The sequence below is a fragment of the Quercus suber genome, unplaced genomic scaffold (genome assembly GCF_002906115.3).
Source record: "Quercus suber isolate HL8 unplaced genomic scaffold, Cork oak 2.0 scaffold_222, whole genome shotgun sequence".
Classification (NCBI taxonomy): Eukaryota; Viridiplantae; Streptophyta; class Magnoliopsida; order Fagales; family Fagaceae; genus Quercus; species Quercus suber.
The window spans coordinates 510344-646042 of NW_027069680.1; the positions used below are offsets into that span (position 1 = coordinate 510344).

A 135699-nucleotide genomic window follows, 5' to 3' on the forward strand; every position below is an offset into this window, starting at 1 on the left:
GTACAATTAACAACAGGCATACAACTAAACATTATCAACGCAGCAGTCAACTTTTAAGTGAATCTTAGCTCATTTGGAGGATTGAAATAGAGATTCACCAATTAGAGCAGATGATTCTGTTAACAGGGGTGAATGTATCTCAACAAGCAAAATCAGCTCTTGCTTTGACATCTTTTTTATTCTGTACTTCAGTTAATATGGATCCACACATTGTGGGTGGAAGCATTCCTTTGCAGCCAAATATCATACAAAGAGGCCCACCAAGCCAATTTACGATTCACCACCATTAATTCTCTTCCTTGAGGTGCTGGATGCTCCATTCACCAGGTTAGGCCATGCTAGGTAGGGGTAGGTAGACATGGCAAAACGAGTCAGAATTTTCTGACTTGACCCGACCTGACCCGAAAAATACCTGACCTGAACTTGATTTTTTTGACCCGAAGCAAAAACAGGTTGAACCGTGACCCGACCTGTGTTTTTTGCGGGTCAACCCAACCCAACTCGACCCGAACCTGAACCATTTTTTTAAAACTTTTTCTTTTGGTAAAAAATTAGTAAAATTAAGATAATATTGGTTTAATTGTTTATTGTGAACTTTAAGGAAATAATTGATACATTTACATAACTGCACGCAAATTAATTGAAAAATAAATGGTTAAGCATTCTGTAATGAGTAAAGATTCTTAGATATCAAATAGTAAAGTACATGCCAAGATAATCTAGTTACAGTAGAGTTAAAAACATAAATTTAAAATTGTATACATGTGTGAGAAATATTCACAAGTGTGAAAATAGTGAAGTCAAAGTATCAAATTAGCATAAATTATGAATGCTTAAACCTATTTTTTTAACAATTTATGTCCAAAATAAATGGCTTTTCAAAATAAAGTATGATATTTCCTAGAGTTGTGCTGCTTAACAATGATATGATATTCATAAAAGAGACCATATATAAATAAGTAAACAATCAAACTTTAATATATATCTCAATTGAAATAAAGTGTCAACCACAATTGATAATAGATTATAAAATTAATTTTCAAGATTGTAAATTTCTTATATGTTTTTATTCTATATCAAATGAGTTATCCAATAAGTCATTTGTAATTTTGTTTTATATTTTGGAATGCTGATATTGTGTAGAAATAAAACTTGTGTATTTGTTTTACTTATCTTAGTATTATTATGTTTTAGATAGCAATGTTAGGATTTGTATAATTTTAAAATTATTGAATAAGTATTAATAAGTTTAACTGAGTTCGTTCTTAATATAAGTGGTGAATTCAAAATAATGCATTTTATATCAAGTAATTTGTTGCATAACTTTCCAAATAGCAAATACATGTTGTTTTCTTATAAAAAAAAAAAAATCATGTGAAAAATACAGGTCAACCCGACCCGATCCGCAACCCGGTTGACCCAAACCCATTTTTAACCCGCTTAAAATGACCCGTTTTTGACCCGTGACCTGATTGACTCGTATCTCGATTGACCCAACCCGACCCGACTCGCCCGTTTTGCCATGTCTAGGGGTAGGGGACCAAACATAATGACAGAAAAATTCTCTTAGTGAAGGAACAATAATAGAAGGATTGAAAAGGAAAAAAAAAAAATTCTCAAAAAGGAGCAATGATTACACTCTCTCCTCTGTAGCATAGGGTTTCCCTTCTCCTGGAAAAGGACACTGTGTTCCCTCTAGTAACAACGTTACTTGTAGGGCTTTGTTTTTACTTTACAGTGCTATCTCCCTCTGTGTTTTGGATGGCAAGTAGTGTGGCATAAGTGGACTTGACAAGTGACATGAAGAAGTTGGACTTTGTTTTGGCCGCAAAGTTTTTCACTCATAGGACGTTGAACATAGAAGTGGTGGGTAAAACTTTTCGTCCATTGTAGCATACAAAAGGAAGATTTGAGGTGAGTGATGGAGGTGACAATGTACTTTTGTTTGAGTTTGAGTTGGACGTGGATGCAGAGAAGGTTATTCAAGGAGAATCGTGGGCTTTTGATAGACATCTGGTTGCTTTCCAAAGGTATGATGGCTCTGTCCCAATCCACGAAATGCTCTTTGAGAAGACTGCCTCCTAGGTTCAAATTTACAACCTCCCATTATCACTTTTAATGGTCGAAGTGGCAATCAGAATTGGTGAAACATTAGGAGCAGTCATAAAACCAAAGGATACTGGGGAAATGAAATATGGGAGTTTTATGAGAGTCTTAGTTGAGGTGGATATCACCAAGCCACTATGTAGGGGACAGAAAATCTCATGTAAGCAAAAAGAGGATGGGTGGGCTGCATTTATGTATGAACAGTTGCCGAATATTTGTCATTGGTGTGGCCACGTTTCTCATGATGACAAAGACTGTGTCATTTGGCTTAGTAGCAAGGGCTCCTTAAGGGTTGATGATTAGCAGTTTGGCCCATGGATAAGGGCATCTCAGTACAATCATGCAAGGAAGGCGTTTGTTGAGGTGGAAGGTTATGATAAATCGGGGAACTCTAAATCACCACCACAAGTGTCAAGCATCTCTCAAGTCGGCATGTTGCCCCACATGCAGGCTGGGTCGTACTTAGATGTTGAAGATGTCATGGATGCAATGGGAAGGCGTGGTTCAAATCCGATAGGGGTAGAAGCGATGGAGACCGAGAACTGCGGTGGTACGCCAGTGAACGAAGAAGAATAGTTAGAGCATGGAATCTTGGAATCATAGAAACATATTCCAGATTTTGAGGAGATAATCAGGATATTGATGATGTCATCCATAACGATCCAATGATTTCAAATTCACATGAAGCATATCTTGAATTAACGATAAATCCTGAAGCAAGTAGCTGTAATTTGGTGGACATAGAAGTTGTAAAGGATAACCCTATCATCCTAATTTTAAATTCAAACAAAGTTTCACAGTTGATGAGGCCGTGTACCACAAATTCGGGAGGTGACTTTGTGGTAGGTTAGGAGACTATTAGCTCAGGTAAAAAAATACACAAAGCATATCTTGAATTAACGATAAATCCTAAAGCAAGTAGCTGTAATCTGGTGGACATAGAAGTCATAAAGGATAACCTTATCATCCCAATTTTAAATTCAAACGAAGTTTCACAGTTGATGAGGTCGTGTACCACAAATCTAGGAGGTGAGTTTGTTGTAGGTAGGGAGACTACTAGCTCAGGTAAGAAAATACACAAAGGCCGGCCTAAGAAGAATTCAACTAAAGGTAAGTATGTTCAAGAGTTTAAACCTAGCCCAACTAAACAGAATTTGCATAATGACGGCAGTGAAAAAAGAAGTCCGAGACATAAGAATTAGAATAGGTTGAAGAAACATTTCGAGCGGCGGAGGTTGCTGGGCAACCCTGCCAGGCCCAATGAGTCTCTTAAGCTAGAACTGCCGGGGGCTTAGGAACTTTTGGACAATTAAAACCTTGGAAAATGCAGTGAAAAAAGAAGAGCCTATTATTGTCTTTTTGATGGAAACAAAGTCAAATCGAGAGTGGATGTCAAAGGTATGAAGAACGAATTTATTGTTCCTAGTGAAGGTAATAGTGGTGGCCTAGCGTTATTGTGGAAGGAAGAGATTATGGTGGATGCGAAGATGTAATCTCATGACCACATTGATGCATGGGTGAACGGGGGTTTAATTGTGGGATGGTGGCACCTCATGGGGTTCTATGGCAACCCCGAGATGGCAAAATGATTTGAATCTTAGGCAAAATTGAAGCACTCAAAAGGTACATCTTCTCTACCGTGGTTAGTTATAGGGGATTTTAACAAAATCACGGGCCTCTCAGAGAAGGAAGGTGGTAGTATAAGATCGAGAAGACTAATGGAACAATTTGTGAACACCATAAACATGTGTGGCTTACGTGATGTAGGATTCATTGGGCCGAAGTTCACTTGGATTTACCAACAAGCAGATGGAACCTAGATCGGGGAAAGATTGGATAGAGCCCTCGCAACACCAGATTGGATGGACTTATCTCTTGTAGCAAAACTCCATCATCTCTCCTTTTCAGCATTGGATCACTCACCACTATCTCTTCACTTTGCACATAGGCGGATGAAAAAGAAAACAAGGAGAACTTTCAGGTTTGAATCCATGTGTTTGAAGGATAGCAAATATGAGGATGTGGTCAAGACAATATGGGAGAGTGGATTAATGTCAGTCACAGATTGGGTTTTGAGGAGCTGCTTGGATTAGTGTAAGGCTAATTTTTCTGCCTAGAATGCTGTAGAGTTTGGGCTCGTGGGAAGGTCAATTGCTGAGCTCCAATCCAAACTAGAATGGCTAGAGTTACAACCATCAACACCGGAACTGATTGAGGCAATGAAGCATACTAGAGTTGAACTAAACCGCTGGCTGGATAAAGAAGATGAGATGTGGTGTCAGCAGTCACGACTTAACTAGTTTTAAGTAGGGGACAAAAACACAAGCTTTTTACATGCAAAAGTCTCAGCATGATACAAGAAGAATTTTATCGAAGGATTGCTTGATGCTGATGGAGTATGGCAGATAGATGAAACAAAAATGGAGGATATTGTAGTGGATTATTACAACAATCTTTTCACCTTTATTAACCTTGAATAGTTCACTAAGCTTCTTATTGCAGTTCAGCCGAAAGTTTCTATAGCTATGAATGAGAGGTTGCTTTGGCTTTTTATGGAGAATGAAGTCCGATTGGCTTTGAAACAAATGTACCCCCCAAGCTCCAGGCCCAAATGGTATGCCCTTTCCATTCTTCTAGCATTTCTGGAGTACAAATGGTTTAGTGGTCACAAAAATAGTACTTGATTTCCTTAACCTTGGTATATCTCCTCCTAATTTCAATGAAACTCATATTGTGCTTATCCCAAAAGTAAAAGAGCCAAAAAAAAAAAAAAAATTACTGACTATAGACCTATTAGCTTATGTAATGTTGTATATAAGATTGCATCAAAAGTTATTGCAAATAGGCTAAAAAGGTCTTACTGTCTATTATTAGTGAAAGCCAAAGTACTTTTCTACATGGAAGGTTAATCATTGATAATGTGCTGGTAGCCTTTGAAACCATGCACCGCATTCGTTAGAAAAAATGTGGAACGGGGGGGGGGGGGGGGGGGGGGGGGGGGAAGGGGAGATGGCTCTTAACTTGATATGAGTGAAGCGTATAATAGGATAGAGTGGAGATGTTCGGAGAAATAATGAAAATTGGGTTTTGCTGAGAAGTGCAGAAACTTGATCATGCAATGTGTCACCACTGTCACCTATGCCATAAAATTAATGGGAGCCTAAGGGTAACATTAAGCCATCCAGGGGAATCTAACAAGGAGACCCCATATCACCTTACCTATTTCTTTTGTGTGCAGAAGGCTTATTAGCACTAATCAAAGCTTCAATAGACGATGGCCAGATGGAGGGTGTTGCTGCATGTCAGGTGGCCCAAAGCTTTCACATTTATTTTTTGCAGATGACAACCTGATTTTTTTCAAAGCAACTCTAGCAGAATATAACTCTCTACAGCGTGTTCTAGAAGTATATAAAGGGCATTAAGGCAACAACTGAATCAAGCAAACCTCATGTTCTTCAATAGGGACACACCTAGAGTGTTCAAGAAGAGGTCAAACAAAGATTTGGGAGCTCAAGTGATCAAACAGCATGAGAAGTACCTGGGCCTACCATCACTTGTGGGGAGGAACAAAAGAAATCCGTTCAATGCTATAAAGGAGAAGCTGGGCAAAACACTTGTGGGTTGGAAGGAGAAAATGCTATCAAAAGAGGGGAAGGAGGTCCTAATCAAAGCAATAGCCCAAGCCATATTGATCTACACCATGAGTTGCTTCAAACTACCAGACTCTCTTTGTGATGAGTTGAAAAGTATGATTAGGATTTCTGGTGGGGATAGACACAAGAAGAGAAGAAAATAACTTGGTTGAGTTGGGAGAAGATGTGCCAACTTAAGTCTAGTGGAGGATTGGGTTTCAAAAATATAAAAGCTTTTCAATTTGGCACTCCTTGCCAAACAGGGTTGGCGCCTTCAAGTGGGTCATGATTCCTTGGTATACAAGGTGCTAAAGGCAAAATACTTTCCAAGTAGAGATTTTGTACATGCATCACTTGGAAATAATCCTTCATACACTTGGAGAAGCATCATGGCCACGCAAGAGCTAGTCAAAAATGGTCTAAGATAGAGGGTAAGGAATGGTGAAAATATTCGGGTGTGGAGTGACAAATGGCTACCGGTTGCATCCACGTATAAATTGGTATCTCCAAGGAATTTCCTGCATATGGACACTCGGGTTAGTGGGTTGATTGACCCAACAAATGCAAGTTAGAAGTCTACGGTAGTGAATACATTATTTCTTTCTCATGAAGCTAAAATCATAAAGGCATTCTTTTAAGTACCCAGCTGCCTGTAGATAAATTAATTTGGACTGAAACGCAGAATGGTATTTTTCTGTGTGGAGTGCCTATTCATTGGCTATAAAACTAGCCTAATTTGCTACTCACAAGGTCAGTTCAGCTAGTAGCCAAATGAAAAGGTTCTGGAGGTTGTGGGAGCCACCAATCTCATAAGATGTGTCATTTAGGCCGGAGGGCATGTGTGATGCTTTACCTACAAAGGCAATTTTGTTGAAGAGGAAGATTGTTCAAGATGACACATGTGAAAACTGTAGTATGGGATCAGAGCATAGTGGACACATTTTCTAGAGTTGCCTGAAACCTTGGAAGCATGGTCCTATTCAAAAATGGTGCTAAGGTTTGAACAAGGTGATCACTAAACGTTTCTGGACCTACTGTGGAACGCTTTAATGGTTAAAGGTGCTGGGGAAGACAAGGCAACATGGGTCGTGGGCATTGTGGCATAATCGTAATGAAGTCAGGCATGAGGGGAAAAGTAAATCTAGGCAAGCCGTGGCTTAGTGGGCAACTCACTATCTCACTTAGTGTGGCAATGGAGGGTACTACAATCTCAAACCCAGTGGTAGAACAGATAACATCATGGTCCCCCCCCCCCCCTCCCCTCCCCCACTAGCTAGTTGCTTGAAAGTAAATGTAGATGGTGCCATCTTTTCAGCACAGAGAACGGCAGGGATAGGGGTGGTTATCCGAAATGAAAATGGCAATTTCAAAGAGGCATTGTTGAAGAAAATTATGACGTCGTTAGGAGCTGTGGAGGTGGAGGTTAAGGCTTTCGAGGCAAGTCTGCTTCTTGCAAAAGATTTAGGCGTTCATGATATTATTCTTGAAGGGGACTCAATGATTATTCATAATGCTTTGTGCAAGAGGTCCCCACCCCCAGCATCAGTGGCAGCAGTAATTGTGGGTATGCAGGATTTGTGCAAAGATTTTAGACGAATTGAGTTCACTCATGGAAGGCGACAGGGCAACAAACCAGCCCACCTTTTAGCTAAACATGCATCTAGCATTGTTGACTATATTGTTTGGATTGAAGAGATCCCTTGCTGCATTGAGCAAGCTCTTATCCATGATGGACTTTCCTTTTCAAATGTTCAATAAAAGTTTGGTCTTCCCATCAAAAAAATAAATAATAGAAGGATTGATCTCTAGATTCCATACACCCTCTGCAAAAGACACAAAGATAACCCATTTCATCAATCCATATCTAGTTGGAAGTGCTTTGGAACCAAACCAATTTCCACCAAGGGACAGCCAGCTTCCTAGGCTTCAATTTATTCCATGTTGCGGTAGAATTGAAGAGACCAGACTTAGATGCACAACACCCTTCTTGCGAAGGTGCACCCAAACAGTATTCTTTGTCATAAATTTATCTTTTTACAATTTAGTTTACAAACTTTTAATTATTATCTTTAATCCCTAAAATCTGGATCAAAAATAATATAGCTATGGTTTTGTCCAAATTTACAAAAATTACATTTTGTGAAAAACTTTCAATTACAACTTACTCAAATAGTTTGGCACTATCATAATTTTTGTTCCTAAAATTGTTAATGAATCTCTCGATGGCAGCCTAGTTTTTTAATTTTAATCCAAACCTTAAAAAGTATAATTATAAAAATCCGAAGTTTGTTACTAAATTGTAAAGTGATCAAAATTCAAACACATGATATTGATAAATAGTAATTTGTCTTTAGGGGGAAAAGCCCATAATGGCATAATTTGTCCATGGTGACAAATTAAACCTCGCTTATTTTATTTTATTTTTTTATAATAATAAAAATTATCATTTCAAACCCTGAAGGCCCTGAACTTTATAAGTCATACATAACTAATAAAACAACCTATATTTGTCTGGAGAAAATTTTCATTGGGGTCTACTACATAGGGATGGTAATGGGGCATGGTGGGGGTTGGATCATGGGTGTCCCGTGCATGCCCTGTCTCCACTTCGAGGTTAGGAAAAGCCATGCAGGGCAGGTCAAGTCCGGAACGAGTTGGAGATGTTTAACTAATCCTAATAAGATGACTTCAACATTGATAAGATAAAGAAGAAATATAAAAAGGAAAGAGTATTCGTAATAGTACTAAGAGAGAAGTAGAGACAAGTGTTTTAAAGATAATGTATATACATATATATATATATATATAGGGTTGGGTTTAAGTTACACCTGGTGTAACTTTCAGGTGTAACTTTAAACAATGTTACACCATTCAATATTTTTTAATTGGATACGAATTTTGACAAATCTACCGTTAGATAACATTATCTTCGTATATTCTCCATGCTTGTAAAATTTTAAAGTAATAAAAAATTAATATTTATGTCATCAATCAATTGTTTAAATTCAAGTTTTTGTAGTTTAAAATAATATATAAAATATGAGGTTATGGATCAAATGGTAAATAATATCCAATTGAAATCAAATTTGGCATGATTGTTAAGAATATATAGAATATGTAATTCAATGGTGAGATTTTCAAAATATAAATTCTATATCAAGTTATTGGGTGGTATAACTCTTGTAAAGTTATACCATTTTTACACCATAGATTTCTAAGAAATCTAACGGCTAAAACAATATCAATAAATGCCATTACTTTTCACCTTATTCGTAATTAATACTAGCATGCATATTGCCATTTTTAACAACTTGCATTTCTATACTTAAAAAAAAAAAATTAAAAAAAAAAAAAAAAAAAAAAAAAAAAAAAAAATCTACACGAGAAAAATATATGAGACAGATAATTGGTGAGAATGGTCAAGTAACTTTGGCTAAGTGCTTGGAAATAGTAGTTAATTTTGTATTTGAACGAGAAGAACAAGTTCATTTTCAATTAGACTAGAATTAACATTCCCGCCCCCCCCCCCCCCCCCCCCCCCCCCTCTGTGAGAAATTATTATTTACACTGGGAAGACTGCTGATATGGTCTTTCCTAACCAATGAGATGATGTTATCTATGCAAATGTATGTGTGAGCTTCCTAATCAGCACAAAGAATAAAAAAAAATGAAAANTCAAGTATAGAAATGTAAGTTGTTAAAAATGGTAGTGTGCCCTTTAATCAAGTGAAAAAAATAAATAAGGAGAGAGAAAATGCTAGTATTAATTATGGATAAAGCAGGAAATAGCATTTAATAATATTTTTTAGCCATTAGATTTCTTATAAATCTACGGTGTAAAAAAAGTGTAACTTTATAAGAGTTATATCAAGTGTAATTTAAACTCATCTCATATATATATATATATATGTATGTATGTATGTATATATATATATATATATCAACTAGATATGTGTTTGAGAGTTCAAACTAATCTAAATGGATGTCTACAGTCTACATTAAAGAACTATATGCTAGGCAGGACTTCACAGTTCACGCCAAAAGGATGGCCCTGTACTGCCTAAACTAATAGGACTTTCACAAGAATGGGCCCTGTTGGTGCGAAGTCTTGTTTCGCATATAATTATTTAGGGTAGAAAACCATTTATAATTAGTTTGTACTGTATAGAAAAATTACATTATATGTATAAATAAATTAATATATAATAATAAAATAAAATATGTATATATACATTTGGAGCGGGGTGATGCGGGGCGTGGAAAATGAACACAAAGTGGAATGGGGCAGGATCACATGAGATGGATTGTTTTTTGCCATCCTTTCTACAACATCCAAACGATACTATTTTTTTCATGGACATTTTGTCTCATTCCTCACCGTTCACTTAGAGAGGAAAAGAGGAAAAATGTGAGTGAATATATATTATAGAACGAAGTGGAGAGAAAGGAACAACTTTGTTTGAGAGTTCATAAGAGAATGGAATAGAAATGAATAATCATAATTGAATTGAAAAGAATGGAATGTATTTAAGTTGTCTTGTTTGAATGTTTTAAAATAAAGGAATTGAATTAAGTAACCTTATTTGCATGTTTTAAAATAAAGGAATGGAAGGTAACTACCCTTGTTGGTGAGTAAGTTACTAAAAAGGTTTATAAACAGGTCATGAGTTGAGGTTAAACGGGTTCGGGTTATATTCAGGATGACATAGCTAACTCGTTTAAAAAACGGGTTGTGTTCGTGTTCAACATGCGAACTCGTTTGATCCATTTAGCTTATAAAGTTATTAGTTATTTGATATTATTGCTTAATTTATGGTTGTATTAATATGTTTATTAATATATTAATTGTATTTTAATTTTAGATATTTGGGAATTGATAAAAATTATATAAGTTAGGTATGACCTATTAATCAAATAGATTATTAAACGGGTCATTTGTATTGACTTTTATATGACTTGTTAATTAAATGAGTTAAATGTGTCGGGTCGGGTTAGGTTAACCTATTTAATAAATAGGTCGTATTCGGGTTAAGGATTCCTGATACATTTACTAAACAGGTCGGGTTCGATTTAACCTATATAGCCAAATACTCATGGTTCGACACGACACAAACCCGATCCGTGAACATGAATTGCCACTCGAGTAATAGAGAGGGAAATGAATAGAATTATTTTATGACAATATTACTATTAAACCTCTATTTTAAAATAAAGGACAAAGGGATCGTTTAGGAACAACTTATTTAGATGAAACTAAAATTTTTTTGCTGAAAGTGCTATAAATAAATGTAAAAACTAGCTGAAATAGTATAGTGGAACCCATGAACAGTAGCAAAAATAAGCTAAATAGTAAAATAAGCTGGTTTTATAATCTGTTCCCAAACGCAACCTAAATATATATAGAGTTATTTTGAGAGTTTTATTTTTTATTATTTTTTTAAAATCTAATTTCATTCCCTCAATTCCTTACAACTTTTGGAAATGAAAATTTGATATATCGAGGGAATAGAAAGGATTATAGGGGTGTCAATGTTCAACCCAACCCGCGAACACGACACGAACCCGACACTGGTTTTTGAGGGTTAGGGTTGGGCCTTAATGGGCTTGGGTCATAAACGGATCGACCTGAATAGACACATTTGACACGCCAATTTATTTGTGTCAATCCGAAATGACCTACTTAACACAACCCATTTAACTTGTATAACAAATAAATATTTATTTTATTTTAGATTTATCAAATATTTTTTATATCCAATATATGTTTTAAATTTAAAAAGAAAAGTGAGTAATTACAAAAACTTACAAGTGATATAAATGAAAATTGAGACTTTACAAATCATAGATTTCTAAACCCTACAAATCCTAAATCTCTAAACCTTCTTATAAATATCTATTTTTTTTTTTTAATTTCAACTGTATTACTCACTCTACTATATGATAGGCTCACGTCCAATTCTTAAACTCAAAGTCTCAAACCGGTTATTGCTCTCTCTCTCTCTCTCTCTCTCTCTCTCTCTCTCTCTCTCTAATGTGTTTAGTGAGTTTTAGAATTAAAGAAAACCGTTTTCTTGCTGTTTCAAAATTTTGCAATAATTTTTTTTTGCATAATGTTTTTGTTCTATAAACTTTGAACCCATGTATCGTTATTAATATACGAGATATATTTATTGTTGATTAATGCCACAGTTGTAGCTTTTGTCTTGTGCCGTGTGTGTGTGTGTGTGTGTGTGTGTGTGTGTGTGTGTGTGTGTGTGTGTGTGTGTGTGTGTTTTGTTGTTGTTGTTGTTGTTGTTGTTATTTGTGTGTGTGTGTGTATTTGTATTAGTGTTGGACACTGTCTGCATATCTTGCAAGTGGGTTTATTGAGATAGTTTATAAACTAGATGATGGGTATTGCTTTTAAAACTATTAAGGCATGATCATATTTTGTAACTACTAATACTTATTTATATATTTTTTGGCATAGAACTTGCATAAATGAAATTGGATAAAGCTTGTAGAAGATATTATGAATTTGGACATCAACAAAGAATCTATGGATGATAATCGTAGTCATAGTCATGATTAGTCTACTGTTTGCTCCAATTATTTCAATATTGATACTTAGCATTTGCCGAGTTGCAAGGATATTATATTTTTGTTGAATTATGTTATTTCATTTTTGTTAAACTATGTCATTTTGAATTTTGGGTTGAAATGTAAGCACTTCTTTTAGAGTGTAAAGAATTTATAATATTATATTTTTATTGAACTATATTATTTTGAATGTGGATTGAAGACTTGAAGTGTATGCACTGCTTTTAAGATGTAAAAAAAATAATTTCTAGATGGATGTTATATTTAATATTATGTAGGTTGAAATGGGTTGTGTTACATTTGTGTCAACCTAGCACGACTCGTTTATTAAGCGTGTCAAACGGGTTGCGTTAGGTTAATCCATCTTATTAATAGGTTAGGTTATGGTTGAAGGATCATGACGCGATTGTTAAATAGGTCGAGTTAGAGTTGAGACATTTAGTCGAATATCCTTATCTCGACACGATACGAACCCGACATATTAATCCGAATTGACACCCCTAGAAAAGAATGAGTATTTCTTCTAGTCCATTTCAATCCCGTACACTTAAACTCCTAAACAAAAGAATGAACTTTCTATTCTCCTGACTAAAACACTCAAATAAAAAAAAAAAAAGATAAGGATATTATAAAATTATTATTCCCATTCATTTCATTACATTCATTTCTCTCTTTCTAAACGAGGGCTTTAAGGTTTGGGGGTTAGAGATTCCAGATTCGAATCTCGCAATGAAAAGCTCTTGTGGTTATCCTCCCTAAATTCGGTAAAATGAAAAATTGTTTCTAGAGATTAGGGTAGGATTACCAAGACTTGATTAGGGTAGGGGATTACCAAGACTTATAAAATTTTGTTAGTTTGTATTTGGGGTGACTTTGTTCTTCTTTCTCGGCACAGCCTTTCCTGTGGGGGCGAAGAAGAAAATGGGGATCAGATTCATATTGATGGTAAACACTCTCTCTCTCTCTCTCGTGTGTTTAGTGAGTTTTAGAATTAAAGAAAACCGTTTTCTTGCTGTTTCAAAATTTTGCAATAATTTTTTTTGCATAATGTTTTTGTTCTAGAAACTTTGAACCCATGTGTCGTTATTAATATATGAGATATATTAATTGTTGATTAATGCCACAATTGTAGCTTTTGTCTTGTGCCGTGTGTGTGTGTGTGTGTGTGTGTTAGACATTGTCTGCATATCTTGCAAGTGGGTTTATTGAGATAGTTTATAAACTAGATGATGGGTATTGCTTTTAAAACTATTAAGGCATGATCATATTTCGTAACTAATAATACTTATTTATATATTTTTTGGCATAGAACTTGCATAAATGAAATTGGATGAGCTTGTGGAAGATATTATAAATTTGGACATCAACAAAGAATCTATAGATGATAATCGTAGTCATAGTCATGATTAGTCTACTGTTTGCTCCAATTCTTTCAATATTGATACTTAGCATTTGCCGAGTTGCAAGGATATTATATTTTTGTTGAACTATGTTATTTCATTTTTGTTAAACTATATTATTTTGAATTTTGGGTTGAAATGTAAGCACTTCTTTTAGAGTGTAAAGAATTTATAATATTATATTTTTATTGAATTATATTATTTTGAATGTGGATTGAAGATTTGAAGTGTATGCATTGCTTTTAAGATGAAAAAAAATAATTTCTAGATGGATGTTATATTTAATATTATGTAGGTTGAAATGGGTTGTGTTACATTTGTGTCAACCTAACACGACTCGTTTAAAGCGTGTCAAATGGGTTGCGTTAGGTCAACCCGTCTTATTAATAGGTCAGGTTATAGTTGAAGGATCATGACGCGATTATTAAATAAGTCGAGTTAGAGTTGAGACATTTAGTCGAGTATTCTTATCTCGACACGATACGAACCCAACATATTAACCCGAATTGACACCCCTAAAAAAGAATGAGTATTTCTTCTAGTCTATTTCAGTCCCTTACACTTAGACTCCTGACCAAAAGAATGAACTTTCTATTCTCTCGACTAAAACACTCAAATAGAAAAGAGATAAGGATATTTTAAAATTATTATTCCCATTCATTTCTCTCTTTCTAAACGAGGGCTTTAAGGTTTGGGGGTTAGAGATTCCAGATTCGAATCTCGCAATGAAAAGCTCTTGTGGTTATCCTCCCTAAATTCGGTAAAATGAAAAATTGTTTCTAGAGATTAGGGTAGGATTACCAAGACTTGATTAGGGTAGGGGATTACCAAGACTTATAAAATTTTGTTAGTTTGTATTTAGGGTGACTTTGTTCTTTCTCGGCACAGCCTTACCTGTGGGGGCGAAGAAGAAAATGGGGATCAGATTCATATTGATGGTAAACAAACAAGGACAAACCCGTCTTGCCCAATACTACGAGTACCTTACTCTCGAAGAACGTCGTGCTCTCGAAGGTGAAATCGTTCGCAAATGCCTTGCCTGTAACGAGCAACAGGTCTCTCTCTCTCTCTCATCCGAATTTGATTTAATGAAAGCTTGTCACTTTGTTCTTAGCTTAAAGTTGTGGGAAATTGATTGTTTCCAGAACGTACTTAATTTTTTTTAGGAAATGCTCTTTGATATAACTTCAATATTGGAAACCCAATTTCGTGTGTATAAACTACTGCATGGTTGGTATATTTAATTGATTGAAAAGTTACAAATTGTTCATTCGGATGAAAGTATTTGAAGATTAGGAATTGGGTTTCAATTTTTAGATTTTAAAAAGTATGAAAGTGCAAATTTAATTTTCTATTAATGAATTATATGGATGGGCTAAAGCCTTATTAGAAATTCAAGTTGGAGCAAAAATTTTCAAAGCTCAAATCCATCATTTGCTGTTAAGATTCATGTTAAGCAATTTATTTTAGAAAATTGTTCCAATTAGTGGTTTCATTGTAAGGATCTTAGCAATGACTGAGATCAAGATAGAGTCACCTTAGATGGAATTGACAACCTCATATTTTTAATGATTTAGGGTTCAATTGCCAATCCTTGCAACGAAACTGGTTCATGTCATTTTGTTCTTGTATTTTATAATGTTAATGTTTGCTAACAATGGGCTCTGACTTAAATGGCTCCTCCTTCATTCGCAAGAATTTGGTGGAGAGTGAGGTTATGGTTACCAATTAAAAAAAAAAAAGAAAGTCATTGCTTGCTACATGATTATAAAAAGGATTTTGGATTTTACTGATCTGAATGTGTTGTGATGGGTTTTGTTAGACATGAGTCACCTTACCCATTTTTTGGTGTATTATATTTTCATTGGTTTCTTTGATTGGTAAGTTTACACCACACCCAAAGGGTTTTGAACCCACAACATTGCTTTCCTTTTATATATATATATATATATATAATTTTGGAGGGGACGGGGGAGGAGGAGGTCCTGTTTGAGCTAGCGCTCATTGCTAGTGTATTCTATGTTCATATTATGGCAAAAGCAATGATTTGATGGGCAGGCATTAGTTTCAGAACTTAAAAATCTTGTTTGAGTAGGTGACTAGGTGAGTCAGGAAGTAAATCAAGCGATGGTGGTAGTCCTAAAAAAAATCATGCCTAGTATTGGTGAATAAGAACATCATTTTGTTGTCAACATATTGCTTGCTTGTATTTATCAGGGAATCTCTTCTTTTTTTCTTTCTTTTTTTCAGTAAATTGAATGTCTTTCTTGGAGTGTCTTTTATGTTTATATATGTGAAGGCAGATATTCATGTTTCTGTTGCTGATACGTTTTGTTTTACAGTAACAGTGTTCTTTTGTTGAGCATCGGAACTACAAAATTGTATACAGGCGCTATGCATCACTGTTTTTTCTGGTTGGAGTTGACAATGATGAGGTAAATTTTTCTATAAAATCCATATTTTGAGCCGATGCTTTTGTTTGATACTTTTGTGGCCACATAGAGAAGAAAATGATATGAACCATGCTGATCGAAAGAAAACGATATTCTAAACAGGAACTTTGTCTCTGCGCAAATTTTTTAGTTTTTAGTTTTTTTTTTTTTTTTTTTTTTTTTTTAATTATCTCTGTGTGCAAATTTTCAAAAATAGAATGTTTGGCATATGACTTCTAATGTTATTTGCCTCTCAATTTCAAGGGTGTTGTTTCTATGTGATGAGGGTACCATGTACATCAATTACGTGCGTTGATTGAATTTGGCTTTCACAGTCTACATGAGAGAGAGAGAGAGAGAGAGAGAGACCATTGACTTTTTTTTGATGACATGGAATCTCAGCAAGTCAAGTGTAGGGATGGCCATACCCACTAGGCAGTGGATACCTTGCTTATAGATTCCCCCCTCCCTCCCTTATACCGAAAAAAATAATAATAATATATATATATATATATATAAAATCTTCCCATAAAAGATGTTATCAATATCAACAATTACTTTTAAATTCCTTTAATAGGTTACTAATTATATTACAACTAGCATGTAACCCGTGCTATCGCACGGGAATTGATATATTATTAATCATAAGTTTATTCATGTTTAAAAGGCTTAGTTAAGTCTAAATTCATATTATTAAGCAGAAAATTTCATTAACAAAACTTAGCAGTATGTTTTTATGATACTCTCAAAGTATTCAATAATTTTTATAAAAGCTGAATACCTGAAGAAATACAAGAAGACATTGAATGATGTACTTGCAATTACATATATGTACTTACATATTTGTATTGTAAGAATTCCAATTAAAACAAAGTAGAGATTAATTATAGTAAAAAGTTTCTTCTATATGTGATATAAAATCAACTGAAATGTAAACAATCATAATGCATCATGAAATGGTACAACTGAAATTCTGTGAAGTTCAAGCAACTTATAAGAAGCTGTCCAATACATAGAAAACACAAACACATTCAGTGCTAAACAACCAGTGCACCATTCCAAGTCTCTCCAAATCATAATCGAAACAAAATCCACCACCATTGTTAAGCTATAGTAACTCAGTTTATACAAATGCACAACTTAATGCACAAGTTTAATTTTTCCATATGTATTACATAATAGAAGTAAAATTATTAGGACATATGATATGCAATCACTTCTTCTTCTTATTCTGGGAGCTGCCTGTGTTGTTGTTAGAAGTTTGCTTGGAGGTTCTTTTTTTTTTGTAAGATCTTTCTACACAGTAAGGGGAGAAAACATTTTTCAGATTCATTGTTCATTATGCATAAATGTTTAAATTTCTAATAAGGATAACAAAAAAACATTATTAGTAAGAAAGGTTATGATCAAGCAATTAATAATGAGTTTTTGTCTTCTTACCAATTGTGTATTTCCAAAGACGTCATCTATTAGGTTGTCATCAGTTACATCCTTCAAGCTTGTAAGTAATTTAATATCTGAAGTAGCAATAGGATTGTTTGCCATAGTTTGGTGATGGCTGAACAGTGTTTCTGATGGTTTAATCTGAATGTTGTTAGTAACAATATTTTCTGAGTGTTTGTTAGACTCAGATTTAAAGACACTTGTGACAGTGTAAACTTCCCATCCCTCTTTGACATTGTAATTATCAACTTTTATTTGGAATGTATAAGATTTTCCAAGCAAGTTTTGAATTTCTTGAGGCACTTTATTTGGCTCTTGATTCTGCACAATATGATGTAAAGCCCATAAATTGTTAGCATAATAAAAACATTAGGTTTAAGCATAAAATTGAAAGTGGTTAAGAATTTAGATTAGATACTTTTAAAGAAAGATCCATAGTAGTTTTTTGAATTATTTTTTCTGCATCTTTATCAAAAAGAACAAAAGAAGCTATCCCAGTATGATCATTCACTTGGATTTGTAGTTTGTAACTGTATATAATAATGAGAGAAGTTAGAAAGTGTAATAAGGTCATTTGTACATTTATAATTAAAGCAATTATCATTTTGTTTTCCTATGCAGTCATTTGAACAGTTAAATGGTATAAACAATGAAGAATTTGGTCACCAAGGCATAGGGAACTGAGATTTAGAATTACAACTGTTACACCAAAACATATTATTTTGCTGTTTTACTTTTCGCTTGCAAAGTTGACATGAGATATAATTCCACCCAAATTCTGTTTCTATGTTTACAATATCAACATAACAGGTAAAAAATCTTTCCTGCAAAATTAGTCATTCTAGTTAGTTTTAATTGAATAATAAAGATTTAGGTTTCAAATAGTTCAAGATAAAGAAAACCTTGACTCCTTCCACCCATTCCAATGCTTTAATTTCTGCCAATGACATCATAGTTTGCAATATCAATTCTGATTCAGATTTGGGTTTTTTGTCACGTGTTGGAATAGATCAAACAACATTATCGTATTCATCCTCAACAACTTTATATCTGAAGAAAGCAAGAGATCAATTTTTCTTTTATAAAAAAAATCCATTCATAATCCATCATAGAGAATTAGTAAAGTAAATGTCTATGAATTTGTCAATGAGCTCAAAAACCTCTGTAATGTAAACTTTACTTGCATTTGTGGTGTTAAGATTCAGTTTGCCTTTTTAAAAAAAACCATAAAACACATTGAAGAATTTGTTATACACATTTTTTTTATTATTATATAAAAAGTATTATATATACATATACTACCTATCTTTCAGTACCTTGGAATGCTTTTACAATTGTTGAAGTAACAATAATTATATAAGGACCTTAATCTTCTTTGAAATCATTTTCAGTAATTGTTTCAGCACTTTCATCCCACAATGATATTTTTAGCTCTTTGTCCCTAATGGTACATTACAGCATTCAAAAGGCATTAAAAATTGAGATATGCTACCATTCATAATTAAATACAGTAGTTAAAACAGAAAAGGGCTACAGCCAGTCTGACTTATGCCCAGAGTTCAGAGAAGTCATCAACCAGATCAACTACCAGTAGGCCTCAACAATCCTAGTGTTAATAATTCAAAGGGTGGAAAACTTGAAAAAAGGAATAAGCAATTCACCTCTATATTTACACAACCATGTAAAGTAAAAGGGAACACATAGGAAGCCTAAAAGGAGAAAGAAGTTAATTCAAACAAACAAATTTAACCGAGTAATAGAACCATAGTAAACTCATACTTAACAGATAAATGTTTTGAATAAGTGATCACAAAAAGCAATTGGGAACATTGTTAAATAATTTTCACATTTTTAATACTTAATAGCATTGATTCATGGCAAGCTTGCCAAAATCACATGCCATAACCAATACCTATTGTAGCATTGAGTCCAATATTACTTAAACCATCTTTATTAAATATTCTGAAAGATTTCAAAATATGCAATTTGAAATTTGAGTATAACTTTTATGATGTGTGCAATGTGCATCTCATGTTCAATTTTTAAATAGAATTATATTCAATGCAACCCTTTCTAAACTCCATTTAGAAATGATACCTAGTCAACTTAACAGTGTGTGCAAAATAGCAAGGCGCAAACCCAACCTGCCTTCCCATCCATGCTATAAAATTAATAATAATTATTGAATGTTACTGAAATAAAACTTAACATTTATATTTGATTAATTATAATAGAATTGAACTTTATAACCATAAATGTGCAACACAACCAGGTTCAAAAGTCCAATCTGGTCATTGGTGTTCAAACTCAGCTAGAAGTACTTTGCAAGTAGATTTTTATAGTTCAAATATTATAAAAGGATATTTTTTCATATAAATACGGTGGTGGGCTGAAACCAAGTTGGAAGAAAGATGAATAGAAATAAAAGTGCATGGGTTCAGAGACATTGATATAATAGGTTGAGATGACAATTACTTCTTATTGATTTTATCAAACTCATCCATAAATGGGAGCAAAATGAAATGTTCCTTACTCAGGTAGTAGAATTTGAAGATTTTTTATATTTGTAGAGCTGCTGTCACAGTGAACTTGTTCAATGGGTCCAATAGCAGTAAGTTTGCCAATCATATCTGCAAGTATGTACACGTAAAAAACAATGTTTGAAGGATGAATTTTGATTAATTAAAATGGGGAAGAGGTGAAGTAAAACATAATTTACCTGTTAGGTAAGAATTGTCATTCAAACGATTGTTGATACAATTATATGTTGCAAATTCAAAGGCATGCATAGGTATGAGTTCACTTTCTTCATTGCACTCCTTAACCGAAGTTGTTAAGAGGAAAATGATGTTTAGGTCATTTGAAGCTGGTCTATAACCTTTATTTGTCATGATGAGCACAACTAAAGTAATTAGCAACTTAGAGCACAATAATATGTTTTGGCCTAAATTTTATTCTAAATCTGTTAAAACTTGTTCTTAGAGAATTTTAGTTATAGTATCATTTTAAATTTATCTGAAATTAGGCAATACAATCTAACTTTAAAAAAAAAAAGGGTAATAGCAGAGTAACTTAGAGAAACTGTTTTCAGGTATCCAATTTATAATCTAGGATATATGATATCATCAGAGAGAGAGAGAGAGAGAGGGAACAATTATGCATTGCTTACAGAGAAGATGCCTACCACTTATCATCCACAAGCGGTGGAATGGGTCCAATGAACGATTCTGACCAAAGCAGACTTACCTTAGAATTAGTGGCTAAATGCCCACACTCATCCAAATTATATACCCAATCGAATCATATGTAGTTATTATATGTAATATCACTTTCATCCAAACTGTTACATATTTACCTCTACACATTAGAGTCAGGGATTGATTTGCTGGGCATGACAATATCCTAGTTGGGTGCACCTGATATATATGGTTGAACAAATGTTTGGCTAAGATCCACATTTCCTTTTCAATGGTCTTATAAAATTTAATTGATAAGGATTTAAAAATACCCTATTATTTTCTCATAAATAAACCATCTGTAATGCGCCATTTCTAATATCAAGATTTTGATCATGACAATCTTCAAATAGTACAGTTTGAGGCATATGATAGATAACCACCAGTTTATTTCTAAGAGAACATTTCTCAAGCAATTGTCATGCCTTACTATAGAGTATAGACTAAATCCACATATATCAACCTACCCACGTGAAGAGAGAGTATGCATTCCCATTTCAAACATCACACAACCAGCACAAACATACACAGAAACCAAGCCAAAATCATCAACTAATTGATAATATACAAAAATCGGAACTCTTATCTCTGAAGATTTATTATATTCACTATAGCTAACCTTTGTTGAAGATAAGCCATTCAAAATACTTGATTTTGTTGCTGATAGACTTTTGCAATTTCATGACAATCCCCTAGTACCAAAAAATAAATAAATAAATAAACCACGCGCAAATGTTATTAATAACATTTCAACATCAAAACGTTAAATATTTTTAAAAATCTTATGAAACATAAAATTTTCAATTCAAAGGAAGGAAAGCATAGGCAGATGAAAGAAATGAGTAATCAAACCTTAGGAAGAATTCGTTTTGCAGAGCATAAACTAGGACCATTAAAATTGTGAAGAAAAGTACAATTGGAATAGATGCAGAACCTCTTGCTATATAAGATAGAGAAATACCCAAATGCATGCATCATTGATACCGAGATATTCTTCTGAAATTTCATAGAATTCATTGAAAAAGAGGGGAGCTGTATATTGAAGGAGAGGAAGGATTTTGGGTTTTGAGAAGGGGAGGTGAACCTAAAAATAAGAGCAGAATGTTAATTGACTGAAATTGGGGTGTACATGTGGCACGCAATTGGAGTTCTAATTGGTGTGCATACGTGGCACATAATTAGAGTTCTAATTTGGAATTCAATTTCACACTCTCTCTGTTTCACCTATTATTATTATTATTATTATTATTATATATAGATTTGTTTCCACGATTAGAGTATACGATATTGTTATACGCTATTTAGTATTTACTGTCCATTCGATTTGATGGTCAAATCAATAAGAAAGAAAATTAATGTATAATATTTAAAACAACATTAAATATTATTTATAGTACAAGTTTTTTTAGCCTCTATACATGCATAAATGTGCTACAAAAATGTAGTGATTGATAGGAAAAAAAAAAAACGAATTAAAGAATATAAAGCCAATATTTATTATCTTACCAAAACTATAATTCGGCAATTAAAGAAACGGAGTCAAATGGTATGTCATGGGAAAGTTTAATGGAACTTCTTCTCCTTCTAATAAATTAATTTGTTTTTAAAAAAATTTATCTCTTACTAATTACATAGATGTCTTTTGCATAATTGATTTTTTTTTTCTTTTATTATGATTATTATAGGGTGAAGGGCCCAAATCATATATTGGGCCTTAGGCCTTGACCGAGAGTATTAGTAGTCCGAGGACGAACGAATAGAAATAAATGGGTCAAACTCATGACTTAAGGAGCTGGATGCAAGTGGAATGGTGGTCCGAGGGGGAATATTTCCTTGGATAAGCTAAATACAGATCAGATGTAGGCCCTATAAATCGAAGTGACCTTCCAAGAAGCTCCAATGATAGGAACGGGCCTCACGAATATGCGAGAAGGAAGGGAACCCAAAATATCTCGGGAAAAGTTATTACCACCGCATTGAATGCACTGTAGTTACTTTTCTAGTCTCACTTATGTGGAGAAGACTCTTGAATATTACTGCCTTGGCTACCGCAACTCACAGAAAGCCAAAGAGGGTGTCTGATGGGACAGACACTCAAGTAAGGGCTCAAATGTTCTATAAATGTAGGATCAAGATGGCCTAAGAGGATTTGTATAATGTAAGATACCTTTCACAAGAAAGAGGATAAAAAAATAGAAAAAAAAAAATACTGTAGCAATCAAAATTGTACTTGTACCCAACTACTATTGATTTATATGACAAAAGACCTCCTCGAACATATAATTCATTGAGCCTTATTTTTCTTGTTCTTATTTGATCATCTTTTAAATCCATACTAGTCGTTGTCAAATTCATTAGGGCTTAGTTCTCTAACTCACTCTCTACAAATTTATTGTATTGGGTTCACTAGGCCAAGATCCTATACATCTTGGGTTTGGGCTGCAAAATGTGTTCCTACAATTAGCACCGTCTATGGTAAGAACTGATGCAATAGTGAGTGCAACGCCTAATTATGGTAGGGTCAGGTCCACATTAAGTAGAGTCTATGGGATCCCAGCATGGCGATCCCTTTATCAACTTTGAGCGGAGAGGTGATTGTGAAGGAAGTGTGCATACCACACATACTAATATGAGTCAATCTTGAGGTGGAAGCCATATCTCCCATACAAAGAGTAATAAGGGCATGCAACTGGAGATTGACTAGTTGAAGAGAGAGTTGCGTCATGCACGGCGAAGGCGAACCCCCTCTAACTCAGATGTTTCTTCTAATGACGAAAGGGATGTCAGTATAGGCGAAGGTCTCGAACTCCGCCTAGAGAATCTTTCTCCTAAGGGGAAGAATACCGTCGGGAACAGAGGGTCAAAAACCCACCTCGTAAGGGCTTAGGAAATGACGCTATAAGCAGGTTCTTAAATCAAATCTCCAAGTCACCCTTCACGCGCAAAATCAAGGGGCCTAAACTTCCTCGATGATTCACTCAACCTGCTTTCACCATGTACAATGGTAAAATAGACCTCGTGAAACATGTGAGCCACTTCAATTAGAGAATGATTGTCCATTCTAAAGATGAAACCTTGATGTGCAAGGTTTTCCTATCCAATCTAGGACCCGTTACGATGAGATGGTTTGACAGCCTAAGGGCAGATTCCATAAGTTCCTTTAAGGAGCTCACCTGTTTGGTTCCCGGTTTGTCACCTATAGCAAGGTCCCTCGGCCCTTAGCTTCCTTGGTCTCCTTAAGCATGCGAAAGGGAGAAACCTAAAAACGTACTTGGACAGATACTAGGAGATGTTCAATGAGATAGATAGTGACTTTGATAATGTAGCCATCAGTACTTTTAAGATCAGCCTCCTGACCGAGTACGGTTTGAGGAAATCTCTAACTGGCAAATCTGTCACCAGTGTGCGCCAACTTATGGATTGGATTGACAAGTATAAAAGGTTTAAGAAAGATCAGCAACAGGGGAAAAGAAATGATAAGGTTATCCCTCAAGAGAGGAGAGATTTCAGGTTGGATCGGTACAATAACATTAGATCATGGAGAGATTTTGCTGGGCAATCAAGATCTACTAATCCTCAGGCAGTTAACGCTGTGTTCCGAGAGCCAGTGCATCAAGTTCTGGAGAAGATTAAGAATGAGTCATTCTTTAAATGGCCAAATAAAATTATAGGAAATCTCACAAGGCGTGATCAAAATCTCTATTGCTAATACCACCAAGACTATGGACACACTATGGAAAGTTGTAGAAGTTTGTGGGACCACCTGGACTAGCTCGTCCGTGAAGGAAAATTAAAGCAACTTTTGCACCACTCTAATGGCTAAGGGGGCCAGACAAACTCAGAATCCCAGAGAGATGATTCTTCAAGGACCCCATTAATAACGATAAATGTCATCTTCGCTGCTCTAGAGAGGACTGGTTCCTACCTTTTTAGGGTGATGTCTATGGCTTAGCTATCCACCAAGGGCGCTAATCCAGAGCTAAAGAAGGCTAGAATAGAAATCTAACTAGTTCTGGGTTTTTCAGACAAGGATAAGATCAGAATCATCTAACCTTATGATGATGCTTTTATGGTCACACTCAGGATTGTGGGGTATGATGTGAAGAGGGTGTTGTTGGACCAAGGCAGCAGTGCTGAGATTATGTAGCCCGACCTGTATAAGGGGCTAAATTTGACTATCTGTATAGACTGGTTTAGAAGTGGTGGAGGTGGATTTCATTATAATGGACGTTTATTCACCCTACACAGCCATTATGGCTAGACCTTGGCTTCATACCCTAGGAGCCGTTTCTTCTACTCTGCACTAGAAGGTGAAATATTTTTCCGAATGCCAGGTTAAGGAGATCCTAGGAAGTCAATACACGGCCAGGTAGTGCCTGGTGGCTGCCATCTTACATTAGCCCGAAGTTGAGTCCTCGGCCTTTGCTAAAGGGAGCTTATAGCAATTAAAAGCTTCGGCGTTGCCTATTGATGGGTCAATCGAAGAGGTGAAATGTGAGGATTTGAAAATGGTCATTGTTGGTGATGATTCAAAGAAATTCTTTCAGATTGGGGCTCAGCTACCTCCTCTAAAGAAGGAAGAACTGATAGAGTTTTTTAGAAAAAATGTTGACGTGTTCGCATGGAATGCTTATGAGACCCCAAGGGTGGATCCAAGCTTCATCTGTCATCATTTAAACATTAATCCCTCCGTCACTCCCAAAAAGTAACCACCTCGGCGTTTGTCCGAGGATCACTCTGATGCTGTCAAAGACGAGGTGATGAAATTAAAACAGGCAAGGACTATTAAGGAGGTGTTCTACCTTGAATGGCTAGCCAATACTGTGGTGGTGAAAAAGAAAAGTGTGAAATGGTGAGTGTGTGTAGACTACACAAATCTAAATAAGGCTTGCTCAAAAGACTCCTTCCTTATGCTTAGAATTGACTAGCTAGTGGATGCAACTGTAGGTCATCCTCAGAAGAGCTTCTTGGATGCCTTTTAAGGGTATCACCAAATACCGCTAGCCCTGAATGATCAGGAAAAGACTGCTTTCGTCACTCCAGTTACGAACTATCACTATAAAGTAATGCCTTTCGATTTGAAAAATGTTGGATCTACCTATCAAAGGATGATGACAAGGATGTTCGAACCACAGTTGGGGGTATTGAAGTCTATATAGACGACATGGTGGTGAAGTGCAAGGTGGTGTCTAAGCATGTGGGAGACCTCAAAAACATCTTTGAAGTTTTTAGGAAACACAAGTTGCGCCTAAACGTTTCTAAGTGCTCGTTTGGTGTGGGATCAGGCAAGTTCTTGAGTTATATGGTAACCCACAGGGGAATTGAGGTCAATCCTGATCAAATCAAGGCTATTAACAATTTACAACCACTTCAAAATCCAAAGGAAGTCTAGAAACTGACCATAATGACCATTGCCTTGAACCGGTTTATCTCTCGGTTGGCGAATAGGTGTAGACCCTTCTTCCTGCTGATGAACAAGTGGAAGGGGTTTGAGTGGACCGAGGAGTGTGTCTTGGCTTTCCAGCAGGGACGGATCCAAGTAGAAGGCAAAGGGGGCCCGCCCCGCCCCCCCCACGAGCCTAAAAAAAAAAAAATTAGTATGTTGGGTCCCCTTGGTTTTTAGCTCGGGCCCCCCCTCACCTTAACCATCCCTATCCCAGCCGGTCAGCCCAGGAGTTTTCAAAACCCATGAAAACCTTAATATATATATATATATGTGTGTGTAAAAAAAAAACAAAAACCCCAGCAGTCAGTAAGACCCCAAAACCAAACGAAAAAGCCAGAAACGAAGGAAAAAAAGAAAAGAAAAGAAAGGGAGAGGCGAGAGTGAGACAGAGAAAGTGAGAGACCCATCACACCATGACGATGCTGCTGCCCACGCCATGACGTTGCCACCCATGCCCACACAAGAAAAACCCATCTTGCTACCCAGCACCCACACCACCATCAGCTGTCGCATACCTAAACTGGAGACCCATCTTGCCGTTGTCGCCGGTTGCTCGATCTGCACTGCCCAGTCTTGCTTCATTGCTCCACTACTCCAGCCTTCACAATTCACTGGTATTTAATCTATCCTTTCCTTCAAAACCTAATACAATGTTTGTGAATTTTAGAATCTAAAAATCTATGCTTGTGGACTTGTGGTGTTTGTGCTTTTACCGATGAATGATGAATTGGTGTTGGTGATTCCGTGATTATGAATCTAAAAATTTATTCTACCTGTGGTGTTTTTTTATTTTTTATTTATTTTTAGCCTTTTGGCTTTACGACGCTCTGTGACTCTGTGTTTGTGACTCTCTCTCTTGTATTATATAGAAAAGAGAGAAAGATAGTAGAGTTTGTAAAGATTAGATAATATATTAGGCTACGTTTGTTTTAGGTGAAAAGCATTTTCGGAAATGTTTTTCAGTAATTACGGGTGTTTGGTTGCGCACGAAAAATCAATTTTCCTGAAATTAATTTCAGTTGACCAATGGTCAAGGTTGAAAATCATTTCCCCTTCCATTTTCACTTCAAATCCTATTTTCCGGAAAACTGAGAGAAACAGAGCATGAAGAGAGAGAGAGAGAGAGAGAGAGAGAGAGAGAGAGAGAGCCCACGAACTGCCGATCCAAGTCTAGCACCCATCGCTGGCGACCACGAACCCACGAACCCAATCCCCATTGCCTCACCGCAACGAGCAGACCCAATCGCACCTTCAATCCAGACCCAGCGAGTCGCACCATCGATCTCCTTCGAACCCAGAACCTAGCGCTCTTCACACCGGCGAGTCACACCGTCGATTATCGATCTCCTTCGAACCCAGAACCCATTGCCGGATTTGGTTTTGTTTCTACTTTTGATTGCCGGATTTTGATTGTCGTCGACCCAGACCCATTGCTCCCTCTTCCTCAATCTCTTAGTTTTTTTTTTTTAATTTTTTTTTTATTGTTGTTGTTGTTTTTTTGCTTTTTGATGAAATGATTGTTGTTGTTGTTGTGGTGGTGTGGTGGTGATGTTTTGGTGGTTGTTGTTGATTGTCGGAATTTGCTGCTGGAGTTTGTTGATGAATTGTCTGTGATTTTGAAATATTTTTTGTAACAAAATTTGTTTGGTTGATGAGAAAATAGCTAAGAAAATGTGAAAAATTGTAGGAAAATAACATTTTCAGAATATGAACCAAACACATAAAAATATTTTCTACAACAATTTTCATAATACAACCAAACTCTTAAAAATATTTTCCTTTTTCGGAAAATAGATATTTTTCGAAAAATATTTTACGGGAACCAAACGGACCCTTAGTGTAGTGTTTGTCTATTTGTTCTTTTTTGACTGGTAGTTGGGCAACAATAAAGACAAGTGACAGAAAAAAAAAAAAATGTAAAGTTAAGAAAAGTTTTTTTTAGTAGTGTAGAATAAATTTATAGCGTTTGCAGTGGAATTGGGTCAGTGTCTGAAATATGGAGAGTACAAGACAAAGACAAAGAGAAGACAAAGACAAAGATAAATAAAGGCAAAGACTAAAGACAAAAGACAAAAGAAAATCATATAATATATAAAATTGTCACACAGCACAAATTTAAGAAAATAATAGTGATTCACTTATGCCTATTATTAACTCATAATGCTAAATTAAATAAATTTATAAATTGAAAAGAAGTGAGAAATACTAAATTTATAATTAAATGCATCATGCGTATTACTTAGATTCTAGTATTTGTTTTTAGTTAGTAACAATAACCATTTGTGAGATAATATATATGATTCTTATTTTATTTGTAGATCATGAAAAAATCAACTACAATGTTTGATTTTTTCAAAAGAAAATATTCAAATTCTTCCGAAGTCAATGTGGGATTGTTAACAACTAATTTTGCTATTCCAATTCCAAAAAATGTGGATGTTCCAATTCTAGAAAATATTCATTCTCCAATTCCAGAAAATGTCGATGTTCCAATCCCAAGAAATATTCATTCCCCAATTCTAGAAAATGCCGATATCTCAATTCCAGAAAATAACCATATCTCTTAAACACAATTTCAAAAAGTTGATCTTGATATATTAAGAAACAATGATTTTTGGGTATTTGTCTTGGTTGATAGTTTATTAATACTATATGGATGCGTATTTGAATTTTTTTTTTTTTTGCTTATCTCCAGCCCCCTCAACTTGAAATCCTGGGTCCGTCCCTGCTTTCCAGCAACTTAAAGAATATCTATCTCAGTCACCTATCATGTCTAGCCCTGAAGTGGATGAGGTCATGTTTACCTACATCGCTATGGCTCCTCATGCTGTAAGTTTGGTGTTGATACGAGTTGATCGTGGCATACAACGGCTAGTTTATAACGTAAGCAAGTCACTACATGAGGCCGAGGTTCATTATCTACCACCGGAGAAAGCCATCTTAGCGGGGAATATTCATTCCCCAATTCCAGAAAATGCTGATATCCCAATTCCGGAAAATAACCATATCTCTCAAACACAATTTCAAAAAGTTGATCTTGATATATTAAGAAACAATGATTTTTAGATATTTGTCTTGGTTGATAGTTTATTAGTACTATATGGATGTGTATTTGAATTTTTTTTTTCGCTTATCTCCGACCCCCCCAGCTTGAAATCCTAGGTCCATCCCTGTTTTCCAGTAATTGGTAGAATATCTATCTCAGCCACCTATCATGTCCAGTCCTGAAGTGGATGAGGTCATGTTTGCCTACATCGTTGTGGCCTCTCATGTTGTAAGTTTGGTGTTGATACGAGTTGATCGTGGCATAGAACGGCCAGTTTACAACGTAAGCAAGTCATTACATGAGGCCGAGGTTCGTTATCTACCATTGGAGAAAGCCATCTTAGTGGTAGTGCATGGTACACGAAAATTGTCCCATTACTTCCAAGCACATACGGTTGTTGTCCTTACTTAGCTTCCACTTAGAGCCATACTTCGAAGTGCTGATTTCACGGGAAGGATTGCTAAATGGAGTATAATTCTAGGGGTTTTTGACATCAAGTACTTGTCTTGTACCTATGTCAAGGGCCAGGTCCTAACAGACTTAGTGGCCGAGTTCACAGAACCCCCATTAGAAGAAGTTGCAGCGACACAGAACATGGATAAAAAATTAGTTGGCACAATCTCCCTGCAAGAACCTTTATTTTGGAAGGTATATGTTGATGGTGCAGCAAATTAGAAGAGGTTCGGAGTAGGGCTAGTTCTGGTCTCACCTGAGAAATTCACCATTGAAAAATCATTAAGGTTGAGATTTTCAGCCATAAATAACGAAGCCGAATATGAGCCTCTGCTAGTGGGAATGACCATGGTTCAAAAAATGGGCAAAAAGGCAGTAGAGATGTTCTCGGACTCAAGATTAGTCTTCGACCAAGTGAAAGAAGAATTTGAGGCGAGAGATGAAAGAATGCAAGGGTACTTAAGTCAGGTTAGACGTTTGCAGTCCAGTTTTGAATCTTTCAACTTGTTGCGTGTTCCTAGAAGCGAAAACACACATGCTGATTCCCTAACCACACTTGCAACCTTCTCGGTACAAAACTTATCCCAAGTCATCCTTGTGGAAGACTTATGCAAGTCCACAGAGGTAAATAAAGAGGTGGTTCATGTTCACCATGTCAGAGTGGGGCCTAGCTGGATAGACCCCATAGTACTATTCCTGAGGGAGGATATCCTACCTAAGGAGTGATCAGAAGCTGACAAAGTACGAAGGAAGGCTCCTCGGTTTTGGCTGTCCGAGAATAAAAAATTGTATAAACGCTCCTTTTCTAAGCCATACTTGTTATGTATACACCCCAAAACAATAGAGCTACTCCTTGAGAAGGTACATGAAGTGATTTGTGGAAGCCATACTAGAGGCAGATCTTTGGTGCATAGAGTCATCACTTAAGGCTATTGTTGGTCAAATATGCAAAAGGAAGTACAAGAATATGTAAAGAAGTGTGACCAACGCCAAAAATTCGCACCAAATATACACCAACCGGGGGTAGTCCTTAATCCTCTGTCTAGCCCTTGGCCATTCACACAATGAGGCTTAGACATTATGGGCCTTTTCTCCAAGGTAGCAGGAAACAAGAGATATCTGCTAGTCAGCATGGACTACTTCACTAAGTGGATTGAAACTGAGCCCCTAGCAAACATAAGAGACATGGATGCTAAGAAGTTTGTATGAAAAAACATCATTACACAATTCGGAGTCCCTCGTACCCTCATTTCGAACAACGACCTTCAATTTGATAGCAAATCTTTCAAGAGATACTGTTGTGACTTGGGAATTATAAATAGATATTTTACCCCAACCTATCCTCAAGGAAATGGACAGGCTGTTAACAAGGTTATAGTTAATGGACTCAAGAAGAGGTTGGATGATGCAAAGGGAAAGTGGGTAGAAGAGCTGTCACATGTCCTCTAGACATATCGGACCACGCCTCGTAAGTCGACCTGGGAAACCCCCTTTCAATGACTTATGGGGCTAAGGTTATTATTCCTTTGGAGACTGGCTTCCTAACGTTAAGGACCAGCTTATTCAATTTGAGCAGTAACAACGGGCTACTAAAAAAGAGTTTAGACTTGATAGAAGAGAAAAAGGAAAATGCAATGGTCCAATTGGCATACTACCAACACAAGCTCAAGCAAGGTTATGATGCCAACGTAAAGTTGAGACCATTAGCACCTGGTGATTTGGTGTTGAGAAAAGTTTTAGGTACTGCAAAGAACCCAGCGTGGGAAAAAATTAGGGCCTAATTGGGAAGGACTATATCGCATCACCTCGGTGGCTAGTATAGGAGAATATTTTTTGGAAGACTTAGATGAGCATGTAATACCATGTCCTTAGAATGTAAACAACCTGAAAATGTATTATTATTAATAATAGTTTCTTTTATCAAATATGTCCAGTTGTTATATAAAGGCATCGTACTTCCTATTATTCTTTCCTTTACAAGTGTTTAAACAGAAACTTAATCATGCTTAGGTCCTCGGACCAGATGCTTTGGGAAAATTAACACTCTATGATATCTTTACAAGTGTTTAACAGAACCTTAGTCATGTCTAGGTCTTCGAACTAGATGTTTTGGAAAAATTAACACTTTATGACATCTTTACAAGTGTTTAAATAGAACCTTAGTCATGCCTAGGTCATCGGATCAGTTGCTTTGGGAAAATTAACACTCTTTGACATCTTTGTAAGTGATTAAACAGAACCTTAGTTGTGTATGCCTCTTCGGATCACACACTTGGGAGAAATTAACACTCCATGATATCTATTCATTTCTCACTGAGTGTTAAGACAGATCTAAAGTTATAGCGAACTCCTCAGATTGGTAGCTTTAAGTAATCTAAAATCCTTAATTATTTATCCAGGTGTAAGTTTAGATTCAGTCCTCATTAAAGAAAGAGCAGTTCGTAGTGCAAATATAAGGTAAACATCTTCATTGTTGGTACTTAGTCAAATTACTTACACTGATGGCAAGGTATTGTTGTTAGTTTTTATTAAAACTAAAGTGGCAACAAGTCAAGTTTATCTGCAAACGATAGTAAGCTGAAAGCATGTAAGGCAAAGACACAAAAGATATAAAGGAAAGCCCATTCATCAATAAAAATTATTAAAAAAAAAAAAAAAAAAACTACTACAAAAGAAATTACAAATTAAATCCTAAGTACTACTTGGCCTTGGAGGGATTTTCTTGTTGGCTCAACTGTAAGGCAGGAGCTTGGCCTGAGGGATAGTCTTCTTGGTATTGGCCTCTGTCTCCTTCGCATTGGCCTTAGCAACATCCTCGGCCACTGAGGAGGACTTAGCCTCCTTGCTTTTACCCTTGTCCTTGACCCCCTCGGCCTTGATCACCAGCGTGGCTAGATCCTTTTTGAAGCCTTAGGGAGGGGGAGAGCAACTTGGGCAGCCAAGGGCTGCTCTAAGGACTTCGAAGTAGTGGCAGAGGGAAGAGGAATAGCACCTGGAACCTCGTGAATATCTGGATGGTAGTATCTGCTCCCAGGTTGCCTCCATGCTGAGTCTACAGGGACTCCTGCAACATTTAAGGTCTCATCCCATGTTGCGTCGCAGTAGTCCCTACACATCTCAGTAAGCTCCTCAGTAAGCCTGGCCTGTGTCTGCTCCACGCCGAGGGTATAGGCTACTTGCTTTTCGACCTCTGCTACCTCCTTGTCTAGTTGAATCGCCTCCTTGACCTTCTGCAGCTCAGTCTTTAGATTTATGACCATTTGAGTGCCCAGATCTATCTCGGTCAGGTGTAGTTGTTGGCGTTGATCCTCGGCCTGCCTCTCCACGGTCTTTAGACCTGCCTAGGCACTATTCCAAGCTTGGACCGTTTCCTTCAGCTTCTTAAACAATTCTACCTGCTTTTGTTTAAGGGCTCCTATGGACTTTTCAACCTCAGCACGGGAGAGGGCCTTGGTGTTGGCCTCATTACGGCGTCGCGGACCCACTCCTCGGCTACAAAAACTTGTTGAGTAACCTGCACAAGAACAATGGAAGAATAACCAAAGTAAAAAATTAAGGGAAAGACAAAAGGGCAGCTTCGCATTTAAGTTCAAGGGTATGACAGATTGCTTACCATAGCAAGATCCCTCTTCAGGGGACAAGAACATGTCATTTTACTTGAAACGCCTATAGGCCTCCATGTCTCGAGGGAGGAGAAGAGGCTGCTCTAAGGCTTCAGCAATGTAACCAACACGACCCCTTTAGAAGTCCCTGACCGAGGCATTCCAAGGGATGGCAGCCCTATCTACCTCCAGCCGAGGAGACCAGGTACGTTGTGGGAGGCGCACCTTGAACCTGTTTTGCTCTTCCTGACTGTCCATGGAGGTGGACCTCTTGTCATGGGAGTCTTTAGCCACCTTCTGTTGCTTAGACCTTTTTTGAGGACCTACGTCCCTTTCTTCAGGCTCCTGAAGTGGCATTTTCTTCTTCAAGTCTAGAATGGTCTTTAACCTGAGATCGGGGGGAAGTGAAGGAGCAGAAGGAAGTGTAGGTGGCACTTGGGACTTGGTGGTTTCCTTTGAAGTTGAAACTTTTCCCCTTGTGGCCATGAGGTCTATTAGACTCTTGTTGCCTCGGTTTGAAGCCATCTCACCTTTCTCTTCCTCGGAAGTATCGTTTGGACGAGAAACCACAAGGATTGGAACGTGGACGCTGGATTGCTTGTCAGGTTCGTCCTCGGCGTCCAAGATAGGATTACTTGCACTCCTTGAGTCTCCTCCTTTTTAAAACAAAATTTGTCAATTTCCTTTTCGAGTGAGGAATTCAAGAAGGCAATCTCTTCTCATGTTGCTGCTGCTTTAGGCAGAACCTGCTGAAATGGTTATACTATCAGTGGAAGGTTCTGTTGGTATGGGTGCACGACCGGTGAAAGATCGTCTCGAGATAGAAAACTGGGTTATGACACGTCAACTCGGGCCAATCTGGGGTCACCTGCCCTTATGGCGTGGCCTATCTCCTGATATATTTTCGAGATAGGCTGAAAGTTCAAAATCAGGTGGACGACTCGAAGTTGTCTATCCTTACTTACAAATATTTTTGATCTCAGCAAGTAATTAAGAGCTGCAATGTTGGTTAAGCTAAGCCTGGGAGCTATCTGCCTCTTATCTGCAAAAATTGCCGAGGAGTGGAACATGATTAGAAACTGGGAATCCATCATTAGAAGAAATCAGAACAAAAAGGAGCAAAACATGGTCAAAGTTAGAAAGTCTAAATCTCTTGCTAAGGAGCCTAACTCTAAGGTACCCCACCTAGCACTCCCTCTCGGATGGGGCAATGAAGGCCGTCGTGCCACGCTCTCAAGGCTATTAGATAGTCTTCTTTCATGCCCTTATTAGACTTGGGTAGACATGATACTAGGCTGACAACGTCCGAGCGGGACTTGAGATAATATCCCGCATTTTTCAAGGAATGGCTCTCATATATGTGGACCACATCATGCCAGGTGAGCCGCAGCCCCAGTTACTCATTAAGAGCATCAACGCTACCCAAGACCCTAAATAGGTTGGACGCGCATTGGTAGGGTCATATCCTATGGTTGATGAGGTAGTCCCGTGTTATCCTACCCATAGAGAGGGTCATTACCCCTTCTATGAAAGCTATCATGGGGATAACGACTTCTCGGTTTGTTAGTATTTGTTTTGGGGAGCAGTATCACAGGGAAACTTTTTGTGGTATGTGGTATTTTTCCTTAAAGGCCTCTATTTTAGTAGGAAAGTTCACTAAATGCTTAAATCTACCCATCTAGACAAGCTAAAGGAAAACCACCGAAAGTGATAAATGAAGAAATAAGAACTGGAAGGCTGAAGAGACTGGCCGAGGAGAAAAAGAGAGGTTTAAAGAGATAAAAACTTACGAAAACTAAGATGTGTGATAGTCCCTAGAACCTTTAGAGAAATTTTCAAAGATTTCTTGGAGAAAAGGTGTGGAAAGCTTAGTAACTTAGAAAGCTTTGTAAGTTTGAATGCTTGGGATTTCTGGAGAGATTGAGAGTTTGTAAAAATGAGGGGAAAATGATTTCCTTCAAGGATTTATATAAAGGGTGAAAATGAGTGGAAGTTATCCTGCTCGAAATTCCAAGAAAAAGATCAATTGTTGGATTTGCGCCTTACCATTAGATCTGGGGAACAAAGCGCTGCTTAGAGCAATTAATGGCACCTCGCAGGCTTCGAGGTGTTTGTGGCGATTATGGGGCACGTTGAACGACACTCCCACATGTGTAAATAAAGAAATCAGTTGGTGTTATCTTTTAAAAGTCAAAATCCCAATTTTCTCCTCAGATGAGAGAGAAAAATTTGAATTTTAAGGGGCTATTGTAGGATGAAGGGCCCAAATCATATATTGGGTCTTGGGCCTTGACCGAGAGCATTAGTAGTCCGAGGACAAATGAATAGAAATAAATGGCTCAAACTTATGACATAAGGAGCCAAATGCAAGTGGGATGGTGGTTCCAGGGGGAATACCTCTTCGGATAAGTTAAACATAGATCAGATGTAGGCCCTATAGATCAAAATGACCTTTCAAGAAACTCCAATGATAGGAACAGGCCTCATGAACATGCAAGAAGGAAGGGAACCCAAAATATCTCGAGGAAAGCTACTACCACCTTATTGAATACAATGCAGTTACTTTTCTGCCTGCATTTATGTGGAGAAAATCCGTGAATAGTACTTCATTGGCTATCGTAACTTACAAAAAGCCAAAGAGGGTATCTGATGGGACAAACACTCAAGTGAGGGTTCAAATGGTCGACAGATGTAAGATCAAGATGGCCCAAAAGGATTTATATAATGTAAGATACCCTTCACGAGAGGGAGGATAAAAAAAAATAGAAAAAGAATACTGTAACAATCAAAATTGTACTTGTACCCAACTACTATTGATTTATATGACAAAAGACCTCCTCGGACATAAAATTCATTGAGCCCTATTTTTTGTTCTTACTTTATCATCTTTTAAATTCATACTAGCCGTTATCAAATTTATTAGGGCCTAGTTCTCCAACCCACTCTCTACAAATTTATTGTACTGGGCTCATTGAACCAAGATCCCATACATCTTAGGTTTGGGCTACAAAACGTGCCCCTACAATTATAATGTGAATTTGACTTTCACTTGTATGAAAAATAATATTGCTCTTATTCCTTCTTTGTAAAGTCAAATTTCTCTTTATTTATTTATTATTATTTTTATAAGATATAAAATCAAATCTCTTATATCATGATTTTGACTTTCACTTGTATGGAAAGTATTGATGCCATTGGTATCATTACTTCCCATAAAATGTTAGATTGACATAAATTGCTCAAAAAAATTTCTTAAGAATTTACAAGGGAATATTTTAAATAAGAACATATTACATCAATTAATTACTATTTGATTTTGTTGTGCATGTCAACTAATGCTGGAGCATAACCAAAAGTTATTTCAATATTTCATTTTAGATTTTCAGTAGATAATTTCATATTGTAACGTAGTTATTTGTTTAGTTTGGATTGGTATTTGAGTTTAGTTAGGATAAAATGTTCATCATTATTTTTTGTTTAGGATTATCAGATTAGTATTTGAAATTGTTTAAGATTATCAGATTAGTATTTGAAATTGTTTAGGATTTATTTAGGAGAGTTTATCCTTATCATTGTGATTCCTAGAAGTTGCATATAAAGCTCCAGATGATTTCTTTTGTATTCGTAGACTATGATTATTGTTATTGACATTATTTGCAAAGATTGCATTGTGTTTGTTTGGTAGTGAATCCAAACACCTTAGGTGGGAAGAGTTCGATCCTAGTGGAATTGGCATTCTTTTGTAGGTACACCTAGTTTCGTGCTTGCCAAAAAATTAAAGGCTCTAAAAGAGGATATTGTGCTATGGAATCACCAAGAGTTTGGTAATATAGAGCGTCCAAAGAAACAATTATTGGAGGAGTTGAAAAAATTGGACACTAAGGAAGGAGATTTTGGTCTTATTGATGGGGAGAAATGTCATAGGGCAGATTTGAGGTCCTAGGTGAAGCATCTTGTTTCCTTGGAAGAAATTTCCTGGAGGCAAAAATCTAGGATGTTATGTATCATGGAAGGAGATAATAACACCAAGTTCTTCCACAAAATGGCTAACTCTCGTAGAAGGTATAATCGTTTGAGGACCTTGGATGGGGTGGTTTTTGAGGAGGAATCCGAGGTAACTAATCAGGTAGTACAGTTTTATAAAAATTTATACAAGGAGTTTGAAGGGTGAAGGCCTTTTGTGGAGGGTTTTGGAATTTGATTGTATTGGGGATATGGAGATGGTTTGGCTTAAAAGGAAGTTTGAGAGGGAGGAGATATTTCAAGTCGTAAGTGACTTGGAAGGGGACAAAGTTCCAAGTCCGGATGGGTTTACTATGGCGTTTTATCGTCATTGTTGGAGAGTAGTGGAGAAAGACGTCTTAGCGGTCTTTGAAGAATTTTTTCAACATTGTAAGTTTGAAAAATCCCTTAATGCTACCTTCATTGCTTTAATTCCTAAAAAGAATGACGTCTCTAATATTAGAGATTTCTGGCCTATCAGCTTGGTGGAGAGTGTGTATAAAATCTTGGCTAAGGTTTTGACAAATTGTTTGAGAGTGATTTCAGATCAGTTGATCTCTGAGACTTAGAATAGCTTTGTGGGTGGGAGACAAATCCTTGACTCGGTTCTTATTGCGAATGAGTGTGTGGATAACCGAGAGAAGAGTAGGGTTCCTAGAGTCATATGTAAACTTGATATTGAGAAAGCCTATGATCATGTGAATTGGGTGGCTTTGCTGGATTTGTTGAATATAATGGGCTTTAGAGTGAAGTGGTGTAAGTGGATCCGTACTTGTATATCCACAGTTCAGTTCTCTGTTTTGACTAATGGGTTTCCAACTAATTTTTTTGGTAGTTCAAGGGGTTTGAGACAAGGGAATTTGCTATCTCTTATGATGTTTTTGATTATAATGGAGGTGTTTAGTAGGATGTTGAGAAGAGTGGAGGGAGTTGGCCTGATCCATGGTTTTAATGTTGAGGGCAGGAGGGGTGGTGGGGAATGTGTCTCACATCTATTGTTTGCAAATGATACTATCCTATTTTGTGATGCATATGTGGAGTAAATTCTTTATATTCGGTTGTTGTTACTTAGTTTTCAAGCAGTAACAAGTTTGAAGGTCAATGTGCACAAGAGTGAAATGGTTTCAATAGGGGGAGGTTGATGATGTGCATGCCCTGGCTGAAATTTTGGGCTACAGAGTTGGAACATTGCCTATGTCTTATCTTGGCATGCCATTGGGGGCTTCGTATAACTCCCCTTCAATTTGGAATCCTATTTTGGAAAAAATTAAGCGGAAATTAGCTGGGTGGAAGAAGTTGTATTTGTCTAAGGAATTTCAACTGTATTGTTGGACCATTGCCTATGTCTTATCTTGGCATGCCGTTGGGGGCTTCGTATAACTCCCCTTCAATTTGGAATCCTATTTTGGAAAAAATTAAGCGGAAATTAACTGGGTGGAAGAAGTTATATTTTTCTAAGGGGGGTTGATTGATGTTACTCAAGAGTAAGTTATCTAGTCTTCTTACCTATTTTTTATCGCTATTCACCATTCCTACTTATGTGACTAATAAAATTGAAAAGTTGCAAAGGGACTTTCTATGGGGTGATAGCAAGACTCATCTAGTAGGATGGGATAAAGTTTGTGTGCCTATAGCCAACGGTGGCTTGGGGATAAGGAAACTTACTACTTTCAATAAAGCCTTATTGGGGAAATGGTTGTGGCAGTTTGGGAAGGAAAAGGACTGGTTATGGAGGAGGGTGGTAGCTTCCAAATATGGGGAAGAATTGGGGGGGGGGGGGGGGGATGGACCTCAAAGCTAGGTAGGAGAGTTCATGGGTGTGGATTGTGGAGAGGTATTCGTATGGGATGAAAGAATTTTAGTAAAAATTGTCAGTTTGTTGTTGGGTTAGGGAATAGAGTGAGATTTTGGCAGGATAGGTGGAATGGGGATCAACCTTTCCAATTGGCTTTCCCAAGGCTGTATGGTATTGGCATTGATAAGGAGGTATCTGTAGAAGCTTCTTTGTCAGGGGGCTGAGGTTAGAAGAATTTGGAATATTTGTTTTATTTGAGAATTTAATGATTGGGAGATGGATGAAGGGCTGCAGTTTCTTCGTACATTGGGAGCTAATACTCCTCCAATGGATGTTGGAGATTAGATGAGATGGAAGTTGAAGTCTAATAGGGATTTTGACATCCGATCGTATTATAACAAATTGCAGGATTCTCCCTCAATTTTCTTTCCTTGGAAAGGTATATGGAGAGTAAAGGCCCCCTAGGCGAGTTTCTTTTTTTGTTTGGTGTGTAACTTGGAATAAGATCCTGACGAGTGATAACTTGAGATTGAGGAGATTGGATTTTGTGGACTAGTGCATTATGTGCCAACATTGTGGAGAGACGATAGATCACTTACTTCTTCATTGTGAGATGGCTTATTGGTTATGGACCTTGTCTTTATTACTTTTGGTTTGTCTTGGGTTATACCTAAATCGATCCCAAATTTGCTTTTTGGCTAGTGAAATTGGTTGGAGAAGCATTCATCTCAAATTTGGAACTTAGTTCTGTTGTGCATCCTGTGGTGTATTTGGAAGGAGCAGAATCAGCAAACTTTTGAAGATTTGGATAGTTCCGATGATTAGATGCTTCTTTTAGTGGGACTTTTTTTTTTTGGTCTCGGGCATGGGGACTCATGACTAGTGATTCTCTCCCTTCTTTTCTTAGCTCTCTTTCTCTTTTGTAATTATTCTGTTGCTTCGTTTTCTTTTATGTTTTTTCTCTGTTTTCTTCTTTTTGTATTTCTGGGTTTGCTCTATGTTATTCATGCATAGAGTAGCCATTCGTATATATAATATTCTTACTTATTAAAAAAAACGCACACCTTAGGTGGGAAGCCTAAGGTTCTACGGTGGGAAGCCTAGGTTATCCTACATCTATTGGAATCACATCACATGAAATCTGAGTTTTGTATGAAAGGATGTGATAGGAACAAGACACCTTTCCTTGATCGTGATAGATGAATCATCTACCCAAAAATCCTTATAGGGTTTAGGATGGGCAACTAACTTCAAACCTAAGAGAGAGACAAGTTTAGAAGAGACTGCATTAATGCAACTTCTAATGTCAATTATAACCTTGCAATTTGTGATTCCACACTTGACAAAGGTTTGAAAGATAGTATTTCTTTTCCAATCATCACTTTCTTTGGATTGTGCTAGAGTACACCTAACAACACTCATTACAAAAGTATTAAGACTACCCTTACTGAGGTCATCAAAAAAATGTTAGGGCTCTAATGCAAGTTAATTGGGTGGAATCATCCTCTCCTATTTCTACAATGTCTTCAATGTTAGGCTCATAGACTACTTCTTCTACCTCTTCCTCTCCATCCAATTCTTCAATTAACAAAGTCTTATTAGGACAGACCAAAGCCTTGACACTTAAAATACTGGATTCTAGAATTGGGCCTAAATGTCTCTCTAACCACACTCTTCCCTTTATCTTCTGGGCGCAAGGGCCTTTTGTTGGGATTGGGTCTATTTCAAGGACCTTGTTGGTATCTACCTTGAGGATTGTCTTCTATGTGCAAGGGCCTATTGTTAGGGTAAGGCCGATTTTGAGCACCTTGGAGGTACCTACCTTGGGGACCTTCAAAATTGTTATGAGACAACATGAGATTGTCAAATCTCCTTCCACCTTGGGGCTTAGGGATCAGCTCTAATTCTTGCACTAAGGTGTAAGCATCATCAAGAGTTGAGATTTGTTAGGCCACCAATTCTCTTTGAAGATCATAATTGAGACTTTTCCTAAATCTACTCAAGGCAATTGGCTCATCTTCAATTGCATTGCTATGTATCTTGTACTCTTCAAATTGCTCTACATACTCAGTAGCAGACCTAATGTCTTGTCTCAAATCATGCCATTGATCCAACAAGTTGCCTTGATGAGATACTGGGAAGTACTTTTCATTGAGCTTTGCCTTCATTTCTTCCCAAAGAGTTTATGGGTGGTTGGTGGGTCTTACGGAGGTGGTTAACAACACTATCCCAATGGAGTTTTGCTCTTCCCACAAGTTTCATTTTGGCAAATCTAACATTTCTATCCCCAGACAATTCAACCACTCAAAAAAATGCTCCATCTCTCGCACCCAATCATTGTAGACCTGAGGGTTCCTAACACCATCGAAGGTAGGGCCCTCTACTTTGATATGCTTTGTTGAGTGGTCTTCATTGTCTCAATGGTCTTGCCTAGGATGAAGGCCGTGTCTATTATTATTTCTTTAATTATGTGCATTATCCTCGTCATACCTAGCTTCTAAGTGGCTCAGATGGGCAGTAAGCCCTGCAATGGCTTGTCTTAATTCATCTTGGGGAGGAGGATCCATGTTCAGCGGGATTGGGGACTAGAGTGGGATTCAGAACTAGACTCTGATTTGGAATTGGACTGTTCTTCAGAACTAGTTACTAGACGACCACTACGCAAATGCATGCAAAGAGATCAACAAAAGGAAAATTCCTAGGTACTCTTAGAGCACAAAGAAATGGTACTCCCTCTTCTCACATTCATGGTGGAGTAAGAATTACTCTCTACAAAATGCATATTGAAGCAATTTGCAAGATTATGTCAACCATGTCTATTTTATTTCCTTAATTTATTTGATCATTTGTACATATTTAGAAAGTTTAAATTAGGAGTAGTTTGTTTGACACTTTAATTAGAATTGTTGTTTATAGCTTAGAAATTAAAAAATAAATATAAAAATAAACATGTATTTGACACTTTAATTACCAAGATGATAAAAATAAAAAATAAAAAATAAATTAAAAAAAAAGGGTGAAAACGGATTATTTTCAGGCTTTCAGTCAAGACTTTGACTTTAGTCTCCCACTAGTGTTGGCAAAATTTGCCAAATAGTATATTTTCCAAAAAAAATTAGGCGTGTGGTATGCGTTCAAAGTTATTTAGTAAGTTAGACTGTTTTTGAAAGTCGAGTTTGGCAAACTCGACTTTGGGTTGGAAAATGAACACTATAGTAGCGTTTGTAATAAACGCCATTATAGGTATCCTATAGTGGCGTTTTCTATAAACGCTGCTATAGGCACTAAAAAAACGCCATTATAGTATTCATTTTTCAGCCCAAAGTCGATTTTACTAAACTTGACTTTCAAAAATAGTTTAACTTACTAAATAACTTTGAACGCATGCCACGCGCCTATTTTTTTTTTGAAAAATGTATTGTTTGGCAAATTTTGCCCCCTAGTGTTGGTGCACTTAAAGTTGTGTAGGCAGCCAATTATTGTTTACGTACCAGAGCACGAGGTATAATTTTTTGCCTTTAAACAAAGTCCTCTTTTTATATATAGGCTTATATATGTTGGGATAAGGCATCTTAAAATTTTTCAATTTTTTTATTCCAATGGTCCGTAGAACTTGCTCTCCCCACACGCCACCCCCAATTATTATAGTCAAGAGGTCTTCAGCTTGAAATCTGGAGGTTGTAAGATTTTTTTATTTTTTTTATGGTTATGGATTATACATTTGACATGGTTTTACTCATTGATTCCATGGTCAAGCAAGCATTATCCATGGTGAAAAGAAATTTATTTTCATACATTCATAAAAATAAAAAAAATAAAAAAAAATTAAGAAAATTTGGTTTTTATTTTAAAAAGGTTTGGGCAAAAAATTATGTTTTTAACCCCTTTTTTTTTTTAACCCAAAAAAATAAAGTTCAAGTCGGCTTTGGTCTTGGTATTCATGGGTAAAAATCTGGATAATAATTGGGTATGGGTACTTAATGAGTAATGGAATTCAGGCATCCATGGGAATAAGTTTTGGGTCAAGGTTAGGTATACCTGACTCAAACCTGGTCCATGGCCATCCGTAGGGCCTTTTAGACCCACACTTGGGATTAAATCACGGATTCACGACATCAATCACTAGAACTCTATATCAAGTAATTCAAAGAAACTTCTAATATAGATCAAACCTAGGATGTCTAGGTTTACAGCTCATCCCAAACCTTTAATCACTAGGCTACATCCTGAAGGAAGGTGTGGATATCTTATTGTAAAATTAGCCTACTTAAAAGCCCTTTTTTATCCGTTCAAAACTCAAAATTGAACTCCTTTACATACATCAGTATCAAATTTTCTTATTACATACTTTGTCCTAAATGCGTCGTAGCATATCTTTCTCAATTTTCATTTCCCTTTCTTGCTTTCATGTTGTAGAATGAACTTGCCATTTTGGAATTCATTCATCTGTTGGTTGAAACCATGGATCGTCATTTTGGCAATGTGGTAAGTCTGCATTCAGTTATATTTTTAAACTATATCTAGTTTATTTCCTATCCCTTGAATTCAACTTTCCTTGTTTTTCCTTAAAAGAAGTCGATATGGTCTTTCCTGTTTCTTTCTACTTAAATTTACAGTGTGAGCTAGACATCATGTTCCATTTGGAGAAAGCACATTTTATGCTGGAGGAAATGTTCATGAGTCGGTGTATTGTGGAGACAAGCAAGACTAATATTCTGCAACCGATACAGCTGATGGAAAAATCGTCGTGAAAACTCTGTAGGCACTAAAGATTGTCATAAAGATTCTCGTGTTTTGCTTCTTACTAGTGTTGTTGCCTGTTGTACAATACGCTCAAAATATTATAAATTTTTTTCATTAATGAAAATTTTTAGTGTTTGGTTGTATTATGTTGTATTGATCACGTGCTAGTTGACGGATCAATTTTGAAGATCCTCTAAGCAATTTCATTCTCTTTAGAATTGGGCAAACTACGGACTTTGCAATGATTAAGCAGAAAAAAATAAAAACAAATAATTCATTCTTTACGATTATATGCTGTGCAGAAGAATCACTGCTTGGGCCTGAGGGCTTAGCGTTAGTTTCCAATGTCCCTGACACTTGATGATCAGGGGGTTGGAGACTGTAAGCAGTTACAAAAGTTTGAGAGTTTTAAAACTTCGGCCCTGTGTTCAACACAGAATACTCTTATGATACACTTTTTTTTTTTGGGTTGAGAAACACCCATATGATGCACTCAGTTGTGAACGTCTGTCTTTAATTCTATTTCAAGATTGAGATTGGCTTTGTCCCTAAACTCCCATTACCTCCCATCCAAAATTAATTAATAAATAAAAGAAGAAAGAAAAAAAGAAAAAAAGAAAAAAATTCCCATTACCACCCCCAAGAAATTTTTTTTTTTTTTTTTTTTAAGCGTAAATTTGAGCTAATATTGATGTATTCATCTGACCTTTATAGTTTTATTGGAATAGGTTAAGACAATGCCTGAATGATTGTAGACCGAATTGATACCAACATTTACAAAATATATATCTATATATATATATATATATAGATATAACCTTTTTTATGTTACAACAAGAGGGGCCAAGCTTGAAAATGCTCCAACTGAAAGCCTTCTCTCCGTCCCTCGCAACATTTCAACCTGAAACAGAAGTGGCGACTACACAGCTGCAGGCCTCCCATCCTTTCTAGGGTCACTTACAGCAGTGAGTGTACCATGGAAAAGGTTGGCATTAGAATATTTTCCAATTTTTCTTCCCATGTAAACGTGGTTTTGGAGGGTTTGAACAACCAACTGGACGATTGCTCCCCCTGAGAGGGCCTTCAGTTGATGACCCCTCTCTTTTAAGAAAATCTTTCTTTCATCTGAAAGCTCAATGTGATAGCCATCAATCACAGTCCAGTTTTCATAACAAACCACATTAGGTATTAGCTGCAGTGGATTAATACTTATAGTCAGATCACTCATTGAGAGTTATGCAAGAATATATATATATATATATAATGTTTATGTATTGAGAGGAGTCAGGAACCTTGTGGTAAACTCTTGGATTCTGAACAGCAGCTAATGGTTCCATCCCCAAGATAAAATGGTTAAGAAAAACCTGGAGTACTGCTGGAATTATGTTCATACCACCACTACCACCAACGACCCCTGCCAGCTCATCATCCTGCCAAGGTAAGATACAAAGTGAGGAAAAAGAAACAAACTAATGTAGGTAAAGACAATCTGCATGATGATACATCTGATAAGTGATAAGGGATATAGCCCCTAGATGGCAGACTATTGTACTAGTATTCAGATTGATTGTAAAGTTTCAATCAGTTTTAAAAGAAAAGGTTTTAGGGAACAATTTTTTTTTTTAGTTATCCTATTCACTTACCTTGGTAACGATGATTGGAGTCATTGAAGATAATGGTCTCTTATTTGGTTTGATAAAATTTGAAGGAGCAGGAGGGAGTTTGTCAGGCGAAATTTCTGTGGGTGTAGAGAAGTCATTCATCTCATTATTCAGCAGAATCCCAGTAGAAGGAGAGAGAACCAATGCTCCAAAAGGATAATTTACAGTAGTGGTCATTGATACAGCATTTCTATCTGCATCTACAATGCAGAAATGACTGGTTCCATGATCTCTAAGCTGACTCCACCTGGAAATTATGGGCCAAAACTTTAGAATAATGACATAGTGACTACAATATCAGGCATTATTGTCAGCCAGATGGGGAAAGCTCAAATTTATACCACTAAGGTAAATGGACCAAACCTGCTCATATAGTATTCTGGGGGGAAAGTGGTGTTGTCAAGTATCTTTTGCTGAATTTGCTTCGCAAAAGATGGGGAGAGCATGTCAGATGTATAGTTACTTATGTCAACAAAGTTAGGGTCACCCAAGTTCATTCGAACAGCAAACATGTGTTTCAGTGCTTCAACCAGGCGATGTAGACCAAGATCTCCCTTTGCAGCATTGGAATTTCCATAGCTTTCAAAGATATTTAAAACCTGTTTTTAACAATGTTCAATAATCAATATACATATGCAAAAATTAATTCTGTATAGTGAAACACACTGTATATCCTTCTAAAGTAGCTTCTTGAACAGTTCAATCACCAATGGCCTAGTGTCCTGGTACTCTGTCCTTTTGAAGGTGAAAGGTGGAGATTTGGACCTCAATGGGATTTTTGGTGGTAAAGATTATTCTAACACTTGGCAAATAATTGCAAATATAAGTTCTAATCCTCTAAAATTGGATACTCCAATCCATCACCAAAAACCAAAGGTTTTTTTGTTCATCAAAAGAGTCAGTAAGTAAAGCATCTAAATTACTAGTGAGCAACACAGATACGAACATGAAGAAAAATAAATTACCCACCAGAGAAAGGCCGAGTGTTCCACTTGAAGGAGGTGGCATTCCAAGTATAGTGTAGCCCATCACATTCACAGCCATTGCATCCGTCACCTCCACTGTATAATTCCTTAAGTCCTCCATTGTCAAAATTCCACCTGCCTCTCTCACATCCTTCACTAACTTCTCACCAACAGTCCCATTGTATAAAGCTTGTGGCCCCTCCTCTGCCACTGCCTCTAAGCTGCGACTGAGTTCCACATTGTAGCATGTATCACCTGCTTCTAACACCTTCCCATTTGGCGCAAATACTTGGCTTAAACCGGGGTCGTTCATGATTATCTTTGCAAACCTAGTAATGTAATTTCCAAGATAAGGTTTGATCTCAAATCCATCTTTAGCAAGTTCTATGGCAGGTTGGAATAAAGTTCTCCAAGCCAAACGGCCATATTTCAACCAAGCTTCATGAAGGCCAGCTATCTCTCCAGGAACTCCCATTGCGAGTGCACCAACAGCTTTGGACATGGGATTGTTCTCATACATGTTCTGCTTTTGACAATTATATTTTTGTTCAAAAAGCCAAAGAAAAATTGTTGTTAATGCTTGGCAGAAGAAAATGGTCAAATTTGAAGTCACCCTATCATCCAATGGGTCCAAACTAAAAGATCTATAATGCACGTGCCAATTTGATTTGAACACAGTAACTGTTTGATCAACTTGACTATTAATGCAACATATTTGATAAACTAGACCTATTGAATCTTGGGGTCCAAAATTTTAGCTAAAAGAGAAAATTGTGAACCTCTAAAGCTTCTAACGGAGCAGTTTCCCTCATGTCAAAAGCTTGGGTTTGTGAGGTTGAGGAGGACCTGACCATCATGAAGGCTCCGCCTCCAATCCCACTTGCCATAGGATTAACAACACCGACACACAATGCGGTTGCCACTGCAGCATCAACAGCATGCCCTCCCTGCCTAAGCATGGATGCGCCAATTTCAGAACAACGTCCATCATCAGCAGCAACAACACCATGTTCTGACTCAATAATATCAGTATTATCAGCTCCAATTTTTGTATCATGCTTGCTTCCTCCTCTTAGTACCCAGGAACTTAAGTCACTGCCACTGACTATAAGGCCTACAACTGAAATGCAAATAACATGCCCATGGTTAAATATATAACACTCTCATGCCCATAAGCTGTCAAAAAAATAAAAATCCATCATAACACAATAATAATATCGTGAACCATATGGTTTTTTGTAATCAATTTTGTCAGTTTCTGGCAAATCATTATTACCGATTTGGTGTCCTACCATTCAAAATTCCAGACTTGGGCTCAAAGCTGAAATGGGAAGATAATTAAAATTTTGAGACCTGGGGATTGCTAAAATCTGGTGACTTTGGTGAGGTCAGGCTTGAGCAAAACTAAAAATCACTTGAAATTCCAAACTTAAACTATGATTCCAAGATCAATTTCTTCTCTCTTAAGCTCAAAAGTGTACTCACTGGTTCAACCAAAAACTGTAGGGCCAAATTAGAGAACAAATTTTCTTATGTTTAATAGATCAATATTTGTGCTGTCTTATGAAGTCAAAACTGTTATAGTGAAAACCTGGGTGTGGGTTCTCATGTATTATAGTCAAAATCCAAGAGAAAAGAGAAAGAAATCTTAAAAGCCCACAACATATTAGAAGACAAAGCATTTCTTCCATAAAGGATTTGTGACAAACCGAAATCTTAGAAAAAATAGAATAACCCCAGTTGAGGGAATAGAAGACACTGACTTGTAATGGCTATAAATGCAACAAGGAACCACAGAGATCTCCTCCAAATCTTGTTCTTCTTGTTGTCCTTGGCCAACACATCATTGCTCAGAAGTGGAGCTTCCATGTCTTGCTGCCACAGGGAGAGAGAGAGAGAGAGGTGGTAGGTAAACGTAAAACGTTAGAATGGTTGGTGGAGAGTTTGTGTTTGGTTAGGAACTGAGATAAAAATTCATGCTCCAATAATTTAGGCCAGCAAAAAAACGGGTGTACCATAACATTGAAGATTGAAGATAGTTAGAATTACCACTCTAACTTGGTCAGGTTCCTGGGACATATTCTGAGCCTGATTCAGTGATTGGAGCTTTTTGCCTTTGCCTTTTCTTTTGCCAGTTTCAGCGTTCCTTTTTAAGCAAATTAATTGCAGCCACGTTAGATTTTTAAGATCCTTTTACGGATTTAATACGAGTCGCACGATATGTGCTTAATCCTAATAATATATAATTTACAACGTGATGCATGCATCTTTATTATATATTTTAGAATGTCCAATTTGGATTTCTATGTGTCTTTTAAGCGTCTGACTTGGCTTCTTTAGATTCTCCAAAAAATAAAAAGAGAGACTTGGCTTCTTTTTTATTAATTTTATTTTTAAGTAAAAAATTGACGTAATAAGTTTGACAACCTGTTTTTAACCAAATTTGGAATCTTTTACTAATTAAAAGTAACATATTTTTTTTAAGAGAAGATGAAGTTGTAAAAACACTCAATTATTGCGTAATATGTATATATATATTTGTAAGAGCAAGATTTGAGTCCCAAGCCCAAATGGTTTTCGATTGAGGCCTAAAGAGCCAATACAATGAATTTGTAGAGAGTGAACTAGAAACTAGACTTTAATGAAGTGAACAATGCTCACTTTGGACTAAAGATGGTAAGAAAGTAAGAAAAAACAATAGAAAAACAAGTGTTAGGCAAATAAATTCTTCCTCGATAATGTCCAAGGAGAGTAGTTCTTGAATCTTTATTTCTCTTAAACTGGGTTACAATTATAATTCTCAATGCTACAGTATTTTTTCACAGATTCTCCGACCCCCCCCCTGTAATGGGACTTCTCTCCTTTATATTACATTCCTTTATTCTATCTCCACCCTTCACATGTAGATCAAATAGCCGACTCTTATCATTGTCCCATCAGCACCTTCCTAAAACTTTTAGTGGCAGCTGTAAGGCTGAATATCACTGTTCAAATATCACGTCTACATTAATGTGGCCAGAGAGTTAGCTATAGAGCATCTAATGAGGTGATAGCAGTTTTCCCTTAGATATTTCTTACCTTCCCCTTCGTCTTTTTCCTTCCCGATGCTAGTCCTTTCCATTAAAACTACCCAGAATGTTGCCATTGACGGCACATTAGCCCTTCTGACCTCTGCTCTATTAAGCCAATGATGCATTTCTCCTTGGACCACCTTCCTAAACCCTTATAACCAACCACCTTCCTCCATTCACTAGCCCGTACCTCTATATCAATGTTCTCTTGTCCTCAGACTACTAAGTGTCCTCGGACAAGGCCCAAGGCCTAATATACATTTTTGGGCCTATCCTTCCTACAATATTAATGACCAAAACTCAGAGAAAATCCAATTAGATTTTAATTGAATTTTCAATTTTTCAAATTAATTTTTAATTTTGTGTCAAAGGAATTATTGTGTGTAAAAATCGAAGAGTCCAAATCCAAATAAATTCTAAATTATATTTCAATTGGAGTCCCATTTTCCGCCACGTGTCTATTTATTTTTTTTAATTTTTGTGACAAGTGAATTATTAGGTGAAAAAAATTGAAGAATCTAAATCCAATTAAATTCTAAATCATATATATATATATATATATATAAGGAGAAACCATTACATATTTTACAAATGTATGATTTAAAAAAAATGTAAGCTAATTACTATATATAATTTGAATGTCTTCTATAAAATAAAAAGTATAATTGTTAATGTTTCTAATTATACCCGTGCATAAGTGTGGGGCTACACACTAGTTTAATCTAACCTATGCAAACGCATGAATGCATTTAAAATTAAATACAAATTTATTATAAAAATATAAATAATTAATCAAATTATTAAAAAAAAATAGCATGTAACACATGCATACATATAGATACATTTAAAATTAAACACAATTTTTATCATAAAAATACAAATAATTAGTCAAATTATTTTTTTTAAATAAACATAATTAGTCACACGTTAAAATTCTTACGTAAATTTAATACTACTTATGATAAAAATTTTTTAAATTTTTAATAAAATAGAATGTGAGGTGATTTTTATTGTGTGGTAATTTTTATTTTCCATTTTTATTGAGTATAAGTGATTTTTTATTTTTTATTTTATAGTTCATTAATATTAGATTCTTAATATTTTGCACTCATTAACTCACTTGACACAAAGATTAAAAAATTTAAGTGGACACATGGCACACACTTTAATAGATAATTATGATGTGATTTTTATATAAATTTAGACACATGACGCAAAATTATATTCTAATTGAATTTTCTCTAAACTTTGCCTATTAATATTATACATAGATAAGTATTATCATGTATTTCTTTCTCTCACACTCATAATGAATTTTATTAATTAGATTCAAAATATCATTTGTAGTGAATTGTGGGGCCTAAGAATTTGGCAACCCCGGCTCACTTTGTACCCGGCCCAAGGCCCATGCCAAGGAGGAAATGCCCGAGGACGAAGTGTGAAAGTCCAAATTGTCCAGTAACCTTGCCGAGGATGACCCTGTCCTCGGCAAACTGAGACTACGGGATTAGGAAGTAACGGGCCACTTAAAGCAGCCTTCCAGGGCATCTAAAGAGAAGGAACAAGTACAACGTGCCAACCGAGGAAGCATGATGGGGGAGCAACTCCATGATGAATTGTCACCTCTACATTAAATGCGCACAACCAATGTTCTAGCCGCATTAATGAGGGAATGACCCCTAGGCAGCGCCTCCTCGGTTATTACGACTCACACGAAGTTTGGTAAAGCGGCTGATGGGACTGGTTGTCAAGAGAAGGCATGGATGATCAACAAGTGGAGGACAGGGATCGTTGGAGGAGGACTATATAAAAGGGGAGAAACAAATTGAGTAGGGGGGATGGATACCCATGGAAGAAGGACAACAAACAAGCTCCTTGGACCGGGCCGAGGACAGAGTCTTGAGGATGGTTTCAATTCACCGACATTTGAGGGTGGAAAACACTGCGTAGGGCATTGTCCACTTGCTAGGGCCTAGTTCTTGAACCCGCTCTCTACAAATTCATTGTATTGGGCTAGCTAGGCTTGAGTCCACTCACTCAACAATAGAAGTGCTCAGACCCAGTCCCTACAATTGGCGCCGTCTGTGGGGAGAACTTGTATACTAGCAAGCGCAATGGACAATCGTTCCTAGGTTGCTAGTTTACAGAAGGTTAGGCAGTTTTTCGTGTCACCGCCAATGACATCGATCCTGAATCCCATTTCAAAAAAAACAAACAAACAAACAACGACGCATTTGCTTAAGAAACGATTATTGCAGAAAAATAAAAGATTCAGAGAAAAGGAAAAGTGAATAAACATTGCAGCCTTTTTATTAAATAAAACAATATATACATTATACAAACAGAGGCTTAGATAGGCTTGTTTTAAAGCCAACTCTACAAACAGAGGCCCAGACGGGCCTGTTTGAAAGCTAACCCTAAAAAGGAGGGCTGAGGTAAGCTTGTTTCAAGGCTACCAACAACCCCCGGGCCAATGTGGGTGGTGCCAGTGAGAAGAGAGAAGCAGATGCAAAAGCGCCTAATAGCCTCACCCCATGGTGTTCCCTTGATGCTCCCCCAGCCTCATGATAGTCAAACATTGGAGGCAGCAACACCAGGCACCAAATGTGACGTAATCTTACAAGCCTCCATCAGCGGGTGAGCTGGGTGCGGGTCACTACCAGCTTGAAGGACAGGCATGGACGCGTACTGGAGAAAAGCATTATGTTCTTCATGGACCTCCCTCCTAACTGCCAGACATGCTACCATCAGAATGACACCCAAGCCCTGCCGCACTAGAAGCCTGACGCGAACTACAATCGCTATGGCTCTCGGTTGAGGGAGGCGGACCCCCCTTTTTGCTCCATTTAAGGGTAAGAGCACCTTCGCCTTGCTCACCCTTACCTTTATCCAAGGTCGTCCCATTCCTTCAAGCCCTAATCACAATCCTAGCAAGGTTATCGAAGGGCTTAGGGGGTTGGAGGATCATGTTTCCTGTTCAGCTAAAGGGTTTGTGAAGGATGGAAGGACGATTCCCCCAGAAGAACTCATATAGAGGGCGAAGGTTGGTGGGAATTGGTCCACATAGAATTCGAAGGAAGCATTATCAGCGACATTAATCCTGACCGAATTCCAAAGAGGCCACTAACCATCAGATTTGTATTAATCCACGAGGATATTAATGAGGGCACGCCTCACACACCGCAGCGTCAGGCACGCGACTCGAACAGTCAAAAGACGTCTCGTAATCAAAGAGGGCAAAGAATTGGAGCAAACGGGAGGCTACTGCCATGCATAAGGATAGAAATCTGAGCCGCCCCTGTCCAAGGCAGCACAAGACCAAGGGCCCAGTTTGAGGAATAACCCATTTCCGGTGAAGTGAGGTCAAGGCTGCCGTCACGCTAAAAATAAACTTCCCAACATTGAGGACCAACTCCTTCACTCCAGGCAGAAGAACATAAACGTTAGACTGAACCAAGGTTTTGCATGGTCCTCGGACTCAAGCCTATGGGAAAACTAACCACTCCAAAAATACCTAGGTACTAGACTGAACCAAGGTCTTGCATGATCCTCGAACTCAAACCTATGGAAAAACTAGTTACTTACAGAAGAACATAAGCGTTAGACTGAACCAAGGTCTTGCATGGTCCTCGGACTCAAGCCTATGGGAAAACTAACCACTCCAAAAATACCTGGGTTCTAGACTAAACCAAGGTCTTGCATGGTCCTTGGACTTAAACTTATGGGAAAACTAGTTACTTACAGAAGAACATAAGTGTTCGACTGAACCAAGGTCTTGCATGGTCCTCGGACTCAAGCCTATAAGAAAACTAACCACTCCAAAAATACCTGGGTACTAGACTGAACCAAGGTCTTGCATGGTCCTCGGGCTCAAACCTATGAAAAAACTAGTTACTTATAGAAGAACATAAGCGTTAGACTAAATCAAAGTCTTGCATCGTTCTCGGACTCAAACTTATGGGAAAACTATTTACTTACAGAAGAACATAAGCGTTAGACTAAACCAAGGTCTTGCATGGTCATCGGACTCGAGCCTATGGAAAAACTAACCACTCCAAAAATACATGTGTACTAGACTGAACCAAGGTCTTGCATGGTCCTCGGACTCAAACCTATGGGAAAACTAGTTACTTACAGAAGAACATAAGCGTTAGACTGAACCAAGGTTTTGCATGGTCCTCAGACTCAAGCCTATGGGAAAACTAACCACTCCAAAAATACCTGGGTGCTAGACTGAACCAAGGTCTTGCATGGTTCTCGGACTCAAACCTATGGAAAAATCAGTTACTTACAGAAGAACATAAGCGTTAGACTGAACCAAGGTCTTGCATGGTCCTCGAACTCAAGCCTATGGGAAAACTAACCACCCCAAAAGTACCTGGGTACCAAACTGAACCAAGGTCTTGCATGGTCCTCGGACTCAAACTAATGAGAAAACTAGTTACTTACAGAAGAACATAAACCTTAGCTTAAGCCGAGGTCTTGCATGGCCCTCGGACTCAAACCTAAGGGGAGGCTAGTTACTCACAAGGGGACCTAAGTGTCAAACAAAGCCAATATTGTGGAGTCGTTCCTTCAGCATTCAATCCGGCAAAAATAGGTCGTGGTGTTAAGGTGGTTCAATTATTGATCAAAATCCAAGTGGGAGCCATTGCTAGGGGCTTTACATTTTTCGGTTGCTAGTTTAAAATGAAAAAAGTGCTGAGTTTCTGAGATTGTGAAGCTTATAATCGAAGCACATGTTATATAAGTAACCAAACTCATCGCAATGACAATAGACGCCAAGTAAAAAGAAAAGAAGATCCATGTATTCAGCTTAAAAAATAATAACATTACAGTGTTTTAAACCAAAACGAAATATACAGTGATAGAATCAAGACAAAGAGGAAGGAAGACAAGGGCGGCACAAGTCAACATAGCAAGGTGGCCCGACGAAATTGCCCATCTCTTTAACTCAATAGAAAGCTTGTCCTTTGGGGTCAGCCGAGAAACTTCATCTGGTGCCTCGAGATCCTAGCTTGGAGGTGCAACTTCAGAGGACTCCTTGTCAACAGGAGTGACCTGGGGGTCAGCGGGAGGCTTCACCATGTCTTGGGGCGCTGCTGGGTTACCAAGTTCCTCGTCCCCTAACGCCCCTTAGTGCCAGTCTCCTCAGTGGGCTTGTCAGTTAACATTGGATCATCGACAGCACTGACCGGGCCTTCGTCCGTCGCTATAGAGGTAATGCCAACTTCAGGGTTAGTAGAGGCAACCCCGTGAATGGCAGGGGGATAATACACCCTCTCGGCCCTCCTAAGCTCAAACGAGGCCTCGACCCCTGCTTGGTTGAGGGCCTCACTCCAAGTCTGGGAGCAGTAGCGCCTGCATACCTCAGGGACTTAAGCCTTGAGGGCAGCCTCGATCTTAGCTACTCCCTCAGCAAAGGCCTCTTCCTCCGTTTGCTCTTTAAAGTGCTCAGCATCCGTCCTCGCAAACTCGGCTTCTTCTTTCGCCCTCAAGGCCTCATCCCTGGCGTACTCGGCAACGCCTTAGGCCCTTACTACCTCAACTAACTTCTGCTTTAGGTCGGCGATTTGCTCTTTGGCAACCTACAGCTGACCCTCGACATCCCGCAAGCGCCCTGTTTGGTCCTCGACCTGTTTCATAATGTCGACTAGGTCAGACGCCGCGCTGTCTCTGACCTTCGTCATCTCCTCCAAGTCCTCCCTTGCCTTCCTGAGATTAGCCTCAGATCTTTTGAGGGTATTCGCGTCATTCAAGTATTTGTCGCGCTCTTGACCCATAGCTTTATCCTAGTTGTCGGCCTCCTCTTCCAACCTGAAAGTGGCCTGGATAGCCTGCCAACCAAAATAAGTACACCATAAGTTAGGTGCTGAGGAATAAAATTCAGACGAAGGAATAAGTATCGAAAGTCTTACCATGCCCAGGTACCTCTTGAGGTTACGAGCAACTTCTTGCCTCCTCATGCCCCCCAGCTCGGCTATGTCAATGGGGAGAAGCAAGGACCTCTCCAGGGCATCGGCTACGCGAGCCCCCTCGCCCCCTCAGAAGTCTCTGAGGGTGGCATCATCCATCAAAGGCTTCCAATGAAGCATGGCAGTGGACAGCCAGGCCTAGGGCTCAGACTGCTAAACAACCTTTTTCCCCTTGTCCTGACCACCAATCCTCAGTTGCTTAGAAGGTCGGCGAGCTTCATCTTCCTCTTGGGAAGATCGAGATCTCCCCCCATCCACTGGGTCTTTACCATTGGAAGGCCTCTTCCTCTTCGGATTGATGGACTCAGGCCGGGTGTCCGAGATTGACAGAGTGGAGAATGACCTGGTCTGCGCAGGCAAAGACTTAGATGAGGGAGGGGGAAGCTTAGGTGGAGGAAAAGGAGGCTTGGACCGTGACCTCCCCGATGTGTCCTTCCCCGGCTGGCCCTCAAGTACATCAAATAGGCTAGTTTGGGGTTGCCTCTTGAAGCCTATCTCGGCCTGAGTATCAGCCCTCAGAGACACCAGATCTGCTTCAGATAAGTAGGGATCACCCAAGTCACCAGAGGGATCCTCGAACAGATAGGCTTGGTCGAATACACCAAATTCGTCCTCAGATGAACCCAGATCAACTACTTCTCCCTCATTTTCCAAAGTTTCTCCCTCGACCTCTGCAACTTGATGGGATGAGGAAGAATCTGCCAACGAGATGCCCTCTGGGATGGAAAATCCTTCAGAAAACGAGAAACCATGCTCCACCATAGTAATTTGACGAAGTCGAGGATCACGAGCCTTGATCACGTGCTTCGAGGTTGAGAACGACTTCTGGGTCGGATCGTACCCAAGGATCTTGTAAGCAGCCCTAACTTGATTGTCGGCCTCGTTCACAAAAATCTCCACCTTGAGAACGGATTGCAAGTCTTCCTTGTTGACCAAGTGGAAATGCCGTTCAAAGGCATGTAGATCTACGAAAGAAAAAGTGTGTGCTAATCAGCAACCAAACGACGCAAACCATGAAAACATAGCTTGTCAACCCTCCTCTGCTCCGAGTACCCTACCTGGCTCTCCCTCTACTGTTAGGCAATGGAGACCGTCGTGCCACTCTCTTGACACAATGACATAATCTTGATTTAATCCCTTGCTGGATTCGGGGAGGCACTAGATAAGCCGAACCCTATCGTCCCTCGTCTTCATGTAGTAAGACTTACCCCTCAGGTGTTGGAGGTTATAGCACCAGTTTACATCATGGTGGGTTAACCTCAATTCCATCTTCTCATGCAAGGCGTCTACGCACCCTAGTATACTAAACACATTGACGGCACACTGGGTGGAAGTTAGCCGAAAATGCTTGGGATAGTCGCATGTCATCGGCCCCATAGGGATTCTCATATCCCCTTCTAGGAAGGTGATAATGGGAATCACAACTTCACCCTCTTTCCTCCTAATATACCAATCCCCTTCCTCACAGTGCTTAGGACCACGTTACTGGGTATCCTATAGTCGACGATGAATTTCTCCATTGCCTCTTCAGACTTAACTAATTTCTTAAATCTACCCATCCCTGACAACGGCTAAGAGACTCAAGAAAAGACGAAGGAAAGAAAGAACTCAGAGAGAAAGTTCGAGCTAGAAAGGGAGAAGAAGACTTACAGGAATAAGGAAAGGCTCCTCGGACGGCTTTTTATGCTGGAGATGGATGCTGGTTAGGTTGGAGGTTTGACCGGATTCAGAGTATATGCGCTAAAGTTCTTGAATGCAAAAGTAAGGAGACAAATCAGTTCAAATGAGTATTTATATCCTCAATTAAAGACAACCAGGCGGAGTTTCCCACCCATAAAGGTAGAAAATCCCTACCGACTGATTACCATCACACTATTGAACGTGGGGAGTATGGAGCCACCAGAATTTAATGTGGGTGCACGCCATATATCGAGGCGCCAAAAATGTGCATTGAGTAGGTGAAAAGTCTCCAATGCTGATGTAGGCCAAGATTGGGTAAGCCATGACGAAGGCCTGAGGATATCAAAATCCTCCTCCCCGTCCGAGGATACGGACAGCAGGATTTTGAGGGGCTATTGTGGGGCTTGAGAATTTGGCAACCCTGGCTCACTTCGTACCCGGCCCAGGGCCTATGCTGAGGAGGAGGAAATGCCCGAGGACGAAGTGCGAAAGTCCAAATTGTCCAGGAACCTTGCTGAGGATAACCCTGTCCTTGGCAAACCGAGACTATGGGATTAGGAAGTAACGGGCCACCTAAAGCAGCCTTCCAGGGCATCTAAAGAGAAGGAACAAGTACAACGTGCCAGCTGAGGAAGCATAGTGGGGGAGCAAGTCCATGATGAACTGTCACCTCTACATTAAATGCGCACAACCAATGTTCTGGCCGCATTAATGAGGAAATGACCCCTAGGCAACGCCTCCTCGGTTATTACGACTCACACGAAGTCTGGTAAAGCGGCTGATGGGACGAGTTGTCAAGAGAAGGCATGGATGATCAACAAGTGGAGGACAGGGATCGTTGGAGGAGGACTATATAAAAGGGGAGAAACAGATTGAGTAGGGGGGATGGATACCCATGGAAGAAGGATGACAAACAAGCTCCTCGGACCGAGCTGAGGACAGAGTCTTGAGGATGGTTTCAGTTCACCGACATTTGAGGGTGGAAAACACTGCGTAGGGCGTTGTCCACTTGCTAGGGCCTAATTCTTGAACCCGCTTTCTACAAATTCATTGTATTGGGCTAGCTGGGCTTGAGTCTACTCACTCAACAGTAGAAGTGCTCAGACCCAATCCCTACAAGTATTATCATGTATTTCTTTCTCTCACACTCGTAGTGAATTTTATTAATTAAATTCAAAATATCACACCCTAATAATAACTTTCCCCTTTTTATCCCCTCTTTTTTGAAATACTTGCAGACTCTTTGTTTCTTTTTAGTCGGCGGAATTTGATAAATTACCTATGTTGGCAATGAGGTCATTTTTTAGTAGGCGGAATTTTATGCATTACCTATGCTGGCAATGACATTAGTACCTAAGTTGCAACTTGAATTCTACAAGAGCTGGGAAAGGATCATAGAAGGTAAAACTAGACTTAGGGATTTTTTTTTTTTTTTTCGATACATTAGATGGATTTGTTTATCTCATTTTTTCCATGATAATTATTATTTATTTATTTTTTTTTTTTTTTTCGATACATTAGATGGATTTGTTTATCTCATTTTTTCCATGATAATTATTATTTATTTTCATGTCAAGTCATTAATACGAATTTTGATTGAGAAGGAGGAAAAAAATGGACAATCGTCTAAAGCGGTTGTCTAAGAGGAATAGCAAGACTCATCTACATAAGGCCATCATCCACAATTTTAGAGGTTCAATACTTGCAAATTTTAGCCACTTTCACTAGGCTTATGATTTTTCACATGAATCCATTACTCCAGAGATGTGGAATAAACTCCTCAAAATTCGATCCCACTCACACCATTAAGCCCACACGTCTCGCATGATAGTAGTGGCATCAAACAAGTACACCTACTCAAGATTCCCTATATAAAGGTTAGACTTCACCAAAACAAAGGTACATAAAAAAACACTTCTAAATCTTATACTTTTGAGAGTTTATGGAGATCTTGAGAGAAGTTTTGACTTAGGCATCGGAGGGTTATTGGTTGGCACTACACTGGTGCATTCCAATAACATAATCTTTCTTTTTCAAGTCTTCAATTTTACACTAAGTCTAGAGCACACATCTTACTGATTTCATACTTCATCAGTTGGCGCTGTTTATGGGGACTTTGTACAAAAAGTTCAATAGTTTTAAGACAAAAGGGTTGTATGATTCAGACTTGATCAATGGCTACAAACCCAAAAAACGTTGAAGTAGGAGTGTGTTTAGTCCACAACCTGTTCCCATCCAAAAGGATCCTCCATAGATGGATCCTATCCACCAACAGTTGCAATCCATGGCAAATTTAGTTGAAGAGGCGAAAAGACAAAATTGGGATCTGGCACAACAGATCCATCGACAATGGAAACATCTTCGACATTGTCAACCAAAAGGGGAAACACCTAAATGAGTCCAAACTAGAATGATCCAGGGAGAGGAAGGTGCAAAGAGTAATGTAGATGAAGAAAATCAACTGAGGGTTCCAATAGCTAGGGGAACACCACATCTAGAGGCAGAAGTGAACCAAATGAAAATGACTATGAAGGCGATGATGGACACCATGAAGGGGAAGACTCGCCTGGATGACTTAGTCCATTGGAAAAACTCCCCATTTATTGTGTCAACCATTTCTCATGCTTTACCTCCCAAGTTTTAGAAAGCCTCAAATGGACTCATATGATGGATCACAAGACCCATGTAATCATATTGCCTCATTCAAAACCCTAATTCATCTTCAAGGGATTCCTAATGAAATTATATGCATAGCTTTCCCAACCATGCTGAATGGTTCAGCTAGAGTTTGGTTTAGCAAGTTAACTTCTAATACTGTAACATCTTTCCAAGAATTGAGTAAGTCTTTCATTAATAATTTTATTGGGGGGGCAAATGCACAAGCATCTATCTTCAAGTTTGTTGAAAAATAGAACAAAGGGATGATGAAAGCCTACAATCCTTCATCAACCATTTCAACAAGGAAGCACTATTGGTAGACTAAACTAATAATAATTCTCTTCTTTTTCTTTGGAACAATGAATTACTAGTTTTTTTTTTTTTTTCCCTTTAAAAATGAATTAATAGTTTTTAACTTTCCATAAATCTAGTTTTTATATTAAATTATATAAATCATTAACTATAATGATTAAGATAACAAATAGTTAATTCATTAAAAAAAATACTAATAGATTAAAGATTTGCTAGAAAGTAGACAAATAATCATTTAAAACTCAATATTTGAAAGAATCCAATCAAATAATCAAGTACATTTACTTTTTTTAAATATCGATCAATTATTTGCTTAACCAAAAATTAACGCTGTCTATTATATTATATTATATTATATGATGTATTATATTTTAATAATTTTAGTTTTTTATATTACATTATAATATTATTTATACCACTATTTAAGGGGCTTCCAAGCCATTTAAGCCATGGACTCTAAATAAAACTCATAATTTTAGGTAAATTTAAATTTTTTATAAAAAAAAAAACATTTTTTTCACCACTTTTCTCCTTATTCCATAAAATTAGGCACCACATCTCCTTACACTTTCTAACTTTTTTTTTTTTTTTTGGGTTGAAATTTTATAAGTAACCACAAACAACTACCTACAGTTCCAATAAAAAAAATAAAAAATAAAAAACAAAAAAAAAATTCTATCCAATTCCCACGTTTGAAAAGCAAATTCCATATAAAAAATTAAAAATTAAAAAATTAAAAAAAAAAAAAAAAAAAAAAAACTAACCATGAAACTTCCCAAAAAAAAAAAAAAAAAATCTCCTTTCATTTTTTCATCTCTTCCTTTCCAATGTTGTTGAATGCATAAGGCAAAATTCTAATTATATTAGATCTCACAAACTCCAAACCCAAATATACCTTTAGTTTCTTTTCATTCTTTTACTCTATTTCTAATTGACACTATCTTCTTCCGCACTTACTGTTTCTTATATTGAATTCTTCTCAATGTTCAGGCATTTCCAATTAAAATTGGTAAGCTTTTGAACAAAATTTATATACTACTTTATCAATTTAATTATATTGTGTATCGTACTTTCTCAATTACATATATTGTGAATTGGTAACTCTATGACTTTCGGTGGTACATGAATTATATGAAAGTTGTCATAGAAATTTGGTTATGAATGAAAATTATGACATTAAAAAAAAAAAAAAAAAAAAAAAAGCCTCATCGCACGTGGTAACCACTTCAAATCATACACAAGGTGCAGGGTCTCTTGGAAATTGGAGCAATGTAGACCAGTTGTTTGCTTCATAAACAACTAAAGAGTAAAGAGAAGGGGGAAAAAAGAAAGAACAAATCAAACTTAACTTTAACAATGAGTTTAGAGTTAGAACACAGTGAGAGGGGGAGAAACTAATAATAGAGTCACAGATGCAGATGTTTCGCAAGAACAACAATTGCGTGATATTGTAATTTTTTCAGGATAAAAAGTAGAGTTACATTAATTGCTATTCATAGTCTCCTTCTGTAGTTTAGTCCAAAGTAAGCCATAGAAGTTTTGTAAGGATGAAGGAGGAAAAATTAGAAAATGATTTTTGTCTCTTTTATTTGTTGAGATGATTGTTAAAATAACTATGTATTTATCTTAAGTTTTTGAAGATCCAATTATTTTAATAATTGGATATATACATTTTTCAATTTATCACTAATCAAATTATAACACAATTTCTTCTAGAAAATAAAATTTTTAACAAAATATAAATGAAGGTTAAATGTGATTTTAGACTCATTTATATATACAGAAAAATATTTGAGTGGGAATTGGGGGGCCAAAAGTAGATATATTCCTTGAAAATTTAAAAAATAATTCTCATAAATCATATATCAATATGTTTTCTGATTTTTTTTTTCAAAACTTTTGGGGGGCCCATGGCCCCCCTCGATCATAACATGGCTTCGTCACTCAGTTAAGAGTTGAGAGTATAGACGTGCCAAAACATCTTTTAGTTCACAATTGTGGACGACTAAATTCGAGTTTGAAATAAATCAAACAAGTAAAATAGTTTTACAAATGTAAATTTATATTGATCAATGTGTGGTACAATTCTCTGAAATTACAATAAAGTGATCCCTTGATTCGATCACCTTAAAAGATTTGTTAATTGGGAATTGTGAGGAAGTAATCTTGGTTCGAACACAAAATATCCTTCAATTTGGCTGAAGAATGGATCAAAGACCTTTGAAATGGAATTACAACGAATCTCTGGCTATGAGTTTGTTAGAAATTCTTTGTTCTTTGTATTCTTCGGGTGTTCTTCATCTTCAAAGGTCTATGGTGGAAGTTCTTTACAGCTTTTAGGGCTTGAATTTGCAGAGTTTCACTGATTTGTGGTTTCTTGAAGTTTCTGAAGGCTTTTGAGCTTGATTCTAGCAAACTTTAAGATCTAGGAAGATGATTTAGATGATACCTCTTTGAAAGTTCTTCGTATTCGAGGTTAAAGTTCTTGAAGTTCCTGGAGGTTTTAGGGCTTGATTCTAGTAGAGCTTTTGTAACTTTGAATCTTCTTTGATGCTGGATGCCTTCTTGGATGTCTCGGTGTGTAGAAATGCCTTAGGAAGGCTTCTATTTGTAGGAGTTTGGGGGTGGTTAAGCGACATGTGGTAGAGTCTAATTGGTGACATATGTCACAGCCTAATTAGAGGAGCTTTAAGACTTTTTCTCCAAGACACATGACATCATTTGATTGGCTGAAATGTCTTAATTTTCAAGGTGACACATCGATTGGATAGCTTATATCATTACTTACATGCGCCGATGTGTGATTGGTTTTTTGCATGCTTTTTATGTTTTTATTTCAGTGACACTTGGCAAATCTTTGTTGGTTTCTAAATATTGATAGTAGAACCTAGTAGTAGCACGCGGCGCTTTGTAATTGGCCATACATTGTGAACTTAGAAGTATAATATGTCAGCTTGTGAAAGACCGGGAATTTTCCTTCTCTACATTCATCTATTCCTAATTGAATCCTTTGTCTTAGCCTGGTTCCCCCATTCCTCTATTTCTTTTCTTGACAATGCATTTTTCTCTATCATAAATAATGGTAGACGTGAAGTTTTTAGCATGATATACATTTTTTTGGCACTCATTTTCATTTATATCTCTGTAATACATAATGCCCATTTAAATATGCAAATTTATTTAAACCAAAACAAGATTTTTTTTAAATTTATTTAGAGTTTTTGATATATTCATAAGATGATATTCTAAGAATACTGTATAAACTAGAATTATTTTGGTTCTTCTCATGGTTCAAAAATAAAAAGTTATAATCATGTCATATCACCACTAAATGGTAGCCTTACAAAACATTTCCACCCTTCTAGAGGTCTAAGACAGGGTGACCCTATCTCCCCTTACCTTTTCTTTTTTTGTGTCAATATCCTTTCTATAGCTCTAACCAAAGATGAGAACCAAAAGAAAATTAAAGGTGTTAAGATAGGAAGGAATGGAATTTCATTCACTCACATTCTTTTTGCAGATGATTCCTTATTTTTCTTCCAAAATGATAAAAGCTCCCTTAATGCCCTCAAAACCACAATCTTGTGGAACTGCTCCTTATTAGGGCAATCTATAAACTTCAACAAGTTTGAACTGTACTGCTCTCCCAACATTTCTCCTAATATACAAGAATCCCTTGCCTCAACACTTCAGGTAAACCTAGTTCAGGAACCTAGCAAGTACTTAGGGATCAAGTTTAAGCTTAGAGGAAAAAGAGTACCTGATTTCCAGGACCTTATAAATAGGGTTCAAGCAAAGCTTCAAGGTTGGAAGGCCAAACTGCTATCCCAAGCTGGCATAAGTGCCTTGATCTCCTCTATCCTGCAATCCATGCCTCTGTATTCCTTTTCTTGTTTTAGAATTCCTGAGGCTGTATGCAACAAACTGAATGCTATCACTAGAGCATTTTGGTGGGGTCATGAGCCTAGTGTATGGAAGTTACACTTATTGAATTGGGACACACTCTGTCAACCAAAGTATAGGGGAGGATTAGGCCTCAAAAAATTCAACCTAGTGAATCAAGCCATGCTTTCTAAGCAGTATTGGAGAGTTCAAAGATACCCCAATTCCCTAATAGCCAAGACCTTCAAAGCTAATTACTTCCCCAACTCAAACTTGCAGATGAGGAAGTAATCTTGGTTCGAACACAAAATATCCTTCAATTTGGCTGAAGAATGGATCAAAGACCTTTGAAATGGAATTACAACGAATCTCTGGCTATGAGTTTGTTAGAAATTCTTTGTTCTTTGCGTTCTTCGGGTGTTCTTCATTTTCAAAGGTCTATGGTGGAAGTTCTTTACAGCTTTTAGGGCTTGAATTTGTAGAGTTTCACTGATTTGTGGTTTCTTGAAGTTTCTGAAGGCTTTTGAGCTTGATTCTAGCAAACTTTAAGATCTAGGAAGATGATTTAGATGATACCTCTTTGAATGTTCTTCGTATTCGAGGCTAAAGTTCTTGAAGTTCCTAGAGGTTTTAGGGCTTGATTCTAGTAGAGCTTTTGTAACTTTGAATCTTCTTTGATGCTGGATGCCTTCTTGGATGTCTCGGTGTGTAGAAATGCCTTAGGAAGGCTTCTATTTGTAGGAGTTTGGGGGTCGTTAAGCAACACGTGGTAGAGTCTAATTGGTGACATATGTCACAGCCTAATTGGAGGAGCTTTAAGACTTTTTCTCCAAGACACATGACATCATTTGATTGGCTGAAATGTCTTAATTTTCAAGGTGACACATCGATTGGATAGCTTATATCATTACTTACACGCGCCGATGTGTGATTGGTTTTTTGCATGCTTTTTATGTTTTTATTTTAGTGACACTTGGCAAATCTTTGTTGGTTTCTAAATATTGATAGTAGAACCTAGTAGTAGCACGCGGCGCTTTGTAATTGGCCATACATTGTGAACTTGGTAGTATAATATGTCAGCTTGTGAAAGGCCGGGAATTTTCCCTCTCTACATTCATCTATTCCTAATTGAATCCTTTGTCTTAGCCTGGTTCCCCCATTCCTCTATTTCTTTTCTTGACAATGCATTTTTCTCTATCATAAATAATGGTAGACGTGAAGTTTTTAGCATGATATACATGTTTTTGGCACTCATTTTCATTTACATCTCTGTAATACATAATGCCCATTTAAATATGCAAATTTATTTAAACCAAAACAAGATTTTTTTAAAATTTATTTAGAGTTTTTGATATATTCATAAGATGATATTTTAGGGATACTGTATAAACTAGAATTATTTTGGTTCTTGTCATAGTTCAAAAATAAAAAGTTATAATCATGTCATATCACCACTAAATGGTAGCCCTACAAAACATTTCCACCCTTCTAGAGGTCTAAGACAGGGTGACCCTATCTCCCCTTACCTTTTCTTTTTTTGTGTCAATATCCTTTCTATAGCTCTAACTAAAGATGAGAACCAAAAGAAAATTAAAGGTGTTAAGATAGGAAGGAATGGAATTTCATTCACTCACATTCTTTTTGCAGATGATTCCTTATTTTTCTTCCAAAATGATAAAAGCTCCCTTAATGCCCTCAAAACCACAATCTTGTGGTATTGCTCCTTATTAGGGCAATCTATAAACTTCAACAAGTTTGAACTGTACTGCTCTCCCAACATTTCTCCTAATATACAAGAATCCCTTACCTCAACACTTCAGGTAAACCTAGTTCAGGAACCTAGCAAGTACTTAGGGATCAAGTTTAAGCTTAGAGGAAAAAGAGTACCTGATTTCCAAGACCTTATAAATAGGGTTCAAGCAAAGCTTCAAGGTTGGAAGGCCAAACTGCTATCCCAAGTTGGCATAAGTGCCTTGATCTCCTCTATCCTGCAATCCATGCCTCTGTATTCCTTTTCTTGTTTTAGAATTCCTGAGGCTGTATGCAACAAACTGAATGCTATCACTAGAGCATTTTGGTGGGGTCATGAGCCTAGTGTATGGAAGTTACACTTATTGAATTGGGACACACTCTGTCAACCAAAGTATAGGGGAGGATTAGGCCTCAAAAAATTCAACCTAGTGAATCAAGCCATGCTTTCTAAGCAGTATTGGAGAGTTCAAAGATACCCCAATTCCCTAATAGCCAAGACCTTCAAAGCTAATTACTTCCCCAACTCAAACTTGCAGAGCTACATCCCCAAACCCCACCATTCTTGGACTTGGAAGAACATTGCTACCCCTCACCACTCTGCCTTACACCAGGGTCGTTGGCTAATAGGTAGCAATCATCATATACCTCTCACCCGCCTAGATAGGTACCATTGTTCAGAACAAACCTTAGCTGAGAATAATCTTCTAGATGGCACTATGGCTGATCTAATTGAAACAAACTCAAAAACTTGGAGATATGATTTGGTTAGAAAACTCTACCAATATCCACTATGTATGGAAATTCTTCATCTCCCCCTACCTAGAACTAATGGTAACAAGGATGAACTGCTATGGAGACATTCCCCCTCTGGGGACTACAAGGTCAAGAAAGCTTACCAAATGATTCATCAAAATGACCAAACCTCTATAACTCCAAATGAGAGGCCTTTTGGTATCCCCCAGTATGTCTGGAAGTTAGTTTGGAAAGTAAAATTGCCCATGAAAATCCTTAATTTTATCTAGAAACTTCTTCATGATAGTCTTCCTTTTTTTCAATCTTAAATAGCAGGGGAATTGCAGCTCCCACCAGATGCCTCTTGTGTGATGATAGTGATGAAACCATTAACCATTTGTTTCTAAATTGCCCTTTTGCTAAAGCTGTATGTCATGGTTCCATTTTGGGAGCCAGAACCTCAGACTTAACAAATGTTTCTGTAAAACAGTGGATAGCGAGTTTCTTTACTCCTACCTACCCTTTGGAGCAATGCAAGATGATGTTCCTCCAATCCTGCTTCACCATCCTTTGGACTCTGTGGAATCACAAAAACATGATACTCCATCAAGGCAAAAAACCTAACCCATGAAAGTGGTTCTAACATCCCAATCTCTCATTTGCAAGTACTAGGATGCCTTTAAGGACAACCAAATTCAAGTTTGCAAGCCCAACCAACAAACTCAACAGAGGATTCCAAATCATGAGTGGCAAATAATCATCAAAGTAGCAGCTCACAAAAACAGAAGATCCAGAAGGAGTAGGTATGCGTGTGAAGCAAAGGGCATGGAGGGTATAGTTCTTTTTACAGGTAGAGTCAGCAAAGGAAGGAAGCCCCCTTATTTGCTACAGGAAGCAGTGGGTGAGGCAATTATCAAGGCGAAGGAGCTTGGTTTCAACAAACTTGTTATCCACAGCAACAGTAAAAGGCTAGAACAGATCTGCAATGGATCAAAGAGTCCAACGTGGCAGGAGCATACGTTCATTACAGACCTGAACTAGTTACAACAACAGGGGTTGAACAATCTTTCCTTTTGTGTCCCTAGACTAGTTCTCTCTCATGTGATAGAACCTGAACTAGTTACAACAACAGGGGCTGAACACTCTTTCCTTTTGTGTCCCCAGACTAGTTCTCTCTCGTGTGATAGATTTAGCCTACATCACTACCCGTTTTTTAGTCCACCTATGTAGGCTAAATGGTTTTTGTACTCTTTCCTTTTATTAATGCATGTTTATTTGGTATCAAAAAAAAAAAAAAGATTTCAAGTACTCAAATTGTTTGTCTAATTAATAATTATTTTTAAAAACTAAAAATTTAAACTCTTTCATTCAAGATGATCATAATCATTTGATTATAATATTTACAAATCTTTTATGCCATTTATTTTTTCTGATATTTTTCCTTTCTCAAGTCCTATTCAAACTTAAGTAATGCTGGTGTCACATAAAGTGGCACAACTTATGCCGCAACTCGCCCACATGGTAAGATGTGAGTGGTAGATAGGTAATGGTGGGAACACCTTTCTATCACTAACAACTTGCAACGTGGATGAGTTGCAACAAAAGTTATGTCATTTTATGTGTCACCAACATTACTTTTCAAACTTTCTTCCTTTCTATTTTTTCTTATTCAAGTCCTATTCAAAGCTCATACTTTCTTCTTTTCTACTTTTCCTTTGTCCAAGTCCTATTCAAAGTTCAAACTTTCTTCTTTTCTACTTTTCCTTGTCTAATATTAACGTAACTGCAGCAAATACCAACAAATTTGTTTCATTGTTTTGTTTTTTTTTCTCAAACTGCCTATTGCCCATTGATATCTCAATTGTGCTGTCTACTAGGAATTTAAAATAATAATAATAATAATAATAATAATAATTGTCTTATGCCAATTTTATAATATGTCAAATTATTTCTTATATATTTTCTCCAAAAAAAAAAAAAAAAAAAAACTTTCTATAAAAAAATTATTTCTTATATATTATATATTATGTAACATGGACATAAGAGTAAATTTATACAAATCACACTTTTTATCCTCTCATTTTTCTTCTTAACCAAACAAAAATGTTTTCCATCCCCCACTTTTCCACTCCTAACCAAACATAAATGATAAAAACTAAAATCTCTTTTATGTTTCCACATTTTCTATCATTTCACTTTCCCATTCAGTTTCTATCCTCCAACCAGATGAGGTCTAAATACAAAAGCCCTTATGCAGTCAAAATATATAAACCCTCCCCCTCCCACACACATAGGCAGGCAAATATCATAATCTAATTTAAAGAGGCAGTGAAGAGGTAAGCATTATCATAACCAAATTTCAGAGGCAGTTAAGAGACAACCAAGGTTCGCCTCAGAAAGTATTATTATCCCTAACCGTTAAAAGCCATTAAGGCATCAAGCAGACTACCAAAAATAGAATAGAAATAGAACAAGGGAAAAAAAAACCATGGAATCTTTCAAGGAATTAAATTAAGCATGATAATTGGGATTGAACAGGCAATCCAATTCGGGCCAAAGAGAGAGAACAGGTTACAAAGAAATATATTGGAGAAAACTTTCCCAACTTGTTAACAAGGGCTACTGTTGATGTCTCTCTTTCTCCCACCCTCTCGTCTCCCCCCAATGCACCACTTGTCCTCTCGAAAATTAAATTAAATCCATGTGCGACCTTTGCTGCTATCTCAAAATATGTATAAGAAAAAAATAATTAGGGCAAAAAAAAAAGGCACCTATCTAACTTAGGCTGTACACAGAATGCCTCATGACTGCCAGAACACTTCAGGGTCACTGCTATACAATGAGAAGTCTTGAATTTCCTGGTTAGCTACATGGCAATCAATGAGTCTTGCTTGGATAATTTTACACAGCACTAAACCACAAGGAAGCATCCACCATTCACTTTCATCCCTGCATTTCCCATCAAACCACAAACAGATGAAAAACATTCCAGATTATGATTATTTGAGTCGTTGCTGCATTCACTATAACCGGTAAGAGTCAAATTCAATTAGTGCCATGTCAGCTAGTACAAGCTACTTACACGCTAAAATTCCAGGACTGAAAGTTGAGATGCTTTTTACTTGAATGGGTAGTATAATGAAGTAATCCGCACATGAAGGCAACTACCTGTTACAGGAGAAAGTGTGTTCTGAGACCATTAGAATCAAGCAGGCAACATGTACATGTCTCTTTATGGAGGATACTAAATAGCCAAAAGCAATCAGAATCTTCCTAGGCTGCATTTGGTATTTATAGAAACCGAGACATAAGCAGTTCAGAATGTTACTTGTTTACAACACTGGTGAATGCAAAGTCATTAGTTAGTTATCCAATTTCTTTTTGCAAATTTGTACCTTAGTGAAATGTGGGTGAGTTATAAGCAGCCCCAATGTCGTACATAAAAAAACAAATAATATAATAAACAAAAACAAAAACCAAAACCAAAACCAAAACAAAAAATCATAAAAAATAAAAACTTCCACAGCAGTCAAAACACGAGTTTGACCAATACAAGTAATCTCATACGATTTTACAAACCATCTTTCCTAAATTAACGCTAGTTTGAAACAATTTCTTTTAATGATCATGTCACAAGCATGGTGAGCAATTAAGAATTGGAAGAAAAAAAAATTATTTTTGGAATTTTAAATAAATTTTTTTAATTGACTGGCACATTTCTGGAACAACCTTCCTATCATTGTGTTTACTTTCAAGCATTCGTTCTCAACAAAATAAGAAGTATTTTTTCTTGAATATTGAAGACATAGGGGGTGAGACAACTCACAACATTGATCAAGGATGTGATATTCCACAGAGCATATATACGGGCAAGACCTGCTGACCGCCTAGGTCCGTGACTAAACAAAGCACTGATTCCAGCTGGGAACGGAAATAAAACACCAAGGGGAAGGACAAACAGAACTAAAAGGAAGTCCAACAGAGAAATAGAATACATTTGTAGCAAAGTAAGCAGGACTAAGCTAAAATCTCCTAACAGTAGTATGGAGATGACCAAACCAACAAGATCCTGCAAAAATGGGTGATAAAGAGTTAGAACAGAAACCAAATGATACAACCAGATTTTATAATAAGGATATCTTTTGTAGATTCAATGACACTAGACTACAAGCAATTTAACCACCTGATGGCCAACAGGCTTTGTGTTATGAACTATGAAAAAGAAAGGATAACATATAGCCTTCCTCTCTTTAAACATCCGTAAGCTCTTAGCATGTAAAATCCCTCCAAAAGTCCTCTTGCATGTCATTGAATGCTCACTGACTCTGGAATGGTCTAGTCGCTCCACCCTATCACTTCTGTGCAAACTGCAAATTATAAGGAAAGAAAATTGAGCATGACTTCATATGACCAGCAACAAAGAGAATCACAAGCAAATTGTTACCATGACTGTTGCTCAGGTGGCAATGATGTTTCTTGACTTTCAATTGATGGCTGGGCACTTTCATTTTCAATAGCACATACCAGTAGTCCGAAGTGGCAATATCCAGAAGCTGTAGGCTGAAACCAAGCTAGATCAACACGTACACCATATGTACTTAAAGTAGGGTTTGCATGGGTTTCAAGCCAGCTTATAACATGACCTAAAGATAGTTTTAGGTGTCCACGGCGAACTAAGCGTAGTTGAGCATTTAGACCCGCCACAAGTCGATACCATATGGTAGGTGGAATAGACTGAAAGGGGGATCAAAATTGAAAATCAGCAGATTCATTCCATTAGGTATACTAATACATGATATATGCGGTGCAAGAACACACATAAAGGAGAAGCTTAAGACGTTATACATTTATAGATACCAAACCTGACTCATGAGGCTAGTAAGAATATTATCACTGAGTAGAGAAAAAGGAGCCATGTAACTTCCATCTCCTCCAAAAACTAGAGACATTGGAAATCTCTGATGAAGACGAGGAGGAAGATCAGCTCTCTTTTCATCCCCTCCAAGGAAAAAGTCCACATAAGCAAGCATCAGATCAGAAGTTGCAGACACCTGAAACATAAGAGGATAACCATTAACATGGCAATTGTTGAATCCATTATAATCCAATAAAATGCTTGTGCAAACAGATGATGTTAGCAAAAGCACATCAGAACAGTAAGGATTTACATCGTAGTCAATTAGAGACATTACACATTTATAAGTTGTTGAGCTTGTTAGAATTCATCATGTATTACAAAGACAGGCTATTCCTTTCCCACCGCTGGCAAATTCAACCATTTCCCCAGCTTGAATCTCGTTCAATCCATAAACACATGCAATCTGCCATGGGCCATGGCAGAAATCTTTGTTCTACCTCATGAAACAGGAAGAGTTCTAAACTGCTGCCTCATGCACTACCAGGTGAAGGTTTGGGTGATAGATAATTATGTTCAACAATGTAAATCCTATTGATAGTTTCTCAAAGAAGCCATTGATCTACCAATAAAGAAGGAAGACGGCATGTAAAGAAGATCCATAAGCCTTATATTGACTTTTGAAAGTTTAATATGCCAACAAAATGATCTCATAATTATAAGGTATGTTTTGTGTATAAGCTACGGGCAAAACAGTAATATCATTGTATTCCTTTATACATAAATAATAATTTTTGTGTTAGGGTTTAGTTAACAAACCCAACACACATTTTCCCCACAACATGATATCAGAGCAAGCCCCTTTCTGTCGTTAGCCACACACAACCACAACCCACCACCTTTCTGCAGCCGACAACCACAAACCATCCACTTTCCGCTGCCAACAACCACAACCCAACCTCCTCCCACTGACGAACCCAAATACAATGGTTGGAGGCATCGACTAGCTCCGTCCACTACTTTGTGGTTCACGCAACACTGTTCTGCCATCACCTGACTGGCTGACCGTCATGCCATCCTGGTTCTTGTCGCCTTCCTCTACCAACCCACCTGCACACTTTTTCGCCACCAGCCATAGATCTGATCTTAGCACCGCCACTGGATCTCCTGCCTTGGGTATCAATCTTGCTTTCTATGGTTCAGATTATTGTTGTTTTTCAGTCAGCTATGTTTTGATTTTCTGTACGGGTGATCTTTACTGTTTCTTCTTTTTGTGGTTTGGTCATGGGACATATTACCTGGTGCTGGTGGTTTGATGTTATTTGTTTTGCTGGTTTGATGTTGTTTGTGTTGCTGAGGAGATATTTATTGGTCCTGTTGGAGTGGCTGTAGTGAATGGCCGTTGGACTTGCTGATTATTGGACTTTGTGGTGTTGAATTTGTCTAGTTGTAGTTAGTTGGTTTCAGGTCCACTGGTTTATTTATTTATTGTGGGTGTATTGATCAGATGGCCGCTATGGAGACCAAAGTTAGCATTCAACCCAGTAATTATTTATTGCCTCCAAACATGTTATCTATTACTTTCATTTGTCTTAATGGAAGTAATTATGCTCAGTGGGCCCAGGCAGTTGAAGTGTTTCTTCTTGGAAGAAAGAAGTTTGATTACATGATTAGTGGACCCCCCGCATCTACGGACTCTAAATATGCTGATTGGAGAGCCGAAGATGCACAGATTAGGAGTTGCTTGTGGAATAACATGGAGTCTAAGATCAGTTGAAGTTTTGTTTTCTTACCAACTGCTAAACTTCTTTGAGAACAGGCCAAGGAACTTTACTTTGGTGTTAACAATGAAGCAAATTTATGATCTTCATCAAGCTTATCTCTCCATGACTCTTAGTGATTTGTCTTTGGAAGACTATTATAACAAGTTTAAGGGTATATGTCAAGAACTTAATATTTATCAACCCATCTCCTCTAATGTTAAAACTATGGAAAAACAACGAGATTATATGCATGTTGCTCGCTTCCTCTCTGGCTTACCTAAAATTTTGGATCCGGTGAAATCACAAATTTTGGCTAGTAAAGACCTCCCTTCCTTGACCTTGAGTGAAGTTTTTAGTAGACTTAGACAAGCCACATTATCTTACTCTAGTACTACTACATTCCCTTTCTCTAGTACTAATACATTACCTTCTAGTGATATATCTACTTTTGCCACTTCTATGGGGAGTAATAGAGGTGGTCATGGAGATCGAGGCCATGGAGGTCATGAACAAGGGGGTAATGGAAGAGAACGTGACCTTCGTAAGTGCAGTTATTGTCATGGTGAGAATCATATGGTAGACTTCTGTTGGGACTTGTATAGTAAACCCTCAGCTCACCAAGCTAGTTTTCAGGCTGAAGAACCGACTTCACAATCACTTCCACCAACATCTATCCTAGAGGAAGAATACAATCGCCTCCTGTCTATGCATTCTAATCCTATTGGCCCAGGCTCTACAGCTACTTTGGCTCAACAAGGTACTTCCATTGCTTATCTTGACACTCAGGACCCTTAGGTTATTGACTCAGCTGCTACTGATCATATGACAAGTACCTCAAGTTTACTCTCTGACCTAGAGCACTCTAGCAATTTTTCCAATGTTACTTTTTCATATAGCTTAACCACTATAGTTTTAGGCTTGGGCATTGCCAATCTCAGTCCTAATCTTTGTCTCTCTTCTGTTATATATTCTTGATTTTCCTTTTAATATTAAGTTGATTAGTAAGCTTACTAAACTTTTGAATTTCCTTGCCATTTTTTTATCCACTCATTGTATCTTTCAGGATCTCAAGGTGGGGAAGATTCTTGGTGGAGGGCATGAAGCTGGTGTACTCTATTACCTAGATCAGCATGGTTCTTCCAATTAAGTAGCTTCTCACTTGGCTATCTCACCTTTTCAGCATCATTGTCGCCTTGGTCATCCATCTCTCCAGAATTTGAAGAGCATGTCTATTGGGTAAACACCTAGGGTGACTTTTGTCTCTAGGTATGAGAGTTGTGTCAGTAGTACTTTTCATTTAGTTCATTTTGATATTTGGGGTCCTTTAAACACTACTTCATTGTCGGGATTTAGATATTTTGTCATTTTTGTTGATGATTATTCTAGGGTCACCTATCTTTATCTTATGAAAGAAAGGTTTGTCTGAATTGTGCTCAATTTTCAAAAACTTTATTTATGGAAATAAAGACTCAATTTAATGCTTCACTTCATATTTTTCGATCCATGAACATTTTCATACATCTTTGTCTCAATTTTTGATGATCATGACATAATTCACCAATCTTCATGCCCCTATACTCCACAAAAAAATGGCGTTGCTAAACGCAAAATGCATCATTTGTTAGAGGTTAGAGGTCACTCGTGTCCTATTGTTTCATATGTGTGTTCCCAAATCAAAATTTTATTTTCTTTTTTTGATTGGTAAGAAAGTAATATTATTAATAGAAAAGAATAAAAGATACACAGAGTTCACGGCAGTGAACAAAGAACAACATAGCAACAAAAAGAAATAAAGGAATCAAAATCCTATTCTAAGAGACAAAAAAAAATCAGTAATAGTAAAACAATTCGAGAGACCCCAACACTGAGACCAATCGAAGAGAGTCTTCTGGCACAAATCTAACAACCAGGCCATTGATTAACTACATGTCACTTGATTTATCGCATGCCATCTACTTTTTGGTGGTTAGATCCCTTATATTGTGCTCTCTCCTAATTCACCTTTATTTCGTCTACCTCCTAAGATCTTTGGTTGTGTGCTATGCTCATATCTTAGGTCAGGGAGTGACAAACATGACCCTCGTTCAATTAAATGTGTTTTTCTTGGGGTACTCTCATGCTTAGAAGGGATGCCAATGTTAGTCATCAACTCTTCTTCATCATTTCATTAGTGTTGATGTCACCTTTAATGAGTCTCAATCCTATTTCTCTCATTTGGTTGGAAGTGAAAGTTCTCTTACTTGTCTTCCTCGCTTACCACCTGTCTCCTAGCAAATCTTTTCCTCATAAATCACTCTAGGTGTACCGTCATCAACAGAAACCTCCAACTGAGACTTCTTTCCTGCTTAGTGATCTGCCTCCTAACCCTATCTCTCTTCCAATTTCTCTACGCATAGGTAAATGTACTTGTACCTCTCATCCTATCTTTCAGTTTGTCTCTTAGGCCATTTGTCTTCATCTCTCCCTGCTTTTACCACGTCCTTGAATTCAATTGTTGTTCCTAAGTTGTCCATGAGGTTATGACCATCCTTGGTTGGAAGTCTGCAATGGAAGCAGAAATGTCTGCCTTGTCTCAAAATGCTACTTGGGATTTAGCTACTAGTCCTCCACGAAAAACTTAAAAACTATTGTTGGTTGTCATTGGGTGTATACTGTAAAATACTTGCCTGATGGTTCTATTGAGTGTTTGATGGCTCGCTTGGATGCCAAAGGGTATAACCAAACATACAGCGTTGACTATTCAAAGACATTCTCTACTGTTGCTAAAATTTCTTCTGCCAGGATTTTGATCTCCTTAGTTGCTAATTTGGGCTGGCCACTACTTCAGTTAGACGTTAAAAATGCCTTCTTGAATGGGGATTTCAAGGAAAAGGTGTATATGGAGCAACCACTTGAGTTTGTTGCTTAGGGGAAGTCTAGAAAAGTGTGTAAGTTGCATAAGGCCGTCTTTGGTCTTAAACAATCACCCAGAGTTGGTAAATTCAGTGAAGTAGTGTTAAAGTTTGGATTGTGACATTGCCAATCTGATCACTCTGTGTTTTCTCATACCTCTGCAAGAGAAAAGATTTTGTCGATATTATAATCACTAGTGATGACAAGGGTATTGATGATTTAAAGAGATGCCTTCAAAATTCCTTTTGAACTAAGGATCTGGGAAAAATTCATTATTTCTTGGGTATTGAGATAGCACGATCTAAAGAAGGCATCAGTTTATCGCAAAGAAAGTATGTGTTGGATATTTTGGAAGAAACTGGCTTGTTAGGATTTAATCTAATGGAGACTCCTATGGATCCTAATGTCAAATAGTATGAACATCAAAGGGAGCTGTTATCTAATACTAAGAGATATCATCGTTTGGTTGATAAACTTAATTATTTGACAATTACTCGCCTATATATATCATTTGCAATTAGTAAAAATCCTCGCCTTCCACATTAGGAGGCAGTTATTCGAATTCTGAGGTATCTTAAAGCACATCCAGGTCGTGATCTTTTGTATAAAGCTAATGGTCACCTACGGCTAGAATCCTTTACTGATGCTGTTTGAGCAGGGTCACTCAGATAGAAAATCCACTACTGGGTATTACACTTTTCTCGAAGGAAGCTTGATTACCTAGAAAAGTAATAAAAAAATTGTTGCAGCCAAATTTAGCATAGAGATTGAGTATATAGCCACGGCACACACATCATGTAAGCTTAAGTGAATTAAGCATTTACTTGAGGAATTAAAATCTGTTGTGGAGGTGCCTATGACTATGCATTGTGATAATCAAGCAGCAATTCACATTGCCTCCAACCATGTGTTCCATGAGTGAACCAAGCCTATAGAAGTAGATTGTCATATTACTCGACAAAAAGTAGAAAGTAGAAGATGGTGTAATTGTTACTCCATATGTTTCTACAAAAGTCCAAATTGCTGATATGTTTCTCAAAGCTTTATGTAAGGCTCCTTTGAGTTTATTATGTAACAAGATAGGATTGTATGATATATACTCTCCAGCTTGAGGGGGAGTATTATGGGTATAAGCTAGGCGAAAATAGTAATATCATTGTAATCCTTTATATATAAATAATATTTTATGTGTTAGGGTTTAGTTAACAAACCCAACACATGTTTTCCCGACAAGGTTTTAAAAACCTGAAGATTGGGAATAATGTTGCACATTACAAAACAATAGATTGCATAAGTTATAGAGCCTCTAGATCTATGTTATTAACATCCTCAAACCCACTAACTCCAAAGAAACCCATAATTTTAAAGATAGAGAAGAAAATTTGGGAATATATTTTGTAAAGATATTAACCTTAAGCCCTTCATAGAGAGCACGTGAACGGCAAGATCGTAGGCAGGCATGATCATATTCTGATCGAACAAATTCACGAAGACACTGTAATTTCTTCTTTCGACACCGCTGTAGCCATGACCATGCAAGTGGATATGCAAGAAGAGAGAGAATGCTGTAAACAGATCCTTCCCACCACTGATAAGCAGCTAAGCCATTGATCTCATCCACAAATCTATTGAACGCATCCTCATAACTGCAATGACAATGAAATAAATAGCTTTATTATTATAACAAAATATTAGACAGCATTATTAGTGCAGCAGACATCTAACCATCAATTCATACACCAGAGAGAGATAAATAACTTACACAATCTCTTTTACTTGTTCAGGAGGAAAGTGAGGTAGATGCCAAGGTTCCTTGAAAGTATTTGGCCCCATGAAATACATTCTGTGCACATGACCTTGTGATTCCTCTGTTCTATTTGTTTCCAAAACCTGAAACCAAATGATCAACCTCAGAACAATAAGTAGCAAACCAAAGCAGGCCTTTTAAGTTGGTGCATTACTATCAGTATGTCAGATGAGAAAGCATGAATAGCAAAAGGAAGAAATTGGAGATGGACCTCATTTAATGACTCTAGGAAAGGGAAGGAATTGTCAATTCGAGAGCCAGGTCGAGCAGGAACAAGGGCTGGTAATTCATCCCCACCAACAAATTTCATCCGAGCAACACTAAGCACTAGAGCTAACAGGATGAGGATACCCAAGAGAATAAGGCCGAATAACCATGGACCACCAAAAGTGTACACCAACTCTTCAAGTGCTGTATAACAATGCGGCATGTGATATCTGTCAGAGATGCACTTGTATGGACAAGGAGCCTCAGTAACACCACCTGTTAAAGGGATTGGAATGAGATTTAAGAACTAAGTAACCCAGAGAGAGGGGAGGTCTTTATGGTTTATTATTGTCTAACAAGACTTTGACCATCCGTGGTAGAATTTAAATTAAATATATAAATAAAGGAGAAGAAGAAAGGAAAACCCACTTTTATCACCACTCAATGAGTCTCCAAATCTTGGAAAAGAAATATTTTGGAAAAAAAAAGTTCAAAATAAAGCTTGCAGCAATGTAATGTCCTGTTGCCCAGAAGTGAGTAGCAGTTAATTATTAGAGGTACCTCGAACAGTAATATATATGCCACGATGTGGAAGCTCATGTGATGGGCAATCATGACAAAAGGCTCTATCAGACCCGCTGACATTCTTAAACGTGCCAACAGGGCATTCCTGAAGCACAATTATTCATACAGTAAACACAAGCACATATAAATAAATAAAAAATAAGCAACTTCATAAAATTATCATGAAGGTGAATTGGCGAAGTGAACTATCTCACCAACAAACTGATACTTAAGGATCCAACTACAATTTGAAAAGTCTATGCAGTAAATAATTCAAACCAACCAAACTAGGAAGTCAACTACAGTTTTGAAGCTATGCCAACTACACTAAACATCAATTATAATCGCATTTTAACTCCATGTTAAACATTATACATTACTAATACCACATAGACCTTGAAAGAAGTCCAGAAATCAAATGATATGTCGATGAAAAATCTACCTCACAAAAGGTACCATAAAGCCCTTTTGGGCAGGCCTTCCCAGTGACTGTACCGTTTTCCCCTGCACGGCCCTGACCTCTACCAACTCCTCCCCTGCAATTAGGGAGAAAGGGGAAAAAAAGGGTCTCAAAGCCTGCTTGATTTCACAAAGACCAAAATGGTGGTAATACTGAAGAGAAAACCAGATCATCACAGTGTCAACAAAGCATTCGGATTTAGTTATGGGAAACCAAGAAATTATTGGCCTTCTCTTCCATAAGTTGTAACCTAATCACTCAATGTTTTGAACCTCCACCCACCCCCTCTGAATAACATTTATGTTAAGTACTTTTACTTGGAGAAGCAAATTTTTTTCTGATACATTTTAAGTGGGTGAGGGGGATTCTTTGGTCGTCTCCATTGGAAACATCAGGAAGTAACAGAGCTATCACAGAAGACATTAACACTATGTAAGAGACTAATTTAGGCCAAGATGACAGTAAATTTGGACAACCTGATCATCATAGGTATATTGTATGGAACAGACAAAGATGTACAAACCCGGTATAAATGCTCCCCTTCACACTTGCTATGGGTAGATATGCATCCCCGACTGGTATATCTGACCAATGGAAGTGAATTCGTCCACCACCGCCGCCGCCACCACCGCTCTTACTACCATGTCCTCCGCCAGTTGAGATAAAAGAACCACCACCAAGTGCCAATGAACGAACAAAAAAAAGAATAGTTCCACCTGATCCACCCCCAGGTCCTATGCTTGACAAAGTCCTACCATCTTCTCCAAAGGTTTCTCCATCAGCTCTAAGTGAACCATCGAGAGACAAACTTGACAATGAGTGCTCTATTGAACCCATGACTGTTTACAAGACCAAATTTATAAAATTATGAGTATCCATCAAAGAAAAAAATCATAAATAACATAATATAACTTGGCCAAGACAATCAAGATCAGGGAAAAATAAAAAGTAAAAAATAAAAGATCATTGGTCTTAGCAGGTACTGGAAAATTTGATAACAGGACTGTTTATTTAGTATCAGAATGTGGATACCAGCTAAAAAAAAAAAAAAAACTCTCTATACTAACATGAATCGCAGAATATGCCAAAAGAAATTTGAGTGGAATATTGTGCCAATCTTCGCTTTTGGCAAGATTGGTGGCGTGGTGAATGCTTAAAGAGATATTTCCTGGTTTATATACTCTTGCTCAAAAGAAGGGTGTTGCTGCTCATGGTTCATGTGGAAGCATATTAGGAAGGGATGGGATCAATTTTATGGTTTAATCAAATTTGAGTGGAATATGGTGCCAATGTTCACTTTTGGCAGGATTGGCGGCGTGGTGAACGCTTAAAGAGGTATTTCCTGGTTTATATACTCTTGCTCAAAAGAAGGATGTTGCTGTTGTGGAATTATTAAGCTGTAGGAAAGATTGGACGCAATGGGATGTTACTTTTAATAGAGAGCTCTACATGATTGGGATATGGGCATCCTGGCAGATCTTTTTCTGTCAGATTTATACTACAAAGGTACGAAGGGGTGTTGAGGATACGAATTACCGGATAAATACTAAGAGTAAGTTTTTTGAAGTAAAGTCTTACCATAGAGTGCCACATGTGGGAATGCGTCCTTTTCCTTGGAAGAGTATTTGGAAGGTTAAAGTCCCTGCCAAAGTAGCTTGTTTTTTTTTAGCTTGGACCGCTGCCTTGGGCAGGATCCTAGTGGATTGGTGCTGTATGTGTAAGCAAGCATCAGTGGATCAAAGGTCTATGCCACAAATGGTTGTGGAGCTACTGGCTTGTTGGAAGGGTCAATATGCAAGACGCTGTAATGGAGAGATTTGGAATGCTATTCCTTTAGGCCTCATGTGGATTCTTTGGAGAGAATGGAATAGATGGACATTCGAAGGCTTGGAACAATCCATGCTGGAAGTGAAGTTTATTTTACTATGCCTTTTGTATGATTGGATGGCTTCTTTGAGCAGTCACTCTAGTTTGCTAGATTTTCTTTATTACTGTAATCTTTGTTGATTGCATTGCACCTTTGATACATTTCCCATGTGCTGGGTGGTGTCTCTTTTTTAGTCAATAAAATTATTATTCATCTATAAAAAATAAAGCATTTCCTGCATGCATGTTTTGTAGTCTGCTTCACTTCATGAGGTGTTTTGGGTACTAGAAACTTATTTAGTTGAGAGAAACAGCATTCTCCTTTACACTAAGCTCACAATTGTGGTAAATTGGTCTTCAACATTTTCATTACAAGTATTGTTCCTGTTCACACTATTCAAGACAAGGAGTGGAAGCCTTTCAATAATTGGTAAGGTAGTGCTTGTAGATCTTTTCCGTTTTGTTGATTTCAACAGGCAGTTAACGTAGAACATGTGAGCCTTCTGCTAGTTTCGGATATAAGGAAAGGTTTGCAACATGAAAACTATGCATCATGAATGAGGCTTAAACGAGTGATCATGTTGGGATTCAAGCTCCTCAGTCAGCCCTATGTGTGAGTAAAGAATGAATAAGACATTACCCTTTCCCTTCATATTTATATTTATGGGTTTGAAATGGCACGACTACTATTTTTTTTTTTTTTTTTTTTTTTGAGAAGTAAAAACATAGTGCTCTTTCTAAAAGTGCCATTTATTTTATATTAGTTATAACACGATTTTTAAAGAATTTTGTTCCCTTTAAAAAAAAATAAGGAAAATACAGGAAATTGAAGAAATTATATATGCATTTTGAAATGTCTCAAAAGAGAGAAACCGAGACCTTAAAATTGGGATGGAGGGAATAATATGCTTAATGTCTCAGCTTCGTACCTTTAATGGCACCTAAGATCGCATTACTTTAGTCTCATCTAGAGTACACAACAGAATTGGGGAAAAAAAAATACTAACTAAACACATTCAAAGACTTACTGATAATACCACCTCCAGCAGTTGCACCAGCAAGGCTATCATTTCCACTACCGCTACCAAGCTCACAAGGTAAATCAGCATCTCCATAGGCACCGCCACCATCAATAAAACTGCCATTATAATACCCATCACCCCCTCTGCCACCATGTCCACCGCCACCACTAAGACCAATTTCAGTAATTCTTCCTTTGCCCACTCCACCAATGCAGCCTGCATAGAACCAATAAAGCAAGAAGAATCCATACAACAGGATGCAACTGAGAGATGTGTGGTTCAGTTAACTATGAAACATGAATTTAACAATGTAATAAATGGCAGAACGAAAAATATGTTTCCAAAGAAAGATATTCTGTTTGTGAATTGAAAACTCCATAAATTGGTTGGTTATTATTGTGTGAATTTTTAACAAAAGAGGCAAAGGTCATACCCAGCCCAGATGCACTAATTGCTCCAGAAGAGTGGACAACCACAGTTCTAACCCAGTGGAAATGAACAACAGATCCTGTTACAATGCCTTCAACAATGATATCTTCAACCCTACAAATCTGCAACAGAAACCAATCCAATCAATTTTGAGATATACAAAGGCCATTCTCCAATTAATAGCTTGAGCCATTCACTAATATGACCAGATAAGTACTTAGTGCTCAATCTGGCTAATGGAACACCTGAAGAGTGAAGGGCAACGTAGAGTTCACATTACAGTCTTCTGGAGGATGAAGCAGTTCCATGGGGCAATCTGCAAGTTCACAGTAGAGCTTCGGCGTCCTATCAAATCCAGAAGAATGATTTTTAAAACAAAATGGTAAATCCAAAAGAACGAATATTAAACTGAATAAGTAATGGAAGCATTATGGAATACATAATTATCACTTACGAATCATTAGCATTATGGAATACATAATTATCACTTACGAATCATTAATACTTCCATTCTCCAGGGGACCTCGCAAAACAGATCCAGGTCCAACCTTCATGTTATAAAGATAGGATCACCACATGAGCAAATGGTAAAGCTACAGAGTAGATTTAATTGCCATGCGAATATAGTAGCAAAATACTAAAAATTCAGAATTCGCAACAAGAAACACCATAAGAGCATATTGGAGACAGAATCAAATAGAAAAAATATATATAACAATAAATAATTAAAAAAAACCTTAGAGCATTTACATCAGTCTGTGTATAATAGAAAAAATGTGTAGAATTTACACAATTTTGCCTAAAAACACCCACATCAGTCCATATATAATTATGCAAATTTACAAGTTTGCTACAATAACCATATAAATTTACACTGACACTATTCATTTTGCATTTAGTTGTTTATTCTTTCTTTATGTATCTTGAGAATGACGGAATAGAGTGGATGGTGGTGGTTGTCTGAAGAAAGAGATCCAATTTAAAAATCAAGAAAATTTGATATTTTAATGAAATGTAGTGTAAAATAGATAATCTGAAGTGGGCTGATTTGAAAAGTATATAAAATAGAAAAAGTAGGTTCTTATGCTAAAATTGACAGAAATTTTTGCACGAGTGAATATTCTTAGTTCCAAAATTTGGGGTCGGCTATGGATTCTTGACAAATTAGTTAGGGTTGGCCATATGTATTCTTTTCCTTCATTCTACTCTATCTAAAGTCATACTCTCTGTTACTCCTGTAATTAACATATACTTTTTTATTACTTGTACTAATGTGATTTTTGGTCTTCCTCTGCTTTTTTCATTCCCTCAACTTGGAGAGATATATATATATATATACACACTTTTTTCAGGCAATACCATGCACATGTGGGTTTTGAACCCATGACCTCACCATCCACCTTGCTCTTACATAGGGAGTAGGTGTCATTTCAACTAGAGCTCATTGGCTTTTTATATATTGTTGTTGCAATAATTTTTTCCTAAATTAACCTAACCCATGACTTTTTCTCATAAACCTGTAGTACAGTTCCAAAGAAAGTTGTTAATAAAAAATACATGAAGGAACTAAACCTTACTTTGACACTATAAAATAATGATAAAATCAGCCGTTGTGCTTGAATCAGATTTCCTGGTCCAGACAAATTCAAAAAACCTTGTCCATGAACTCCCAGATTTGCATTAGAATGTATCACAGAGGATTCCTGACAACCAAATATGGAAACATAATCTCGTACATGAAAGCAACATGAAGGGTAGTTAGGTAATGGGAAAATATTGAAAATTAAGTACCTTGAGAACTACTAAATTGCTGGCCTCAAGTAATGATGTTGCCACAAGTGAATCGCTACCACCATCTATAAGCATTTTGGAATTCCACATCAAATGCATTTTGACAGACATACGAAGAGCTCCATATATCTAAATATAATTGTATGTAACATGAAGATCAGCATATCTAACCAATAATCCACAATAAACATTTAACAAAAGAAGATGGGTGGATGTGAAAAGATTGAAACTATTCCTTATGGCAATAGAGGCAATGTAATAAAAATGAAGTTCAGATAAATATGCCTTACGAAGGTTACATCATTCAGAAGGGAGATAAAATACACCACCACAGCATGTCAAATAATTATTCTAAAGTGGGCTTTTCCTATTTAAAAAAAAAATGCAAGGGGGCATCTTATGACTAAAAGGAAATTCTTGAATCTAAAATCAAAATTATAAAGAAAAACAAGCAAAAAAACACAAAATGCTTCTCACTTGCCTTCACAGTAGAGTCACTCATTAAAAGCTCTTCAGCCATTAACTCAAACTCTGATGTAGCAAAATGTGCAAGCCCAAAGGTCAAAACTGCACCACATGATAAATGAATTTGTCCACGAACCTGTAAAATGCATTATTAATTTTAAATAAAATAAACCCATCGACCATGACTATATAGTTCAAACAGAGACAAACCTATTAACAAAAAACTATCAACTATGGATGACATAGTTTGCTTAAGAGAGAGAGAGAGAGAGAGAGAGAGAGAGATTTTTTAATAAGGAGTTTTGGCCTACTGACTTCTACTTCACAGTTTGCATAGAAACTCTTTTAAACTTTTCACAATGTTCCTATGGCATTAATCAAAATTAAATTCTCTCTCTATTCCACACACTGACTCCTAAAGAGAGTTCTCTGAAACAATTTGCTTATTGACATGAGCTTCTTTCTTTGAGAAGAAGCAAAACAATAATGTTACAACCCCAACAACTATACCAGCTATAAGGAAGTCATGTGCAGCAACATACTTTGTTGAGCACTCAAATTCAAGTATAACAAAGTGTTATTATCTGGATATATAGAAGATGCATAAACAAGAAAAATTGTTCCTAATACTAGAATATATTTATTATCCAATGATAAGTTTTTGACAACCACCTCAAGCTACCATGCTAAGTTTATCATTCAGTATTCTCAAATTGAGCCATTATTGTAATCTGTGTAATGGGTGATGTTGACATGTAAATGCATAGTTAGGATATTGTCCGGTAAAAGAATCATCTTTGTCTCAGCATAAAACAATCATCACCTATAAAGGAATTAAACACAGAATACATTCAAATAGGGCCACTAGATGTTAGCGCTTCAATGACCTGAACACGGCTCCAGAACAAAGGGACCAAAGCCTTTGCATGATTTTCAATGTAAACATTTGTCCAAAGTGGCTGTTTAGGAAACTCCAACAGAAGTGTGTCAGTTGTTGTGGACCTATTGTAATTGCTGACAACGAGACTCCGAGGAACAGCATCATAATATGTCCCTGCAGCACCTGAATTATCAGGACAGCCTAAACTCTTTCCTCCTGCAAACAAAATGACAAGCATGAGATAACATAATTGTGGTTATTTATGAAGTCATGGAAGATTAATATGCTATTTCTTTGCAAATTTTCCTATTCAAGAATTATTTTATTGGGTCCTCATGTGAAGTCCAATTGAATTGAAAGTCATGTCATTTTAATGGTCTAAGTATGAGTCTTTTAGGGTTAAAACAGATTTTAATTTGGGTTTTTATTTTATTAGTTATGGTCAATTTTATATTCAGGGGCAAAGCTGTAATCTCTGCAATTCCTGTGAATTAGGGGTATTTTTGGTAATTTAGTTGAGTCTAGGATCTTCTAGAATATTCTAAGTATTTTAGGTTTATTTTCTTTGGGTCCAAGTTTTATTATTAGGTTTTATTAGTAGTCCTAATACTAGTAGGAATCCTATTACTACTAGTAGGAGTCTTTTATATATATTGTGCTCAATGTATTCAAAGGTGATAGAATGAGTTGATTAATAAAATTGAGCGTTTGAGCAATAGGCACATTGGCCTTTGTTGGTTCAATACACGCCGGGATATTTCCTAGTTTGTCCTACATTAGTATCGCAACCTATATGGAGACAAAGCTCCTCCTAAATTATTGGGAAAAAAGGCAGCAAGGTCAATATCTCTAAAACTTGCAGCAAAAAGGCAACTAATTTTTTTTGATAAATAAAATAGTAAACAAAATTTTCCTCTACCGGGATATGAACACAAAAAGGCAACTAATTAACTGCAAATATTTTTATCAAACTCAATAATATTTGAGTCAACCCTTTTTCATGGGCAAAAACCATGCAAACTGATAGAAAACAAAGTAATCAGCTCTAATTAAAACAAAAATTAGGAAATAGATGCACTAGAAAGCTTAGAATTTATAATTCAACCACCAACCAACAGACCAAATACTCCAGGCTTAAACCTATTTGCCACTTAATCTGTCAGATCAAACAGTCAGATTAGTCAATAAATGAACCCCTAATTAGTGTTAGGAACCAAAAAAGATCAATTAAACAAAGATGCATATCTTCCATCCACCAAATAGTATTCTCTTGCACAGGCTTGAAAAAAAACTGCACATTATCTTTCTTTAAAATTTTAAATTTTTAATTAAAGATTTCTCTTGTAGAATTCTCCTTGAGATGTATACCAACCATCTTTTTTGTTCATATGGCATACTTGATTCATGCATTCTCTGCCCACTATCAGGATTTATCAAACCACCCTTTTGGATATATAGTTAAAGCTTTCTGCTATACATTGCAGTCAAAGGCGAGCCGGCCGCTCGGGTGATATGCCACTAAAATGCCTCAGAAGCCCTAAGGCAAGGCACCTTTAGTAAAGAGCCTGCTTAAGGGCCTAGGAGAGTGCCTAAAACAACCTATAAGGTGCTTGAGGCGAGAGCCTCAATAAATTCAGCAAAAAAAGAGAGGGTATTTTGTAATTCGAAAAAAAGAGTAGTTTTAAAATATGATTCAAGTCAGTGGGTCTCTCTCTCCTCAATTTAGAATTAGATTTTATCTTTAAAATATCAATCATAATCTTTTAGCTTTGATAGTTGCTCTGTGTGTGTATTTTCATATATAAGCTTGTTATAAAGTTTTTTTGAACTTTATAACAAGCTTATATATGAAATACACACACACACACACACACATAGAGAAACTATCAAAGCTAAAAGATTAATTAATAAAGCCTCCTACCAGTTTGAAAAATTCCAATCATGTCTAATAGGAAACATGTGATTTGAGTTTGTTATATGTATGATAACTAGATTTAGAATTTGGCGGCTTGCACCACTCAGGTGAGTGTCTTTTCATCACCTCAAGCCTAGGGTGATACCAAGTCTTGGTGCCTTAAGGTTGCCTTTTGCCTTTGACTAACTTGATGGAATAAGTTTATCACAACCTAGAAGTTCATTTAAAGAAGAGAAAATTTTCAGGCATACTCTACCTTTCTTCAACCTCTCCCATAAAAAAAAGGGACAAGTAGAAGCTTTATGCACTAGGTATGACTACCTTTCTAGTCATAAGCCAACCCCTACTCCCCCCCCAAAAAAAAAAAAAAAACTTCATACCACACCATCTCCTCCTCCTCTCTCCCCCACTAATCTCTTCCTCTTCTTTTTTCTTTTCCTGAATCACTTAATATATTTTTAAAACGATAATGTGCTGAAACAGTATATTGAAGCACATATACCAGTAATAATATACAAAAATTGGAAAGTTCAAAAGCTTGTTTCAAATATAAGTTTTTCACCAAATGACCCAAAATGAAGTTTTATGATGCATTTATTTAAGGATAAAAACATATCGTGAAATAATAATCTGAGTCTCACCATAAATAAAGATTTGTGTATCATCATGCCTGCTGAAAACATGGATGGAAACTCTTCCACCCCCACCTCCAGCAAATCCATTACCCCCGGTGGCGCTTATCCTGCCACTTCCAGTCCTGTTCTTCACAGAGGGTTATTATTAGTTGAGGATGTTTCTAAGCCAGTTATAAATAACTAGCCTCTGAACACTTCAGAGGCTAGTTTTTTTAAATTTAAAAAAAAAAAAAAAAATTGCGTTTCTATATACAAAGTGAACAATTGAAATATACACCAGTTCTAGAATAGAAGAGTGTTTCAAGTTTGAACACCTAAAGAGAGTTAGAGGAAAATCTTTTCAGAATTATAAACTTGTATAAAATAAAGACACACATACTAACATGCTAGCAAGAAAACATTAAAAAAAGATGAGCATTAAGAAAATTACCTCTGCTTATGTCTCAGTGAAAAAGAAAGGGAGGGAGAGAGGGCATTTATTTAAGTTTTTGTTTTGGCAACTGGCTTGACATTCAGAAAAAGAAAAAAAAAAAAATATATATATATATATATATGGTAGTACCTAAATTTAAGGATATGAATGAGAAGTTATAGTAGTAGTTTTATATTAGGATTTTTTTTTTTTTTAAATTTCAAGATTACGAAGAAGAGGTTTGAAAAAAAAAAAAAAAAGTGCGATTAGAGTTAGGAAACAGTGAAAAAAAAGGGACAAAAGAGACAGATAAGTCTTGATAATGGAAAATAAGAAAAGAAAAAAGAAAATGAGGATTACGTGGGAGAGTTGAGTTTGAAAACCAACAAAAGAGTGAGTTTGAGATGTATTTTTACTAGGTTATCCTCCAATTTTGAATCTGTTTAAATGTTGGGCGCAGGGGTATTTTTGAACCACAAAATGAGGATTCCAAATAGGGGAAACCCCTTAAAGAGTAGTATAGATAGAATATTCACCCTACACTCATCTCTATACAGTTGCTATAAGGTCCCTCAAAACATGAGAATGTGGGGATCAACTGGGAATCTATTCGATGGTCCTGACATAAGTTTGACTAATGGGAAAAAATACTAATTAAAACTCTAAACTAGGCATTGATTGTAATACCCCAGACCCAGATTGTATGGATTTTTGTGTGACTTCAAATTGTGGAGTGTTGTGGCATGTGCTAGGTTGATTTGGGCTATATTAGCAATTACGAGAAGGTACAGTTGTTACCAGGTCATGACATCGTAATTAAAACATTTTCATTTAATCTGGTGAAGAATGTAATATCTGATATCTCAAGCTAAAAACCTTGTTCCTTAAATCATGTAGTATTAGAACTGGGCCTTTCTTTGGCTTGAGATGTTAGCATTAAGCAGATTATGACATTATGCACTGTTAGAAGCAATGAACCATTCAGAAATCATATGGAAATATAAGGAAACATATGACACATGTTAAGCAATAAAAAGGTGACCAATAAAATTTTTTCCCGAAGGAAGCAGAATGACAAAAATAAATCAGACATGATAAACTGGTAGCTTAACAATTCATTATCAACTAGATATAACAATTTGCATAAGCATAAAGCATTATTTGATGATTATTTCTATTTCGAATTAAATTGCAATAAGGAAAGATAATTACATTCTTTGAGCTTTAACAAAAATGCTACCACCAGACCCTCCTCCACCCTTGACACCGCCATCGCCTCCATCCGCGAAAAGATCCCCACTAGCCTCCATCGTAGTGTTCACCTCAATCCAAATCTTCCCACCACCTTCACCGCCATAATTTTCTTCTTTAACAGTCGTCCCGCCCTTACTCCCATAACTCGAGGGGGCATCCAAAGATGACCATGAATAGGCATCACCACCCCACACATCATCCGGGAGCTTTGTGTTATCCAATACGCAACTAGCACCCCTCCCACCATGCCCTCCGCCAGCACCCTGCACCCCTGATGGCGTGCCACTAGTCTGTGCCGGGGGAATACCCGCCATTGCACTCACATTTATCATTGACCCCTTAAACAAACTCGCATTCCACGAATACACCCTCACCGACCCAGCGATTATAACCGAATTACTACCTAAACTAAAACCCCCACTCATATTAACCGTAATTGAGCAACCAAACACAGCACAACTCAAATTCAGACCAGTACCTATAAATAAGCTTCCATTTCCTTCTATATAGACATCATCAAAGAAAATTAAGCTAGAGTTGAGGACACAGGAGGTGTTAAGGGACCCAATACCGTGAAGATCGTCCTCGCAAATGAGCGAGGGAGGGTGAGGCGGCGGAGGAGGTGGAGGCGGTGACGGTGGAGTGTAATCCCCGTGAAAGGCATCGATGAGATGGTCATCAAACCCTAGAATCGAGAATTCATCGTTGGTGAAGCAGAAGGTAAGGTTTATGGTGAGGAGGAAGCTAAGAAGGAAGAATTTGAAGGTGTATGAGGAAGAGAAAGTGTGGGCCATTGCAGGAGGTGAAAGTCATTACAGAAACGAATAAAACCCTAACCCTAACTCTGAGAGAGAAAGGGTGTTGGGAAATTTTGAATGTTAAGTAGGAGAAAGTGGTAGAATTATTGAAATTGAAACTGAATTGAAGTGTAGGGGTTTGGATGAAAAGTTTAGGTAGAATTTGAATTTGTATATACGTGAAAGTTGAGGAAATGTATAGTGAGGCTAACAGAAATGGTGAGAGAGAGAGAGAGAGAGAGAGACAGCAATGGTAAAGAGTAACAGCTAGACAGACAGGGAAGGCCTAGAGGAGAAAAGTCGAAGGGATTTTTTTTTTTTCTAAAAGAAAACAATATTTTGCAAACAATTCCATTAGTTAACACAATATTCAAACTATTTAGAAATCTAACATCTCAAATTAGTTAGACTCAACTTTGCTAGCAAATCGTGTCTTAAAAACTCGATTTTTGGAGGGAAATCAAATATGTAAATCTCAAGTTCCTGGTCTGAAAAACCAAAGAACTTCCTTCTTCCTTCTTCTTCTCCAACTCAAAAATCACGATCTCAGCACCGACATCAGAGCTGCTCTTGGAATTTTTTTTTAAAAAAAAAAAAGGAAAATCGAAGAAAAAGAGAGACAGACCTAATTCGCCACTAAGATGAGAACAAGTGGGTATGGGCCTCCTCTTCTTCTCCGCGGGTATGAATAGCGTTTGTTGGGCTTTGATTTAGGGCTCTGATCAGGATGAGTTGTGGCACGATTGTTGGTTTTGGGTTTGTGAGTTCTGATCGGTGGTGGTGGTGTGTTTGTTAGGTTTGGGTTTGAGTTTGCAGGGTTTGTGATAGGCCACAAACTGAATTGACCCCTTGTGATAGAAATTAATTAATTAATTAGCCAAGTTATTAATTAATCAATTTATCATGCAAACGCGTGGTAGCACAAACAAATCACCAAAAACTAAATATGCAGCGAAAATTAAATGACACGGTGATTTGTTTACGAATGGGGAAAAGCCTGACGGCAAAAACCCCACCGGATGATTTTCAAGTCACCACTCCCAAAACTCCACTATTATCACAACAAGCGATAGGAATCTCAAGTACCTTACCAACCTACAGTTGAACTCTTACCCCAATACCCAATTGGACTTGATTTGTAGTGACAGTTCCCATCTTTGATGCACGGCTCCCAAGTACATGACTAACCAATTTGATGTGCGGATCCCAGTACACAGCTTACTCTTTTGCACGAATCCCAGTATGTGACTAACTCCACAGCAACCATTTGATTGTTGTAGTTGATTGGCAGCAGCTTCACATAGAAACACCAATAAGATCTTCAATGTTGGTGCAAGAGACTTTGCTTGATTACAAAACTCAAAGGCATACAAGAAACGCAGCAAGAACTCTTTCTTCTATAGGAGTAGGCTAGGGTTTCAAAAAGAAAACCTTATAAAGCTCTCTAGCGTTAGGTTTTTTCTTTTTCCACCTCCTTTAAATAGGAGCTTAATGAGCTCTCCTATTCCAAATAGGTTTACATAAATCTTGGGCTTTCTTAGTCCAATAAGGATTATACAAACCCATAAACAAATAGCCTTTTAGAATAAAAATATTGTGGCTATAATCTGAAAATCTGTAAGCTCGATCGATCGAGACATCTATCGAGCTTTAATGACTCTTGACAGATTGAGCTTCTGTCGAGGAGGTATCGAGACCTACAGATTGTACTTTTCTTGAGCAGTTTTTAAGTAGTCTTCATGTCTTCAATTTAATCACTTGTAATGATCATCTTGAACCTACTTAGATTTACTCAAATACAAGTAAAGTGCGTTTTGTCAAAGTATATGCCAATTACATAAAAATATGTCCCCAACAGTTTGGGTTTTTATCAGAACAATTGTACCTGTATTTTGTTGGTTTAGGTTTAAAGAATTTGCTAGAGATGGATTCTATGTAAAACTTGAAGAATTTGTTAGAGATGGGTTCTATATGAAACTCAAGTCTCCTGAGCTCGATTTGGGGCCAGATCAAGGAACTTGAGTCTGTTATGCCCGAGTAACTACAGCAAAATCCCAATAAGCTTGAGATTTTAGTTTCTTAAATAGTTTAGAAACTGTGTTAACTAACGAAATTGTTTACAAAATATTGTTATTTTGAAAAAAATCCCCAGTCAAAGGGAAAGGATCTTTACACGTGCCTGGCACGTGTGCTTCTTTTAGGCACCTACACACTTCAGTATCAGTCAGTCTACACTCTACAAAGAACAGATTCTACACATATTATTTGGGTTTTGGAGTTGTTGGGTTTGGGACTTTTCAATTGACCCCAAAAACAACCCCAACTTGTGAGCAACACACACATCATTGAGATATGTGTTTGGTTTGGATTTTCGATTTGTTGAAAGCAGATAAAAATACCTTTACATTCTTACCTAGAAAAAATAAATTTTTTAACTACTTAAGTAAATAAGTTAAAAATCTTCAAAGATACAAGCTAATTCCAAAGTCCAAAAATGGAACAAGGATTATTTAATGAAAAAGAAAGTTCTCAATGTCTTGTTCTTTACAAAAACAAGATTTATAGAGGTGAGAGAGTCCATAAACACAACAAATTTAACAAAAATATTTCACACTTGTTGATGTGACAAATTGTTAATATTAGTTAAAAAAAAGTTATATTAGTAGTGTGGCCTAATGAGAAACAATGAAAGCTTTCCAACTCAACTATGTTGGATATGTTTTAAAATTTTTGGGTAGCACCTCTATTCCTTTTGATTAAATTGGTGGATGAAGCAAGTGAGAACTAAATTCACTTACGCTACCATTTGATCACCCATACCCCACAATTCTCTCTCATTCTTAATAACATTTAGTCCCTTTCTAAAATAGTTTTTCCTTTCCTTACTACTCACTTTCTATCTTGCCAAAAGCTCTACCGCTCTATTGGTAAATATTCCTTCAAGTATCTATAGACCTTAGAGGCAATTAAACTCTAATAAAAGGCAACTCCTATCATGGGAGATTCTCAAATATTATGTTGGGTCTGTCAACAGCTTCCAAAAGGAGAGGTTTCCGATTACAGTTATCAGCAAATTGAGAGGGAAAACGTTTTCTTCTTAGATATGGGTATGTGTGCTCTCGTGCACCTAGTGCATTTTGCGTAGAGGCAATGTCTAGTCCCTGCCTCTGTGCAAGGTTTCTTCAGTAGCCTTCCTATGAGGCTTTTCTCTTTTGTGGCTTACCTTTTCATTTTGTTTTTCTTTTCTTGTTTTTGTCTCCTTCTTCCCTTTCGCACCTTCAGTAAATCTCATGTGCGAACTCTTGGATTAGTTTTTTTCCTTCCTTTCTACATAGATAGTTATGGCTAATAAACTAGAAGTGATATGGAACAAGGTCACTACTCAGAAGAAGAAGATGAAGGAATAGTACTGGGGGAAGAGAGTAACAAGGCAGCCAAGGAAATCGGCAGCAAGTTCCTGGAGATGACAAACCTAACTTAGAAAAGTATAAACATAGAGGCCCTCGGGAAAAATTTAAGAATGCTTTAGAAACCTAGTAAGGGATTCCAGATATCCGATATTGAAGATGAGTTGTTCCTTGTTGACTTTGGAGATAGAAAAGACAAAAAGAAGGTCTTGGATATGTGTCCATGGAGTTTCGAAAAGAACCCAATCCTGCTTCAAGAATTCAAAAGAGAGATGACTCCAAGTGATATTGAACTCAACATATCATCTTTTTGGGTCCAAATCCATAATTTCCCTTTGAAAAGTAAAACAAAGGAAACAAGTTTAAAGATTTGTGGTAAGCTGGGAATGGTAACAAACGTTGATGTGCCGGATACAGGAGTCCAGTGGGGGAGATGTCTTTGTGTCAAGGTACAGATTGATGTCTCAAATAGGCTAAATAAGGGGAAAGAAGGTTAGAATAGAAGGAGATGACTAGGGGTGGGTCTACTTCAAATATGAATGACTCCTAAACTTTTGCTACATTTGTGGTTTGTTGGACCATGGTAAAAATGAGTGCCTTGAAACCCTACTAGGAGAAACTGAGCCAAGAAAGAGGGAATACCAGTATAAGCCTTGGCTTTGGGGTGACCCCCAAAGACGTACCCACATAATCCCCAAGTGGCAACCCAATGTGGTGGCTCCTCAAGGGCAATCACAGAATAAGGGACTGCTCTCAGAGCAGGAAATTGTGGTTAGTAAATCTCACGTGCCACACGTGCCGCCTAGTGGCGACCCTCATGTGCAGCCCACTTCTCAACCCAAATCCCCAAGAAAAGCACTTGAGTCAGAACCAAAAGAAGACCTGTCACACCATAGCCTCCCCATTCAAAAATTGGCTAAGGCATCTGAGTATGATAAAAATCCCTCGAAAGTTTTTGCGAGTGAAATTTCCTCGGATGCAAGAATAAGGCAGAAAGTTGAAAAATCAAAAGTCCCATGTCAAATGGTGACAAGTGAGGATGAGCCAGTTAGCATTGAGAATAGCCACCAAATAATACTTTTGAAAGGTTCGGAAAGTCAACCTCAACATGAAAATGATGAAGCCCTATGATTTATGAAAAAGATTTGGGCGGGATCAAAGAGCAATCGGGGCCCAATGTAAGGTATTGGAGGCGTATTGCTAGGGCCGAAGAGACTAAGGGCCTAAGAGCTACTCTTGAGGCTAGTGGGATGAAATTGAAATGGGCTGGCTTGGTGCCTCTCCATGAAATAGATCCAAATATCCTAGACTCAAAAGTGTAGGAAGGGTAAAAAACATGATGGTAATAAGTCCTACGTAAAAATTGAAGGAAGCTATGTAGAAAGAAGTTTTAAGGATGGCGATGTGGCAAAGGCTGCGGAGCAGCCCCACTGAGCCTCATAAGTACTCTTGCTTGGAACTGTCGAGGCAAAAGTACTCATGAAGCTCGGAAACCTTGGGCCAGTTCCAGTCTTTACCAATGAGGTGAAGGTAGAAGCTCCCATGCTAGTTTTTCTGGCCAAGATAAAAGTTAGCATTAATAGTATGAAGTTACTCCAAAGAGACTTAAACTATACTCAAGGCCTTGTCATTCCAAGTGATGGGAAGAGTGGAGACCTAACTCTTTTATGGAAGGAAGGAACTGATGTTGTAGTTAAAACATACTCAAACTCTCACATCAATGCAATTGTTATTGATCCTAGGCAAGAGAAGGCCTGGAAAGTAATAGGCTTCTACGGGCACCCTAATGCCAGTAAGAGGCATACTTCCTAGAGTTTACTAGAAGCCAATACGGGTATGAATCTTCCCTAGCTAGTTTATGGCGACTTCAATGAAATCACCCATAGTAAGAAAAAGTATGGATGGACTAAAACAGATGTTGATCAAATGATGGCTTTTCATCATGCCCTAAATGTTTGTGGTCTTCAAGACTCGGGATTCACTAGTCCGTCGTAATGGTAGAATCGGAGTCCAATGTACTTTAATCAAATTAGATAGAATGGTGGCAAACTATGGGTGGACGGATATGTTCCCAAAAGCAGGGGACTACCATAGGTCAATGGCAGCATTAGACTACTGCCTCTAGATCCTATACCCCAAGCAGAGACCCAACTTGAAGAATGTAAAGTTGTGATTGAGATTTCAAAGAAGAAGAAGCATCTTTTTCGCTTTGAATCTATATGGACTAAAGAAGGCAAAAAGATTATTGAAATGGCATGGTGCTCCTCGACCAATTCAAGTAGTGACCATAATATCCAAGATAAAATAAAAAGAATGCTAGCAGCAACTTCAATGGTGGAACTGGCATGTCTTTAGCCATGTTAACAAGCAACTGAAGGAGAAGTAGAATAGACTCTAGAATCTTGAAGCTCAAAATACTCTCCATGACCACGTTGAGGTAATAAAAGCCCTTAGAAAGGAATTAAATGAGCTGCTCACTCGTGAGTCTGAGATGTGGCTCCAAAGGTCAAAAACTTTATGGCTTCAACAAGGAGATCATAACACCAAGTTTTTTCTTGCAGCGGCAAGCCAATGTAAGTGAAAAAACAAAATCTTGGGTCTGGAGGGTGACATGGGGGTTTTGAGGGAGGATGAAAAGGATATTGAGAAGATAGCTCTTGACTATTTCTTCGCCATCTTCTAGATTGACAAGCCTGGCTGTAAATGCTGCGGAAAGTAAAGTGACTCCATAAATGAATGATGAGCTCCTCTGAGAATTCCACCCTCATGAGGTGTAGGCAGCCCTTAAGCAAATGCACCCATTGGAATCGCCTAGCCCAGATGATATGCTCCCTATCTTTTTTACCAAAAATATTGGTCCATTGTTGGTCATGATGTTACTCAATTTATGCTTTATATTCTGAACTCTGGTACTATGCCTAGGAGTCTCAATTAAACTAACATATACTTAATTCCTAAGATCAAGAACCCCTAGAAAATCACTGAATTCTGCCCAATTAGCCTAATAAATGTCCTTGCCAAAATCATTTCTAAAGTGCTGGACAACATATTGAAAAAGATCTTGCCAAGCATTATTAGTGGTCCCAAAGCACCTTCATGTTGGATAGGCTAATCACAAACAATGTACTTGTGGCTTTTGAAACCATGAATCATATAAATCAAAGAAGAAAAGGAAAGGAGGGGCTCATGGTTATAAAGCTTAATATGAGTAAAGCATTTGAGAAGGTAGAATGGCCTTACATTGTAGCGATTATGAGAAAGTTAGGTTTTCATAAGAGATGGATAGCTCTCATAATGATGTGCATTTCATCGATTTCTTACTCTGTGATCCTAAATGGGGAACCAAAAGGCATGTTTCATCCTTCACAAGGGATTCGTTAAGGTGACCCGTTATCCCCATATATCTTCATTCTTTGTGTAGAAGGACTCTTAGCCATGTTAAAAAAAGAACTCTAGTAGAATTTCAAAGGAGTCTCAGTTTGCACTTAAGGCCGTAAAATATCCCACATGTTCTTCGCCGACGATAATATCCTCTTCTGCAGCATAAAGCTGAACCAAGGCAATAATGTTTAGAGGGTTTTGCAGGAGTATGGTACTGTAGGCTAATGGAGTCACCACCTAGATTAGGTTTAGAAACCATAAATATAGTGCCCTTATGTGGAAGGACTAGTCTTACTACCAGAGTAGGGGTTTGGAGTTTAGGTAGGGGGATGGGAAGGTGTTAAGCATCCAACCACACCTGACCCGTGGGTCAGTTTCCAGTCATTGTGTCATACATCTTAATCTCATTAAAGACTCATTCAATATTGTTATCTATACTCATAAACACACTAGCATACATCTAGCAATTAACATGGCATCAATCATCCCCAAAACCCTAACATACATCTATCATGCGTATCATATCATCTCATCCAAGGCAGCAAACAACAAGATATAACACGAGCAAAAACATAGACATGGCAACATCAAAGAAACATGTGATTGCATTCTAGACATCAAGAACACATCATCCAACCAAGCATGTTCAACTTATCATTAAATATATATCCAATGCATGTTCATGTGGATGCATGACTTACCTTATTTACCTTATTGCATCTTAGCACCTATGCATCAATGAATGAACATATGAATGCATGTTCATGGTATCAAAGCAAGAAAAGAAAAGAAAACCCTAATCTAGCATGTTAAAGACAAACAAACAATTAAACAGAGGAACATAGACTCAAAAACATAAAAAGAAGCCAAAACGGAGGCATGTGACATAAGGAAATAAAGAAAAAGAAGCAAAAAAACTCGGATTAGAGTTTAGGGTTGAAGTATGCGTGCGCATAAATAAGTCTGTGTATGCCGGTTAGTTATATGCGTATGCATAATTCAAGCCTGCATATAAATACAGAATTATGCGCACGCAAACACACCCCTAGAAACCCTAACCCAAAAACTCAGAAACACAGAAACAAAGTAAAAATGAAAACTAAGGAAAATAACAACCTAACATGCTCCTAATTAAAAAAAAGAAAAAAAAAAGAAAAAAGAAGTTCAAATAGAAGACCGAACCCACTGAAGAAAAGAAAAAAAAAAAAAAAAAAGAAGAAGTTCAGATAGAAGACCGAACCCACTGAAGAAGAAAGGAGAAAAAAAAAAGTTGAAAAGGTGGCTAAAGTTATGACAGTGGGTCCCTCTTGTATGTTTAATTACAAAAATGTCATTGAGTTATGAGAATTGGAAACTGAAAACAGCCAAAAGTTGTTTTCAGTTTTCATAACTCATAACTCAAAAAGTAGAGAATTGAGTATTGGAAACAGAGTTATGGAAATAGAGTATTGGTGCAGGCAAATGAGTATTTTGCTATGGGTCCCACCATTTTTGAGAATTGAGTTATGAAAACTGAGAATTGAGTCATGAAAATACTCAATCCAAACAGCCTCTAAAGGCCTAAGAGCTACTCTTGAGGCTAGTGGGATGAAATTGAAATGGGCTGGCTTGGTGCCTCTCCATGAAATAGATCCAAATATCCTAGACTCAAAGGTGTAGGAAGGGTAAAAAACATGATGGTAATAAGTCCTACGTAAAAATTGAAGGAAGCTATGTAGAAAGAAGTTTTAAGGATGGCGATGTGGCAAAGGCTGTGGTGCAGCCCCACTGAGCCTCATAAGTACTCTTGCTTGGAACTGTCGAGGCAAAAGTACTCATGAAGCTCGGAAACCTTGGGCCAGTTCCAGTCTTTACCAATGAGGTGAAGGTAGAAGCTCCCATGCTAGTTTTTCTGGCCAAGACAAAAGTTAGCATTAATAGTATGAAGTTACTCCAAAGAGACTTAAACTATACTCAAGGCCTTGTCATTCCAAGTGATGGGAAGAGTGGAGACCTAACTCTTTTATGGAAGGAAGGAACTGATGTTGTAGTTAAAACATACTCAAACTCTCACATCAATGCAATTGTTATTGATCCTAGGCAAGAGAAGGCCTGGAAAGTAACAGGTTTATACGGGCACCCTAATGCCAGTAAGAGGCATACTTCCTAGAGTTTACTAGAAGCCAATACGGGTATGAATCTTCCCTAGCTAGTTTATGGCAACTTCAATGAAATCACCCATAGTAAGAAAAAGTATGGATGGACTAAAAGAGATGTTGATCAAATGATGGCTTTTCATCATGCCCTAGATGTTTGTGGTCTTCAAGACTCGGGATTCACTAGTCTGTCGTAATGGTAGAATCGGAGTCCAATGTACTTTAATCAAATTAGATAGAATGGTGGAAAACTATGGGTGGACGGATATGTTCCCAAAAGCAGGGGACTACCATAGGTCAATGGCAGCATCAGACTACTGCCTCTAGATCTTATACCCCAAGCAGAGACCCAACTTGAGGAATGTAAAGTTGTGATTGAGCTTTCAAAGAAGAAGAAGCATCTTTTTCACTTTGAATCTATATGGACTAGAGAAGGCAAAAAGATTATTGAAATGGCATGGTGCTCCTCGACCAATTCAAGTAGTGACCATAATATCCAAGATAAAATAAAAAGAATGCTAGCAGCAACTTCAATGGTGTAACCGGCATGTCTTTAGCCATGTTAACAAGCAACTGAAGGAGAAGTAGAATAGACTCTAGAATCTTGAAGCTCAAAATACTCTCCATGACCACGTCGAGGTAATAAAAGCCCTTAGAAAGGAATTAAATGAGCTGCTCACTCGTGAGTCTGAGATGTGGCTCCAAAGGTCAAAAACTTTATGGCTTCAACAAGGAGATCATAACACCAAGTTTTTTCTTGCAGCGGCAAGCCAATGTAAGTGAAAAAACAAAATCTTAGGTCTGGAGGGTGACATGGGGGTTTTGAGGGAGGATGAAAAGGATATTGAGAAGATAGCTCTTGACTATTTCTCCATCATCTTCTAGATTGACAAGCCTGGCTGTAAATGCTACGGAAAGTAAAGTGACTCTATAAATGAATGATGAGCTCCTCTGAGAATTCCACCCTCATGAGGTGTAGGCAGCCCTTAAGCAAATGCACCCATTGGAATCGCCTAGCCCAGATGGTATGCTCCCTATCTTTTTTACCAAAAATATTGGTCCATTGTTGGTCATGATGTTACTCAATTTATGCTTTATATTCTGAACTCTGGTACTATGCCTAGGAGTCTCAATTAAACTAACATATACTTAATTCCTAAGAACAAGAACCCCTAGAAAATCACTGAATTCTGCCCAATTAGCCTAACAAATGTCCTTGCCAAAATCATTTCTAAAGTGCTGGACAACATATTGAAAAAGATCTTGCCAAGCATTATTAGTGGTCCCAAAGCACCTTCATGTTGGATAGGCTAATCACAAACAATGTACTTGTGGCTTTTGAAACCATGAATCATATAAATCAAAGAAGAAAAGGAAAGGAGGGGCTTATGGTTATAAAGCTTAATATGAGTAAAGCATTTGATAAGGTAGAATGGCCTTACATTGTAGCGATTATGAGAAAGTTAGGTTTTCATGAGAGATGGATAGCTCTCATAATGATGTGCATTTCATCGATTTCTTACTCTGTGATCCTAAATGGGGAACCAAAAGGCATGTTTCATCCTTCACAAGGGATTCGTTAAGGTGACTCGTTATCCCCATATATCTTCATTCTTTGTGTAGAAGGACTCTTAGCCATGTTAAAAAAAGAACTCTAGTAGAATTTCAAAGGAGTCTCAGTTTGCACTTAAGGCCCTAAAATATTCCACATGTTCTTCGCCGACAATAATATCCTCTTCTGCAGCATAAAGCTGAACCAAGGCAATAATGTTTAGAGGGTTTTGCAGGAGTATGGTACTGTAGGCTAATGGAGTCACCACCTAGATTAGGTTTAGGAACCATAAATATAGTGCCTTTATGTGGAAGGACTAGTCTTACTACCAGAGTAGGGGTTTGGAGTTTAGGTATGGGGATGGGAAGGTGTTAAGCATCCAACCACACCTGACCCGTGGGTCAGTTTCCAGTCATTGTGTCTTATGTCTTAATCTCATTAAAGGCTCATTCAAGATTGTTATCTATACTCATAAACACACTAGCATACATCTAGCAATTAACATGGCATCAATCATCCCTAAAACCCTAACATACATCTATCATGCGTATCATATCATCTCATCTAAGGCAGCAAACAACAAGATATAACACGAGCAAAAACATAGACATGGCAACATCAAAGAAACATGTGATTGCATTCTAGACATCAAGAACACATCATCCAACCAAGCATGTTCAACTTATCATTAAATATATATCCAATGCATGTTCATGTGGATGCATGACTTACCTTATTTACCTTATTGCATCTTAGCACCTATGCCTCAATGAATGAACATATGAATGCATGTTCATGGTATCAAAGCAAGAAAAGAAAAGAAAACCCTAATCTAGCATGTTAAAGACAAACAAACAATTAAACAGAGGAACATAGACTCAAAAACATAAAAAGAAGCCAAAACAGAGGCATGTGACATAAGGAAATAAAGAAAAAGAAGCAAAAAAACTCGGATTAGAGTTTAGGGTTGAAGTATGCGTGCGCATAAATAACTCTGTGTATGCGGGTTAGTTATATGCGTATGCATAATTCAAGCCTGCATGCAAATACAGAATTATGCGCACACAAACACGCCCCTAGGAACCCTAACCCAAAAACTCAGAAACACAGAAACAAAGTAAAAATGAAAACTAAGGAAAATAACAACCTAACATGCTCCTGATTAAAAAAAATAAAAAAATAAAAAAAAAATAAAAAATAAAAAAACAACAACAACAACAACAACAAAAAAAATATCCAAAATAAACAAAACAAAATCCATTCCTAAACATGCATTGGATCTAACAACAAACAAGAACACACTTAACACATCAAAACATGTTCATCAAAATATCCAAATATTCAACTCTCTAATCAAAATATGGGAAGACACAACAAATCAAAACCAAACAAAATCAAATCATATTTCTATAGAATACACAACCTATAAATCCATTAAGAACAACAAGAACAAGTTATAAAAGATCCAATTCAAGGAAAACCCATGAAGGGGGACTCACATTACTTATAGAAACACACTTGATTGATATTTAACCGCCCCTCAGTGCCTACAACACAAAGATTAAGTTGAGAGAACAAGAGAATTAAAGAATACAATTGTTTTTTATAATCAATTGTTTTGAAAAATCAAATTGGAAAAATAATTTCTACCTTAGAGCTAACTAAAGAGACGTTTTTAATTTGTATAAAACGTGCAAAGGTGCTATGTGTGTGTTTTTGAAAAGAGAATTAGGGTTTTAGAGAAGATGGAGGCTAAAAAACGACTCTCTCTAACTAGGGTCTTGATTGGAGACATAAAATGAGTATTTATAAGTTAAAATTATGGTTTTTTGGGCTTTTTTATTGTCTTTGGACGTTCCAAGGGTCTATGGGTGGCCCACATCAAAGTATTATGTTTTGAGTCCTTAAAATGAAGTTTTAAAACCTAGAAAATCGAACTACCAAATTGGCCCAATTTAAAACAATCATAACTCACTCAAAATAAGTCCAAATTAGGTAATATTTGTCTTCAAATTGAAGCCCATGATGTTTAATTTCCAATGAAACAAACCTCACTCGAAAATTTTCTTTATATAAAAAGTTATAGTCAAAACAGTGAGCAAATGTCATTTTTCAATATCGATTTCAAAGCGATTTGAGCACTTTTGAGTTGTAATTACTTCCAACCTATTGTGAACTTTTTAATTACCCTTCATTAACATATGTCAAGCTCATCATTGGGGTTGGGGACTAAAATTTATTAACAGGTACAAAATGTGGTGTCTATAAGTATAGCCTTGGGCCATAGGATAAACAAGGAAAAAACATAATTGTTTTTCAGTAAAAAAAATAAACAATGATACCAAGGAAGCTATCAAGAACTTTCTTGGTGCTCAAGTCATAAAGTAACACATCAAATATTTGGATTACCATCGTTGGTGGTAAGAGGGAAAAGGATAGCTTTCAACTAGATCATGGATCAAGTAAGAAAAAAGATTGCAAGCTGGAAAGGAAAATTTCTATCCAATGCAAGAAGATAAACTCTAATTAAAGTAGTTGCATAGGCCACCTCGACATATAACATAGGCTGCTTCAAGCTCCCAGACTCTCTATGCAAAGAGCTTGGTGCCATGATGAGCGAATTCTGGTGGGGTTAGAAGGCAGCAGAGAGGAAGATTTCTTGGGTTGTAAGGGATAAGTTGTTATTGCCTAAGGCAGAGGGAGGTATAGGATTTCGAGAACTTAAGGCTTTCAACCTAGCTCTCCTAGTAACACAGGGTTGGCACTTGCTAACAAACTCTGACTCCCTTTTCCATAAAGTCTTCAAGGCAAAGTACTTTGCCAACACGTCTTTCCTTGAGGCTCAGGTAGGGAAGAGGCCATCGATTCTTTGCCTGAAGTAGCATCATGGCAGTGAAAGGAATCATTAAACAAGGAGCAAGATGGAACATTGGCAATGGCCACAATGTACGTATCTGGAAAGGCAAATGGTTACCAACCCAATTTATCTACAAAGTTAATATCCCAAAAAGGTCTGTGGGAAATGGAGAGCTTGTCTCAAACCTTATTGATCATGACCTACGCTTATGGAAGACTCAACCAATTCGAGACACCTTCCTCCCCCATGAAGTGGATGAAATCCTATCAATCCCCTTTAGTTTGGCTGCATTGCCCAATTCACTAGTCTAGACAATAACACCAAATGGCTCATTTTTAGTTCATAGTGCCTACAAGATTGTTCGAGAATATCTTTGCCTAAACAAAGTTGAGTAGCTACTCTAACAAATCAAACATGGAGACGCTATGGACATCAATTTGGACTCTAAAATGCCCAAATAAATTAGAAATTTCATCTAGTGTGCGTGCAAGGATGTTCTCCCAATAAAGACCATACTTAGAGACCAACACATACCAATAGTGCTGGACTGTGAATATTGTGGGCTAATCGAAACCCCTTGTCATGCTTTCTGGGACTGTGATATAGCGAGTGATGCATGGATCCTTCTTAACCTCAAGTCACCTAACCTGGTAGAGCCACCGAGGAGCTTCTTGGACTTGTTCTAATTGGTCAAATATAAGCTAAAAAATGTAAACCTAGAGCTCTTTGCAACAATGGAATGGGGTTTATGGAATAACAGGAACAAGATCAAACATGAAGGCCAGTGCAAAATAGTAGCCACCATCGTCAATAAAACCTCTCGATACTTGGAGGAATTCCAACAAGCACAAGCCTCTTGCCTATCCAGCAGGTAATCATTAGGGCAAAAGTTTGGGGGTCTCGATTTAGGAAATATAGGGTCCTTTTTGCTCGCAGGGAATGTAACAAAGCAACTCATCAAATGGCTCGATATGCCAAAGATTTTTCTAACTGTATTATTTGGGTGGTAGATACTCCCCTTATCATTGACTCTCAAGTTCATGCTGATGTATTGTCTTTGGGTCTTTCACCCAATTAAATGAAATTTTTCAATAGTCTTTCTATAAAAAATAAAATAAAAAGAAAGTTCAAAGCAATGATAAGTTTTTATTCCAACAATTGAGAAGAAAAAAAAAAGAGAGAAAAAGTGATATTTGATACTCTAATTTTTCCTCTGTTTTTGTGTTCTTTAATCTCTTTATATTGGGCATCCAACAATGAGTTCAAAGCTCTATTTATCGTTGTATCTTAGAGGGTGAACACCTAAACTATTTGCACCAAGGGTTTTCCTAGTAGGGGCAAAATCGCTTCTTAAGGACAACGAATTTAGTTATGTGCCTCGGCGATAAATTTTTGCTTAATCCTGAATTTAAAATGCTTTTACACTTGTTGATTTCATTAATTAATTGGAGTGATCTTTCAAACTAATTTTCCAACAATCTTAAGAAGTGATTTCTGCTCTTATTAATTAACAAAATATTTGATGTTCCAAATATTGTTGTAGAATGAGAAGTTGCGCTTGTTTTTGAAGTGAATCTAGTTAATAACATGACTGGATGGGTAGTGGACATTAGGGCCACTAGACACATTTGCTCCAACAATGAGCTATTTTTTAATTATGAGGAAGTCACAAATGAAGAGAACATTTATCTGGGAGATTCTGGTACTGCAAGAGTTACTAGAAAGGGAAAGGTACCTCTAAAATTAACTTCTAATAAGTCTCTACCCTTGCATCATGTTCTTCATGTTCCTAAAATATGTAGAAATTTAGTGTTTGGGTTCTTGCTCAATAAGGCAGGTGTAAAACTTGTTTTTGAATCTAATAAGATCATCCTTAGTCAAAATGGTGATTTTTTGGGCAAGAGATTTTGTCGTGAGAGCTTATTTGTGCTTGATACTGATTGTGAGAATATGAATAGATATAGTACTTCTTCCACTTCTATCGTTGAGTTTTTGGATCTTTGGCATGGTAGGCTAGGACATGTGAATGTTTTAGCCATCAAAAGAGTTAAACAAATTATTCTAATTCCAAATTTTACTGAGCATTCAAAGTGTGAAATGTGTAGAAGCAAAACACTTCAAAAACCCTTCCAAAACTGTTGAAAGGAGCTTTGAACTTTTAGACCACATCCATAGTCATAGAAGGCTTCAAAAATAATATGATTATAAGAGGAGGAGAATATGACGCTGAAAACATGTTCATAAAATTTAAGACTAATGTTGAATATCAGAAAAAAAAAATATAAAAAAAAAAAATTAAAAGACTTAAGTTTAATAGAGGAGGAGAATATGATTCAGCTTTGCTTAAAACTTTTTGTGAAGAAAATGGTATTATTCATGAAGTCACTACACCCCGTATACTTGAACAAAATGGAATAGTTAAGAGAAAAAAGAAATTAGAACCCTAAAAGATATGATGAATGCCATGCTCATTAGCTCTAGTTTTCCTTCCAACATATAGGGGGAGGCTATCCTTTCTACATGTCATGTATTAAATAGAGTCCCATATAAAAAGATTAAAAAAAAAAACTCGGTATGAATCATGGGAAGGACTTGCACCAAACTTAGGGTACTTTAAAGTGTGGGGTTATTTAGTAAAAGTTGATATTCCTGAACCACAAAGAAAAAGATTGGTCCTAAGACCAAGGATAGTGTCTTCATAGGATATGCACAAAATAGTCCTGTTTATAGGTGCTTAGTCTTGGAGACTAACACCAAAGTGGAGATTAGAGATATTGAATTTTTTAAGCATATTTTTCCTATGAAGAGAATGAGACTCACTAATGAATCCTGTTCAATCATACCCCAAGTAAGATCAAGTTCAAACTTAGATGAAAGTCACTTAACACAAGAGTTAAGATGCAGTAAGAGACCTAAAATTGGAATGAAATTTAGGCCTAACTTTATTATTGCCTTTCTCACCAAAGATGACCTAAAAACTTATTAAGGGGCCATGAAATCAATAGATGCAACCTTTCGGAAGGATGCAATCCATTACGAGTTAATATCAATCATGGCTAATCAGACATAGGATTTAGTTGAACTCCTTAGAGGATGCAAGACCATATGTTGCAAATGTTTGTTTAAAAGAAATTAAAACTAGATGAGTCTATAGACAAGTTCAAAGCTAGACTAGTGGCAAAATGGTATTCTAAAAAAAAGGATAGATTACTTTGACACTTACGAACCTAGTTGTGGCTGTAAGCACCCACGTAGCAAAGTGTTGCCTTTTTGTTTGACTTCTCTTTACTTTGTATGATCACGCTTTAGGGAATACACTTTAGAGAAGTAGACTGAGGGCGGAGGGTTCATGGAGTCATCACCTAGATAAGGTCTAGGAACCATGTATGTGCCTTTTGTAGGTGGCCTGATCTATCTAGAGTCTATGTTTAGTACCAACTCTACCCAACCCATAGGTTGGCCTTTACTTATTATGTTCCATATCCTAATTCTTTCAAATGGTCCTTTAATAGACTTTTCTATACTATGGGTGCATATGCCTCCAACTAATGGAGAGTATGCCTCAACTGAGTGGATTAGGATGGAGGTGGTTATGGAGTTGCCATCTAAATTAGGTCTAGGAACCATATTTTTAACTTATGGGGGGACTGGTTTTACTAGAACACATGTTCAGAGATTAGGTATAGGGATGGAAAGATGTTAGGCATCCAACCCCACCCGACCCATCGGTCGGTCTCTACTCATTGTGCTATATCCTAAGTCTATCGAAGGGTCCTCTAATAGGATATCTTACACACACACACACACACACACACACACACACTTTAGGTCTAACTAACATGCATCTAGCATACAACCTACCATTCATCTAAACATGACATCTCGTACATATTCTAACATTCATCTAAGAATGGTATTTCATATCATCATCACATACGTACACCTAGCAATCATCTAAGCATAGGCATACACATAGCATCTCATCTCATACCTAAAACACTTCTCAACACATCATGTAGATTCAAGGCAGTAAGAATATCACGTTATCCAAGGACAACAAACATACACATGGCATCAACTAAGCATATTTATCGTGTTCATCACATTCAACCACTATATGTTCATATCATATCATCTATTCATGTTCATATGCATATTCATGTACTTACCTTCACTTATCTCATTGCATTTCATCACCTATGCATTGATGCATGACCATATTCAAATGCATGTTCATGTGTTCATCCAAACATTCAAGCATATATAAACCCTAATCTCTAATTAAAGTAACCTAAGCATGTGAGCATGTTATACTATTGCCTACTGACCTAAACATGTTAAAACTAAACCTAAAAGAACCTAAACAAGTATTAAAACTAAGCAAAACAGGAAGAACAACAAAAAGAGCAATTTTGGGTTAACCATGCTCGTGCATGTAGAAGCACACGTTTGCATGGTTGTGGAGATACGGGCACATGCATGAGCATGCGTATGCATCCCTACTTAGAAACCTAGCATACAACATTCAATCAAAATACTCATAATTTATCCTAGCACGTTTCTAACTATAAAAGAAATAAACCTAAACTACAAAGTAGGTTATTAAAGCAATAAAAAAACAATAAAAACTAAAGAAAAGAAAGTTAAATGACAAGAACAATATCTCACAAATAGAGCTCTTAGAGCTTTCATTTTGATTGTTCCTCTCAATCAATCTAAAAAACAAACATCCAAGAGGATTAGCAAGCTTAACTAGAGGACTTAGACCAGAAATGGTCACAACTTAGAAAATTTAACTTGAGGATGCTTTTGAATATAAAAGCTCCCTTTTTGAACAACTTTTTTTTTTTTTTTTTGGTAGTGAATTCAATGTATTTCAATGTGTTTTGGGAAAAGGGACGTGGGTGTTGGAAAAATACATGTTTGTATCGCATACAAAACATACGCAGCGGAAAATTAATGGATCTACTTCATTCGCAATTGATAACATGTACTATGTAAATTTCAAAATATAAGAACAAGAAAGTGTACCTTGGTGCGGTGAAATTCAAAACCAAAAATTAGAAGTACTTGGAAACACTTTTAATCTTTACTCCAATTCCACTTGTGCCGAAGAACTGTGATCTCTCAATCAGTTTATATGTATGTGTTCAAGGGAGAATAAGAAAGCGTCTAACACTCACATACAAACCATTTCATTCTCTTACAAAATTCTATATGTTTCTCTCTTTATAATTGGTTATTTAGTTGGGCTAGCCTTTTGGGCCATTCCAATTGGGTTTTAGTATGTGGCTTGGAGTGAAACTAGAAGGGAACAAATAAAATATTAGCTCCAATGGGTCTTGGCCTTTTTTTCAACTCTTGTCAAGTCCAAAGTTACCATTAATTATATTTAATATCACTATATAAATATAATTACATTCTAGGCCTTATTAATGAATTATATCTAGGGGTGTCAACTATTATCCATATCCATAAACCCGTCCATTACCCACCTTATTTGGATAAGTCTTAACCCAACCCATTTGAATATTTTGATTAAATGGGTAAAGACCCATTTGGTTATTTAACTAGATGGGTCTAAATGGATAAATCCACTAGTACCCACTAAACCCATCAAAATTTTAAAATTTTAATACCCACTAAACCCACAAATACCTAAAGCCTTCTAAAATCTAAAACTTACGTAAACAGAATAACCTTAGACACTTTCCCTTTCCCTCAGATTTTCTATGTCAAAACATTCCCTCAGATTTTCTCACTAACCAAATAAAGGTAATTACCAAAAAAAAAAAAAAAATTATATTCCTTATCTCTCTCTCTCTTTCCCTCTCTTGCGTTGTGTTGCGTGTACACCTGTTTCTCTCTCTAAGGCTTCCCGATTCAATCCTTAATCTCCGATTTGCAATCGGAACACAATACTGCGGTGGCCGTTGAATCATTTCATTGGTGGTTCAATTTTACGATTAGGTAATTGACCTTATTGAGTGGATTTTGGCATTTGTTATGCTCATTGGTTGTGCTCGGTGGTGGTGTTGGTGGTTGTGGACAAAGGTTGATGTGAATGCTCGAATTTGGGATATCTCTCGCTCTCTTCCAATCGCGCCAACACCGTTCAGGTTTGTCTCTCTCTCAACTCTTCTTCTTCTTCATTTGATTTTTTTGTTTGTTTTGTGGGTTTGTCTTTATTTTCTGTTTTTGTTTGTGGGTTTGAAATGTAAATTACTGTTTGATGAAATGCTTAGCAAAAGATAATGCTCTCTTTGTTTGTGTCGAACTGAAATGGAGAAATGGGATTTGGGTTATAAGTCAGCAACTAGTTGTGTAGGTAGTACTTTTACTCTAGCATTCTAAACTGATTGTTTGTATAATAATTGAAAAAAAAAAACCACTAGTAATAGTTTACTTTGTTCTGTTAGTGTAGACAAACTCACAAGCTCAGTGAAGGTGGCTTTGGACTCATTAAGATTTTCAAGGTAAGATTAAGATCCCTCTCTCAATTGGATTTTGAGTTCTAAGTTAATGTCTTTTTCTTTTTTGGGTGTTTGATGATTTGCATCCATCCACTTTTACCTTTTGGGTTCTGATCAAATTGTCACCTATGTTTCTGCCTTTTGTGATTTTGGTTGATTTGAAATATATATTTGTAGAAATTGTCTTTTTGATTGTCTTATTTTTTAAGGTGAATCTTGTCTGTAACCGAGGGGATGGATGAAGTCGAACAAACAGTTGCAAGTGGTAGCAAAAGAAGTAGGAGTATGACTTCTGAAGTGTGGAATGATTTTGAAATATTACCTTTATATGAAGATGGCCATCGAAAAGTCAAGTGTAGAAAATGTACTAATATTTTAACAGCAGATAAGGAGAATGGACTAGTAATTTACACTGTCATGCTAAGAAATATCATCAAGAAAATGATAGTGTGCCTTACCGTCCTCCCTTTGATCATGATATGTATCGTGAAAAGATTGCAATGGAAATTATTAGGCATAATTATTCATTTTCGTTTGCGGAGCATGAGGTTAATAGAGAGCTTCATATCTTTCTAAATCCTGATGCTAAGCCAATATGTAGGAATACAGCAAAGTCAAATGTTTTGAAAATCTATAAGAGAGAAAGAGAAAATCTCAAACATGCTTTAGAGTTAGTCCCGAGCAAGATTTGCTTAACATCAGATTTGTGGAAATCTTCCACAACGGATGAGTACATGGTTCTTACTGCAGACTACATTAATGCAAATTGGGAGTTGCAAATGAGGGTTTTATGTTTTTCTCATACGCCACCTCCTCGTAGTGGTAAGATTTTGGGAGAGAGATTGTTTAACATTCTAAAAGAATGGGGCATTGAGAAAAAAGTATTTACAATCACTTTAGACAATGCTTCTTACAATGATACCTTGGTGAATAATTTGAAGAAAAACCCTTCTTTTAGATCATCTTTGCCTTGTAATGGTGAGTTCTTTCGTGTTCATTGTGGTGCTCATATTTTAAACCTTATTGTACAAGAAGGTTTGAAAATTATATAGCATGCTGTGCACAACATACGTGAAAGTGTTAAATATGTGAGAGACAATGATATGAGGAAGTTAAGATTTGCCGCATGTCTTCAAGAACTCCCTAATTTAACTAGTAAGAAAGTGCGATAAGATGTGCCAACAAGATGGAACTCGACATATTTAATGATTGAGACAGCTCTTACATTTCGGGATGCATTTCACAATTTGAGCACTGTTGATGGAGGCTTTCACACTTGTCCCTCAGATGATGAATGGGATAAGGCCAGGAAGATAGCAAAGTTTTTGAAGCCATTTTATGACATCACCACTCTCTTTTTAGGCACTCAATACCCTACTACCAACTTATACTTTCATGGTGTATGGAAAATTCATTTGCGTATTTTAGAAGAGATGGAAGATGATGATATAGTAATTAGTGACATGGCAAAAAGCATGAAAGAAAAATTTGATAAATACTGGGATTGTTACAGCATTGTGCTATCATTTACTATAATTTTAGATCCTTAGTATAAGTTGCAGTTTGTGGAGTTCAGTTATAGACGACTTTATGGCACTAATGGGACACAAATGGCGATGGATCTTCGTGACAAGTTATATTCCCTTTTCGAAGGATATTTACGCACCACTAATTATGAAGCACACAATATGGTTGAAAATGCATCTAGTAGTGGTGCTAATGAGAAGGTAAGAGATGCTGATATTGCTGGTTTTGATACATTTGAGAGTTAAATTTTTGGTTCAATCAATAGTAAGTCACAATTAGATGTGTATTTGGAAGAGGCCCGGTTTAATCCTTAGTATAAGTTGCAGTTTGTGGAGTTCAGTTATAGACGACTTTATGGCACTAATGGGACACAAATGGCGATGGATCTTCGTGACAAGTTATATTCCCTTTTCGAAGGATATTTACGCACCACTAATTATGAAGCACACAATATGGTTGAAAATGCATCTAGTAGTGGTGCTAATGAGAAGGTAAGAGATGCTGATATTGCTGGTTTTGATACATTTGAGAGTTAAATTTTTGGTTCAATCAATAGTAAGTCACAATTAGATGTGTATTTGGAAGAGGCCCGGTTTGACCATAACACTCATATGGACTTGGATATTTTTGAATATTGGGAATCACATTGTGGTCGCTTTCCAGAACTTTCACTAATGGCTCATGACATTATGAGTATTCCTATCACTACTATTGCCTCAGAGTCTGCGTTTAGCATTGGTAGTCGAATTCTTGATAAGTACCGCAGTTGTCTATTGCCACAAAATGCAGAGACTTTGTTATGTTCCCGTAGCTGGTTGTTTGGTGGGCAAGGTAAATATCTTTTTCATATACTTGTAATTTTTATTAAATTATGCATTCTCCTTTTTTATATTTACTTACTAGTTTTTTACTTTGCTAGTTATACCTGATCATGATGACGAGCACCTCGTGGAGGATTTTGAACACCTATGCATTTCTGGACACATTACATATAATGATGAGGATTAGGTAATTTTAATAATTCCACCTCAGTTAGTTCTAATTAAATGCCAAGTATTATTTTCTGGACTATTTGTTGTTTTTAATATATTTCTAATTAAAAGCCTGATGATATGATGTATATTTGGCTCCCTAATTGTAAGATCTATGGTGGTGCTAATATGTTTGGTTGTGAGTTTGATGAAACCATGAAGATGGCTGGAGGGTTTAAGCTGTATATTATTGGTTCAAATGGTTGAACTTTTACCACAAAAATAGCAGCTGGACTTTGCTGGTTGTTAAAGTCCTGGATTTGTGGTAATAAATTTGATGGATCAATCTGCAAGATCCACTGAAAGGACCAAGGGACATGGTTTTGGATTGCCAAATTTGGTTCAGCCCTGGGGTTCTAGAATGAAACAGGGCTTGGTTGTTGATGATATGGTCCAGTTATGGGCTGAGTTGAGCCCAATTTGGTTGTAGAGCTGTGGAGGTTGGATCATTATGGTTGACCTGGTTGTGCTTTCTGCCTAATGATGTTGGTATTGGTGGGCTTGGTTCAGATGCTTGAGGTATAATGTGCTCAACAAACCCCAGGTTTGGTGGTGGTGGTGGTGGTGGTGGTAGTGTTGATAGGTTTTGTTATGGCAGATGTAGCTGTGACAATTTGCCTTTATAGAGGCACAGAGTCAACAACTCCTTCAATGGCCTAATTGGATTCGTATACATGAGGATCATATAATTTGCTACCTTAAAGTTATATCAATAATTTCCATCCACCTCTCATAAAACACACATGCATATAGTGTAGATTAACTGTAGAATCTACATTAATCTCCAATGAGCTAGAATGAAACGTGATTATTAAAAAACAGCAAAGAAGAAAGCTTCCATCTGTCCTTGTCCTGGAATCCTAGAAGGTGTTATAAGGGACACCACCTCTTTGTTTGTGTGGAGAATAAGCTCCTATTAGTCTATTACTACTTGTGGTTCTTGACATTTGCTAAGTAGGTGAGTGGTTTTACAAGTCTAGCGTCACAATTTTGAAGAAACTATTCTAAATTGAAGATTAGTTTGTATCAAATATAATTCAGTTGAATTATCTAGCAAAATAATAATCTATGCAAAGTTTATGTTACAACCCGTGTATTAATTCATGACAATGACCAAGCACCCTGGTTACTTTGAATTTTCATTTTCCAATGATTATTATTGGGTTTTTTAATTTTTGAATACTGGGTATTGCTAAGGGTACTGTCTTAATTGCTTGGCGTCTATGTCGTTGCAATCCCCTTGGTAATAATGGTTATAAATTAGTATATCTCTCTGTTTTCATTTTTATAGGTATAATATGTGTATGTATGTATATTGTAATAAGAATGAATTTTCTGGTACTTTGTCAGGTGGTTAATAATCTATGCAAAGTTTATGTTACAACCCGTGTATTAATTCATGACAATGACCAAGCACCCTGGTTACTTTGAATTTTCATTTTCCAATGATTATTATTGGGTTTTTTAATTTTTGAATACTGGGTATTGCTAAGGGTACTGTCTTAATTGCTTGGCGTCTATGTCGTTGCAATCCCCTTGGTAATAATGGTTATAAATTAGTATATCTCTCTGTTTTCATTTTTATAGGTATAATATGTGTATGTATGTATATTGTAATAAGAATGAATTTTCTGGTACTTTGTCAGGTGGTTTTGGATTTGATCCTTCGCGGTGGTTTGGTGAGACAAGTTTACCTGAAGAATGATGTAAAAGTAAATTTTTGCTTTCTTTGAGTTTAAGGTTTCAACTTGTCATAGCTAGCATTTGTTTCCCCAGCTGTACAAATATAAATTGAACTAGGTTGTATCAAGTGCATGAAGTTACTGTTTTTCTCTTTTGTTCTCAATTTATTAGTTTCTGCTGATGACTGCAATTATCACTATCTGCCTTCCAAGACTTCATCTTTGGATCAAGATAGCCTTTTGAGCTAGAGTTGGACTTAGCTTTCCACCAGGGAAAGTATTTTGCTAGCATTTCAAAGAAACTCAAGGGAACAACTTGATTTTTTCCCCTTACCATATATACAACATTTCCCATCTCAGAAATTGTTTTCATCTGCCTTGTTGTATTAAAACTATAATTATGTTCTTTGCTGATTAGTTTCTCTTCCATTTGCCTTGTTTGTACTAAAACTATATTTGATGAAATACTGGGATTCCTCCACATTTGATTTTTTAAAGCATATGACAGCCAATTTTGGAGTTGTTTAGGTGCAACCATCTCTAGCTTCAAATTTTCAGTGGTTTTCATTGTGGAGTTAATTAGACTTATTGTTTTGTCCTAGCTCTTTTGGGTCAATATGCACTTTAATCCTAATTCAGACATGTAAAAATATTCAATTATTTTCCTTTTTCAGATTTCTAATAACTATTATCCATCCTTTTTCTTTCAAACTTCCCTGATCACAATGATTAATGTTATAAAAAAATTTCTTCAGCCAGTACTAACTGTTCTTGGAGCTACGTTAATGGATTGTGTTAACCCATAATTTGATTGAGTCATACCAAAAGTTGTACTTTGACTTAGTGATGTCCAGTTCCAGGATTATCTCATGCATCTCTACCAGTAAACATACACTCATTTTCATTTGGATAAAAATAGGACACTAATTAAAGGAAATTAATTTTTATTTAAAATGTAAAAAATTAAACTAAATTCCTAACAGGTGTCTTACTGAGCATGGGCAATTTCATCAATCCAATGGTTTTTCTAAAAGCTTAAGTTTATTATTCTAGGGGTATTTTGGTAATTTTGGATGTTCAAGGGTATATTGGTAATTTTGAAAGTGTAGGGGGTATTTGGGTCATTTTGGGTATTTAAGGTATTTTGCTAATTTTGGAAGTTAATAGGGTATTCAACTAGTTTTAGAGGTATTTGGGCCATATTAGGTTAAATGGACGGGTTACTAATTAAATGGGTTGGGTGGGTAATGGATAATTAATTTATATATAAACGGGTCATAAATGGATAAATGATTAATTATACACCCAACCCATTTATGACCCAACCCGCCCATTTGCCACCCTTAATTATATCCCAAGACTTTATTATACATACAACATCTTCATAAAATATTCGTAGTAATATAAAATCATGAATGTAGACTGCCACTTTGAAGATTACTATATCTTAATCCTTGAGTACCCGGTTTAATCTTTTAAGTTATTCATCAAATATTTATGAAATCCAATTTCATAAATATATTTTAGTAATTCCTTACTAAAGTGGTTAGACTTAACACTCTGAATAACCAAACTCATTAAACTTATTTCAAGGGAATATTTTATATCTCTATTAAGAGATTATGAATTCTATCTTAAGAATATATATTTCATCAACACTAAATGTGGCTACTCAACATACTGGAGGTTTTGATCATGACTTTAGATCTTATTTCTAATATATCAAAGCAACCTATACTTCATGATCAAGTTCATTATTCTCTTAGGATTAAGAGTTCATGTAAATAGAAGTCGTGAGATTTATTATTCATTTAACAGTCGTTTTGAGAATAATAAATTTCACAACGATCCAGTTCAATATATTTTAACTCTTAAAACATATCAACATACCAACTAGAAGTCTCCACTTCCATGATCAAGACAAATCATCTTAGTTGATATGTTATAGTCTTCGCAGATGAAATGCTCAATTTCATCACCAACTATGAACTAAAATTTTGAGTTTACAAAGAACTTGTGATTTATATTTCTATGACTAAATTACATAAATCACATACTATGCATCTCATAGACTAAATGATAATGTCGAAATATTCATGTTACCATTATTTTAGATAATAATAAAACAACTTTATTAATTACAATATTAAGTCATACATAATGTCATACATAGCATCATACAATAGGGTTTAAGGGCACTAATCCTAATAGTGGGGCCATTCATAGTGTTCAGAGAGGGGTGTAGGGTTCTTTCCAAGCAATGTGAGATTAACTCTACATACTTTTCTGTCATAAAAACTTTCCTTACATGGTTTTTACAAAGGCGAAAATACACTTTTGGTCCCTACATTTTGGTCATCTCATTTTGGTCCTTAAATTGATTTTGTACCTACCCTAATCACTGAAAATAGAAAATCGTTTCCGTTTCGGTCTCTGCCATTAACCCATTAATAGAAAAGTCATACATGGCAAACGGAGTGCATAGGTGGCATGTTAGATGCTAACGTGGCTAATAAAATAATATTAAAAATACCATGTCAGCATCCATGTCACAATTAACTTAAAAAATTAATTTATTTTAACAAAATAAAAAGAAAAAGAAAAAAACATAATTAATATATATATATATATATAGGAATTTAGATTTGGTGTGTGTTTGTATTTGTTTATGTTAATGTGTGTTTGTGATTGTATTTGTTTATTTTTCTTCTTTCTTTTAAGATAAACACAAAAAAAAAAAAAAAAAAAAAAATCTCATATCTCTATCTCTATCTCTTGGTCTGTGTGTTTGTGTATCTTCTTTCTTTTAAGATAAACACAAAAAAAAAAAAAAAAAAAAAAAATCTCATATCTCTATCTCTATCTCTTGGTCTGTGTGTTTGTGTATGTATTTGTTTCTCTTTCTTCATGTTTCTTGATCTATGTGTTTGTGCTTCTTAGATAGATTAACCTCGATTAATTAATTTAATTATCCACATTGATTAATTAGATCAAATTATATGCAAATCGTGGAGGTACCAACAGATCATCAAATAAACTAAATGCAGCGAAAATTAAATAGACATGGTGATTTGTTGACAAATGGGGAAAACCTCTCACAAGGCGACAACCCCATCGGGTGAATTTAAGGTCACTACTCCCAAGAATCCAATTATTAATAATCAAGCGGTTACAAGTATAAAGAATTTTACCACTACTCTGCCTTATCTCAAAATACCAACCTACAGTTGAACGTTCGCTTCAATACACAATTGAACTTGGTATTGTAGTAGCCTTCTTTCCTTTGTTGCACAAATCTCAAATTTGTGACTAACTCCTTTGCACGAATCCCAATACGTGACTAACTCCAGTAACTTGAATGATTATTGTTAGCTACAAAGTTCTTCACTTCATCAACAATGAAGATTAGGAAACCTTGGCTACAAAACCCTAAGGCGTACAAACGCAGTAGCTTCACATAGAGAATATGAGTTTTAGGTTTCTGTTTTCGTATTTGATGACTTTTAAAATAAGCCTTATATATGACTAGGGTTATGAGAAAAAAAACCCTAATCAAACAAGTCATCATAGGCCAAATTTCAGATTTGAAAATTCTGAAATTGTAGATCTTGATAGATCGAGCTTGTGTCAAGCTTCTCCATTAATCTTTGATAGCAGTATCTATTGAGCTTCTGTCGAGACTAAATGAATTAGCTTTTCTTCACTTATTTCTTAAATCAATCTTCATGTCTTTAAAGATACCACTTGATATGTTTGAACAATATATTTCTTGATATATTAAACCCAACTTAGATTTACCAATTACAAGAAAAGTGCATTTTGTCAAAGGATTAGCCAATTACAAAGAAAATATGATCTTAATAGTGTTTGTATCTGTTTCTTTTTCTTCTTAGTCTATGTGTTTGTGTTTTTATATATCTCTTTTTCTCTTCTTTTTCTTCTTTCTTTACAAATCTATGAGTTTCATTTTCATTTTCCCCTATCTCTCGACTCTCTTTCATTTTCCTATTTTTCTCTCTTTTTCTTATATGGGTTTGATTTGGGTTAGAGAAAGAGAAAGAGGGGCTAGATCGGTAGAGGTGGAAGTGGTGGTTGCAGATTGGTAGTAAAGGTAGTGAAGGGGCTTAGTTCGACAGTGGAGGTAGTCATGGTGGAGATCGGCGGTAGAGGTGGAGAGTAGATCTAGAAAGTTAGATTGGCAATGGTGGGTAGATCTGGATTTTCTAGGTCCATTGGTGGGATTCGAAGGTTGAGAAGGTGCTGGATTTTCTAGGTTCATTGTCGTGTTTGGTTGCCAAGAAAATATTATTTTTGATATGAGTTGAGTTTTGATGTTTGGTGTTTGGCTGGTTGGGTCCGGTAGAGATGTTTTGGTATTTTGGTGATTGTTGGGTTTTGGTCTCACTTTGAAGATTGCTATGCATGTTTTGCATGTTTGGTTGCTAAGAAAATATTGATTTTTAAATTTTCTAGGCAACCAGTTATTTGAGGAAGAAAATGAACAATTTTGGGAAAGTGAGAAAGAACATGAATAGATATGGGAAGAACACAAAAAAACGTAAATAGACATGATCTTCTAGCAAAATAATGAAAAATAAAATGATGAAAAGAACATGAAAAGAAAAAATAATGAAAGAAAATTTTATTTTAATTATTTAATTATTGTTTAAATAATTAAATAGACTAAAATTTTATTTTATTTAAAAATAATTAAAGAAAAGAAAAAATAATGATGTGGCTTTTTTTAATATTTAAAATGATGATGTGTCATTATTTAATATTATTTTATTAGCCACGTCAGCATCTAACATGCCACTTATGCACTCCGTTTTCCATTTAAGACATTTCTATTAGTGGATTGATGGCAAGGACCAAAACGGAAATGATTTTCTATTTTCAGAGATTGGAGTAGACACAAAATAAATTAGGGTCCAAAATGAGAATTGACCCAAAATGTAGGGACCAAAAGTGTATTTTTCGCCTACAAACACTACTTGCGTGACCATGGTATGCATGCCTATGCATGTGTGTGCAAGTATGATACCCTTACAGGCATGCGTGTGATTTTTTGCAAGGATTTTGTTTGCCAAAACATCTGTCAAGTTAAAGAGTTTCCTTTGGTAGGCCCTAGACTAGTCATAGGCCCTTCTTGTGACATCATCATCGGAGAACGGGGGCACGAGTTGTAAGCCCTACACACACACACACATTAATCCTACGTTCGCATACATGTAGCATACTTACACTAGCATTCATCTAATCATGGCACAGCAAACATCTCATCACATCCTAATATACCTCTAGGGATGACATCTCATCATCTCATCACATCATCATGGTAAACTCATTCATGTCCTAACATTCATCTAAGCATTTCATGCTTTATCTCCTGGATTAACGCATCATATAGCATTACATACCACAAGGGCAACAAGTACATCAGCACAAAGCAATAACATGAACAAGACATCAAGCATACATGGCACCAACCATCATCAACCATATCATGTTCATAAAGTATATATTTGTCATCACATATGCATGTCCATGTTATAATGCACGACTTACCTTCACTTACCTCACTACATTACAACACCTATACATCAATGCATGTTCATATTCCAAATGCATGCTCATGTGTTCATCAATTATATAAACCTAGAAGATCCTTGAAGAAAATATACTATTTGTGGCAACTTTTTTTGTTGGAGGTCTTAATTTTGATGTGATTTTTATTTTCTCTGTCAATTTGTAAATTAATTGGAAGAAGTATGATTGCCTATTTTGAGAAGGTGAGAATCACTACAATGTTAGTCCAACTAGTCATCTCCCAAGCCGCAAAAAGGAGCCAAATTTTGAAATTCATCCTTGATTTTAAATGTTTAAGTTCCTCGTTTTTTGGGGAATCATCGCTTTTTGATATTTACAAGTCCCAAATTAAAAGGGAATTTTTAGGGCCTAAAATGCCTATGAGATAGATGGTATGGGTATAGCATTGTATGGTGAAAATAAAATATGTGACATAGCCATAGATAAGATTTTCTATATGCTCTGTGGAGGAAGTACTTTATATCAACTGAATGAGATCCCAATCACTTAACATGATGTGGGTGGCAACAATGATTCTTAAGATATGATTAGATGGTGTAGACGTGATATGGAAGGATTGACTATAGATGTAGATGTTGTTAAGCATATTAACTTGGATGATGATAGTGTTTTTGAAGACAATGATAATAATATTGAAGAAGATGACCCATACATTAATGAAGATAGTGAGTGTAGATATCGTATTTTGTCTATTTCGATTTGCGTGCGAGACCCCTAAAATTACAAAATTGTCAACTTTTCACTAGGGGAATATGGGAACATCTAGATTGACATCATACAACCCATTCGAGCATCAGAGCCCTTAAAATACACTTTTAAGTCAAAATGACCAAGATTCCCCTAGTTAACCCTAGGTTGATCAAAGGTCAAAGTTGGTCAAAATCACTAAAAAATCACTTTTTTCATGTTCTTATGTCAAATCTGAGCTATTCAAAAACTTTTGTCACATTTAACTACATTTGACCAAGTTTGACCTAAAGTTAACTCCCAAGGGCCCTAGAAACCATAATTTTGATCTGATCATCAGAACATATTGAAATCAGTAACATTGTGAAGATTATTGAATTTCCTTTCCAACGACTATTCATTGGTCAAAATCGGAGTTAAAACGATTGAGATATCTTGAAAATCGTGTCAGGCACATTAGCTCACTTCCCGAGGTTATAACTTTTGATCTGACCATTGTAATTTCATTTTCTTTAGTGTTCTGGAGACTAGACATCTAGACCTTTTGAAGAACACCAAGATTAGCTTAATAAGAGTTTGAAAAGGCCTTCGAATATGCGTCCGAAGTTGAACAAGGGAAATGACAAGATTGCTAATGTCAACATCAGCCCCGGTGCACCCTAAAGGATCCCCGAAGCTGGCTGGCAACCCTTTTGGGGCCTCCAGTAGTTGAAGAGTCACGATTTGACTATAAATACCCCCTGACCCCCAAAACCAAAAAAAAAAAAAAAAAGGAATTTTGGGCATTTTTGAAGATTTTCTAGGCATATTCTCTTTCTTTCTCACTAATTCTCTCCAAAAACACATACAAAAACCTTTGATTTTTTGCTTTTCTCCAACAATCAAGAGGTAGTGTTCTTGCTCACATCTTCCTCTCATTGGTTTTAGAAACTTGGATTTAAGGTTTAGGAGTGTAGATATAGCTTTTTAGCCACTATCTACACCCATTTGATTTCCTAGCATTTATCTTGCTTTCTCTTGCTTTTTATAGCTTTCTAGCATATTTATAGCTTTCTTAGCATGTCTATTTGTTTTATAACATGTTTTATTACTTTGATATTGTTGGCCTAGCCTTCTTGGGCTAGGATATGCCTATTTTCTTGTTTATGCTTAGATCTACCTTTTCATGTGTTTATTTGCCTTGTTTATACTTAGATCTACCAAGTTTATGTGCCTTTTGCCATGTTTATGTTTAGATCTACATGTTTGTATGCCATGTCTAGTGATTTATAGCTTTTTATCCTGTTTATGCCTCTTTCTTGTGCTTTGGCTATGGGGAAGGATGTAGATCTAGATCTTGTGGTTTAGGCCCATATCCAAAAACCTAGGCCAACAACAAAGGATTTGGATTAGTTCCTTTATGCATGTGTTTGCTTTGCCATGTGATTATGCCTTAGATCCATGCTTGAATGGTTAGATCTCATATCTTGCATCCTTGCCATGCTTCTTGTTTGTTTTTCCCTTTATGGATTGGTTGCTTATTGGTCTTTGGGGCCTCCTGCTTTTGTTTGGTCGCATCCATCTCCTTTTGGTAGCTTGTTTGGATGCAACCATGTTTGTGAGGACACATCTTTGCGTTTTTTGGTTTGCTTGCTGCTTACATTTCTCCCCTTTGCTAGCTTTGCATGTTAAGGTTTCTTGTGTTAGCCCTTCTATGTGCCTTATAACATGTTTATCCTTCCCCTTTGTGTGATAACATGCTTTGATTCCTTTGTGTTTCCTTTGTGTGCTTTGTGTCATCTTGTTTGGCTTTCTTTGCATCTTTGCATTCTTTGTTTGTATGCTTATGCATATGTCCTTGTGTGCTTGTTTATGTCATCAAGCTCAGTTCCTACACCTAATATCATGTGGGTTCATACCCGTCTTTGCACATAAGATCCCGAGTCCCTTTTAGGAACTTTGCTTAATGGCACGCATGTCATCTATACTCCAATATAATGGAACCATGGACCCCAATCCAAACCCACATTTGTCCTTTTGGGACACCCTCTTTTGCTTGATAACATGTCTATTTGATAGTATGCTTGTTTGCCCTTCTATGTTGTTCCTTTGCTTTCTCTTGCTTGTCTGCTAGCTTTGTTCTCTTTATTGTTGCATGTACACGCTTGGAGCGAGGGTACAACTTCCAAGACACAAGCCAAAAGGGCAAATGCAAGCTAGAAGATACAAGCCTAAAAATGGCAATGTTCATTAGATTAGGAGGCTTAGCCTCCTCGAGTGGTTTCTTTCTCTCTCCTAGCTTTTTTCTTTAGAATAATGTATCTAGACTAGGCTATTCTTTCCTGTACCTTGCTTGGACCCCGTTCCTTGGATATGACAATGTTTGTTTTATCTTTCCTGTACCTTGCTGGGCCATACCCTTGGAACGTTGGCAATGTTTGATTTATCTTCTTACTCTGTGTGCTTGCATTGTGTATGATGTATGTATATATACATCTGCTTGTTTATGGGTGATCGTACAATTTGTATGATATACTCTTATGATTAGGAGAGCAACCCTCTCATAATTGTGGGTGCTCTTGACCTGGTGGTGTGAGTATGCATTCAAGGCGACTGCCTTAGGTACATATTCATGCCATATTGTGTGCATAATCGTCGCGGTATGATTGTTTTAATCTGTGTTAGCTAGTGACATTGGTTTCCCCACATATGCTACACACATCAATATGTTTGATGCTTTGGTGGGCTTCAGCTCACCTGAGTATGAACATGTCGAAGCACACCGTATACAAAGGCACAAAACCCTGCCGGTGAGCCATAGCGCACTAAACGCGAAACTTTGCCAGATTTTCACTGTGAAAATGGGGCATCTTCGTTGTCGTATTCTCACAGTGAAAGCTTGGTGAAAATAGTGTTTTGTGTGCTATGATGCATTAGAGGCGAAATGCTACTGGATTTCTACCACGAAAATAAGGCGAAATGCTACCGAATGTTCGTCATGAAAATTTGGCAACAATTCCAAATATGCTAGCAAAGCATTGATTGAGACCACATCCTCTCCAAAATCAAATCTCAAAGCCTAATTCTTGTAAGGCCTAGAAGGCTAATGCCAATAGCTTGTTTTTAACTGCCAATGTTCGAAAATTAAGATTTTACCAAAACAAAGAATTGTCGTCGGACAGGCATTGTGGGATGCCTAACACTTTCCCCATGCGTAACCAGATTTCCGAACTCAAGAATCAAGATTTTTTACCTGTCCATGTTAGATTAGGAAAAATGACATTTTTCTTAGCCTAGAATTGGTAATAAAATCAAATAAAGTCAAGTGACCAATCACACCTTAATAAAAACCAAATGATTGGTGGCGACTTCACTTACCTTTGGTAATATTGAAATTGACTCATTCAAGTCACACAGGTTCTACCCTTATTTCATAGCACCCGAGCTCGAAGAGCCACCTTAAGGGGCATGAGCGTCGCCGCGATGGATGGTTGACGCTACGAGGTATCGATCGTTAGGATGATGCTGATGATGAAGATGATGATGATGAAGATGATGAATACTTTTTGTAATTATTTAAGTATTCTAGTTATTATACTTTCTTTTAAAAAAATGCTTATAACTTCTTGTAATATTTGCATATTATCAAGGAAATGTAAAAAATGATGACTTTTTATAATAATTTGATTACTTTAGTTGTTGTGTATGTCTTTGTTTTCTTCCCTATCACTTGGATGGTTGTAAATGTTTAATTTCAGGTGTCTACATTTTAGATGGCTCCATCATCTCAACGGTGTATGAAGATGGTATCATCTATGCCATTACCAAAGATGCCACCACTGTCTAACATACTTTTATCCCATTTACAATCTAAGCCATTAGGGGAATCATCTGCACTACCATTTCCTTCACATGCTCATCGTCCATGTCTCGAGCCATCAGGTAATATCATTTATATACACAATAACTTTCAAAAAATATTATCATAGCATGTGTTAATTAGAGTTTCATTTTCTCATTATTGTATTGAGTTACTTTCCCTAGTTTCTCTTCATCTCTATACTTCATTTTCAAAATTTTGGTTAATGTTTAGATTCTACACCAGCCCCCAAAGGGGTCGAGGACCTATAAAAGGACTAAAGGTGGCAAAGAAAGCTAGTGAGAGTAAAGATGGCAAGTTGGAGATTACTTTTTCCCAAAAGTATGGTGGAGCTATTAGCATTCGTTGTTGTTCTTTTATAGATGAAGTGGTGTTTCAAACGAGACAACATTGCCTCGTTGGTGCAAAAAAGTGGTCGGATATACCATATGAGAAGAAAAATTCCATAAGAGATAAAGTTTTTGTATGTATAGACTCTACAAGTTAACAAGTCTTTTAATACATATTTTTAATTTGTATAAGGTTTATGCACATAATATAATTCAAATGTTTTTAGAATCGATGGAGACTAGATGATAATGTTTTTACTCGGGAGAAGATTTATAAAATTGCCCAAGAGAGGTATAGGGGTTGGCGGGCTACTCTTTCAGCAACATACAAAGCATATGCAATGGATGACAATGAGGCATTACTTCAAAATAAGCCCAAGGAGCTTAGCATTGTTGATTAGGAAGAAATGTGTGAATACTTTGGATCAGATGATTTTGTGGCAAAAGAAGAAGACTTTTGTCTAATTATCAAATGAATGTGTTTTAAACAATATGTTAATCTATGCTGTATTATTTTTATTTCAGAAAATAAGTGATAAATATTCAGCGAATCGGAGTAAGCAAGTGCGCAATCATCGTGTTGGTAGTAAATCATTTGGACAAGTCAGTTATGAAAATGTAAGTTTTTTCCTTTTAGATGATTAGAAAGAAAATTATCGTGTTGGTAGTAAATCATTTGGACAAGTCAGTTATGAAAATGTAAGTTTTTTTCCTTTTAGATGATTAGAAAGAAAATTTAAAATCTGATAGTATGGAATATCCATTTTATAATGTTGTAGTTATAGTTGACCAATAATAATATGGTTGTGTTTCTTTTATATTTCAGCACAATTCAAAAACTCAAGAGGAGCCTGATGATCTTGAACAGTTGGTGATGACATATTGTCCCAAAGGTGAATGGATTGATACTAAGTCAAAGGGAATTTATGTGTGTGTGTATATATATATACACAATATAAGGATGAAGTTAAAGAGAAGATCGCTAGGGCAGATGTTGAAGAAGGAAGGCTTTTGTTTGGTAATGAGCATGATCAAATATTCCAATCCATTGCTGGTCTTAAGCCAAACTATGTTCATGGGCGAGGATACAAGGCGAAGCCTCCAATTGGTGTTCAACGTGTATGTGATGAATTAAATAGTGATATAGAAAATCTTAAAAGGAAAATAGAAGCAAAAAATAATTGAGTAGCTAATTTGGAGGTAAGAATTTATTGCAACAAAACTCTATTGCAACGAAATTTTTGTTGCAATAGTCTATTGCCACATACTTTATTGCAATGGTGGGCAACAAATTATTTTTTTCATTGCAATAAGCCTTTTTCCTTGTAGTGATATATACTAAAATTCAAATAATAAATTACGCGTGGTTAAATATCCACAAATAAGAAATCAAACCATCATGTCTTTCTAATAAAGTACATAAAAACTAAAACTTTAACAATAAGATCTACAATTACAATCTTATATAGTTTCACGAAAGACTAGGTTCACCATCCTAAGAAAACATAATAACATAGTCAAGTAACTAACATAGCTACAAATGATGTCTTCAATCTATGGCTCCAATGATCATCCACCAATTAAAGAGATTCCACTACTCTATTCTGAAAGGGTGGAGAAAGGAGAGTGAGCTAAAAGCCCAATAAGAGACTACATAACATAAGAATGTTTCTCAAAACAAAATAATAGTATTATTTACGAAAATTTAATCTTTACAAAACATTTACATATAGTTTTAAAAATAATATATTATGTAAAACTGTTAGAAAGGAAACATTTAACTATAATACTGAAATCAGTAAATAAACACTTTAGTTGGCTAAAATATACTAAATAGATGGAAACAATATAATATAGTAATTAAAAAATTTCCACTTATAAAGGCCTACAACAATAAAACATTAGTTTGATATGGAAAACATTAGTCAGACAAGACATAAACTGCAAAACACTTGGTGAGTGATTCCTATGAGAAACAATAACAATAAGCTCAGAGAGGCAACATTGGCCCCAAAGAGCAAACAATAGTACTAGCTCTAAAGAGCAGATAATAACACTGCACCACACCACAATAAGGCTGAAGGCCAACACTTAACCTTGTGTTGGCAAAGGTTGTAGACTATTTAGTTGACCATTTGGAAACATTCTTACTTTATTATATTATGAGTCAAAGGCTCCTAAGTCATATATGCATCTAATGATTTTCAACAAAACATGTACAGATAGAAGTTTAGCTTAGTACAATACAAACTTGCTGCCTGCCTCTAGTAGTGCCACGACCTTCTATTCTTTTCAATGTAGAGAAACCCTAATTCTCTACTCATAAGCTTTTATGCGTTAAACATCAACATCTTTTTATTTACTTATTTGGCTTTGGTTAGAGCATATAGCCCCTATATATTATTTACTTGGTTCCCAAGAAGCCCACAATACTTGTAAGCCTTACATTTAACTCCAAATAAATAATAATGATATCTCTGTAATCAATTTATAATTGGACCGTGTCTTTCAAATCAACTATCTCGTGCATCAATCTATCTATTTTATGAGAAATGTTAACGAGAGCTTTCAGGGCATTGGTTAATAATTCATTTTAGAAAAGTTTTGATACCACTTTTATGGAAAATGAAAAAAGCTGTCAAAATTTTTTTTTTTTTCATTTTCCATAAAAAAACTTTCTATAAATGGATTATTAACTAGTACCCTAAGGGCACTCGTTTGCATTTCTTTTATTTTATTTATTTTTTCTATATTGATCATAAAATTAAATAATAACACCTTAAAAACAAATCAAATAATTCATCAATTTCACTCTATAAGTAATTAAATTAAATTTAAGTGAGGTGGGTTTTATAATATTGTTTAGGCACTGCTGCCCCAAATAATAGTATAAGTCCCATCTCTATAATATGTCGATTAATGATGCAAAAAATCGTCAGTATGAACTCCTCATCAATATAGATGGACAAAAGAGTTGGTTTCGTCCAGAGACGAACTTGTTAGTGTTGTTCTTCTCTGGCTTGTCAATACAAATGGACGAAGTTGTTGGCTTCGTCTAGTGACGAACCTACAATAAGATATGAGATGGAGAAACATGAACACATTGGTGTGGTGTTTGCCAAACACCATCCGATGATTAATTTAGAATGAGATTCAATTGAAGTATATTGCAAAAGAATTCAGCTTAAGAATAGTTTTTGGGGTGAGAGTTGTGTGTACCTTTGCCTTTGGTTTGTGTGGGTTTTTATAGCCCTTGTCTTCATTGTTTGAATGAATATCTTGCATTCATGTATGGAGCTGTTGGTATTAATGGCTAGCTTTTATTGTTTGCCAATAGCTATTCTTCCGTTGGTGCTTGTACGTTACTCCTTAGCTGTCTTATGCATTTAATGTCTTTTATGGCTTCGTTCGTCATTGATGTCCGTACGTTACGCCTTGCATTGAATAGCGGTTAATTTGTCTGTCGAGAGATAGACAATCTTAATCATTCATTAGTAATGAATGCGGAGGCGTAATAGACATTAATGGTCTTCTGCCTGTTGGCCCGTCAATTAAGTTTTTTCCTGTTTGGCACATTAACCATTACTCACGTCATTTATGGGGAACTCATTTAATGTATATTGTAGTCGTTTGTCACATGAACGATACTAGCTTTCTCTTCTTTTGAACGAGGGTGATTTTTCTCGTCATTATCGATGTTTTCATTCAACTGCTCCATTTTGTTCTAGCATATAAGGACAAGAAATCCTACAAATAATGCTAGATTCGTCCAGAAAAATTTTAAAGGAACCTTGAGTTAATTCAAGAGCACCATCACTTTGAAATTGTTTAGTAGTCACAGAGAACATATTTTTTGCCATATGCTTAAAGTGTTGAAAGGAAGCCAATGCATCAAATTAAAGCCTCAAAGGATATATCCAAGTAAAACGACTATAATCATCCACAAAAGATAAAATGTCGAAAACTGCCAAAATAAGCAACTGGAGTAGGTCACCATATATCACAATGTATAATGTTCAAAGTAGACAAAAGGGCAAAATTTTCCAAACAATGCAATTTTCAAAATTTTTAAGCTGGATAGTACACGTTCAAACTTATTTAGTTAGTTAGACTGTTTTTGAAAGTCGAGTTTGGCAAACTCGACTTTGGGTTGGAAAACGAACACTACAAACGCCACTATAGGTACCCTATAGTGGCGTTTTCTATAAACGCTGCTATAGGCACAAAAAAAAAAAACGCTACTACAGTGTTTGTTTTCCAGCCAAAAAGTCAAGTTTGCTAAACTCAACTTTTAAAAACAGTCTAGCTAACTAAATAAGTTTGAACGTGTGCTATCCGGCTTAAAAATTTCAAAAATTGCACTGTTTGGCAAATTTTGCCCAGACAAAAGATTTAAGTTTTGAACGATTAAATGGCAATTTATGACTTTTAGCTAACTGAAAAGACTCACAAAAAATTCAACTTGTCACTGCGTGGGAAGTAAATTGAGAGTTATGGTAGAAGGATGTCCCAATCGTCTATGCCAAACCTGCATAGATGCCCGAGTGACAAATAAAGCCACGTTGGTTCTTATTGAAGGAAGCTTGTGAATTGGTAGAGAGTGCAGATCACCCTCGAATGGTCCCTTCACCAATATTGTCCCGGTTTGAGGATCCTTAACTTACAAACCCAAGGTAAAACTTCAACAATTAATTATTATGAGTCAAACTTGGAAATGGATAACAATCCATTCTCCATCTATGGATTTGGCACTTTATTCGAGCACTTGTATTGACTGAAGATGTGTGTGTCGGAGCATAGTATTGTGTTGTATTGAAGGAAGGTGGATGACGCTGATCATCTCGTTGTCAACGATTCTGAAATTGTCCGGGACGAGATTGTTTTCCTTGCTTGTAATTCATGCGAAAGAACTGATTTGAAGCTTGTGAAAAGGAGGTGCCATATTCGGATTTCAGCCCACATTCGACATTGTACCCCAACCCGTTCAGGGTTTTTCACCCAGCGATGCCTGTTTAGTGTATAAGATGCAAAAAGTATGTCCACGAGTGCAATACTATGGAGATATGTGAGGGTAAATATTTACAGCAATATTCATTTTAAGAAGTTTCCACCAACCATTGAGATTTTAAGGTGTTATTGCTCACCTAATTCTAATCAATTTTATTTCCTAAATTAATTAAGAAAACCCTAAGGCTCTTAAGCTAAACTAGAAAATAAAAGAAAACCTTAAACTAAAAATTATAAATTCGAAAGTTCGATTATGTGTGGGGAAGGTATTAAGCACCCGATAATGCTTATCCAAAAGGATAATACCTCATTTCAAGTTTAATATTAAATTTCACCATTTTAAGACTAACAAAAATACTTGACATTTGGTTTTGAAAGAGAATGATATGCATGTACATATGCAATAATGCAAAGATTCAGTCTATCCTAGGATGCTATGTGAATGCATGACATGTATATTCTATCCTAAGGTGACATGTGAATGCATGACATGTATGATCTATTCTAGGATGATATATGTATGCATGGACATGTGAACAATTTATTTTATAAAACAAGATAACAAAGACATGGCTAAACATGTGATCGATTGGCATTTATTAGACAGGTAAATTGCATAAGAAAATAAGTAAAACTTACTTCACAGATAGCATAACATAGCATATGCCAAATGCAATTTTTGCAAATTCTTTTTGCAAACTATTTTATCTCACGCAAAAAGACAAAGAAAAAATGAACACAATGATTTAATTTCTAGAAAAAATGAAAACAATGTCATTTGACAAATTATTGATATTGAAGAAATATTTTTATTTTGGCAAAACAAGGAAAAAAAACATTTTGGTGACCTCAAGGGCCTTTGTGCAATTTTGGAAGTTTTATGGGCCATTTTGTAATTTCATGAAAGTGGAGGGCTCAAAATGTAATTTGATAAAGTTTTGAGGTCACTTTGTAATTAATTAATTAATTTTTTGTGTGTGTGTGCGCGCACACGCCTGTTGGCAGGTCCAAGGTTTGGGCTTATTATAGTCAGAGTGAGTGGGTCTTTGTTTGAATGTGAGTGGGCTGCGTGGAAGGAGTTATTGGGCCAAAGAAATTCAGATTGGGCTTGTTGATTATTGGTGGTGTGGGCTGATCTTGAATTTTCATATTGGGCTTAAGCTAAGTATAAATTGTTAGGGCTTGAGGTTTCGGATGAGGCTATTGGAATCGATGGGCCTGGCTGGGTTTGACCTAGCCCAAGATTTCCTAATAAGCCAACCGGTAGGTCGGCAAACAAATGGCTAGAGCAGAGTATTCTCTCTCTCTCTCAGCCAAGCTTACATGGCTTCACCGCAAGCCACCACCTGACACCACCATGAGATTGTTCTCACTCTCGGTCTCGCTTAAATCTTTCTTTCTCCTAAGCTCGCTCAAACCCAAACCCAAAACACCATGGCCGAGCTCCAAGAGCTCAAACCCCAAGCCCAACCCTATCTCACTCTAAAGGCAAAATCTCAGCCAAGGTCGAGACTTTCGTTGGAACCACCACTGATAGTGCCAATTTACGATGACACCACCACCAACGATAGCTGCCGCTCCTCTCCCCTCTCTCCTCTTTTTGTTTTTGTTTTTGTTTTTTTTTTTTTTTTCTAGTTTCTGTTTTCTTTTTTTCTTTCACTAAAACTTTAACAATAAGATCTACAATTACAATCTTATATAGTTTCACGAAAGACTAGGTTCACCATCCTAAGAAAACATAATAACATAGTCAAGTAACTAACATAGCTACAAATGATGTCTTCAATCTATGGCTCCAATGATCATCCACCAATTAAAGAGATTCCACTACTCTATTCTGAAAGGGTGGAGAAAGGAGAGTGAGCTAAAAGCCCAATAAGAGACTACATAACATAAGAATGTTTCTCAAAACAAAATAATAGTATTATTTACGAAAATTTAATCTTTACAAAACATTTACATATAGTTTTAAAAATAATATATTATGTAAAACTGTTAGAAAGGAAACATTTAACTATAATACTGAAATCAGTAAATAAACACTTTAGTTGGCTAAAATATACTAAATAGATGGAAACAATATAATATAGTAATTAAAAAATTTCCACTTATAAAGGCCTACAACAATAAAACATTAGTTTGATATGGAAAACATTAGTCAGACAAGACATAAACTGCAAAACACTTGGTGAGTGATTCCTATGAGAAACAATAACAATAAGCTCAGAGAGGCAACATTGGCCCTAAAGAGCAAACAATAGTACTGGCTCTAAAGAGCAGATAATAACACTGCACCACACCACAATAAGGCTGAAGGCCAACACTTAACCTTGTGTTGCAAAGGTTGTAGACTATTTAGTTGACCATTTGGAAACATTCTTACTTTATTATATTATGAGTCAAAGGCTCCTAAGTCATATATGCATCTAATGATTTTCAACAAAACATGTACAGATAGAAGTTTAGCTTAGTACAATACAAACTTGCTGCCTGCCTCTAGTAGTGCCACGACCTTCTATTCTTTTCAATGTAGAGAAACCCTAATTCTCTACTCATAAGCTTTTATGCGTTAAACATCAACATCTTTTTATTTACTTATTTGGCTTTGGTTAGAGCATATAGCCCCTATATATTATTTACTTGGTTCCCAAGAAGCCCACAATACTTGTAAGCCTTACATTTAACTCCAAATAAATAATAATATCTCTGCAATCAATTTATAATTGGACCGTGTCTTTCAAATCAACTATCTCGTGCACCAATCTATCTATTTTATGAGAAATGTTAACGAGAGCCTTCAGGGCATTGGTTAATAATTCATTTTAGGAAAGTTTTGATACCACTTTTATAGAAAATGAAAAAAGCTGTCAAAATTTTTTTTTTTTCATTTTCCATAAAAAAACTTTCTTTAAATGGATTATTAACTAGTACCCTAAGGGCACTCGTTTGCATTTCTTTTATTTTATTTATTTTTTCTATATTGATCATAAAATTAAATAATAACACCTTAAAAACAAATCAAATAATTCATCAATTTCACTCTATAAGTAATTAAATTAAATTTAAGTGAGGTGGGTTTTATAATATTGTTTAGGCACTGCTGCCCCAAATAATAGTATAAGTCCCATCTCTATAATATGTCGATTAATGATGCAAAAAATCGTCAGTATGAACTCCTCGTCAATATAGATGGACAAAAGAGTTGGTTTCATCCAGAGACGAACTTGTTAGTGTTGTTCTTCTCTGGCTTGTCAATACAAATGGACAAAGTTGTTGGCTTCGTCTAGTGACGAACCTACAATAAGATATGAGATGGAGAAACATGAACACATTAATGTCTTTTATGGCTTCGTTTGTCATTGATGTCCGTACGTTACACCTTGCATTGAATAGCGGTTAATTTGTCTGTCGAGAGATGGACAATCTTAATCATTCATTAGTAATGAATGTGGAGGTGTAATAGACATTAATGGTCTTCTGCCTGTTGGCCCGTCAATTAAGTTTTTTCCTGTCTGGCGCATTAACCATTACTCGCGTCATTTATGGGGAACTCATTTAATGTATGTTGTAGTCGTTTGTCACATGAACGATACTAGCTTTCTCTTCTTTTGAACGAGGGTGATTTTTCTCCTCATTATCGATGTTTTCATTCAACTGCTCCATTTTGTTCTAGCATATAAGGACAAGAAATCCTACAAATAATGCCAGATTCATCCAGAAAAATTTTAAAGGAACCTTGAGTTAATTCAAGAGCACCATCACTTTGAAATTGTTTAGTAGTCACAGAGAACATATTTTTTGCCATATGCTTAAAGTGTTGAAAGGAAGCCAATGCATCAGATTAAAGCCTCAAAGGATATATCCAAGTAAAACGACTATAATCATCCACAAAAGATAAAATGTCGAAAACCGCCAAAATAAGCAACTGGAGTAGGTCCCCATATATCACAATGTATAATGTTCAAAGTAGAAAGGGCAAAATTTTCCAAACAATGCAATTTTCAAAATTTTTAAGCCGGATAGTACACGTTCAAACTTATTTAGTTAGTTAGATTGTTTTTGAAAGTCGAGTTTGGCAAACTCGACTTTGGGCTAGAAAACGAACACTACAAACGCCACTATAGGTCCCCTATAGTGGCGTTTTCTATAAACGCTGCTATAGGCACAAAAAAACGCTACTACAGTATTTGTTTTCCAGCCAAAAAGTCAAGTTTGCTAAACTCGACTTTCAAAAACAGTCTAGCTAACTAAATAAGTTTGAACGTGTGCTATCTGGCTTAAAAATTTCAAAAATTGCACTGTTTGGCAAATTTTGCCCAGACAAAAGATTTAAGTTTTGAACGATTAAATGGCAATTTATGACTTTTAGCTAACTGAAAAGACTCACAAAAAATTCAACTTGTCACTGCGTGGGAAGTAAATTGAGAGTTATAGTAGAAGGATGTCCCAATTGTCTATGCCAAACCTGCATAGATGCCCGAGTGACAAATAAAGCCATGTTGGTTCTTATTGAAGGAAGCTTGTGAATTGGTAGAGAGTGCAGATCACCCTCGAATGGTCCCTTCACCAATATTGTCCCGGTTTGAAGATCCTTAACTTACAAACCCAAGGTAAAACTTCAACAATTAATTATTATGAGTCAAACTTGGAAATGGATAACAATCCATTCTCCATCTATGGATTTGGCACTTTATTCGAGCACTTGTATTGACTGAAGATGTGTGTGTCGGAGCAGAGTATTGTGTTGTATTGAAGGAAGGTGGATGACGCTGATCATCTCGTTGTCAACGATTCTGAAATTGTCCGGGACGAGATTGTTTTCCTTGCTTGTAATTCATGCGAAAGAACTGATTTGAAGCTTGTGAAAAGGAGGTGCCATATTCGGATTTCAGCCCACATTCGACATTGTACCCCAACCCGTTCAGGGTTTTTCACCCAGCGATGCCTGTTTAGTGTATAAGATGCAAAAAGTATGTCCACGAGTGCAATACTATGGAGATATGTGAGGGTAAATATTTACAGCAATATTCATTTTAAGAAGTTTCCACCAACCATTGAGATTTTAAGGTGTTATTGCTCACCTAATTCTAATCAATTTTATTTCCTAAATTAATTAAGAAAACCCTAAGGCTCTTAAGCTAAACTAGAAAATAAAAGAAAACCTTAAACTAAAAATTATAAATTCGAAAGTTCGATTATGTGTGGGGAAGGTATTAAGCACCCGATAATGCTTATCCAAAAGGATAATACCTCATTTCAAGTTTAATATTAAATTTCACCATTTTAAGACTAACAAAAATACTTGACATTTGGTTTTGAAAGAGAATGATATGCATGTACATATGCAATAATGCAAAGATTCAGTCTATCCTAGGATGCTATGTGAATGCATGACATGTATATTCTATCCTAAGGTGACATGTGAATGCATGACATGTATGATCTATTCTAGGATGATATATGTATGCATGGACATGTGAACAATTTATTTTATAAAACAAGATAACAAAGACATGGCTAAACATGTGATCGATTGGCATTTATT

The 135699-nt window shown here is 36.6% G+C and overlaps 4 protein-coding genes across 16 annotated transcripts; 1 reads left to right on the forward strand and 3 right to left on the reverse strand.

Annotated features, from left to right (window-relative positions):
* Positions 1 to 14304: 14304 nt before the first annotated feature.
* Positions 14305 to 23027, forward strand: LOC112032482 (AP-4 complex subunit sigma). 4 transcript variants are annotated; one of them, XM_024065239.2, is made up of 3 exons: positions 14343 to 14772; positions 16066 to 16152; positions 18214 to 18320. In XM_024065239.2, the coding sequence occupies exons 1-3, from the start codon at positions 14632 to 14634 to the stop codon at positions 18274 to 18276; spliced, it is 291 nt and encodes a 96-aa protein (XP_023921007.2). In that variant the 5' UTR covers positions 14343 to 14631; the 3' UTR covers positions 18277 to 18320. The 4 variants fall into 4 exon arrangements, 1 of the variants encoding a protein (XP_023921007.2); XR_010631559.1 differs by lacking the exon at positions 18214 to 18320 and adding an exon at positions 22514 to 23027 and having other exon boundaries at positions 14354 to 14772; positions 16060 to 16152; XR_010631558.1 differs by having other exon boundaries at positions 14354 to 14772; positions 16060 to 16152.
* Positions 17099 to 21962, reverse strand: LOC112010424 (uncharacterized). Of its 10 annotated transcripts, none has more exons than XR_010631553.1 (6): positions 20777 to 21441; positions 20312 to 20470; positions 20126 to 20222; positions 18011 to 18642; positions 17590 to 17913; positions 17099 to 17445 (listed from the first exon to the last, which is right to left on the reverse strand). XR_010631553.1 is itself a non-coding variant. In XM_065779998.1 (6 exons), exons 1-6 carry the CDS (start codon positions 21843 to 21845, stop codon positions 17403 to 17405), a joined length of 810 nt encoding a protein of 269 aa, XP_065636070.1. In that variant the 5' UTR covers positions 21846 to 21962; the 3' UTR covers positions 17099 to 17402. The 10 variants fall into 10 exon arrangements, 5 of the variants coding, with proteins under 5 accessions (XP_065636070.1, XP_065636067.1, XP_065636069.1 ...); XR_010631554.1 differs by having other exon boundaries at positions 18011 to 18122; positions 20068 to 20222; XM_065779998.1 differs by lacking the exons at positions 20312 to 20470; positions 20777 to 21441 and adding exons at positions 21448 to 21520; positions 21681 to 21962 and having other exon boundaries at positions 17099 to 17441; positions 18011 to 18122.
* A 21564-nt stretch (positions 23028 to 44591) lies between the features above and the next one.
* LOC136070275 (glutathione hydrolase 3-like) lies at positions 44592 to 48723 on the reverse strand. Its single transcript, XM_065780001.1, has 8 exons — positions 48591 to 48723; positions 48305 to 48416; positions 47321 to 47661; positions 46546 to 47064; positions 45940 to 46175; positions 45559 to 45823; positions 45208 to 45345; positions 44592 to 45107 (listed from the first exon to the last, which is right to left on the reverse strand). Exons 1-8 carry the CDS (start codon positions 48618 to 48620, stop codon positions 44835 to 44837), a joined length of 1914 nt encoding a protein of 637 aa, XP_065636073.1. The 5' UTR covers positions 48621 to 48723; the 3' UTR covers positions 44592 to 44834.
* Positions 48724 to 69086: 20363 nt separating this feature from the next.
* Positions 69087 to 90894, reverse strand: LOC112010413 (uncharacterized). The gene is made up of 22 exons (XM_024042754.2): positions 89779 to 90894; positions 88161 to 88276; positions 85612 to 85820; positions 84741 to 84860; positions 84260 to 84388; positions 84046 to 84171; positions 82961 to 83016; positions 82714 to 82813; positions 82473 to 82590; positions 82046 to 82255; positions 79675 to 79990; positions 79134 to 79227; positions 78689 to 78797; positions 78132 to 78403; positions 77876 to 78003; positions 77525 to 77759; positions 71466 to 71654; positions 71048 to 71337; positions 70787 to 70970; positions 70430 to 70672; positions 69686 to 69771; positions 69087 to 69552 (listed from the first exon to the last, which is right to left on the reverse strand). The coding sequence occupies exons 1-22, from the start codon at positions 90612 to 90614 to the stop codon at positions 69405 to 69407; spliced, it is 4314 nt and encodes a 1437-aa protein (XP_023898522.2). The 5' UTR covers positions 90615 to 90894; the 3' UTR covers positions 69087 to 69404.
* Positions 90895 to 135699: the final 44805 nt, after the last annotated feature.

Bases quoted from the DNA above. Each gene is read 5' to 3' on its own strand.
- LOC112010413 (XM_024042754.2), bottom strand. From the start codon at position 90,614: ATGGCCCACACTTTCTCTTCCTCATACACCTTCAAATTCTTCCTTCTT. The intron at 77,760-77,875 runs GTAAGTTATTTA...TTGTCATTGCAG, and splicing joins GAACAAGTAAAAGAGATTGT to TTATGAGGATGCGTTCAATA. The intron at 69,772-70,429 runs GTGAGTTGTCTC...CTCCTGTAACAG, and splicing joins TCACATCCTTGATCAATGTT to GTAGTTGCCTTCATGTGCGG.
- LOC112010424 (XM_065779995.1), bottom strand. From the start codon at position 21,845: ATGAATTCTATGAAATTTCAGAAGAATATCTCGGTATCAATGATGCAT. The intron at 21,521-21,680 runs GTTTGATTACTC...TTTTGGTACTAG, and splicing joins CAAAACGAATTCTTCCTAAG to GGGATTGTCATGAAATTGCA. The intron at 20,223-21,447 runs GTTAGCTATAGT...ACATACTTGCAG, and splicing joins ATGGCTTATCTTCAACAAAG to ATATGATTGGCAAACTTACT.
- LOC112032482 (XM_024065239.2), top strand. From the start codon at position 14,632: ATGGGGATCAGATTCATATTGATGGTAAACAAACAAGGACAAACCCGT. The intron at 14,773-16,065 runs GTCTCTCTCTCT...TTACAGTAACAG, and splicing joins TTGCCTGTAACGAGCAACAG to TGTTCTTTTGTTGAGCATCG. The intron at 16,153-18,213 runs GTAAATTTTTCT...TTTCCTATGCAG, and splicing joins TTGGAGTTGACAATGATGAG to TCATTTGAACAGTTAAATGG.
- LOC136070275 (XM_065780001.1), bottom strand. From the start codon at position 48,620: ATGTCCCAGGAACCTGACCAAGTTAGAGTG. The intron at 47,662-48,304 runs GTCAGTGTCTTC...TTTGCATTTCAG, and splicing joins TGCATTTATAGCCATTACAA to TTGTAGGCCTTATAGTCAGT. The intron at 45,346-45,558 runs GTAAGTGAATAG...TTACCTTGGCAG, and splicing joins CTCCAATCATCGTTACCAAG to GATGATGAGCTGGCAGGGGT.